Raw genomic sequence first — 121896 nt, forward strand, 5'->3', positions numbered from 1 at the left:
CAGCCCCTGCCTTCCCAGCATGACAAGTGGACATTGACCATCTCAATCTTTGTACCTGAAAATACCTCAATTCACAAGTCTCATTCTGCAAAATGCAGCTTAATTGTTGCTTGAGCTTATGAGCCAATGACTTTTTGTGTAAATTTGTTCAATGAAGCCAGTCTGACAAAGCCCCATTCATCCCGTCTGTGCTCCTAATGCAAACTTACATACACTCTGAGTATTAGAAATCTGACTGATGTAAATTAGCAAGCTCTGGGAAACACAGCATCCTAGGACACAGTTGCCAAAAACATTTGCATTATGTCTCGTTATGCCACAGTGGGATGACAACATACACTCTAAATGTTTATCATTGCTGCCATAAAGCGAGCAGATTCGCTATGAGGAGCACTGCCTGCTGGCAGCAATCTCACTTGTTTTAATCCCTCTCCAACCTGAAGATAGACAGAACCAGCTGCAACCAAGTCACCTGACCATGTATCATTTCATACCGCTTTGCTTTTGTGCAGTCCAATAGCAAATGCAAAGCATCTCCATTTTTAAACAGGTGCAGGATTATCCTCACATAGTTTGTGTGCTTCTCTAGTCCCCCATCCTCTCTACTCTTCATTTAAAAAAAATGTTTAAAAAATAAATATATTTTTCCTCCTCATTTCTTAATTTAAATTTTAAGACTTGAACAACAATAAAGATTAAATCCTACAGGCAGATGATAGCAGACAGATGAGCCAACCAAAGCACTCAAACCTGAAATGATGCCTCACATTAAATGGATCTGACTGTGAACGTGCAGCCTTAGCAAGAAGTTGCTTAAAAAATGAGTAAGCGAGTCTGTCTAATCAGCAGATTAGAAAATACACTCAGATTTACTGCTTTAGAATTAAAAACTATATATTTGTCATATTTTATAGTCTGTAATTTAAGTACAGTCAAGCCTTTAGGAGTCATTATGGCTAAATCAAATTGTAGACTTGACATGTCTGTTATTTCACAGCTTTAAAATCCAACATTACCAAACAGAGTGATGAACACGACTCACAAAAAAAAAGAAAAAAAGAAATTAAAGATTTTCTGGTTTAAACATCCGCAACCCTGAATTGGATTAAGTGGGTATAGAAAATGGATGGATGGATGGTTTAAACATCAAAGACAACACTCTTCCTTACTGGTGGAATGAGAAAAAATATGTAGCACCGTGATGTCACACTGCAGCTCAGAAATATCTATTTTTATTGCATTGTTTCAGCATCACTTCCTATTCTTTAAGCTAAATGCGATTAGACAGATCTGCAATAATGACTCAATAGCTGTTAAAGAAGAAAAATGTACGTCATAATTGAAATCTTTCTTTTATAAAGAAAATATATAGAGAAAGTAACTGCTGGAAATGATTTAAATGAGTCTGACAGCATCTTTATGGTCCATCAATCTCAAAGTCAATGGCCTGAAGGCAAAGAAAAAGTCCGTTTGCTTCCAAGACAGGCTGGACATGTCTGGATGTTACCAATTCAGCACAAAGGAGGCATCAGTTTGCATGGCGAAGCAATTATCTTTCTCCACTTTCTTTTACTCCAGTTAGACCCTGCTTTACAACATAACTGGGCGAGCTAACGCCAGCTTCAATTGTTATCAGACCATTAAATGGATATTATCAGGTATTATCACCCCCACGGTTATCACAAGTAAATGTCCTTCTCCTCCTAGTTGGTTCAGAAGGCCGTTATCACCTGTCAGTAGAGCAATGAAGTCCACATTTAGTCTATTGGACCTTCACCCTGGAGACTTGGGTATCATCTTTACACAAGAATTACAGTTTCACATGAGTAATAAGGTTCAGATTGCAAAAGTACTTGTTAGGTCTAGACCTACACCTAAAGGAATAACCTTTTATCATATTTTTCCAAGGTCATATTTTCTGTTAGAATCTAACACCCTAACACCAGACAAAATTCCACATGCTACTGTCTAATGTGGGTGTAGTTCGGGCCATCTGACGCATTAGTACAGAGGTGATGACTTGAATATAAATGGTAAAAGGACCATATGTATATAGCATGTTTTTAGTCCAAGATGTTGTTCTCGTCAGAAGAAAGCCCTGGGCAGACCAGACACACTAGCTTGAATTAAACAGCTCAAAGGCCAGAGGAAGGCCAAAGGAAATATTTCATCCTGGCAAGTAACACGAGTATTAAAGTATTACTACAGGGGATGAAAGAGAGAGAAAAGAAATACTCCTCGAGCTTTGCATGATTGGTGAAAATGCGCATCTATCCTGCAGTACATAAGTGGCCTAAGTCCTGCTGAGGGCAAAAACCACGCTCAAGAAGCGACTTATGGGGAAATACTGTAATAAACGATAAACCACATGAAACCTTTAGTCAAGATGCCAGGAGCTGGATTATATTGTTGCAGGGACAGATACTACAACACAGTGCCCTTGGTGATATGCTGCTCATCCAAGAAACAGACATCATTGAAAGTTGGAGAATCTACATTGCAGTAAATGACTAGATAGCACCTCAGCAACTGAAGAAGAATGGCAGATTTATTCAACTAACTCATTCGTAGAGTTTCGGGAGTGGATAAATATAGAGTTTTAAATAGAGACTGTTGTCAAGCAGATAGGGTAGAGACTGAAAGTATATGGGTTTAGAAATATATAAAGAAGGATGAGGATGAGAACCAAATCTCTTGAAAAGTTAATATAACTCATCCTCTTAATAGCGGTGAAAGATGTAAACAAGGAAGAATACAACAGGTGTGTGGTTTGGAGGTCGAACTATCTAACAAACTCTGATAATGTTTGAGCAGCTCATAACATGGAGTAAAACACATAAACACACTCAAGGATGATTTATGAGGGTCAAAAGAACAATTGGAAATGAGGCACTGAACCATGTACGACAGGTCTTTGGGGATAAGTCTGCGGCTGCTCCAAAAGCCACAGTGCAGCTACCACAACTGTGAGTGATGGAGACTATGGCAGTGTATGTGCGTCTGCTTTTACACATCAATGTTTTAATAAATACTGACATTTAAAAATCTCTCTACTCTCATTAAATAATAAAAGACAGCACAGTTGCAGGTGTAAGGATTTATGGGGAAGCAGCTCAAGCATAATGTAGCTGTCATGGCCCAAGTAGAAAATATCAACTAAATTCCAGCTTATCAATGCACCCACAATTATTTAGCCGAACAGGAAATATTGAAACTGCAGCTGTTGCGTTTGACTTGAGTAAAACATTTCGGTTCTTATGATGAGGTTGGACACCACAGGCAGAGAGTAGCTCAAGGCACATAGTTGGCCATTGTTACTGTTATTTAGACACAGGTAGGACACAGGTGTTTTCTGCTGTTCAAACACGCACCTCACAATGAAAGATCCAAACAACAAGACATACTACGGAGTAGAGCCTGGGACAGAATGCAAAAACAATTTTTTTATGTCTCAAGAATAGCTGATGACCCATCGATGACTGTTTTTGTGTTGATAACGACACCACATCGATTTGGTTTGATCCACAATATTAACAAATGAGAGGAAAACAAATTGCAGGTTAACAGAAAAAGAATATGACGCAGCAATGCTAATCAGCACTCATTTAATCACTGGAAGTGCAGCAAGACTACTGCTGTATTCATACAGTTTTTAATACATAACTGGTCAGGATAATCTTCGTAAAAACTCTGGGGTAAAAACCTTCTCAAATGCACCCGTCCCCCAGAAAACATTGTGTTCTAATATGCACTGCTGAATGCAATGCAAAGAAATTAACTGCCTTGCTGCTGACCTCAAGCAGTGTATCATTTGTACTGCTGCCGCACTGATAAAGTCTTAAAGCTACGTTTCTATATAGGCACAACGGCTCAGTTTTGAAGCACAGCACTGTTATTTATAGGTGTTAGCTTGCTTGCATATTCTTCATATACATTGAGTTTCACTGCATCATAAAGCAGTTGTTTCTGTTTCATACCAGAAGGAAAGTTAAGGACTGTAGAAAAGAACAAGAAATATCTAAATATCTAAAGATATGCAAGATACACAACATAGAACATCACAAAGGGTAGATACTGTTTAACATTGTATGTTGTTTCCAATGCAATCCTTTAATTTCAAAGGAACACAATTTTCCATGACAAGCACGAAAAGAATAAAACCTTAGCATGTGCTACACAGAAATTAAATTTTTGTAGCAACATGTACAGCTTTGGCTTTTTTGTTAAAGAGCCACAGACTATTATCTTGTAAAAGTGGAAACTGGGAAGTGTTTTCTCAGCCATGGCCCATCCAATTATCCACTACTCTCCATTTTAAAAGCAGGATATCGGCACAATGTTGTTATACAGGTCCTGTGTTGATCCACAACAACAGCTTTCCCCCAAAGGACACTAACATCCTTTCCCTGAAGTCGCAAATGAAAAAAATATATGCCTCCTGAGATTAAATTAGATTTGAAGTGTACGTGTTACTCTAAATGTTTCTGTAGTCCTGAGAGAGTCACTGTCCCATGTAAAAAATCTGTCAGTGATATTCTGTAAAGAGTCTAACACATGCAAAATGGTGGACCACCGGGACAGTTTAGCAGAAAGTCTCTGTGACATCTATAAAATTTGACATCCCTCCAGAGATTTTGCTCTGCACGCAGCCTTGCATACTGATGGCGTTGTGTCAAATACACTCCATGCAGAGTTATTAGGCAGATTGCATTTATTGGGGGTTGTTTTACTGGTCCTTAAATCCAATATTCTAAGTCTATCCAATATGTTACTGAACCTCAAATGAAGATGTATAGCAAAAGGAAAAGTAAACTTATTTTTTCTTCAGGTGTGTGCACTTATTAAGAATGCAGTAGTGTGTAGAAATGTTATGCAGTATAATTACAAAGTTATTGTCATGACTGTCTTGATTAGTTTAATTTTTCAGAATAAGTGTAACTTAAGAAAAACAAAAAAATAACACGTTTTGACCTTTTTGAAATCTTCAGACTAATATAGAAGCTGGGCTTTTCAAAAACTGTCCACAATTTTGTGACTCGAAGTGGTGCCCTGTTCCCATTAAGGCATTTTTACACTAGTCAAAAAACCCACTAACACCTGCTAATATGTCGCATTTAAGGGCAAAGTGTAAAATCGAAACTGTGGTCCAGCTCAGCTTGCAGTGTCCAGTGTAATGCCATCCCTCCATGCTCTCATAGTTGCAGGTTTTTACTCAGACAGGCAACCATCAAAGGACTTAGAACAACCAGCTATAACTGGCCAAACTGTGAAAGAATTTAACTGGTCTGTTTTAGCAGGTGCATGTGTGTTTTTTTTTTGTTTTGTTTTGTTTTTAAATGCCTTGCTTTTGGTGCAAAATTAGTAATCCATCGCACGCTCATTCATCTGCCCAATCAGGAGTCTTAGCTCGTTTATCCACAGAATCTTTTCGTCTTCACATATTTCTTGGCCAAGTCATGATGCTTTAAGTTGTAAATCTTATTCATTGATTATCATATTTGAGTTTTCTTCACCTGGGAAACTAATCTGAGCAATTCAAGCCTTGAACTTCAGAACACTCCAGGTGGAAGACGATGACTTCCATCATATCAGATTTTGTGTGTTAACCAATAATGTGCACTTATGTGACATTTGATTTAATTGTACAATGAAATATGAAAAATAATTGATTGAAATTACCCAACAATTGTAATCAAGCACACATCATTTACCAACAAAACTGGCGCAGCTTGTTTCTTGCAATTGTCCAGGCTGTATAAGTCTAGATTTGATGAACAGAAGTCAAAAACATGAGGTTTACCTTCTTATATTCTTGTTAATTACCATCTAAATCTTTTACGTCACTAACATGCATGTGTTTGATTATTTCACTTTCTGCTCTGGAAGAGAAATTCAGTCGTAGAAATACAGTCGTATTTTCTTTTCAAATGTACTAAAATCATATGCATTTTGATTGTTAACCTACATTCTATCTTGAAAAAACTTCCCGTCTTTATTCATCATTGTCATTCCTGTTTTCAGATTCATGAATACTTCATAGGTGAAAGTCATCCTGCTTGTGCTGTCATCGTAGACAGATTTTCTTTTTCTTTTTCTAAGGGGAGCCCCACTTCAGGGATACACAATGCACTTAGAGGCCTCAGCATAGGTTACATAGATTGTCTGTTTTTTTTTTTATTTAAGGTGATATTGAATGCTTTATTTCTATTTTAAAGGAAAAATGTAAGTTTCCAGGCTGAGTACCACTAGGATTTGGTTGATCAGTAGTTTAAGGACACCTGGTCAGCACTTTGTGCGGGCACATTTGGGACTGGAAGCCCTTTGCAGATCCAGATTCTGCACTTGTGTCTGCTGGATCAGTCAGTGCTTCAAACAACATCGAAGCACTGCTGACCCCCAATGGAAACATCAATGTCAAGTAGATGTTATCTCTCTCGTTCCTGCTCAGTGTTTTGCAAAAACCTCTTAAGAACCATGAAATGGGCCAGCTATCGTTGTTCTTTTCTTGTCCTTTTGGGGAAGTGCAGCTATATTTATAACCTAACATTTCCTTCTACCCAATGCAGAAACTACCACACATCAAGTCATGGATTATGAAATAATTCTGCAGTTGGGCTTCTTGAAGATTGGGATTGGCCTTAAAAATGTAAATTTATGCATCTGTAGTTATTATGGCAACTCAAAACGTAAATGCCTCCGGTATGTTTTTTTTCCCTGACAAATATCAATAACCACACTACAAGCTTTTACTCTATCTTAATGAGGATTAAATAAATGTTCTCATTTGCAAATGTTCCATGCAAATATAAAACACATTACAAGTTAATGACAGTAGCTGGGAGGTGGGGTTAATCATATTGGCATTTAAAATAAGTGATGACGTCCAACCCTAAAATATGTCATCTGCTGTAAGGAATTGCAAAAACAATACTTGACAAATTGGCTTCTGTAACTTTTATACGTGCATTTCCGATATCCAACAAGAAATTATTAATAGTTTCATTAAGCTTTTTCTAGTTTATGTCAATATCTTGTAAACAAAGTCATGTTGTCATCTACAAGAAACGAATGAACCAGTTAATTTCCTATTAGCAAAGCCTATCCTCACTCTTCTAGAGCCCAGGTTGAATAATTACTGTGATGACAGAAATTCAACTGGCAATTCCTCTCCTTAAAATAATTGATGTAAACTGACACACCACCAGAGGAAAGAAAAAAGATGATTAATTTCAATGTGAGACATGAAGCATTAATGTTCTTTTGTTTTCCAAAGAACACCTGGGCTACAACTCCAAGACATTAGCCGAGTTGTCTATGAAGCTTTCCTAATAAGCGAGTGACAGCATCACCGTGGAGACAATTACATGAAGGTGTCTCCACAAAGAGTCACAATATTAGAATAATCACAGCAATGATATAGTAATGTTTAACATGTTGTGATACAGAAAATTAAAATAAATCCTCTCTCCGGTCCCATGGATCTAAAGAAATGACAGTATGTGACCTGGCAGGCACCTGTTAACATTTTCATATAAGACCAAAACGTCATTTTAAATGACGTGGATCAACTATACCACAAAAATCAGCAAAAAAGTAATCCATGTTCATTTTCATTCTCTTCCTTTTCCTAAATTTCTCCTGTTAAACTGATCATCCGTTCAAGCAGAAAAATGGAGACATTTTAACAGAGCAACATTTCTCCCAAAAAAGCCAATTATCAGGGTGTAAGTCTTCAGCTCCATACCACAAATCTTCTTATTAAGGGTTTCCCTGATGCCATTCAGAGATGAACACAGGTTATTGTATAGTTTATTCTGGCCAACCATCACAAATAGAACAAGGAAAGTAACTAATTATTATTTTCATTATTCATTATGCTCCTAGTTATTCAAAACATAAAGCATGCAGCATTTCTCCTTTATGCATTACTTATGTGTTTTACTTGTTTAAAGGGCTTAACACATTAATAATTTCATCCGCCTTCTGCATAGTTTGATTAGCAGATAAGCTGACCCATTTATCTGAATCTGTGCACAGAAACTTGTGAAGCATGAAGCTCAGTGGAATGCAAGAAGAAGGGTTAGGAAAAGTTATATAATGCAATTATTAAAATTCTTGTTGAATCATTTTCAAGTGGACTCCTCATTCTAGAGTTTAATGGTTCACATTTTCACATTAGTTTGTCTCATGCGGTGTGATGTTACTTTTAAAAGGAGCTCATTTGATTACAGCTTTACAACAGCCACTTAAAACTAGTTAAATGGCAAAAATTGCTTGCTGTTAAAAAAAAACAAATCCACAGCGTAGTTTTGCAACACCCCTCTGTAATTCCATTTCCCTTTGCTCATAATGCAACAAACTATCTGCCATTGGATACACTGCCTCTATCACGTCACCTATTCTATGGTTTATGATCTTAAACTTTCCTGCGAATAACAGAAATAAAAAGATTTAATTTACAAATGAAGTTCATAACAAGCATGTGGGGCTTAATGAAAAGAGTCCAACAAGTTGTAGCGACTTTAATGATGATTTAAAGCAAGAATGAAAGTAATTAAAGATAAGTAGACTTGCAAAACTAATGCATTATGTTAATAGCTACGACAAAAGAGTAATCTGTATACTCTGATGAATGTAATGCATTACCCCAAAGACTAGTCACATGTCACTGTATAAATGAATATTTTCTCCTGCCTGCCTATTTTTGACTGAAAAAAACTCAATGTCAAACTGTTGGTGAGTGTTGTGCTTGGACTTTTGAGCTTTGAACAGCACACTAGATGGTAACTGATCAAATTCATAGTCCCAACGTGTGGGAACAGACTCTGAAAATAACTTTCATATGAACTGATATGTGTAAACTGCAGGTAGGCTAATCAAGCTTCATAGTAAGCTTATTGGCCAATCTGATTCAGAGCATATCTGCCTCTGACTGACAAGTCTGCAACCCTTGAAGCAAGAGAGGTACAATCTCAAGGGTGCTCTGCTTGCCCTCCTCTTCTGTCTATAGTAACCTCAAGCTTCAAATCTCCAGAAGCTCCCTGGGTAGCACATTAAAGTCCCCTCCAGTATGTAGTGAGTGCACCTCCCAGAGGGCATCCTCATTAGCTGTCTTCCCACCTCAACTGGCTCCTGTCAATGGACAGGAGAGACTGCTCAACGTCAAGTTCAGGATCAGTGAGCTGCTTCACAGAGAGTAAGTTTAACCACCTTCGGGACAAGCTGATGTGATCCTTACACCTACTGCTACATTTCATCAGCAGTCAATCATTCTTGTTCAATCACTGAGCGACACGCATGGCCATTTTTCAACTTCTGCCACATCATGCAGTTATCTACAACATCCCAGTACAGCCTTGTCTCATATTTCTTTGTTTAAACTCTGACGCGGGACAAAAACAGAACAAAAACAACAAAGAAGCCTGGCACAAAACTCCATCCGCCTGCACAGATTTTTTAAGAGATGACACACAAAAACAAGTGAGACGCAAAATGAACGTAGACACGTGGAGGCACAACGCTCCATCTGTAACAATGATGTTAATACTCCTGACTACTCCAGAAGCACCTGCAAGATCAGTCTGACAGGTATGTCCTCTATTAGAAATCAAGGGAATCACTGAAAGTTAATAACAACTTAGGATCTGCCTTCCCATTTAAACTGCTGTTCCTTCCTCTATTTTACACTTTCATAATGATTAGTCCTCCATCTTTGACTGCTGTCTTGGATACATTAATATCTATAAGACAAATTCTTTATCTGAACATTACTCACAGTGGCATCTAGCTTACTTCTACCTAATACATACCCTCAACTTGTTGTAAAATTAAGTGGATGTAAGTGTGGCCTTTATAATACAATGTGGTGTTTAGTATCCATTACAAACAAGTGTACCGTAATCGGAACAATGTTAAAAATGGCTTCAATTGTGAGCTGGTGCATGAGTGAAGTACCTAAGATGATAAAGAAGCCACAGCCAGACCAGCACCTGTTATGTTTCAGTAAAATGTCTTAGCAACGAAACAAAGCCCGTCAGCTGGAAAAATATTAGGTTGAAAAGGGGAAAAAAAAAGGAAAGGAAATATAAGTGTTACCGCCTAACAGGAAAGAATGAGTTTGTTTTCAATCAGAAAGAAACCATATAGAAAGCACCATATTGTCCCAGACCTCTTGTCCTTATGCCTCTCCATTCTTCTTGGTCAAACACACACAGAGGAACTACCCTGTTCCTGGAGGGCAAGAAATTCTATTACTTTTGAAACCACTTCAGTGGCACCAAATAATAGTCCAGTTGGATGCCTGATTGTTCTGACAACTGGCAGTGATACAGGAGCAGCTAGTCATTCTACTGTATGTGTTATTGATACTTTCCTTTTGGAGCTGGAGAACTGTTTTTTCTACTACTTAATGAAATCCCTGCGATGCAGAACAAGAGCGGCCTGAATCATATGTCTATAAAATTGCTACAGCTCAGTTTAAATAAAAATGTTCTGTTCTGGAAAAAATTTCTATTGTATAACTGATGGGAAAACTGAGGTTCAGAAATTCAGAACTCCACGATCCATGTTGTATATTTGAAGCTAGCGAAATCCGATCGCACCCTGAAAGCGATAGTTTGGGTTACTGAAGTGCGGTTTAGTCACATACACGAGTAGACGGTACCAAACCTGAGGTAGGCAGCGGTCAGAGCACACTCTGTTTGGAGAAGAAGGGAAGAATTCTAATGAGGGAGCCAAGCTAACAGCTACTGAGAGCAGTCTAAAACAAGAATCTGACCCAATTCAAACCTCAAAAATGAAGGCTACATCGTAGATTTCTTTTTACAGCGCTTCACTGTTGCATCCGATCATTGTTAACTTTGTCACTTTTATTTTAAACCAAGCAATGTCCGTGTTGCTCATGCACATCACTGCATGCACTGCTGCTGTCTTGCAAATTCAACTTCCCTGTATGCCAGAATTTACAGAACTTGAGCTGCTTACTTATATTACGAAGGAAAAATGAGTTTAAAAGAAACAAAACTGATTCATCTTTTGAAGAGGGAAACACCACTGATTGAGCAACTCACCAGCTCAGACAAACAGATTTATGCCCACGTTAACAATCTCGTACAGCCGTTGCCACAGGACTCGATATGGACTTACTAGGATTACACTGTGTGAATTAAATTAGTGAGGAGCCCGACCAACTCGCAGGGGTCAGAGTGTTCTTTACTCACCCTGAGAACCAGAATTAGGGGAATAACAATGGACAATGGACTCACAGGAGATTGATTTTACCTGTGTTACCTGTGTAGCCATAGTGACACCCAGATAGTATTTTCCCAGGTAATTTTAACAAGGAAAACTGGGATTTACAAATACACCAAAATAAATGCTTCATGTGAACCAGCATCTAAGAGCACAAAGTATTGCTAATTTTCTTTCTGGTGATTTTAAAACCCAATCTTACATACATGGTGTTTGTTTCATTCATTCGTGTCTGGTTGGGTGGTTGATAACACATTCCGTCGGCATATTTCTTTCTGCTTTACTCAGACTTTAAAAGATAAGATTACCTATCATCCTTTTGTGAAAATTAATTTTAAGATTAAGATTCGATTTATTGGTCATGCATACACACGAAATTTGTCCTCCGCTTTTAACCCATCCAGGTTGGCACCTGTTGACACACACATGCACATGCACAGGGTCACACACTCGGAGACAGATGCCAAACTGGAGAAGTGGGCAGCCATGAAGCGCCCAGGGAGCATGGGGGGTATCGTGCCTTGCTCAAGGGCACCTCAGCCGTGACAAGGAGGTGGACTGACACCCCTCCAGCTATCAGTTTCACCAATCTTTTTTGAGTGGCGAGAGTGGGAATCGAACCACCAACCTTCCGGTTATTGGACAACCGACTCTAACCTTTTTAAAACTCTTTTCTTTTGTGTCTTACTCCATTTCTTAGTAACTATGACTCCCTAACTTTGTATCCCACACACACACACACACACACACACACACTCACACTCACTCACTCCCTCCCTCAACAGCAATAAGCGTCAAGAATAGTAAACAGCCCTATTGAACTGCTTTTGCCTAATAGTGCTTTGACCGACACAATTTATCACTCAGTCCAATCCACACATGAGGCAGGTATATCAAACCTACAACTTCTCATGGCAGGTAGGAAGCTTTAGGCTGCTTCCCATTCAACCCAGACCATACCATAACATTGATCGAGAAACAAGATTTCCCCGAAGGAAGCCTTTCCTGCTCAATAGCATGTGTACTTCCATCTGAGTCTCCCCAACATTTTGTCAATACTTCTTCAGTTCCTGCACTTTGTGAGAAGCTCACTCTGCAGGCAATCTGAGTGAGGATCAATTAGGCGCCTGGACACAGAACAGCAACTGTCACATGCAGTGAATCCCTGACAGGTCTGTTAAACCGGCTGTGTGGCTGGTGGTCTTTGCATGATGAAGCCCTGTAACAAACTAGCTCCATTAATTTCCCCTTGGCTGGTTTTAATTATTTAGGAGCTTCATTCTGAATACTTTAAAACCATGCTACAGCAGCTGGAAAATTATTTATCAAATTAAACTGTTGTTTGCTGAGTAAACACATCCCTGTGCAACAACCTCAAAGAGCCCCTCCTCAGCATCTTTGATATGCAAACTGGCCGACGAGCTCTAATTTGCTGCCACTGTAATTGTAAACATTAGCTGAAAGGGATTTACATACAGCCCACTCTTGAACCTCCCAGCTGCCAGTCTCGTCAAGCTAATATCTCAGACATCTTTCTGCTTGATTGATACAATACAGCCTGAAAAAGTCAGTTTCATTGACTTTACATCACTGTACCTCATTTGGTCCAACTTTGCATTGTTTGATTTTAACAGTCACACTTGCAAGCATGCAAGTCCATGGCCCCACTTTTTTTAAACAGATGCTCTCGGCAGACATTTGACTAACAAGCAACCAGAGTAAAACACAGATCGAGTGATTTCCCACACAACAATGTGCTCGGATCATCAAAGAGACTATAGGTCTACAGAAATCTGCAGGTACTAGGCTCTGATCACAGTGAGGTGTTCTGCCCCTCTGCAGCTTGGTCTCATTGTTGCCAACATTCTTTGATTTCTATTAAAATAGATTCACTTCAGCGCAGCTGATATATAGCACCTAACATACATGGATCAAAGAGCAACACAGAATTCATGCAGACATTACCTTTTTCGAGTGAGTGCCTGTTTTACAAACAGTCCAGAGCTAGTTCAATCAATTCTTAAAAGGTTCAACTTCACAACCTAAGAACTGGTTTGGTTTTGCACAGCCACACAAACGCCATAGAGCCATACCATTACATCACTTTAAAAGCATCTTACAATAAATGTTCAAACTGATCACTAGTATTTGCCTAAATTCTGTGGAGCATGGCAGTGCAAGGAGACAGTTCATCTATAAAGATCTAATGGTTTGTAATGTATTTCCCGCAAAGCGATGTCTTAATATCACCGCTCTAAATGCTGTTCTAAACAACAGTGTTTGTTGGTGAACGCTCTTCGCAATGCCGATATTTTCAACGCCAACTGGATTTATACACACTGGTTTTGTTATGTCAGCTGGAGATATTAAAACACCTGACAATGCCTATAAATTAATTTGCAAATATGATTGATAAATTCTGTTGAAAACTGCTATTGCAAATGCACCTCTGCAGCACAGTGGGCAGCATTAACAAATAGGACTAGTGATTTTAAAATATCAAACAGCAGGAAAATGAGCTCATGGTACACTGCTTATATTGCTGCTTCAATCAAAATGTCTACTGAAGCTGGGTTCAGTGACATTAGCAGCTGTGTTTTCAGCTGCTTTTTTTTTTAGTTAGTCACTAGCTCCAACCCAACAATGGAAACTCTTTGGTTGAAAACGCCCCATAAAGGATCTCCACAAGCAGCATTAGCAGTTCTGTTCTAATGTTGCACAGTGCGATTGTAAAGGTCGTACATCTCATTGAAAGAGGAACACTTTATTTTGACCCCTTATTACAAGACATTCGGAAAGCTGTACGCCAGTTCTGAGCTCATCTTCTATTGCTTTTCATCATCTCTGCTGCCCTCTGACAGCATCTGTGGATGCTGGAAGAACTATAGCAGAGCTTAACTGAAAAGTAAGAAGGGTAGGAATAATTTTAAAAAATTATAAAAATTCAATTTTAATCAAGTCAAAACAATCACTGGAGAGATACATTGCAAGTTTCCATGAGTCACCAATGACAGAATGCAACAAAAAGTAGGTGAGGCTTTGGAGTTTTTCATAGCAGCACACTTTTCTAACAACAAAACCAATTTTGTGTGTTTCTTTATGCACAAGCTGAAATCCTAACGGTTCCTCTGGTGTTTCTCATAAGTCAGGAATCAAAGCACATACTGCCAATAGCTTATAGTACTACAACTGTTTTCTTTTTAATCTTTTTATTTTATTTTTTGGGTTGCCTGGAGCCAACTGCTGACTAATTCATTCCATTCTGTGTTATTCCAGAGGATAAGAAAGAAAAACCCGATAATTCTTTTCTTCCTTTTATCAAATAAAAAATAAATTCAAGTATATCAATCAGACCGGCACACATTGGGCCCACATTTTTTCTCTACCCCCAACATTTTTTTTTTTTAAAAGCACTTGTCTGTTGCACCCTGACACAGCAAAACCATGGTTGATATTTGACAGAGATAATGATTTTCACTGAAAAGAAAGTGATGAGTTTGAGCTGCATTCAGGGTACTTTGGGGATCTTTTCACAGTACAGACTGAGGTGTCAGTCATCTTAATGGGGCTCAGGTCTGTGAAAAATATGACTAATGGCACAAAGGCTGTTGAAGTATGGAGAGGCCATGGCAAACCATACATTGTATGTCATCTGATTAATATCTACTCACAGAATATGATTCTAAAAGCATTTCAATTAGGGATCTGAACCTGAATTCACATAATACATGGATAAACCGGCATAGCATAAAAATCTTTCATTAATCCGTTTATGCAGCTCCATTTGTGAATTTTGCCGAGAGCAAGCTAGAGCGGTCACATTTTCTTTTGAATTCAAACATCTGTTCGATCATGGGGAAAACTTTGAACATCAATGAATCATTTAGATTAAGAAATTATACTCTGCAAGCGCTTCAGACCATGGGCTGTAAAGAAAGATACATCGGACCATTCGAAGTAGACTTGTGATGTTGCAGAGGGTGCTTTAGTAATGACGTGGCCAATTGCATAACCTCGTAACTTTAGTAGTGATAAGTTGATGTTGGTAGCAGCGTTGCAACAAAAACATTATTTTGGAATTCATATGCCATCAATGTTAGAGTAATGAACAAAGAAAAGGCAGTTTGTTGACTTTGGACAAAGCAGCTGTCTTACCCTACAAAAACAAATATGCAGAGTGACTCACCCATCCAACCGAGGCACTGGGACACCACAAGTCAATGTCAGGTGTTTTCAACGTTGTCTCAATTGCATGTAGATGTAATTCTAGATAAGAGGAATTATGTATTTATTTTAAATTTGTTCAAACTCGTTATTTCCAACTCCTTGGCAGTTAATAATCATCTGTCGGTTTTATGCCATCTTTCTTTCCTACTCAGGGATTGGCGAAAGCTTCAGACTGTCACCGATCAACATATGGATCCAGACGGCATAGACTCAGGATTTTACTAATTACAAATAAGTATGTAATGATACAATTTTAAGACAACTAAAACATTATAGCAGAATTAGTTGCTAAAATGTATCCAGTAATCCCCACATCAAATATTTCTCGTCTCTCCGATTTCTAACACGTTACAGGAGGAACTTGCACTGAAACCTGGACCCACTAAGACAGTCTGCTTACTATGGAGGGAGCTGTCAGCATGTCTGACATTTGGAAATACTTTAGACAAAGAAAAGCACGACAGCACCTTGTCAAGTTTGTAAGACAAACATTCCGTGACGTGGAAGTTGTGTTGCGTTGTACATTATTAACAACCAAAGAGGAAACTCCTCACAGAAGCCACACACTGATGCTTCCAGTAGAGGGGTGCACTTCACTGGATAGTGGAAACTACTATCTGTTGTGGAAAGTGTCAGATTTTGCAGGCTAATGGAACACTTCGAGCACATTCAGGAAATACAAAGACACTGCCGTATCCAAATTAAACAAATGAGTATCATCACAACTGGTTAAAAGAAGAGTTAAAAGACTAAATTAAAGGCACAGTTTCTGGATACTGGATCAATAAATTACATCTGAGGATGACATGACATATTTACACAAAATACACAACCTCAATTCCAAAGCAAATTGGAACGCTGTAAAATGTCAATCAAAACAGAATACAATGATTTGAAAATCTCAAACAAATATTTTATTCAGAAAAGATAGAAAATACATCAAATGGTGAAAGTAAGAGAAGTATATTTTATTTATAACGCACTTTACATTCACAACAAAATCTCAAAGTGCTACAGTGGGATAAAAGACAACTGTTAAGATCAAAAGCAGGGACAGTAAAATGCAAAAAAAATACATAAATAAAAGTAGTGAGTCCATTAAATGAAGAATGAAGAAAAACAGGACAGAGCATTTAAAGGGAGATCATTAAAAATATTAGGTAAAAAGAAAGATTTTCAGGCCTGTTTTAAAGTGTTTTTTAAGATAACCTAATAGTTTATTAAAAGTTTTGGCTTTAGCTAAACACCACTGTTAAAGCTAACTAGTAAGGTTGCAGTTAGCACTGTCACCAACAGGAGGAGGATTTCTGGTTTGAATCCCAGCTTGGGCCGTTTTGTGTGGAGTTCTCTCTGGGTACTTGGGCTCCCAAAATGAGCCTGTTAGGTTAACTGGCGATTCTAAATTTAGGAGTGAGTATGAGTGTACAGGGTTGTTTGTCTTGTTTGTGGTGAATTGGTGATCTGTGCAGGGTGTACCCTACCCTCCAGCGCCTGTGTACCTGAATTGGATTAAGTGGGTTTAGAAAATGCATGGATGCATTAATCTGATGGCAGCAGCATGTCTAAAAAAAGTTGGTCCATGGTCATGTTTACCACTGTGTAGCACCCCCTTCTTTTGACAACAGTCTGTAAATGTCTGGAAACTGAGGGAGAGGAACGTTGTCCCGTTCTTGTTGCCAGAACTATTTTTGCCAAGTACCACTTCCTTTTTCAGCCTTTCACTGCCCCCCTCCCAACATTTCGGTGACATGTTGCTGCCATCAAATCCGAGATAAGCTACTATTTTTTGTGAAATGGGAAAATGTCTCACGTTCAATTTTCGATGAATGAATGAATTGTTGCTTTTTGAGATTTGCCAGTATTTGCATTCTGTTTTTACATACATTTTACTCAACATCACAACCTATTGGGAATTAGGATTGGAGAAAAATTCTCAAAAGTTTTCCAAATTTCAGAAATACAGTGTGTTCAGATAAACTTTCAAGCAACAACACATGATTTTCCCTCTCACTGTAACATTTCCATTATAGCAATAACAGAGGCAAGGCTTTGTTTGTGCACAGCAGCTAGATCAAGGTCTTCCACCTCACACAGTGACTTATTGTTCCCCTGGGAAATAAAGTCTGATTGATAATTACAAAAAGGAGCAGACAGACCTAGGAGTCAGCCCATACTTCCATTCACCAATGCATAAAACATGCACAGCATGTTAAATATTTGTATATACTGCAGAGCCATGTGGAGAGCATCCGTTCAAATTTTACTTCAATCAATGGCAGATGGAAAACAATATTGCCAAGATTTGCAGAACCATTATTACGAGAGCACTTGAGGAAGCTGTGAATGCTGCATGGTAATGAGGAATTATTTGTTCTAAGAGGAATGGATTTTTCACACAGCGGGTGAGTTTCCAGGTTCACTGTTTTTTGTTTCTTTGTGACTCTCTCCCATCCACTTGTTTTGAGTGATTATTTGAAAGTGACCAGCTGTTTCTTAGGTGTGGCAGGGAAGCTGCACTAATTAAACTGAACAACAGAATATTACCAGGGTTTATGTCAAACATTCGACTGCTGAACTTAAATGCTCATTTAAAAGTGGTGCTCTATAATCCTATAATAAGACAACTGCAAAATAACATCAAATGTGCTACTTGCGGATCTCTTCCTGATCATATAATGAATGCAAGAGTAGACACGACAGTTCTTTGTAGATGAAGGATAATGCTTTGTTTTAGTTGTTGTTTTAAGTAGGAATGGGCAATGATTTTCATCTTTTCAAGTAGTCATTGAACGACAAGAGATCGAGTAGTGACTACCATTCATTCTGTTTTGTTTTAACCAACAGCCGTTAGCCATTGTCTTACCAGCACCACAAGGTGGCAGTAATCCAAAGAGGTGTTTGCCTGAAAACAACAATAGAACAGTGGCTCACGACAGCAAGGCTTCAGTTAACACATCTCGCACTGTGAGTTGAAGGTGGTCCCAGACACTAAAGGTGCTCCAACAAGAGACACAGGCAAATACTTGTCAAATACTTCTGCGTTGAAATCCTTTAAAAAGGTAAACACAAACAAGAATGTAGTTCTGTACAAACTCTTCCAGGTAAAGGTAGCACACCACTAGTTTACCACTCGTACACACTGTCATTTCAGAGCTAAGCCCTTTTTTTTCTATTCTTACCGATGTATTAAACATTTTGTGATAAGTATGACAATGTTACAAAATTATACATTTTGAGCAACATCAATTATAGTGTTTGACATTCAAAAGAACACGAGATAAAAAAAAGAAAAACAAGTGTTGAGAAAGGGGTAAATAGCTGTGGGTTAGGGTGTGTCACAGGGAGTGGGCAGTGCTGTTATTAGTTCAAAATCAGTCAAATAGATCCCCGGTGATTTTGAATAGTATTTTCACTTAATATGCACATTCCTAGTTTCAAGCAGTAAAAAACAGAGAGAATTGGTCATCACTGAAATTTTGTGCAAGATAACATAAAAAAGTAGGAGAGTCGGCACTATCCACTGTGAAAATATTACTACAGATGACTCCAATTTTTTTGTCCATTTAAAGTCTCAGATTTCTGTTTGTTCGACCTGCTGCCTTCGATTTTAGCCAATTGCGATCTTTTTTTTCTTCCTCTCTAAAAATAAAAATAAAACTCCAATATTTTTGTAACTCGTCTTTGCTGGTCCCATAATGGAAGACTGCAATTTCAACATAAAAAAGGGTCACATCTGTTCAGGATAGACCAAAGTGTCAGCCTAAAGCCAAATACCTAAGCAGTGCAATTACACAAATGTTGTTTTTTTACGTTCAAGTTTGGTGCTGTGATATCACAGCTGGTAAAATGTTCTAAACATAGACTTCAAATGCTTCCAATGCCCCAAATATCATCACTCTGGGAGCTGAAACCCCAATTGATGGCAATGTCGCCACGACAACATAGTCTACACCAGTACACTACGGCATATTGGCTCATGTTTAAGACCAATCTGAAAACAAATAGGAACTTGAGCACTTTCAACGGTTTAATGCTGTCTTGTGTGTTTCACTGCAACACAAACTCAGTCTGTTGGCTAACATACAAATACTTATATTCATCCAGCCAAGTTCCAAAGCTGTTCTTATTTATATATTTCATTGCTTTTGTTGTCAAACAACAGAACATGCAAAGATTTTACATAAACCTTCACCACTGTGACTGCATTTTAGATGGAACTGTTGTCAAAGCTGCCTAAATATATCACAAACACAAGTTAAAACCCACAGCTGTGCTAAGATACTTAATGTATTCACATGTAAAACTGTACCTCAGAGGAAAAGCGTCTCATCTATATCTGTGTCTACATCTAAATTTTGAAGCCGAAACTTGGAAGGCACATTCAAGGGTCATGTGACACTTAAATTCACAACATGAAATGTGCTTTATTTGATTTGAATAATTTAATAGAGTAAAAATAAATAAATAAATTAATTAATTAAATAAATAAAAAATAAAAAGCCTCTGCTACCATCAACTTATTATTTAATTTGGAGCCACGTTATCTGATAAGAAATTAACTTTCTGTTCAATATTGCAGGTTGCTGTTTATGCTCCTGGCAAGTTTGGAGTCAGTGTATTGGGACTGCAGAATACACAATCAGGCGTTGTAAAGGGCAGGCCAAGATTTGGTCCTGCATAGGCTTTTCCTTGCCTTTTCTACAGGAAACCAGAAGCCACTGTTTTGACTGTATATTCTTTTTAAAATGTATAAGATGGTTGTTTTTTTTACTTTGCGCTCCTGCATTATTTTGCAGGAGCGCAAAATACTTGTTGTTTTCCTGATATAAAAAATGTCCCAATTACTACCACTCTACTGACAGAGGTAAGTTGAAGGAGTGTGATACTGGTATGAATATGTAGAGGTTTGTGATAAGATGCTCACATGTAAGAATCAAATGCATAACAAAAGCAAGTAGGCAAGGCAATTTTATTTATAGAGCACAATTCATACACAAGGCAATTCAAAGTGCTTCACAGCTACATAAAATCACAAGAAGGCAATAAAATCATTAAAAAGAAATTAAAAAAAATTAAAAAAATAATAATAAAAATTAAAAAAGTGAAGAGTGCAGATAAAATACTTTCAGGTGTCATATGCACAGCTAAATAGAACTGTTTTCAGCCTGGATTTAAACATTGTCAGAGTTGAGACCTGTCTCACATCTTCTGGAAGACAGTTTTATGCTCCTAAAATCTGGAACAGAAACGCAGCCTCACCTTGTTTAGTCCTGACTCTGGGCACCAGCAGGAGACCTCTCCCTGAGGTTCTCAGAGCCCGAGTTGGTTCATATGGCTTTAACATGTCAGAGATGTACTTTGGCACTTGACCATGAAGAGACTTGTACACAAGCAGAGCTGTTTTAAAGTCTATTCTCTGAGCGACAGGAAGCCAGTGCAGAGACCTGAGCACTGGACTAATATGGTCGTATTTCCTGGTTCTAGTCAGGACTCGAGCAGCAGCGTTCTGGATGTACTGCAGCTGTCTTATAGCCCGTTTAGAGAGCCCAGTGAGCAGGCCGTTACAGCAGTCTAACCTGCTGGAGACAAACACATGGATCAGTCTTTCTAAGTCTGGTTTAGACACTATACCTTTGATTCTGGCAATGTTTTTTAGATGGTAAAAAGCTGCTGATGTTACTGATTTAATGTGGCTGTTAAAGTTCAGGTCTGAGTCCAATATTACCCCGAGATTTCTAACTTTATAATTAGGTTTTAGAGAGAGAGTCTCAAGGTGACTGATAACACTTTCTCTTTGTTTCTGTGGGCCACAGACAATGATTTCAGTTTTGTCTGAGTTTAGTTGGAGAAAATTGTTTTGCATCCACACTGATCTGTTCGATGCAGCGACTCAATGTATCTACAGATCCCTGTTCTGTCATTTATGAGTCTTCCCCGAACAACTGCAGACCCAGCTGCTGGTTTGGGTATAATAGACAGGTCGAAGAAAACACAGAAATGATCAGATAAAGCAACATCGACGACATCCACGTTTGAAATAACAACACCCCTTGAAATGAGCACATCTAGAGTGTGCCCTCTGTTGTGGGTGGGCTCAGTCACATGCTGAGTTAGACCAAACATTTCAAGGACAGCAGTGAGCTCTTTAGCTTGCTTGTTATGGGCCACATCCACATGCACATTCAAGTCCCCTGTTATGACTAAACAGTCAAAAGCAGTGCACACAATTGAAAGTAGTTCAGTAAAATCATCAATAAAACAATTCTGTGGTGGTTTGTAAATGGTGATATAAAGTATGGAAGATTGTTTTATCTCCATTTTGAATGACACATACTCAAATGATGAAAAAAACCCAAATGACAACTTGTGGGTGGGTATATCGTCCCTGAACGTGGCACAAACACCCCCACCCCCCCTGGTTTTCTCGTGTTTCAGACACAAAATTGAAGTGGACTAGACTCAATCAGGACTGCATTTGCTGTGTTTTTGTCAAGCCATGTCTCAGTTAAAAACATAAAATCAAGATTGTGAGAGGAAATAAAACCATTTATCAGGAATGATTTGTTACTTAAAGATCTGACATTGAGTACTGCGTGTTTGAGATTAGTTATAGTTTAACTGGATGCTGTGTTCTTGCAAGGGATATGGAAAAGATTTCTCTGATTGGACAGTCTGATTGTCCCTCTCATCACTCCATCCTTGGACCTCTGGTTGAGATGGTGTTTACCAACACAGAGGCCCTTAGCGTCCTAGACAACAGCATTGACGCTGTTGGAAATGACAGCTGTGGGCACCGGTGGTGGGGACCAAGCTGGGGGGGCTTTGGTCGATGGAGTAGGCTGGGGAGGGAGAGGGGCTTGATGCTTCTTTGAGGATAGAATTCTTGATCTTGCCATGTTTGGCGTGAGAGGAACCATTTTAATCCCCAATTTCACCAAGCTTTCAAGGTGATCAGGAAATGTCCTGGGTGACGGTGAAGAAGAGAACGATGGTGAAACATCTCTGGAGGGTGTAGATGCAGCAGGTGGGTCCCAGGCCTGTGGTGAGGGGCCGTGGTGAAGGCGATGGTGGAGCTGCTGAATCCTGTGTTCGGGATGCTGGAGGTGCTGCTGTGGCTGCTGTGGCTGAATCCTTTGCTGGGTCCTTGGGTGGCGAGGCAGGAGCTCTTCTCTCACTCCTCTCTCTCGGCGGCAGCACAGGACCCGGTCCTGGTCCTGGTCCTGGCCCTGGTCCCTTCTGATGCCTCAGAGTGTGGAGGAGATTATCTGTCAGTCGTCTCACTCCACCTCTGTTCAGGTGTGGGCCTTTCCTTTGAAACAGATCATCTCTTTGCCAGAAAAGATTAAAGTTCTCAATGAAATGAGGTCCTCTGGACTCACAGACTTTGGACAGCCATGTGTTCAACTGAAGCAGCCGGCTGAATTTGTTGATCCTCCTGTCGATGTTTGGGAGAGGTCCACTTATGAATGTTGGTATCGTCACTTTATCAAGACTCTCAAACAGTTTCTCAAAGTCTTTTTTTAAGATTTCAGACTGATTCTCTCTGATGTCCACTGCACCCACGTGCACAATCAGCTGTTTCACCCCTTGGTCTTTTGCCAGTACTTCAGGTAGTAATCTTGTGATGTCAGAGACAGTGGCACTTGGATAGCTGCATGTTTATGTTTATATTAGAAATGGCCAGTGGTGTCAAAAGTACACACATTTGTTACTTAAGTAGAAGTATAGATACTGCAGTTTAAAAACACTCTGGTAAAAGTTGAAGTATCAACTTGACCTCTTTACTCAAGTAAAAGGGAAAAAGTATGTGCTCCAAAACCTACTTAAAGTATAAAAGTATAAAGTAACCTTTAAATTAAAAAAAAACATTAAAAAAAACAAAAAAAAAACCACACAAAAAGGTAGATGCCACTATATGAATTGCAAGCTTAATTTGAAAACTGATTAGTTCTACATGTGGGTCTTGGGTGTGCAGAGTTTGCATTGCATTTTCCACGAGTCATTTTTGCACCCGACTATTTCGAAAAATTCTTTGAGATAGGGCCAAGGATGAGGAAGGTCTTGCTGGTCTCCGTCTCCATCTCCCGATACGCTGTGTCCTGTGTGTTCCTGTGTCCGACCTTTCAGACATTTAGCCATCTTTTTCTGAATCCGACATTGTGGCGTGGCATACACTTCGCGCAGCTTCGCGTTTGCAGTTTGTAGAACACCTGCTTGCTTCTGACGAATGACGATTTCCTTGTGTGTCAGCACAAATTTGACGAATAGCCTAACCGATGAGTGTTTGCGTTATATGATTCATCCAATTACACTTGTTCTCACCAGGTGTGGATGGCGCCACTGATCTGTATTGGATGGCGCACATGACGTGAAATACATAAACATTAAACTGAAGCCAAGAGTTAAAAAAAAAAAAAAACTGAAGCCAAGAGTAACGAGGCTGTTTGTTTTGAAAATGTAAGGAATAGAAAGTACAGATACTTGTGTGAAAATGTAATGAGTAGAAGTCAGAAGTAGGCAGAAAAATAAGTAATGTAGTAAAGTACAGATACCTAAAAAATTTACTTAAGTACAGTAACGAAGTATTTGTACTTCGTTACTTGACACCTCTGGAAATGGCTCCGTCTCCAAGCACAAGAGTATCTTTGACCTTGACACTCGGCACAGTTTCTCTGTCCATCTGCTGCTTTGTACCGTCTCTCTGTTACACTCAGTCACATTTGGCTCTGACAGTGGTAAAAATCTGTTTGTTAACTTTATTCCGGGTGATGTTACATACTGTACTGTGTACAGTGTTAAGTTGTTGATGACAAAACTTGAGCAGAAAAACAATGTTATTTTGTACCTGAATAGTTCAAAATGAGGGAAATCATCTTAAGATAGCTCATCTCATTCATCAATTTCAAGTGTGGATCTAGTTGTGGCTGAACTGACAAGGACTATCCAACTTTTTCCTTTGAAGGTGATAGCTCCACGTGTTTCAAACCATAGCTCATCTTGGAGGTGTGACTGACACTAACAGGAGGATTTAACATAAGGGGGGAAATGGCATCATCACCTGGGGATTTCTTGAAGAATCATTTCCACTGAGTTAGACATGTGACATGTCACTGCAGACCTCCAAGTGCGTTGAAAAAGAGGATAAAAGCGCACTGGGTATCATGCATCCAGGTAAAGGCTGTGATGTGATGAGGCAGCTGCAACAAAGTTTGTCACCTTACACTGTATTGGCTTGAGGCTGTTTTGGGAAACACAGAGTCAGCATCAGGACTACAAAAGGCCCCATAAAGATTCAGCTGTGCCTATGATTAGTATGCAGCATTATGGTAGATAATGAATCAGTCTTTGGTGGGAAGATCAAACATGGAAACGGGGCACAGGGTAACATGCTTCGAATACATGCTGGTCATGACAAGTGAGCAAGTGTATGCAGGACTTATGTCAAAGAAATCAGACAAAAAAAAGCAAGAAAGCAAGAAACTGGCATAAAGAAAAAGGAAGGAAGAGATCACGAAATGCTATGGAAATGCATAGAACAATTAAAAAGCACTATAGGAGCCCGGCTTGACTTTTATTTAACCCTTGTATATTGATTATATATATTTTTTCAGACCGCTGGGATAGGCTCCAGCCCTCCCGCGACCCGACCGACTCAGCCAGCAGGTATAGAAAATGGATGGATGGAAGTCTTTTTTCAACCCCAAACCGATGCTGTGTAGGTGATCAGCTGATATGTACCGACTTAGTTTGTATTTCTCTTACACTTCAAGGACCCACAAGACGAGCTCAAGACAAGCGCCACTTGGGAGATCATCACATATAATTTAAACAATAATTTAAACTGGCTCCAAGCCACATGTTTTTCAGTCTTAATTTTGTTCTCTAATTAGCCAAACAACAAAGTAAATTTCACTCTGTTTTATTACCTCCGATAATGTTATTCTGCCCTATCCACTTATTATCTTTATGAAACATAGCAAGAAAAAAAAAGAAAGAAAAAATTTGTGTGATTCTCTTTATAAAGCTAGCAGTTTGGTTGATTTTTGGTATAAATGCTCTGATATTGCTAAAATCCTCAATATAATTAAGTTTTTCCACTAGTTCTGTAAGTAAGATCTGTTCCCTCGTGACAGCGCTCATTCCCTGGTGTTTAGTGTTTTCATACTGCGATGTTTCATCACTTCTGTTTTCGCAGTGTGTCAAATTCACATCACTCTGAATTCTGTTTTCCCTACACTGGTCCGATGGTCTTCTTGTCTGCTACTTTTAAAGCCAATCAGTGTGAACCCCATTCTTTAAAACACTCTTGACTTCTGTCCTTTTCCATCCAGACTGACTTTCTTCCCAATGCCAGAGGACCCTCATTAGAAGTTTCTGCCATCTCCCAAGTCCACTAATCCATCAACAGTGTCTGGACTCCTATCCCCTTCAGGCATGGCACTGCTCCTAGATGATTCATCTGTGTTTCCCAAACAAAAATACTTTAAAAATTCATCTCTTGTACAACAGGAATTTTTCATTTCACCCTTACAACTGAAAGGATATTTTATCCCTCTTGAAAAACTACAATTTTGTGTTTTGATGTCCTTGACAAAGCTACAAAAGTACAAATTTCTGATGATAGATTTCAGCCATCCTACCTGGAGTTTGAGATGAGTGGGATTTGTGTGTCTCACGGATGTCTGTGAAACTCCAGTGTTTCCCACACATAGACTAATTCGTGGCGGTGCGCCACAGATTAAACATCGGCCGCCACATATTGCGTTTCGTTATTATTATTTTTTTTTTTTAACGCTATCTAAAAAATACTCGTATTCGTTCAGCTGCATTTCCTTGCTGCTCTCCCTCCGTCTCTCTCTCCCTCGCGTCTCTCTCGCATAGCCCAGAGCTATAGAATAATACAGAGTTGCGACACGCTTTGAAGTCGCCGCTAGGGCTGTCACGTGGTTCATGTTAGCCTCCGGAGTTCCAAACATCACAGCGCTGTCAGTCAGTTTGAACGGGTTTTAGCGGGACGGAGCACAAAAACGATAACTTTAACATTTACGACGCAATTTTCGGTAAATATTGACCCATAATGTGCATTGATCACTTCACCGACGATGTATTTTATCAACGTTTTTCTTTTTTGGAGCGCAGAGACACATTTATCACCATTTTAAATCGTAGAGGGTACCCCTGCATGCTAGCAGGGGGCAGCTAATCATGCCAGTGGTCCAGCTTACCTTCAGATCTACATCCTTCAACAGAGCCTGATGTTACTGTCTGTTGCAGGATCTACTCCTGTTGTCCCAAACACTCCATCTGTAGAAGATGTCATTCAGTCTGTCTGTTCTCTCTGGTGTCGGATGGACAATGAGCCCCCCCACCCCCGCGACCCGATCGACGGATTCAGCGGCTATAATGGATGGATTAAAATATAAATTTAACTTTTTTTCTGGTTAAAACCATATTAACGACAAAATAAATGTGTCAGTTGTGAAAAAAAATAAACAAAACAGATTTAAACCAAACATTTTATTATAAAATGTCATCATGGAAAATGTAAAACAAGCCTTCATAAAGAAGTTATTTTACTGCTATTTATACTGTTGGGTAGATTAATCTGCAACAATGAACTGTATTTGATCAAATTCAAGGGTTTGGACATTGTAGAAAAGTTCTGAAGTCCTAATGAGGGTTGATCCATGACAGCAGCGAGCACCACATCTGCTGACCTCCCTGACAACAACAACAAAGAAATTGATAAATTCATTATCACAGCTGCAAAGTCATGCTGAAAAAAACTTACTTAATTAAAGACCAGTCAGCTAATGCCTCACTATGCCAAAAATGTTGTAATTTAATCAATTTACCGGAGAAAATACGTCAGAAATACCAAAAATGTATTAAATGTATTATTACTATAGGCCTATATAGTATTTTGGTAATGTTTTAAAACCTAACAATCAAAACAACTTTACACAATGTCACCTGACAATAAAAAGTTAACGGACTTTAGTGAAATGATCACGTTAATTACCTCACGTTAGCCTCCGTTACCAAGCTTTAAGCTAAATCCATTCCATTTTTAACATCAACATCGACATTTCATGCTAACCAAATGTAAAAATAACGATGTCTAAGAGTATACTTCTGATAGATAATGCTTAAAAATGTAAAAAACGTTTAAAATGCTGTTATTTTATTAACTTACCAGTAATTGTTCTTGACGAGCAATTGAGGTTAACGGAGCTGCGTCTCTTGTTTGGAACTGTGGCGTCTCCGTGACCCACGTGACTTCCGCATTCCTTTCTTTCTATAGAAGTCTATGGGAATGTCGCCACTCTCTTTTTACACCACTCTGGCATAGCCTACTCACACACACAGCCCCTCCCCTCCGTGCTTCCCTGGAAGCGTGGAAGCTTGCTAGCTTCAGCGTCGCGTTAGATTAGCTCAACCGAAAGAATTCACGAAAGGTTGGTATCACGTGCACCTTTATAAAATCACACATTAAAAAGTCCTATAAAAATATTTTATATTTTGAATACAATGTTGTCCCGTCCCGTCCCGACCCATAGCAAGCGATTAGGCCTTCTTTATAAAGTTAACTAGTTGCAAGTTTGCCGTTAAAAAAAAATTGTAGTTGGGTTGTCGAGGTCTAAACACTAGCAGCTGTGAATCAAATAAAGTAGTTTTTTTTAAACTCTTACACTGAATGTTTGCTGCTTCAATCCAGATGAGTATTGAAAAATATTTTCCGCGATTGAAAGAGAAACGTGCGTGTTGAGGATGAGGACCAGCCTGAACCGGAGGTATCAGTCTGAAACAGCTGAACAGTCCGACCAGTGTAATTAGCTATGTTATTAATTTGTTTACAATGAAGATGTGAATATCTGCAGATAAGCCGCACCTGTGTCACCCACCGTGACACAGGTGTCACACATCCTTACGTCCCCCATAATTTTCCTTGATGGAGAAATTATCCAGGTTCTTAACTCCCAATGTGACATATATGTCACATTACAGATCTCTGACAGTGGGGGGGTGGTATTCTGGAAAAAAATTCTGAAATGGGTTCCATGTGGTCTATTTAGTCTGTGTTATAACCCCCTTAATTTTCATTTAAGTAGAAATGGGTCTGGGTTCTTAAGGGTTAATACAATAAAGTTTTGTGTGACCAATTATTAACGAAGGAATTATTTTGAAGAAATTTAATTTTTTCTACACCCAACCAACCCCCCCCCCCCCCCGGGCCCACCACCACCACACATTGCCTTCACATCTGTGGGAAACACTGAACTCTCACAAGTCCTAAGCTACAAGTGGAGTGGCAGATATTTAATGGAATAATGTGAAAGTACACAACCCGCACAGATGCGGCTTCAGCACAGACACAAGATAGATTACTCTTCCATGTCAAGGCAATGAATGATAAGCTAGCAAAAAGGCAGTGATTCCCTGCAGCGGCTTATATCTCGCTTCAAGGCGCAAGCATTACAGAAACATTACAGGAAAATGTAGAACCAAGCAGCAAAGTGGTGGCAGTGAAAGAAAATAATGTGAATTTGGAATGAAAACAATGATTTTTTCAAATGCTCTCAAAAAAACATTGAGAATGAATAGGTAAGTGTGAATTGCTTTTGTGCAAGTAAGCCTTCACGCAACGGTGAAAATCCAGTGAACAATAGCAAGGGACAGCACAGGCTATTTTTTCAAAACAATCAGATGCACTTGGTAACAACAATGCAGAAGGAGGTGCACAAAAGATCCACATTTGAGTCCTCATATCAAGTTAAAGGCTCACATCCAGCAGAGTACTGCAACATGGACAAGCAAAGTAACAGAAAACATATCTAAATATGTTTGTTTACCTTAATGAAAACAATCTATTAATTCATTTCCTAAACAGACGAGATGAATCAACCTTTGATAAAAGCGAAGATCAGATCACTATTTGAAATAAACATCTTATAGTACTTAATGACTTGCAGTATGGGTAGTTTTTGCAAATGCTGGAAAATCAACTCATCTCACTGCATCTCCTGCCACTGAAGAGTTGTTCCAAAATCTAAGGTGAGGTTCTCGCTCATCCCCATTTGTAAAATGATCCGTGATTAGCCAAAGTCTCCCATTATGGGCCAAGAGGAAGTTGAAAGGTCTGGTTTCCTCTCAGACGGCTTGAATTACATATACATACATATTCAATTCAATTCAAAATTTATGTATATAGCACATTAAAACAACCTCAGCTGACCAAAGTGCTTCACAATAGCATCTGTATCACATATTAAGTCATCAATAAAATAGCAATAAGAATAACTTCATCACAGATAAAAATAAAATTTCAGATAAAATTAGCAATAAAATAACAATAAAAATAGGAAGCCAAGGTAAACTCCATTTCAGCTAGTGGAAGGCCAGGGAAAAGAGATACGTTTTCATATGTATATACATTTTTTTTCTTTTCTTTACTTAATTTATTATGACAAAGGTTTGTTGTTATGTAGTTGGTGTCATGAAGCAAAACAGTGTCGTGCCAGGCAGGAAACCAATGTTCTGAAGTATGTCAGCTCCTGGGTGCTCAAGGCAGTTTCAGAGGCAGGCATGTGGATAGCAAAGGTTGAAGTACAGCAAAAATAGTCAGACACACATAGCCTAAAGTTCACAATCTGCTCTAGTGTTGCTTCAAAATAAGTTAGTTCACTTAGAAGTGAAGTGTGGAGCGTCGACAATCGGAGCTGGAGTTCACTCCGGAATTGCGAGTACTGCACATAATTTCACTGAATCTTGCTAATTAAGCGCTTATAGAGGAAATCTGCATTAACATTTGCAGTGATATGACTTAACAATGTTCTGCCAACATAGACAGTGGTGCGAAACTTAGCAACAGTGTACATAAAATGCTGAAAGACAGATTACATTTGGTTCCTCTGCACAAGGCTATAGAGCTCCCACTGCTGTTGCAGCATCTCTCAGTAACATACAGACAAGTTTGATTGATTTGAATTCGAAGGATTCGTTAGAACTGAGCATCCTGCTCTGCAGTTCCATATCAACCAGGCTACATTTTGTTATTTCTATGTTTCATACTAGCAGCACACTTCTCACTACCTGGTACAATAGACTGCCTTTACATGGCATCTGCATACATTGCACAGCAAGAGACAAAGAGCACACTGGGCTGCTCAGTGTCGGCATCGAATTGTAGCTTTGCTTTGTTGTGGATACCAAGGCAACAAGAAGCAGATGCGGCTAGATGAGGTAGAGATGAAGTTTTCTCCTGTAGCTGTAGCAGCAGATGAGATTTTTCCTTCACTTCTGTAAAGCAGCTGCTGCTTGATCACGACCGTGACTGTGCATATAAGCTACATTTCTGAGTCTTCTACATGTAAACACAGCCCAAATCATCAAGAGATGCAGTTAAGAAATCACCATGTAAAAACTACAAATCTAGAGGACTGATTGTAAACCTTTGAAATGCAACAACTGTAAGTTTTAGTAACTTAACCTCTAGAAGAAAAAAAGGGATTATGTGGTATGTTTAAGGTGCACTTTGTAAATTCTACATTGCTTTGTGCATCAGATCCTGCAAGACCTCACAGTGCATTCAAGTACACATCGCAAATCTAGAAATGTACACTTAGATGACACATCTGTTATCTAAAACTAATTATTTTACTTACTTTTTGTTACTACAAAGACAGTCAAGTAACCAAAACTATACTGTCCGGTTGTCTTTTTGTGTCTAAATTAGTATAATATCATTTTTGGCCCCATTACCCAGCCTTACCATTTTCCATAATTTGAGAAATTCTTGTATTAAAGCAGATTAATATAAACCTCAATAATCGTTAACCAAATAAACTAAAATGCTTTCACAAAAATTATACAAAAAAAGTTGAAAACTGGTGTAAATAAAAGATAAAAAGTGGTATGCAAAGTAAGATACAGAAGTTGAGCTAACCAAGCAGAAATCATGAATAATGACACATAATCCACACCGTGAGTGAATGTCAACTCCATGGTTTCAGGGTTTAACATTTGACAAACCTAGATAGAAATCCTGACAACTTGTGGGCTGGGGCTAACTTTTCATGGCTGGCAGTTGGGCACAAGGTTTAGCATTTATCACCAGCATTTAGCAAACAGTGCTGGAAATTGACGGGGTTTTTTCCCCACCAGCTATAATGGCAGGTGGACTTTAGATTCAACAAGCCACTCGTATTTTAAAGCAAAATTTTGCAGTTTTACTATTATCTGTCACTCTTAAAGCTGCAGTCGGCAGGTTTTCAAAATTGCGAGTCTAAAGTCGGAAAATTCGAACTGATACAAATTTCAGGTCCCTCCCCCAACCTCTAACAAGCTCCGAATCGCCCCCCAAACCCCTCCCCCTCTGTGGACGAGGTTGTGCACGTGAGTTCACACCAGTGTGAGCGCACACAAGCTGGGGCAGACTCCCGCTCAGCAGCGTGTGCACAAGCTGTGATTGACAGGTAGGATTCCTCCACCCTAACTTGATTGGTTAAAAACAGCCGGGAGCGCTCGGTTTTTGCAAGCATGATTACAGGCTTCACAGGGAGCTACAGATTTCGTTATTTTTTTTAAACAGCCTATTTAATATTCTACTTCCAGAATCCCATGACAGTTCAAGCTAATATGACTAAAAATAAGTTGCCGACCGCAGCTTTAAGTGTAACTTTTGTTCTGCTTTGAAAATAGATAGATCACTTTCTGTACATTATTAGCTCTCCACTGATGTAGTCAGTGGAATTCCCATGCCATCTACGTGCACTTCAGTTCAATGTGAGACTTTGGCTTCTTAGCTCATCTCCTTCTGTTGAGTTTTTTTAAGTACTGGTGTAAATATGTGTCAGCTCAGGCTAAGATGACTCTGTAGCCCTCGTCTTATATCAGTTTTGGCTTATCTGTGAAAAAATATATACTTGTCAACCTGTTGCTCTTCTACTTTAGTGTTTCACACTTCTCAAACAGAAGATTCTCAGGGCCACATCATGGTGTGCTTACACTCAGCGTGCTTGTGTCAAACAATCACCTGAGTGACAAAATCTTTGGTTGAAGTGGCATTTTCCATGATGCTAGCTCTCTTTTACACACACAGACACTTTTGTCTCTGTTACGAGTTAAATTGCCATCCCAGAAAATGGCTGGAGTCTGCTTGGCAAGTAGAGAGCTCAGGAAAGGAGCTAGAAGAGACAAACCAATAGGACTTCACTTACACACCCTATATACAGTAATACTCACACAGTAGGGACATAGCTTGACATGACATTCAACAAAATTCCAGCACCTTAACAAGAAATTATTGCTATGCTGAAGCATGGACACTGACTAGTTAGCTTCTTAAGTCTTGTACTTTACTTTACACATGTACTTTCCAAAAAGTAAGCTTATTACCGAAAATGTGCCTTGGCTTAATTGAACTAAAAACCAATTTCCCCAGTAAAATGCTTCTTTTTGTTCTTTAATACAATGCGAGCTAAAAAAGATAATGAGTTGACATTTTAATTTCAGGCAATCATTCTCATCTTGAAGTCTTGTTTCTGTGCACTAACTCAATATTAGAAAGAACCACAAAGAGCAATAAACTACACAAAGGCAGAGTCAATATTCTGTGAAAAATTAAGATCCTTTGATCAAACTGTCAAAAAAAATCTAAAAATAACCATGAGACAAACTTTTAATCAATTTTGAAAGTAGAATAGAATCAGACTATTAGAATGTAATTTTGCTTTTTTTTGCTTTGTGTTTGCAGGGAACTTCTGGATCAGGACGACAACTGCAAGTCAAACAGGGGACAGCACTATTTTCCTGGGATAGACCTGCTGCAGACAGGAATTCTACAAGCCAAGGTTCACAATTGCACCTGTTGCTCTTCCCTCTCTGCTCAAACCAACTAAATATTTGGAAATAAAAGAATGCTAGAATGTTCTCAGAATCAGCATGATTACTGCTTATACAACAATCCCATAACATGTTACCCTGTGCATGCTACACAGGCACAACAAAGTTGTGCACATTTCTTTTTAATACTAACTACAGCAGGTAAAATATTGTCATTACCATCTGCAGAGTGTGGAAAAACCTAAAGCAGTTGACTGTTGAAATTCCAGTGCAGAACTTCATTCATACAATCAGAGAATTCATATAAAAGTTCACATAAGTTTAAAAAAGCTTTAGTTTCTTTATCTAATGACCTGAAACTGACTCGACTTTCTGTTCTGTTTTAAATCCACACCTCACACTGCGTTTCCAGACATTTGCAAACAGGTTGTATACGTTTCATATTTCCACTTCTGAGCTCCTGAGGTTTCTCATGACACCCCTTCAATTAATTTCTTTTTGTTTTTTATTATGTTGACACTAATATTGTTACTTTGATCTGTTTGCAGTTTCTTTTTAATGCGCCTTTTATCGTGCTCGAGACATTAATGCATGACTGTACCTTTCAAATGCTAAGTGACACCAGTGAAGCTTCATTTTATCATACTCCCCCTGGTGACCTGGAGCTCATTTTACCAGTTTTTCTTTTCTCATCTATTTGTCTGTCTTTAATGTCCCTGTCACATCTGTGCTCCTCTGCTGCACCTGTTTTAATATTTGCAGTGTCTCTGGATTAGGAAATATTTATGCTTTTGTATGTGTTTTGATAGCTGCACAGATTATGTGTTTGGAGCTTATTTGTCGGAGCATTTGTTTGTTCTTACAGCACAGGTGTCCTTGGGAGGTTATGAGATGTTGACATGCTTCTGGCTGTCAGATCAGTTGGTGTTCAGTTGTTCAGTGAGACAGACTACTTCTAAATGAGCATATATGTTAGTTAAAATGCAGCTGATCATGCTGTACACAGCAATTACATATCAGAATAAAAAATGAAAGCCAAGCTTTAAAAGTCCATGCTGCGTTTTTTGGGGTTTGCAGCATTCAAGATGATTGCCTCACTATCTTTTTACTGCAACAACTCTATTCTTTGAATTACAACAAACATGTTTAAATCAAATCATGACAGCATGTTTATTTTCTGACATACTGGGCACAAGTACAGTACAAAAACTGTTATTTGTTATGGTTATTACAGTTACAAGTGATTTTTCTCAACTGATTGTCTGTTTGTTTCACTCTTATTTCAGACTCAAGAAAAGATTACTTGAAACTGACATTTTTCCTCATGTTCTCCATGTTCTCGTCTTTCTTCTTAAGTGCAACGGCAAACCAGCCGACAGCTGTGGCTGCAGGATCGGCATACCATTGGTAACTTTTCGATATCGGCCCTTCTGCAAAACTGATCAGTTAGTTGTTCTCTAACTTTGATCCGGACTAGGCCATCTGAATAAATACCATAAAACTTGATACACACATGCAGGGCTCCCCCAAAAAGAATCTTACCGGCATTGGGCAGCATTTGTTTTTTCTTCGAAGCTTTTTCTTTTTGTAAAATACTTGAGCGCTAAAAAACTGGACTGATTTTTTGCAATTTGAAATATGCATGTTGCATAAACAAAGTGTTTTTTATACACCAAGCAACAATCTCTAGTCAAAGCATTTCACAGAGGGAGCAATGTATACTCTATTTCAGAACTTGAAAGATCTAATCTTATATCTGTCAATGTTGTCTCTAAGAATTTTAAATATGGATGTCATTATTGTCACAGATTATTAATCTTCTCCCAAGAGAGTATTTTGACTGCCGGCCAAAATGAAAGCCCCCCATCCTTTCAGCATTGAAGAAGATGTGTTAATCACTGCTGCCTGAGATGAAGCTGATGAGGAGCAGGTTTCCTTGCAAAGCTAATGCATCTTAATTAACATAATGGAATGACAATACTATGGCAAAATGAGAAAACCTGCAGCAGCAGCAGCATCAACAATTATCAAGGCAAACAAATAGCAGCACAGCACTTCTTAGTAGTTGGGTATTTTTATATCTGTTCCCACTTACAGATGTAAAAGCATAAAATACTCCAAAAACTTATCTTCAAAAGTTTCTTTTTGTGCTTGTCAGCATCTTTAATTCAAAAGAAAGTATCCATAATATGTGGAACAGTTCTGACAAGTAGATACCACAACTTTAGATGATTGGTTATCTTATTGGCAGTCCTGATTATAAACTGACAAGGCCTTTAACTTTGCAGGTGATTTAGGGCACAGAAATGTCCATTTATGTTCTTCATCTCTCTGGCAGCCAATAAGCAAAGAAATCACTTATATCCAAAGGCTGTTTTCCAGAACCTCTCCCCCACTAACTGGGTTTTATTAAAATGTACCTGTTTATTCAGACATTAGGGCAAGTGTAATTCCCCCCCCCCAGGGAAATAGCTGAGTAGAGGTTATTCAATAGTTGGAAGCTTTATAATCTCACAAGGATACAAGGAATCTCTGTGATTCAGAGTCTGGAGTCTCACAGCGACAGGGTGTATGAAATCACATGCCGTTGCCCGCTTAGCAGAGAGACAAATAAAAACAACTATAAATGAGATGACAGGTGAAAACTACATGAAATGTGGATGTAGCCTAACAGTTTAAGACCTGGACTGCAGAGACGTCCCTTCATGGTAATGTCACCAGGGTGGTACCATTTTCTTGCCATTCTCAGATTGAACCTTGTTTGCCAGAGCTGTCATTAAGCTGTCAACGCAAACTATGGTATCTAGAGTAATTCCTGTTGCCACTTCTTTGTCAAAAATAATGATACACTCACAAAGGTTCCCTCAAATCTCTCAGTAGAGCCATTAACCTGTCAGCAGTAGCAATGTCACCAAGTGGAAGACAATAAAAGAGGAAGAGTTTCAACTCACCAACATATCTCCTCTCCCCCACAAGTTTCTTTTCAAATCATACCTTTTGCTCTTTCACTTTGTTCCTCCTGCATCTCTGATGATCATTCTCTGATTTCTGTGGGGATGTCTGATGTTATGGTCACCAAGCAACAGCAGCGCAGTTAAATCAAAGTAGTAATAACATGGTTGGAAAAAAATGGGGCAGAAGTCTCACAACCGAAACGTCTGTAGGAGGCACAGCTCAAAAACGTCACCAGCAATAATCCGAAGAAGCTTGATGAACATAAAACTTTAAAAAAAAAAAAAAGAAGAAGAAAATTAGAGAGGCAGCTGTGAAACTGATGCTTCGAAACACAGCTGCACATGAGCTGCATCTGCAGAGGAGATCTCAACCTCTTTTGACCATGAAATTAAATCTTAAATTACTGACACGTGTATTCTGTGTTCACTTCCCGCTGTGGCTGAGTTGCGGTCAGCAACAATGACGGCAAGAGGTTCAAATTAGAAAAAGATTGCTGGTGTGGTAAATCTCCTTCCACTAGCTGCTCCTGCTGAGTGAACCGACTCAAGTTTTACCTACTTAGAAATTTGGTGGCAGTTATGTTTTTGACAGAAAATGAAATAATAAAGCCAGATATGATAAATAGCCCCAAAGGACATCTTTCAAAACATCTTGTGCATCTTTCAAAACAATACATTAACACTAATAAACACAACACATAGTGGCAGCACTGGGTCATTCTGTACAAACAGACTTGCACAATAACCAAGTTAGGTTCATAGTTCATGAACTGGAGCACATTGATGCCACTGAAACCTGAACAACTTCTTTTTTTATCTTTGCATTCATTAAGTAATTTATAATTCATATAAATGTCAGTATGGAGAGTTGCATATAATTCTAATAAGATCTTTAAAGTCTTTAGTGAACAAGTGTGCCACACTCCTTTGACAGCTACAATTCTGTTGGCAAAAATCAAACAAAATATTGAGACATCATCTCATTGATGGGGACCAACATTTTATACAAAACAAAACTCAGCTCTTAGTAAGATGAAATATCTTAAATAAAGGCATTGTATACAGGTTTTTGTCTGACAGGATATCTCTTCTCATGACATTTTTATGTAAGAGCATTTCATTTGCATCACTTTGGTACTCAATTATCTTATCAAATTCTTACTTGTTACAAAGATTTTTTTTAATCAGTTCTATGTTAATTAAAGCTTAAAACAAAATGCTAAAATTCCTAAGCTCTTTGATGAACACTGACAAGTACAAAACTGAGAGTAATTCTTAAAAACATTGCTTGTAACAAGACAAATGTGCTTGTTTTTAGTCTGAGCACTGTAGTTTCAAGATATCTGTGGGTTTGTGAGGCAAGAAAAATCATACTTGTTGGAGAAAAAGTCAAAATGGATTATTGTTGCGTTGGTAAAAAATGTTGCTTTTGAAAGCCAAGTCTTTGCATTTTATCATTGTTCAGTCAAGTATGGTTACAATTTGCAACAATCAGCATCAGTAAGACGAAAAACTTCTTAACTGGCTTTAACAAATATCCCAAAGTGTATCCAATAAATCTCCCTTTTTAGTGCCACAGGGAGATATAAAAGCCTCACACAGTGCGGGGGCTTTATATGTTTTCTGCTTACAGGTGTCCTGTAAATGAAAACGATCGAAATAACGAAAACTAAAATTAAAAGACAAAAACGATAACTAACTGAAACTATATCGCGTGTTTCGAAAACTAACTAAAACGAACTTGAATTATAGATATAATTTCCTTCGTTTTCATCTCTGTCAATTAAATATAAGCTTCTTGGTATGATCAATTTTTTTCTGGCAGTTTAACTCCAGCTGGCAGCAGCAGCAGCACCTTAATGTGGCTCACGGTCCATGACGTCACCCTATTACACAGCACAACTCATCATGGCTGCAACAAAAGTTGGGAGAAAACGTCAAAGTCCCATATGGGATTTTTTTTAATATGACGAGGAGAGAGATAAAAGCAAGTGCCTTATACTGGAAACAGACAAAATATGTGGCTTACTTCTCAAGGGGAAAAATCCCACAAATCTAAAAGTCCATTTAAAGGTGCCGTCGGCAACTTTTTTTTAGTCATATTAGCTTGATAGATTCTGGAAGTAGAATATTAAATAGGCTGTTTAGGAAAAATCCCGAATTCTGTAGCTCCCTCTAAAGCCTGTAATCGTGCTTGCAAAAATCGAGCGCTCCCGGCTGTTTTTAACCAATCACGTTAGGGGGAGGAATCGCTACCTGTCAATCACAGCTTGTGCACACGCTGCTATCGAGCTTGTGTGCGCGCACACTGGTGTGAACTCACATGCACAACCTCGTCCACAGAGGGGGAGGGGTTTGGGGGGCGATTCGGAGCTTGTTAGAGGTTGGGGGAGGGACCTGAAAGTTGTATCAGTTCGAATTTTCCGACTTTAGACTCGCAATTTTGAAAACCTGCCGACTGCAACTTTAAGAAGCTCGCATAATGCGGCTAATCTGGAGTACCTTGACAAGCTAGCATCTGTGAGTAGCCCACCGCCACCCCCCGAAAGAGAAGCAACATTCCGGCCAGGTAGCACAGGGAAGGAGACCACTTTAATGCACTGTTTTCACCGACGACCAAATAGCTGCTGGTTAGTAATTACACAAGAACACCACAAGCGAGAAGATGCATTGGTTAACATGTTTATTGAGACTGGGATATCGACACGACTGTGTGACTCCAGTGCTTTCAAAGGGTTCTGCACGTTACTCGAACCAAAATTCAAATCCTCCGGTGCTGCAAGAGTGAATAACCTTTTTGGAGCTAAGATGGAAAAGGAAAAGCACAAATTAAAAGAGATCTTAACGGACGTGAGGAAGCTGACCCTCTGTTGGATGGTTGAAGTAAGAGGGGATTAACAGCATCTTTCATAGGTGTCTCAGCATGTTTTTATCATCCACCTGGAGGCCAAGTATACCATGCTCTGTTAAACCTACACCAAATAGAGCACCCACACACTGGAGAGGCAATTGCTCGCTGCATTGATGACGAGGTATGTGGACAATGTTAAACAGGGTGTGTGCAATTCTGGAGATCAAGAGAGACTGTTTATCCAAAACTTGCCCCCGCTGCACTGGATCTTGTTAGTGCACCTGCCTCACAAGCCTTTGTGGAGCGCATCTTCTCTCTGTGTGGACTCTTGTCATCTGGACTGAGAAACAGAGCAACCACATCTCTGTGGCAACGTGTTTTCCTCAAAATCAACAAAAAATTGTCTCTTGACTGAAGTACACCCATCTCTCTCACTCACTCACTCACTCACACACACACACACACACACTCACACACACACACACACACACACACACACACACACACACACTCTCTGTCTCATTTGTTGAGAGGTTTTGACATTTTTTCATTCATGCTTTTGAATCAGATCGTTCACACCTTGTTTGGCTGTTCAGACTGAGCATCTTTGTTGGTTTGACTGTGTGCTTACAATATGTGTCTCACAGCGACACACAATGTCCATCTGTAATGCGCTTTATATGTATTCATTAAGGGAGTAGTTCACCTTAAAATAAAAAGTCAGTCATTGTTAACTTACAGTACCCTCATTTTTTAAACTTCTTAAATCTTTTGTTGAATTTTATTATACAATACTCTCACTCTAACCTTTTTAAATCCTGCACCTGACAAATAACCCAAAGTATGAAAAAACTTAAACTAAAACTGAAACTAAACTCAATCTATACACCTAGAAACTACCAACCAGGCCAGAAATCTGGGTGTAGTGATGGACTCAGACCTAAATTTGGAAAAACACATTAGGGCAGTAACAAAGTCAGCTTACTATCACCTTAAGAATATATCGAGGTTAAAGGATCTGATGCGTCAGCAGGACCTGGAAAAACTAGTCCATGTATTCATCTTTAGTAGGCTTGATTACTGTAACAGCATCTTTGCAGGTCTACCTAAAAAGTCAGTTAGACAACTGCAGCTTATTCAGAACTCTACTGCTCGAGTCCTCACTAAGACAAAAAAGTGGAGCAAAAAAGTTTTATCAGTTCCCAGAGTCAGAACCAGACATGGAGAAGCTGCATTCAGCTTCTATGCTCCACATGTCTGGAACAAACTCCCAGAAAGCCTCAGATCAGCTGAAACACTCAGTGTATTTAAGTCCAGGTTGAAGACACACCTATTTTCAGCTGCGTTTGAATAAAGCTCAAAACTTAATCACATTTTAACTACTGATTTTATATTGTTCTTATTTCTTTCTTTTTTGTTTAAAATTTAAATCATGCTTTTTATTTCTACTGTTTTAATGTCTCTGTAAAGCACTTTGAATCGCCTTGAATTGTGCTATACAAATAAACTTGCTTTGCCTAAAACTAATAAAAACTAAACTAAAACTAAGCATTTTTGAAAATATAAAAACTAGCAAAACCACACTAAAAACTAATTAAAACTAACTGAATTGGAGGGGAAAAAGTCAAAACGAATTAAAACTAAACTAAAATGAAAAATCCAAAACTATTATAACCTTGGTCTGTACACAGTTCATCAAAACAGCATATCTGTTTTTATTCGGCCTTAGTTTTCCAAAAGGTGAATTAAAGTACAAATGACTGAATCCCTGTTTCATAAGCTTAGAATTCTTAAACTTGAGTCAGTGGTTCTTCACTTTCAGAAGCAAAAGAATGTCATTTTAATTCCTCGTTAATGTCCATGAGCCGCTACGTGTCCTCGCTGCCTCTCAGCTCTTTTTGAGTGTATTGCTAACATACAATCCTATTTAACAAGTTCCAGGGTATGTATGATCGCCCTCGAGTGAATGGACATATTACAAATATCAGTTTTTTGTTACATTTGACAAAACATTGCAACTTTTCAGAAAATGGGGTTTGTACTTGAGAAAGTGAGTTGCCATTATATTGGGAGTGCATTCACATTCTGTCAAAAAGAAATACTGCTGCTACATATCCAGCCCGGTTTTGTCCAAATGCATGACAAAATCCCTGCACCTGTTAAGCTTTGGGGAGATGCTGTCATTCTGATTGCGATACTGCATTTCTTCTACAGGACTTATAAACAATTTGCAAATAATTTGTTGAGATGAGGGCTGAAATCCTCGATTCAGACTGAACTTCATTTGATAGGTGAAAAAGCTGAATGTGTGCTAATCACACCATCTTCATTTGAAGAGCATCTTGACTTATGCAAAGCCTTAATCCATGTTCTGAACATTATCTAATAATTGGCACACTTCCCTGGTGAGAATGGGCTTGCAATCTCTTTCCCCACCATGGAAGCATAATGCACTGCCACGCACATTCCAAATGGCTTTGAAGTTATCTTTATCCCACCCAACTACATTCTAAGTTGCTTGCTACATTTCTCTGTATGGAAATAGGGTACATCACATTACTTCAGCCCCATTGCTTATTTCATCGAGTTAAGTACAGTAATGGAAAGAGTGTATTTCATGGTCTGCTTTTTAAATGTTTACCCTGAAATAACACAGTAAGCAGGATTTCACTATCATGTAAATTGTAGCTTTGCTCTCACCAAGTATGAACTTATTTTTCATTCAAGAGCTCATTGTGTATCACTCATGTACACACTTGCTCTCTTAGACCTTGTGGATATTTATCCAATACTTTAGCACCGATCTAGCACATTCAGGGTACATGCACAGCCCGAGCTTGTTGGCAGGGTGAGGAAACATGTGCTCCCCTGATCTCCAAATTTCACAGACTGAACAGCCTTCTACACCAGCTCTCAAGCACGTGAGGACTCTGCACATTGGATTTTTCAGATTGGTGGGGGAAAAATAGACACTGCAGGTTACAACGAGCTGTGTTTTGGGGGCAGCAGGAGGTAAACATCAGCCTTTTCCCCTGCTTACTAAACTCATAGCTCCAAGGATCAACAATGCCTCAATGCCTATGTTTGAGACCTGCTGATTGTAGCACCACTGCAGGCTCTGCTCAATTGAGATTTTTTTTCTTCCCGATTACTTTTGATTTGAGCTTTCAGAAGTTTTTCAGTATCGTACTTTAAAATGAGATAACTGAAAACCTAGAGTAGGAAATAGAATTGATGCGTTACTGTTACTAAATATGAACACAATTAACATTTACACTTGATCATAAGGAAAGAGTCGGCATTTAGCCAAAACATGTCATGAAACTTTGCCATCTGCTGGCGATCTGACCTTTGATCAATCCAGCTGCTACCTCGCCACCTTTTCCAAACCCATGCATTTCTATATGTGCAATAGTATTTGGTCTTACAATCACACGACCAGAGGTCTTAGGATTGGATTAAGAGAGAGCATTATCTCCTTGAGTAATAAACTATGAAAGCACAGGAGTGACTAATAAAATTGTCTGAATGTCATACGGTCTCCTAAAGCTCACTGGTGAATAAAATTAAGACATTGTTGAGCATGTTAGTAACAGCTCCTTTTCAAACAAGTCAGACTGTTCTGAAGAGTCGCTGGTTCCACTAAATAATGTCAGATACACTTAGCACATCATCTGGTCACTTAAAATCTACTTTCACAGCTAACCTAATTTAGTCCCCAACCAGACAAATCTGGTCTAAACCTGAAAAATAATCCGAGTGCATAATCAATCTTTCACCTGCAAAAAGCTGTTTTACTGATCCTGGACTGGCTGTCTAATTTATCTGGCGTGTACCACTTATGATAAAAAAAGATGACCGAATCAATCTAAAGGAGTCAAGGAGCTCAAAAGACATCCAAAGATAAAGCCTCCCCTCCTTGTGCCCACTCATAACGTCCCGTCCTGCCCTTGCCCATATGCTCGCCTTGCCTCTAAATCAAACACTGAGCCCTTTTATTAATGGCCCGTCGGTAGAGTTAACATTTATTTCATGTGTATTCATCTGAACAGATTTTACAAATGGCCTGCTGCTTGTGAACCTGCTTTTGAAAAATTAGCCTTATTTTATTCCTCCTCTCCTCATGAATCTCAATGACTAGCTGAATGTATGGCGGTGCTGCAGATGCTGTCATTCATCTTTGGGCAAAAATGAAAAACTGCTTTATCTATCGTGCTCAAAAACATTACAGCATGTGGTAGTTTGTGAGAATCTGAGGGAATATCATGGGACATAGGGATGGCAGTGCTCTGCTGAGAGACAAATACTTACTGAGCCCTTGGTAAAACTAACTAATTAAATGATTTCCTGCTAATAATGATGTAATATATGGAAAAAATGCTTTAAGTCGCATGAATGAAACCATTTGTTTACCGTTTATAGACCACAATAGAAGAGAAAACTGTGGTACAATAGGAGAAAAGTCACACAGGAGCACCGGTGCCAGTGTAGAAGATGCTATCAATAGTTATCCACTTGTGATCTCCCTGAACATAAGCGAAACAGACAGCACCTCTCTACTGAATTTATGGTGGCCTATTATTTCATTTTGTGAATACAAAGTGTTCTCCCAGCATTGGAACTTTCAGGGAGAAACCTGGTGTGCTGACACAAATTGATTATAGAGCAAGGAAACAATCTATTTCTTCCTCTGAACTGATAACAGCAGAGGGCAGAATGAGAGAGGTGGGCCGTACACAGACAAAGAGCAAGAAAAAGTGGGGACACAGACAGAAATAATGGAGTGGGAAATTATAAGTGAGAAAAAAGGATAATCGGCAAAGTCGTGCAGCAAGTTCCCATCTTCAAAGACAAACATGAAAGTGTTTTGCATTGTAGATCTATTCTGTGATAGTGATGTACACAGTTTCAATCATAAAAAGACATTTTCTGCTAATAAAACTGCTACCACCACGGTCAATACAGTGAATACGCTTTAGGAAAAATCCTCTTCCGTCTTCTTATTTCTACTATTACTTATTCATTTTTATTGAACAAAACTAAGTTCATTCTGCATCTATTTACAAAGGACCACAATTAACTTCCCTGTTAGCACAGTAAGACACTGTTTTTACTTTTGTACATGCTTTGTGGGAATTATTCCTGGTTTGGAACTGATATCCTTTTTGCATAATCAATACTGTACTTGAAAGATGCAAATGTGGGTGTACATGAAATGTGCATTAGCTCTAATGGTCAGTAGGGGGTTGCTCTCGTTGATGCAAAATTAGTTCAATTTGTCAGTATTTGAAAAAAAATGACTCTTTCTCATTTGATTTGTTACATCGTATAACAGTTTCTTTTTGAGTTTATAACCACATTCACTGTAAAATAGAAGAAAAAAGCAGGGCACAATTACGTCATTACTGACAAGCCTCTTTGAACAGGCACAGTTTGTGCTGTCCTTCGTCAGGTCCATTGCTTACAGACGACTGTAACCGCCATGATTAGAAATTAATACAAACTATACAAGGAATAAATCTATCCATCCATCCATCCATCATCTTCCGCTTGTCCGGGGATCGGGTCGCGGGGGCAGCAGCTTTAGCAGAGAAGCCCAGACGTCCCTGTCCCCGGCCACTTCCTCCAGCTCTTCTGGGGGGACCCCGAGGCGTTCCCAGGCCAGCCGAGAGAAAGTCTCTCCAACGTGTCCTGGGTCTTCCCCGGGGCCTCCTCCCAGTGGGACGGGCCCGGAACACCTCACCGGGGAGGCGTCCAGGAGGCATTCTCACCAGATGCCCGAGCCACCTCATCTGACTCCTCTCGATGCGGAGGAGCAGCGGTTCTCTGGGAGAGCCCAGACACCCTGCGGAGGAAACTCATTTCGGCCGCTTGTATTCGCGATCTTGTTCTTTCGGTCACTACCCACAGCTCGTGACCATAGGTGAGGGTAGGAACATAGACTGACTGGTAAATCGAGAGCTTCGCCTTCTGGCTCAGCTCCTTCTTCACCACGACGGGCCGGTGCAGAGCCCGCATCACTGCAGACGCCGCACCGATCCGCCTGTCAATCTCCTGCTCCATTCGTCCCTCACTCGTGAACAAGACACCGAGATACTTGAACTCCTCCACTTGGGGAAGGATCTCATTCCCGACCCGGAGAGGGCATTCCACCCTTTTCCGGCCGAGAACCATGGTCTCAGATTATAAATCTATAATTCAATAAATGCAACCAAAGAAAAAAAAAAAAAACATGCCAGGGTTGTGGGTTTTTTCTGAGTTTTTACACAAGTAGTGACTTTATACTACAAATTATACATCCTCAAGGAAAGAAAAAAAAAAGTTATAATAAAAAATGTTCCCTTGCGAATAACATACAAAAATAACAGAAAAAAATATTGAAATTGGAAACTAAATGCCAAAGTAAATACATAGAGGTAATAACACCAAGTTAAATAGATACAGTCGAAGATTAAAGCAGAAATATGAATTAATTTCACCTTCTATAAAATAAATTAGTTATTGCGATGGCATGAATCATTTGCATTTTATTTTTTTTTATTGTTCCATTTACATTTTCTATATTGTTTTCTGATTATGCTTGTTTCAGTCCTATATAGTCCTTGATAAATCAAATCAAGAGTTTGAAAATCAACTGCTGACATCACAGTGGTTGCATCCATCTTTTACACTTGAAAAAACGGCTGGTCAAAACATGACCATTGCCTGAATGTGTCCACACAGCAGGAGAATGAGGGTAGAAAAAAAAGGCTGGACTTACAAAAAACTGGGGCTGTGGTGCCCAATGTGAAACTCTTTGGAAAAGGTCCCAACTTAAATCAAATCTGGGTACCTGATACAACAGTCTGGTCTTGAGATAAAACATATCTGTGGTTTCTACAATGACAACATGTAGCAACGCTTGAAAGTCAATATGTCTCAAAAAAAAAAAAGAAAAAGAAAAAAAAAGAAACAATTCTTATATGCGTTTATGAAACCTAAAAAGTCAAATCATTTCATTTTAGCATCCCCGCTCTCTGCCTCCCTCACTTTTATGTTTCTCTTTCCTTGTCGACTTCTGCCTCTCTGTCTCCCCTTTTCACTCAGGCGTCATTTGTGCTCGACCATCAACCAACCTGCAAAGTCTTGACCCCGACTGCTGGAGCTTCATTCTAGATTTAGATCTCTGTCATCCTCAAGGAAAATCTGCCTCTTGTCTCATTTCTCTCTCCCTCTCCTTTGTGTGCATGTTTTCCTTGTTCCTTTTCCCCATCTGTACATTCGTTTTCCTTCTACAAACCATACAAAAGTGTCTATGTGATTTTTGGATTTTACAGTTTTGTCTTGTGTTTGTATAGTCTCGCCTTCTTCCCCTAGCTTTTTATAAAGAGGTCTAGTCCTGTCTTTTATTGCAGGACTTGAAAGTGTCTCTATAAAAATCTTAAAACTACCTGAATGCTCAAACTGTCATTTTGCTTTACTTTTAGTTTCACTAAAGTAAACCTCTAAAGCTCAAGCAGAACCATCTGCACCGGAAAAAATGCCCCTCCAAAAATAAGTAAAAAACAACAAATACAAGACGTTTTTGCTTGAAATAAGCAAAAAAAAAAATCTGCCAATGTAACGAGTGAAAATCGGTTTGTCAAGATTTCTTGAAATAAGATGTAATATTTAGGACTTTTGAGATAAAAGTGATCTTGAAATTAGCTTAAAAACCTCTTCAAATGTCAAAAAAAGTTTGTTTCATATGATGTGACTCAAATGAAAAAGTCTTAAACAAATTGTTTTAACAAGATATTCAAGATGTATTGTCTTCAAATAAGTCCCTATATCTTGCTGAAATAGTACTTGTTTGGCAGTTGTGTCTGATATTAAGTGTAATGAGATGTTTTGACTAGAAATGAGACAAATATACTTGGTAAGTCTGTAAAGACTGAGTTTATTGATATAAACACTTTCTAATTCATGCTGCTCTATATTTAACCAGATGAAAAGCTAGTATGTGGCCAAAGCAAGATCATCGCATGCGTTTTCATATGTATACTTTTCTCTGCCTGGCCTGATATTTCAGAGGTCCAAAATCTTTTTATGGTCATAAAGATTTAATTTTTGTTTAGATATCACAGCAGTATCAGTCAATTCATCATCCAGTTAGATGCCTTTGACACTGCCGCTGATAATGGGATTGAAATTTATAAGATAACTAGCCCTTTAATGTCCTGCTTGAGCATTTGGAATTTCAATTTTGTACTTATACCATGCAGCAACATCTCAAACATTTGTTAGAAGCATTTCTTATCATCGCCCCACGGAAATGAAAAAAAAAGCAAGGAAACATTGCCCATTGCTTCCTTTTTCTCAGTGAGGACATGGAGTTTCTTTTACAGTTATATAGATAGCACCAATCTCCACCCTTCATACTTTCGAGTAAAGCTGCAGAAGCCATACATTTGTCCTTCAGAACATGACACTTTAGCCTTACTAATGAGCCATTTAACATCACTGTGACGGGAACAGCAGTTAAACGAGAGGCCCCTTGTGGATTTGCTAAGAGCATGTCAAGACAGGAAGAGACAGTAATACCTCACAGTGACAGGTGGGAGAATGAATAACGAGAGAATTTGAAGATCTTTTGGTACAAGGCTAATCTCTCAGCATTCTCCCTTGCGAAAGTACAGCAGTACCTGTACACCATGCCGCAGACTCAATTCAAAGTTCTTTCCATCAATCTTTCCATCCATTAAAAAGTGTGTGATGATTCCGAGTTATGCAGTTGAAGAAATCCGGTCGCCTTGTATCAAAGCCGTCAGGACTGATAACGTTCTTTCACGTCGTCTTTAGTATTGTATGGCAACAATAGTCATCTAATTTGCATTTAAAAAAAATGAAAAATAAAAAAATAATAAAATCAACACACTCCAGTTTATGCTTCATTTATACACTCGCTCAAAATACGCTTCCACCCTTAAACCATTTCTTAACATTCTTTCCACATGCGCCGAGAGGTTTATGAGCTGGTGAATCAGTACTTGTAAGTCTCTGCATTAAAGCTCACAAGCTCAGGGCAGAAGTAGGTTGAAGACTCAAACAAGGCTCCAGTCTATGATCAACAGGACCGGGTAACAGGTCAGTATGAGGTAGCCATTGAAGGAAAATGCTTGAACTCAAGAGCCAAACTATACAGAATGAAAAACCTTTATTTTGTGGAAAATATTTTCCTTTACTTAAAAAAAAAAAAAAAACAACTGAACGTGTGACAGAGTGCTCTACAGCTCAAACTGAAAGCATAAAAAGTTGAAAGAAAAAAAACAAAAAACACTACTTTACAACTACTTCTACAATTAGGTTTGTCTTGAGCTTGAGTTCCCAGAAATCCACTCAGTTACCGCTCAACTAAAATCAATAAAGAGCAAATTGAAGAGACATAAGAAATTGAGAAATAAAATATAATAGTTGACAAGAAACTTTGTGAGAACTGATTCTTTACTCATCATCTTATAATGTACATCACAGAACTATGGCTTTTGATAATATCATATAGTAATTTATACTGATACAATTATACAATTTAAAGCTATTTTATTCATACGTTAATCTTTCACTAAAGCAGGATGATAAAACCCCTATATATATTTTTTTGTATTAGCCTCGATTCAAGATTTCAATCGATTGTTCCTGTACATAAATACATACACTTTTGACAGGACAAGCATGACATGTTTTGTTCTTGGGGCCTCCAACAGACATTTATATGAGGCTCTGAGGTCAGCTTGATTAAAAAAAGCCCAGGGACACTGCAAAAGATACCAATATGAGAGCATCTCATTTTAAACACACTCGTTATGCAGTGCTTTCAGCTCTAGCCAAGAGTTGTTTTGGGCTAAATTCAACCAGGAAGTGAAATGATTTATTGTGTCATGACGTGTTAGATTTAAAAGTGACAAAGCGGGCCAGGAAAATCGCATCTATGACAGGGACAGTCTTGATTTTACACTTAACACCTATCTTTTTCTCTGTAACCAAGCTACAGAAGAAGCTAGCCTTAGTTACCATAAGCAGTTAAAGAAAACACAAACCTTGACCTTTATTTGAGGAAATACAGAATATTTGTCACATGTTTGCTTTTCCTCACAAATGACAATACATTGATAGATTACACAGAGAAATCATTAAATGACTTCTGTTAGTTCACCAATAGGATCCAGCCCCCCCACGACCCGACCGACGGAAAATGGATGGATGGATAGTTCACAAATCGCATTTCCAGGGGTTAGGCTCTGAATATGTTACAAAATACGAAATATTGCAATAATACATTCAGTTGGAAAGAACCTCTGGGTTAACTGCCAGGAAAACCTTGTTTCATGGCCTATTCATTAGCCACAACCCCTTGTTTTATTTACATGGACTACTTGTCCTCTTTACCCACTACAGTCGCTAAAGTTGAAAAAATTAAGGACTAGCATCAGTCCACTGTGAATAATACATTAGACATTGTTGCAGTTCCCTTACTACTAGTAATTTATGTGACACTCCCTTTTGGGAAATGGGAAATGAAAAAAAGAAATGAGGAAGGAGGCCTGGCAGTGGAGAAACTCACAGTACAGCATGTAAATGTACCCATTTATCATGCTGAGGAACACTGCATGTGCCTTATCTCATCTAGAAGGAGCAGTTCCTCTCAGCTGGATGGCAACATTAGGTTTAAAAAGAGGGGCTCTGAATTGGACAGCAGTTGTAAAACTTCACAAATGTTCTGCACTCAAATAACCTCTCTGTACTGAGAGCATGTCAGTGGTGACCTAGCTGAATGCATTGCAAGCTTTATTTAAGATAACCTTTTAAGTCAAACGACAACATTGTAAACAAAATGTATGTACCATGTATGTGTGGGCGGGTGAGTGGAACTTGTGGGCATGTGTAAAAGCAAGCGTGCAACAAAAACAATAACCACTGCTCTTTTCTTCCCAAGTGCTTTTGGAAGCTCAGTGGAAAGCAGGCTTTCGCTCGAGTATTTTGACAAAAAGGGAAAAACAAATTACTCATCTGTTTATTTCAGACCAGAGACTCTGAATCTTTGGTAGACTTCAGCAAACGTACTTAAAGGGATAGTTCGCCTCTTTTGACATGAAGCTGTATGACATCCCATATTAGCAATATCATTCATGAACATTTTCTTACCCCCTGCTGCGTCCTGTGAGCAGAGTTCCAGCCTCGTTTTGGCGTTGACGAAGGTAGTCCGGCTAGTTGGCTGGGGCTTAAAAAATAAAGCTTCTTGCTTCTCAAAACAATATGCGTTCAAAAGAGTAATACATTTGCATCACAAAATCGTCCATCCAGAAAAAGTCAGACCTCACATCGCTTGGCGCTATTTCTCTCTACCTTTGTATCACTACGGGCTGTGTAGACCGTGCAGACCGAGCAGTCCCCTGCTTCCGAGCAGTAAACACAGTAAAGCCCCGTACACACACGTCGCTGCTATTTACTTGCTACTCGCTCACTCGCCTACTCGCCACTCGCTTGGGTGCTTTTGCTGACTTGGTTGTCATGGTTCCCGCTGTTTGCATGTAACGCCAATAGAGTCCGTACGGAAACAAAAATGTGGCCACTGTTTGGAGAACACTGGGGGAACGTCACCTGTCAATAATCTGTATTCTGCATTTTAATTGGCTACTCGCTTTTACTCGCTTTACTCGCGTCGCTCGAAGTTGAAATATGTTCATCTCGGAATCCGCCCACATCGCATCGCTTGTACTCTCCTCGCCTACTCGCCTCCTCGCCTCGCGTGAACACATAGACATTCTATTGACTTCACTCGCTGAGCGAGTAAATAGCAGCGACGTGTGTGTACGGGGCTTAACATGTGCGGCTATCGCTAGGTGGCTGAACGCATTGATATCAAGGGAGGCAAAAATAGCGCCAAGCGATGTGAGGTCTGACTTTTTCTGGAGGGACGATTTTGTGATGCAAATGTATTACTCTTTTGAACGCATATTGTTTTGAGAAGCAAGAAGCTTTATTTTTTAAGCCCCAGCCAACTAGCTCACTCAACATCTAGTTCCTTGGTGTTTTTTTGAAGCCAATGATTTTATCATGGTCATATCTATAAATATTCATATATGTGTTCAAACATAAAACATTTTCACCATCTGGGCACACAAGTAGCTTGTATGACAACTTATGGGTCCATTACCGACGTTCTGAAACAACAATCCCATGTGATGAAATGTGAAACGCATCCAGAGGGCCTCCAGATTGTTTTCATTTGCATTGTAATTTGTTTAATTAGTGCGTGTTTGCTTTTCAATATATTTAAAAAAAAATAAATAAAAAAAAATTATGATGAAATATCGTCGTCAACCAACCTATATCACGTGACGAAAACGAGACGAGACGAAATATAAATGGTGGTCTTGTGACGATAACTATAATTAAATATATAATGTTGACGAATAAAAACGAGACTAAATGTGGTTCACTGAAAAAAAAAAAAAAAACTGCTAAAATGTCTCTTCATTTTCGTTGACTAAAACGAGGCGAGATGAAATAACAATAATGTTTAGTGGCGTTATTATTGTTTTCTGTTTCCTCGGCTGTGCGTTGCACTGCTCAGAACCAGGCTGACTAAAATAAGACTAAAATGCTCAGAGTTTTAGTCGACTAAAACTTGACTAAACAAAAAAAAAAAAAAAAAAGAGTTTGAACGTGACTAAAACTAATAAAAACTAAAATGACAGTTTGACACAAATACTAAAACTAAAATTAAAACAGGTGGCCAAAAACAAAACACTGCTGATAACTATGATATGACAATAATATACATATATATAGTCGGTGTTATAAAGAGACACAAGCTGATACTGCACCCAACTAATTCACAAAGAACATTTTTATAGCACTTCTAAGTCTTACCGTGTTACTTCTGTCAGGATCCCAGACCATGCCTCGAATTTGTCTGCACATATAAAGACAAGAAGCCAAATCCAGCTCTTGGATTTGCCTCTGTGCTGTTGTGTTTACTGGAGCTTCACCAAGAGATTCTGCAAACAGCTGCAGTCACTGCAGCATGGCAGCCACAAGCACCCTCCCTGCCTGACATCCTGAGAAAAAAAAAAAGGAAAAGAAAAAACCTTAAACAGGCAAGTGTAGAGAGGGTGAAGGTAGGGGACAAGGTTGGGCAGAAAGAAGCAGCGAGGGAGCTGGTGTTAATAGTTCGAGATACAGGAAGCAGTCACCAGATCTGGTCAAGCATGCAGTAAAATTTCTGGGAAGGTCCCAGAAGGCACCGCGGGGACCAGACAGCACTAACAACGTAGCACTAGTACAGCATAAAAACATTTCCCAATAAATGTCACTCTGGTTGTTGTTTTAAAACTTTTTGAACGACAAACTATGTTATCCAGGAGGAGTTTTTTTAAAATCCTCGATAGTACTGAATTTTGTTGAAAAAGATTTTATTTTTCAGTGTGGGAGTTTAGTTTTCTAAGTGGACCTTCCCCTTCTTCTTCAGCTTGGCACCATGAGCCAACATCTACGAACAGATGACGCTCTCGCACTGAGGGCTGTTGATTAAGCTTCTCCAGCTGAAACTATTACACAGGTAAAAGCCTCAGCTAAAGGCATTGTCCTCTCATCTTTAAGTGGCAAGTCATCTGCATTGGTGATTAGTCGGGTTTCGCTCCACGTGAGAACACAAATTCTTTTACCGTGACACGCTTTCTTTTCCTCCTGGCTGTCGATGATCTATGCAAACAAACTGAGGTTCCATTTGAAGTTGGCTTTTTAAGAGGATTTCACAGGACAGTCTTTGCATTTGTTTGGGTAATTGGGAGTGTGCAAAGTACAAAGGTAACAAATCAAAACTTGTAACTCTTTGTGGAGTTTGACAACCTCTGGTTCAGGTCATACCTTCAAACTAAACTGAACAGTAGATGAAACCTCTGAGCAGATTACTAATTGCATAAGAACAGTTTCAGTTTTGTTTGTACCGTCTCCTCTATAAACTATGCAGCTGGTCCAGTCCAGAGTCCAGACTAAACATGGAGAAGCAGCATTTAGCTGTTATGCTGCCAACAAGTGGAACAAACTGCCAGTGGAGATTAAACTTTCACCAAATGTAGACATTTTTAAATCCAGGTTAAAAACATTTCTTTTCTCATGTGTCTATGCATGAAATATCTTTTAACTTATCTAGACTGTTGCTTGTTTTTAAATTGTTTTATTTGTTTCTCTTTATATTCTTTTATGTATTTTTAATGCTTCTTGCACTCCCTGCTGCAATGCTTTTATTTTATGTAAAGCACTTTGAACTGTTTGTACATGAAATGTGCTGTATAAATAAATTTGATTTGATTTGATTTGATACTTTATGCATGACAGAATGATGCATTGCAACTCTTCATGTGCCACACTGATTTCTATAGTCTTTCAGATTCAAAAGTCCAAATCAAAGTCCAGATTGGGAGATATTAGTTACAGACTGAACTCATTTACAGAGGTTTCACACCACAGCAGGCATGAAATGTGATGCATGTTTCATTTAAGGGTCAGTATCATAATGGAATATTATGAGTAGACTAACCTAAAGATACTTAATGTCTGGTTATGTACCAGACATTATATGTGCTGGATCTCAGAACTGTCATTAAAAGACAAAGTCAAAAGATGGACTGTACAACTTTAAATTCCTTGAATTTTTGCAGTAAATGGAAAGAATTCCCAGTTTTGAATGACTATCCTCAGATTTGACTTTTTGTTAAACTGACCAAAACATTTTTTCATTTCTTCTTTGTATAATCCATGTTAAGTGTAGACAAGGTTAAATAATAACAATCAGTGATGATAAATCTTTTACAATCTGTACTTACAATGCCTATTCCAAAGGAGTTGGGGCACTGTGCAAAATTCACATAGAAAAAGAATATAATTAAAAATTGTACAAAAAGAAACAGCTAGAGGAACATGTTGCAACAAAATAGTGTAATTGCCAACAATCAGTTGGCAAATGATTAGGTAGAAAAGTAGAAAGAGTCTCCTGGAAGTAAACATGGGCAGAGGTTCAGCAGTCTGCAGGAAAATGCAGTAACAAACTGTGATTCAATTTCAGAGTTGTGTTTCTAAATGTAAGATTGGGAGGGTTTTGAATATTCCATCATCTACAGTACATAATATCATCAACAGATTTAGAAAATCTGGAGACATCTCTGAATGCAAGGGACATGGGTGCAAATCAATACTGGATGCCGATGATCTTCAGGCCCTCAGGCAGCACTGCATTACAAACAGAGATGATTCTGCCATGGAAATCACTGCATGGGCTCAGGAACACTTCCAGAAAACATTGTCTGTGAACACAGCAAAGAAGAAGCCATATGTGAACCTGATCCAGTAACGCTGCTGTCTTCTCTCGGCCAAAGCTCATTTAAGCTGGACTGAGGAGTGGAAAACTGTTCTGTGGTGAAACAAATCAAAATGTTTTTTTTTTGCTTTTGGAAATCCAAATCCTCAAGACGAAAAAGGAGAGGGACCGTGTGGTTTGTTATCAGCGCTCAGTTCAAAGGCCAGCATCTTAGATGGTATGAGTCTATTAGTGTCTGTAGAAACCTGCACATCTAGAAAGGCACCATCGATGCTTAAGAGTAAGGTTTTAGAGCAACATTCAGACGATGTCTTTTTATGGGAAGACCTTACAGACCTTCTTCAATCCAACCTCAAACTGCAGAACATTTCAACATCAACTGATAAAAGTTGTACGAGTGGAGAAAAAAAATAAAAAATAAAAATGGAAGACTGAATTTTGAATTACTTTTTCTTTGACTTTCCTTTACGTTTCTACCCTACGAGAACCCACGGCCATACAGTGTTGTGCCTATACTAAACTGGTCATTTTCTCATACAAGTGCAGAAAGAAGAGAAACTTTTTTTGTCCAACATTTCACACATCTCATAGAAAACTAAAAAGTAAGGTTAGGCTTCTTAAAGGCGGCTTTCAACATTCAATCAAACAAAAAATGCTTTTACCTGGCTCCTAAAATACAATTAAGAAATCAAATGCCAATACAGTATGCTGAGATACTGCTGCCTGTCATTCTGCCACTAAAATCCTGTACAGTTCAAGTCAATTGATATGGCACCATCTCTGCACATAAACAGCAACAAGAGGACAGAGATAAGCGGATTGTGATCCGGCCAGATGGATCATATAATCACACCCCTCCCCCACCCTTAACTTTGATTTTAACCTGCTTAATGATGCCTGTATTTTATTTGAACCACGTTTTAATACAAGCAATCATTAGATTGACCAAAAACTGAATAATTATGTGCCAACGGCATTGACTGCTAAATCATTCGAATGTCTGGAAAGTGCCTCGTAATCCACTCTGCATTGGTGGTGATATCGTTGTGCTGCAGGCTCATGTCAACAGACAAAAGTGAACACCTAAGCATAATTTACCGAAAGGAAAGATTTGGAATGAGGCAGAGTGTCTATCCTACTTCTCTCTGCTGGAAGAAATCTGCATCATTATCATCAACTACTGGACTGCATGTTAATCCAGGGACACCCATTTGCACTCTTTAAAGCTATGCTGTCCATTCTTTTTATTCATTGCCTCTTCTCCGATCATTTCAAATGGCAGGGAGGAAGCCTGAATGAAATGCTCAGGTAAATGGACCTGCATGCAAGCACACATTATCAGCATAATGCAGAATTATACTCACACATAACTTTTATGACCTAAAATCCATAGATTATCATATCCTTTTACCACTTTGTTGTGCAAAGTGTCCAAAAAGCTTCCACCTGAATAATGTTATTAGTTGGTCTCGACCCTGCCTCTTCTCTCTTTAGATCACAGGAAGATTTTTTTAGCATCTTTCAGATCCATTAAGAAGAGAGACACGGTCACATTTCAGGAACAAGCATGGTTGTTTTGAATGCCTTGGGATCCTGGTCTTGCTTTAAAGTACCAAAGTCTAGTGATTACCAAGCTTAAATTATGCACTGCGGGAATAGTTTGCAGGGCTGCTCATGGAAATCATAACAGGGATAACCAGAGCACTTCAAGTAACCACACTGCTACTGGAAATAAAACCCTTGTTTCAGAGGTTGCACATATTTAAAAAAAGAAAATTGCATTTTTACATGCCAATTTCAGAACAAAAAGGGTCAAATGACAGTATTCAGCACAATAAAATCTTGGTGGTTTGTGCTGTTGGTTGCGTAAAACAACAAATTTTATGATTATATTAATGGTTCTGGGAAATTGTGCTGAACATTTTTCTTGTTTTGACATTTTTATACAATGGACCATTGATTTAAACACATAACTTCACAGTGGATGGTCAGCTTTGTCCTTCCATAGACTCAACTATATTGACGCATAGTTTATCTTATTGTGGTTTCATCTTGCCTATAGACGTTCTCTCAAACAGATGGGAGACATTGTCTTCGCTCGTGAGACTTCATTCAGACTGCTCCTAGGTTCAATTTAGAATCACCAATTAACCCAGTGGTTCCCAAACTTTCTGTGCAGGTGTAGCCAAAGGCAAGATATGTGTCATCGTATCTTCTTTACTTCGCCATGGAAGGAAATTGCTTTGGAAGCACATTTGGCAATACCCCATCCTCTGCTTTGCGTTTACATGGGAGCCCCATCAAAAACTTGTCCATGTTATGCTAGCAGTGTGATTTATTGATTGATTAATTCATGTAATTCAACATGCATGTTTTTTGGGGGCAGTGGGAGGAAGCTGAAACACCCAGAAAGCGAGCATGTACAGGGACCAACCAGGACGGAGCTAACCACCACACCATCATGTGGACCCAGTTTAAATGTTATCATCTTGATTTTACACAGGTGTGGCCTACAGTCTGCAACTCTGTTTGGCTTTTTCAAACCAGGCCTGTACTCCTCTTCAGTGCAGCAACTGGATGCCATGTGCGTCATGGGATGTGGGTCAGCTATTTCCCCTTATCTCTACTGAGAAAGTTTGAACTTTTAAAGAAGCAGTTCCTTATAGCTTTAACAGAATTTGCAAGCAATTAATTTTCTAACCATTTTCAAGGACAGAAAATTAATACTTCACCTCCCTTACTGTTTCTCTACACTTCACAGTCGAATGCGAGACAAAAAAGAAGCACTTTGTCCTTCTTAGCCAGAACAATCCTTCCAGATTATAAGTGTCAATGGGCAGAGAGTGATCGCGTATTGGAGAGTTTATTAAAGAGTATCAGATATCTAAAATATTACAATCTGTTAGTAAAATTAAATTAAATTAACTCAGTTACCAGTCCAAGTCAAAGAGGCAAAGTGTGGTAAAGAGCCTGTATGTTATACCTCATAAAGAAGTCATGGGTGTAAGTGAAAAAGTAAATTTCCTGACTTAAGTGACTACTGAGGGTATTCTGACAATTCAGCTGTGAACATGATCAATATCCGAGCACAAAAAGAAAGATTACTTTTCTGCCTCAAAAGGAAAAATAATCACAAAACTATTCAATAAGGTACAAAGTTATCTAGATTATTGGGGATGGAAAGCTAATAAAAACCAGGTTATCATCACATACGACTTGTAAAGATAAAAAAAAAACGCACTTTGATGGACGAAAGCATGCAGACACCATACAGTGAAGACTTTAACGTTGTGACAATGAAGACTGAAAGAGAAGGAGACTGTCAACATATCACTGAGCATCAAAGCCTGGTCGCTGCCTCATTGGGCTTTTACTGCTTATCCAAGTCCCATTTGGTTGCAAATGCAGCCTCGTCTCAAAGTGAATTGCTGATTCTCTGTAAACTTTTGACAAGGCCTATTACACAGATGAATAGCTGTTCTCACAAGGGAAACAGGGGCCAGATGCAATGAGCCGTGGTTCCTGTCAAGTGTCCCTCACCAGCAAAACCCTGTTAAAAACACTTCAGGCAATTCATATCTGATGAGATGCCCAGTTTCCAACACAATCTGCCAAGTCCCAAAGTGCTGTTACCTAATCATAGCTCTGATGATCTATAATGTAACATGAATAAGTGGTAGGATACTGCAGTGCAATAAAGCTTGGAAGTCATCATAGACAGCATCGTACAACAGATATTCAAGTAGCTAGAATAAACACGATCACAGTTTTTTTTTCCATTTACTGATGTGTTCGGTAATCTGCATAAACTCTTGATAGAAAAAAAATGCTAATGCATAACAGATGTAGGACTACACAATGCTGATACATCTTAGTAAGTTGCTAAGAGGAACATTAGGGAAGTGCTCTCAAACTTTCTTGTGCCCGCAGGCACTCCGTGTGGCAAGCCAAATACTCAGGGCACTTTGTAAAGGGTGATAATGCTAAAACATGTGGGCTGCCATGTTAGCCGCAGACATTAACTTAAAAAAAAAGAAAAAAGAAAAATTACACATAAAATATATCTTTGCAATTGAAAAAAAATAAAAAAGTTTCTTGAATGAGTTTCCATCAACATTTCTAACATTTGCCAGCATTTCAACAGTCCCGCTCATGCAAATTTGTTTATCTGAAGAAAACAATTTGACACCAATATCCTATATGTGAACCCTTGGTCCTGTGCTCTATCCAGTCTTTTTTTTTTTTTTTTTTTACACATAGAAATTCTCTGACCCAGGTACATAAAAGGTCAGTCAAGAACATCTTAGAAATCTATCCCCAACACAAAATAGTAACAGCTTGTGTTACTTTAGAGCCGTGTGCAGAAATCACTTCAGCGCACACACACTCACACACAATAAATCTAACTATGAACATGGGAGCTAATGACATTGTGGAACTTTTAGCAAGATTATTTTTTTCTTTCACAAAAGCAAAAAATATGAAAGATATATATAAAGATGAGAATACGAACAGATTCAAAATTTAGGGGCAACTACTCTGACCGAGTACATGAGGCTGCTGACTTGACTGCAGTTTTTTTTTTTTTTTCAAACACAGCAGATGAACACGGCATGAATTTATCGAGAGAGGAAAAGAGTAAGGCCTTTTATCACTCCTGCCTTTCAATCAGTCTTTAGCACATCATTTCCCATCAATCAAACAATGTGCATACAGACTGAAGTGAACAATTGGCTTTTGTTTTAGCAAAAGAGTATTCAAGGTATCAATATAGTTAATAAAGAATGCCAAGTACTTTTCTTCTTTTCAATCATTGTCAGATTATTCAGGGTTTCTAATGATCATGTTGTTCGGGCAAAGCTTTGCAATGACTTAATACATTTACTGAGTAAGATTTGTTCGGACCATAATGTGACACAAGCCCCGCTGACACTATGTCAGACTGGCAAGCTCCAAGATGCTGTGTAAGACGACCAGCTCCGTAGATGAAGAGCTGACACACCACAAAACAAAAAGTGACAACAGAGGCAGAAACATATCCAGTGTACATCCAAGGGGAGCCTCAAGGAGCCAATCTATCTTTGAGTCGCTGGATTCAACAACGACCCGTTCTCCGAAGGCAGAAAATGCCATGCAATCATAAAATTGCTGCAAAATCAAAGACTGGTGTCTTAGTGTGCACAGCTCAGGTTCCCTTCTCAGAGTGGTGGCAGGCTGCGTGGGGGGATAAGCAAATCCCTTTCATAAATCACTGAACTCTAGGGCAACATTTAGTCTTATGGTGGATGGAGGACTAGAGTTAGCCACCTAAGCATATTGGTGCATTATTGGAAGGGATGAATTTCATTTCATCTTCAGGCCAACTCCTTAAACTATTAAAAATTAATAGAATATCATTATTCAGTGCAAAGTTAGTATCTGTAGCAATGGAATTGTGCAGTTATATCCTTGATAATATGATAATCATCAGCCAAGTTAATGGAGCTGTGCCAATGTGCAATAAATGCAGTGAAAACTGAGATGGAAAATGACGCAAATCACAAACTGAATTATGATTCCTTGTTCAATCCTGCTTTCTAAATACAATTACCACTCTTTCCAACACTGTAATAGTTTAAGTGCTCCAAATCTCTGCTGATGACACCGCAGCCGCAGACAAAAACAAAATCCTCGTGTCTTTGCTAAATCTGATTAGAGCAAGCTTTGGTGCGGGTGAAAAAAAGAGAGAGGGAGAAGGTTTGAAAATCACTCACTTTTCTCTCATCTGGCCTGTTGCCAGAAGGTAGGATTTGAAGTATAATGTCAAAGACAGGGCACAGGCAGGCGGGTGAGGCCAAGCTGTAGCTGATTGATCGACTTGACAGAGAAAGGAGAGGGGTTACTTTGATCGGGAGAACATTTCTACAAATCTTGCTGGGTTTTTAATGTACAGCACTTTAAAGCCTTTAAAACATGCAAATAAGGATGCATGGCCAAGTATTGACAGTTTAAGCAGATGTACCCAAAATTATCTTTGACATATTCATACGTTTTGCATGGAATCATAAATACAGCCATGAACCATCTATCTTTATCTGTTCTTTATCTATTAAAACACTAGATTTTTTTAATAGCACCTACCCAGCTCTATGATTTCTATCATAGTTAAGTAATGAGTTTGACAGGGAAACAAGACTGATTCTATATTCACAAAGGTGAACATGGACTCATACTGATTGTTTTAGATACACTCCAGCATTGGCCTGCCTTTAATGTAATAAGAGATCTTAAATAGGGACAAAAGGGGAGTAAGGAGATAAAGAAAGGCAGGCAGACAGATGACATGTGGATGAGATGAGAGGTTGTATTTAGAGTTGGGACAATGAGTGATCAACCAGCTGCCAGAACTGGAAGATGAGGGAGTGTGGTAAACAAAGCTGTATTCAGCTCAATACAAGACTGCCAGGAAATACTGGGATGTGTTTGATTGGAAGTATGTCCAGCATTAAGGATCTTTAGAGAAACAGGGAAATTGGAGAGGCATCAACACACAAGAGTGCAAAAATTAGGAGAATTAAATGAGAATTAAATGAGACATAAACTCAACGTAGTCCAAATAAATAATAACAATAAAAGAAAGGCCACATAGACAACAAGCCTACAAAATAGTTCTACTGTCTGAGGTCAATTTGAGACCGTGATTTTCTTTCAAAATGAAAATGAACAGCTGGTTAAAATCAGATTTGTTAACATTAGCAGGTTAATATGAATACATCTGCATCATCATTTACATTCACTTGTCCTGATTGATAAGAATCAGTCCATAGCTGATACTTTGGCATGATGGCATTCTTTTTCAATTGTAGCAAAAGTACCAAACGGACTGTGGGTGAAGAACTTACTGGTAGTACTGGACAACAGCATAACTGGAACAGTGGTGCAAGATGCAGGCGTGTGGGTTGTGCAGGCGCCCATGTATAGAGGCTACGGTCCTCGCTGCAGTTGGCCCCGGTTCTAATCCCATATCGGACGGTCCTTTACTCATTCCCTCTCTTTCTGCCCCCTGCTTCCTGTGTCTCTTCAGCTGTCCTGTCCATTAAAGACATAAAAAGCCCCCCCCTAAAAAATGATGCAGGTAAGATGTCAGTTAGGCAGCAGGGAAAAGAAACACCAAGAGAACATTTGAGTCAGATGATCAGAGATAAGTTAGACACTTAAACTTAAACTGTTGCAGAGCGTCTCCTTTGTTTATAACGTTCAGATACCCAGCACATTTACATGAACAGTTAACTGGAGTTACTGTTATAGCTGGACATGGTCCTTTCATTGGGCTACTGTCCTTGTCCACATATACAAGCACAGGAGGGGAATCGATTTATTGACAAAAGTATGTCCGACTCCACTAGAATACATTGTGAAATGCCCCCTTTCAGCCTGCTTGCACTAGACTTTTTCAGGTTGATAAATGATGTCAATTTACCAAGCAACAAATTGGTACCTTGTACAGCACTAAATTTAAAACGTCATATATGCTTTATGTTCTCCTAATTAAATTCAAGCTGTCCCTGTTGTTATTTTCTGTTGTGATCAAATCAAAGATGAAAATGGGAACTGTGGAGCATGTGAAGAGTGCCTCTGTATGCATGTACAGTAGCTATGTATGAGTTCCATTAAAAGTAACATGCAGGATAACTCAACTCCCACTTGCACTATTTGGATATCTTAGTCTGACTTTAAAAAAAGGATGATTTTGTAGGGTTAACATGTTTACGTGCACATTATTGCAATATTCAAATTTTAGATGGACTAACAAAATATCTAGATGTTTTTCTAAGATCACGGATACATACACAACATTAGAATATCTGTAGCACATACAGTACAGTACACCTCACAGCTGAGCACATTGATGCAGAACAATGCTGGGTCTTCACTACACAGTACGTCCCCAACTAGTTTGTGAAATACATGCATTTGTGAAATCCGCTGGAATGTTAAACTTGACCTCCAGATCAACATCTGAGTTTTACTCTGTAAGAAGCAAAACTGGACTACAAAAATCAAGCATTGGTCAGACCCTATATAAACTTTACTCAGCCACATCATTAACACCATCAGACTTAAATATTATTGAATCCCATCATTCACCATGCAAAGCAGCTGGATTCTCATGAGATTTTCAAGATCACCATCACGACAGAAAACATCTTACCATGCTTCGAGCTATCCATTTTTGGCCAATCAGCGTTCTATACTGGAAGCTACTCATGGCTTTTAGGTGTAAAAACAACCAAAATCAGCATCTCCTATTCAAAGACTGGTTCTGTGGGGTTCATCTGGTAAGTTCGCCCTTGACTTTGGGAAACAGATGCTTCGCCCAATCATCCGTTTAATTAATATATCTATCTATTTATCGACTGAATTATTCACTCACAGCTGGTACTGTGAGCTCGTATAACAGCTTATTTATGTATAACATAAATACTTCATCCTAATTAACTTGTACTGTTCAGTTTCAAGTTTATCGCAGCTGTGTTTTGTCATACCTTATATTGTTATACATTATAACATATCCGTGTTTAATCAACTGCTGAATGTCATTAGTGGAGTTGTTTGCACTTTGGTTGTAAACATAACCAACAGAAACTGTGGTTTAATCTTGTTTATACTCTTTTGCAGACATGCACACCAACTGTTCTGTGTTCAAGGAAGACCGTATTCCAGTGGATGAGCATCTACAGACAGTCATGCCAACTGTGTGTACACAACAGATGAAATGAAAAGGAAATTTCAATTTAAAGATACCCGATCCCAAAAGGAAATTATAAAGTAGCAGTATTTTCTTTTCCAGCAATCATCAGAAGCTGTCCTTCTGACCTCCTGTACTGTTCTGTGTTGCAGCAGAGCTGAAGAAACTTCAGTCCCAAACACAGAGCCAGACTTATTTTTATCAGTTTCTTCGAGTTATTGGTTATGATGCCGCTGCCCCGACACATGGCTGCCGGGCAGACTGCACTCTCCACCACAGACTTATAGAAAATACACAACATTTTGTTGCAGGCATTACAGGACGTAAGCTTCCTGAAAGGGTAGTTTGTTGTCCATTTTTGAAGACAGTCTCAGCGTCGCATTTTCATTCCAGTCTGCTGTCCAGGTAAACTTGCGGATATCTGTTGTTCTCCACCACCGTCACTTCGTCTTCCAGGATGGAGATGGCTGAAGAAGCTGCATCTTTACTGCTACCAGAATAACACACATGGACTCTCTTGGTAGATAATATGGATGTAAACTCACAGCTAACAAGTACACATCCTCTCCTTCATAGTGACATGTCCAGGATTACACCATCCGTTGCTAACAATCATTGCAATGCCTCCATCTTTGCTTTTGCCTCTGCTCCTGATGTCTCCGTTGGCCTGTATTTGATAGAGGTGCTGGAGTCCGGTATATGCTTCTGCATCCATGTGTCTGTGAAATACATAATACTGCCTACTAGGTATTCTTGCCGTGTCCTCATGAACACTCCAAGTTCGCCCGTTTTGTTTGCAAGTGATCTCACATTCCCCATCAGTATTAATGGAAGACCAGGCCTCAACTTCCTCCACCTTTTCCACCGTCTTGACCCTGCCTGATATCCACAAAGTATCCTCTTCAAAATGTCATGGATTTAAATGGCATTCAAATAGCTCAATAGGCTGCTCCCATTTGTAAACATTTTCGTTGGCACAGTAACTCATCACAGATGCTGAAAAGTGGCAAATGTACATGGAGAATCGACTAAAGCTGCACAGCTTCCAACTCTGGACAACTCTGTACAGTCACAACAAATTGCCGGATAAAGAGCTGGCCTCAGAGAGTCCTGCTCACACCTTTCGATCATGAGATTTACATAACCATGACTGCCTCTGCCACATTGATCAGTTGCACAGACAGCCCAGCAGTAGTTACTGGCTCACACAATTCTCTAAACAAATGCTCATCTTCAACACCGGTAGTGCGTTCCCCATTAAATGACATGCATCGGAATTATTTACTAAAATCTATAGTGCGGACATACCATTCATACTAATTTCTCATAAAAAAAACGCTCTTTTTGCAGCATTTTCAAAATCAACTTCTGGATTACTGAGATTGGCCAGGAACTCTTAAATTTATTCCATCATAGTTTCCATCCACATTTAGCACTAAGCACACTGCAACTGTCCCTGAACATGTGTATGACTATTACTAGCCCCATAAGACCACACCTCGGGCCACCTAACCAAGTGCTCCCATCACTCTCGGCAGAAGTCCAAGAGGACGGAGCTTTCTCCACCCAATAAAGATAACAGGCTCCCTGCTGCCGTGGAAACTTGCCTCATAATTATTCTGTTGGCCCTGTTAAGGACCAGGAGACTCTTTCCCTGCCCCATTACTCACACAGCACCAAAGATGTTGCAGAAAGGCTCCCCAGGCTGCTCTATCGCATAGCTGCGACATTGCAGGTTGAGGCCAACATGCAAACAATGAGGCAGGCTCAACTTGTATTTCAAAATATTTGCTCCCTGTGGCATACGTATAGGGATTGAGATGCTTTTCCTCAAAACAAACAGCTTGAAGCTATTCAGTGAATAAAAGGCTAAAACACTTTGTGTTTGCAGATGACAAGCATCTGCATTTGCATAACAGTATTTAAATACAAAAGCTTAGAAGACGGGGCTTTGAGAGAACACCGTTTCCTGGAAAGTCAGTCATTACATCACATAAGGCGAGTGCCCTTAATATAGGTTTGGATGTGTACATAGAAAATCTATTTTTCCCTCTTAAAATCTTGTTCCCTTGGAAGAAAATAAACAAGATCGTGATGAATGATAGCGGATGTACCTGTCAACATGGTATAGTTCTATATGTAGTGGTGTGCAGTCTTGACAAAATGTTAACTGATGGGGGATGGGAGTGTAGGTTCCTGTGGTCAAGTATACGGTTAAAAATAGCCATAGCAGGTGCCTGCATGAAGCCATTATCAGTCATCTAGTTCTTATACATCACGCATACGAAGGGAACCCTCATATGAACACTGAAAAAATAAATTGCAATTCAACCTCAAAAGGAAAAAAAAGCTTTCAAAAGCTTTCAAGCTGTCTGATAGTATGACAGGAAATGCCATAATAACAATTACAATAAAAGCTAGTATGATAATGATGTGTATTAACTGTGGTATTTGTGCAATCATCAAGTAGGTTCATACAAGTAGTGCATGATGGAGGGTATCTTGTTTTTTATATATATATATATATATAGTACTACAGAGGTACAGGATCAGGCTTGTCTGTTTTAAATAAACTGGGTGCCTGTACTGATCCAAAAATCCAGGATAATTACCCAGCTGAGGGAGTAATAAGTCAGAGCTGTTATACGTCTTATCAAGAGGGAGAAAACTTATGAAAGCTTGAATTAAATTGCTAACACTACAAACTATATTAAAAAAAACAAAACAAACATGCACTCTCACACATGCATGCAGAGGTTATGATGCAAAAGGTTTCTAGTCACCTTGTTGTTGTTTTTTCCAACTTATGTCAAACCTGCAAAGTGAAGGCCTCTGTTCCTTTAGACAGACAGCTCTGTTAAAAAAAAACAACTCTGGTACTTTGTTAGTATCTGAAAAATGTGAAACAAGTAGTAAAAAAAGATCAGAGTAAAGATTAGGTGAGATGATTCTTTCTTCGATATGTCTCAATGGAAATCTCTTGAAAAAGCCCTGTAAAGTTTCCTTTTAAAGTCGAACATCTCCTTTAGGCACAACTACTTGTGTACTACTGTTAAGAAAGCACCAGTGAATCTGAGCACTGTGGATAGGGTGTTTCTAAACAGTTATCAAAAGCCACCAAAAAGCATGTAAAATATGAGCCCGTGCACTTCAGACCAAAGAGCTGTCCTGTGAAATTCATGGTGAAGAAGTCATAAATGAAATTTTGGCTGCCAAAGCACTGCAGCCTCGAACAGGAGGATGTCAGAGGAGAGAGATTGCAAGTGGAGAGGGGGGGGGGGGGGGAGCAGTATGGTCTTACATACAACAGCTCCCTCCAGTGGCCTGTATGAGAAAAATGTATAAAAAAAGACTGTGGGAGATTTTTGTTTAGAGATATAATTTCCTATTTAGTGAGATGGATTAAAGCTTAGGAACAGTAAAACCAAGGGGTGATAATACTCTGAATGCTGTTGATCTTTAAAGCAGATTTAATAAAACAGCTGAAAACTATTAAGATAAAGTATATCTATCCAGCTAAAAACAACCCTGTCCATATTTTGTGGAAAAATGAGAATTAAACTATGTGAAATTAAACAAATGTTCTGTGTTTTTCGCTTTCATGGTTTTGTGTTCCTTTTTTTCCCCAAGTGATCACTACAACAGTGTGAAGAGACCAGCTCATTTACTTCAGTTAAAGTGCCAATATAGTATACAAAAAATATTGTTAAGAGTCCTGTATGTAAAATGCCACTTAAGTTAAATGTTGTTACTATTGAGGTAAATGTATTAATTTGATCCCTCAGACTAATAGATTATTGAACCATGGCAGATTACGTGCAGGGAGGCATCAGTGTGCAAGCAAGTAAAATAAGTCTTCTTAATTTGAAGTACTTTACGGCTCTGTAATCCGCGGTCGAAAAAAAAAAAATCATATTTTTTTTTTTTTAGCAAATTATTAAACATTTCTATCCACTTTCTATGTCCAGCTCAGGGTCGTGTGCTGTTAGACATTGTTTAACAAAACAAAATTATATATCATGAGAATACTGCAATGAATACAAATGCCTGCATTTCACAAATTAAAGAAATATCATGAGAATAACTAGATTCAGGTAACCTAAATGCATAAATAAATTACATACACGCTTCAGTTTGCCGAGACATACGCCAATTGTGTATGTTTTTTAAGAGTGACGACAAACATGGTGACCAGCTAAAAAAAATCCTGATACAATCATCTTATATGGCAAAATATGAATACAAATGTTTTAACAGAACTTACTTGGGAGCGTTTCCCGACTTCACTATGCAGGCTGAACACGTATATTCGCGTTAATTAATCTCCAATCTGTCTTTTTATTTTTAACGGCTGAAAGGTCATTAATTAAAGATGGCTGCCGGAAGTGACAAAACAGGAATGTCGAGACTAACCCAAAGTAGCCAAGTAAATTCATTGTATTCATAGCTTTAAGTCCAAGTTTTACACGTAAAATCATTATCTCTTGTGAAAGAGTGAAAAGCCAGTATCCAAAGTACACATTTCTCTTTGTTTTACTACATCATTTAATATTTTTAATTAGGTAATGGCTCAAAAGCTCTGGGTACAAAGAGCCGATTGTCATATCCCAAACAATCTTCTGGCATATGTTCCAGGTAATAATGGTTAAGATGTTGACATGCAAGCAGAGATTTTCCATTAAAAACATTTTACATCCCTTCCCTTGAAAGATTTTTTCTCCAGTGTTTCTTACTCTCCAGTACGCCAGTCATCTCTGGAGCTCTTGGATGTTTCCAGTTAATTACTTCTCTCAACCTGTTAGCTGGGTGGTTCACATATCATTCATTGCCTCACTAAGATAACACTTTGTTCCAAAACTCATGGCAGGTGTCAAAACGTTCTGGCTGTTGAAAAAAAAGTATTCCCTATTTTATGGAGGCATCTAAAGATGCCTCTAAATAAAACAAACAAAAAATAAAGTGTATTCGATCTTTATACAATTTTCAGAAATGAGAAATGGACATTGCCATGGTCGATCGTTCCTCATTACAATGATTACATCATACCGTAAGAATGTATTTGTCAGGGAGTATCTTGAACCCTGTGGACATAATATAAACCAATATATAAAATATATTGACCATTGAATCTGACGGAAGGCAAGGGGAGAAAAAAAAAAAAAAAAAAAGGTTAATGGGCTCTCACGCAATAAGATTAATGTAAACAATATTCCAACCTGGTGCAAAGGGAGGGAACAAAGAAACAAGTAAAGACTTCCACTCTTCACACACAGCACCTGTAGATGGGATACTTACTTTCCTTAAAACACCCTCTCACATCTCGATTTCCCGGTGATAACCAAAAGTCTTGTTGAATGAAGACAATACACGAATAAGAGATTGGATTTTATTTAGTCCACTTTTCAAATTTACATTTTCTGTTGAGATTTGTTAAAAAAGATAAAGCATTATCCGCTTTGCAGTCCGTCTCACAAAGAAACTGCAACAAGGAAAAAGTGAAGTCAAGCGAAGATGACTTAGTAGGCACATCTTTTAGAAGATACATGTCAATACAGTCGATAGCAAAATATGTACAGCAATGATTTTATTTTGTGGTAGCACATGCTTGGGATTTCTGTGGGAGAGATGACGGGTTAGTAAAGCACAGATCTATGAAGGCGGGCTTATAAACGGTCTACAAACAAGCCGACTACGAGTCAGTTAATTTCCCAAATTTGTATGCCAGTTCAATTTAAAATAAATTAAACCTAAGAGGAGAGAGAGAGAGAGAGAGAGAGAGAGAGAGAGAGAGAGACAGGAGAAATAAAGTAAAAATTAACTTATGAAGCTAATTTACCAGCACATATTAAACTAAGCATTTCAACAGGCTCGAGCAAATGTTCCCCATTTGGATTCAGAACACCGAGCTAAAACAGGTCACGTCATTGACCTGATCAATTTACTTGAGAAATAAATTAGAAATGGAAAGCTGTATTTAGTATGCATTTAAAAAGAGTACCTGATTTTGTTCTCTCTGTAACCTAAGTTTGATACCTTTGCATAACTTACAGAAAACCTGTCGCGCTCTTAAAAACTCACAGTAATTCATTCATTAATCACAAGTTCTGAAACCATCTAAGACAGGTACAGAATTCTACCCTGCAGAATCCGTAAACCTTTGAGTCAAAAAATGGTGCATATTTCATACAAATAAAGGACACTTCTCCTGTTTATATACATAACACTTTTGTACAGTCTTTGCACTTCCACAATAACAGATTGAAGCGTTTCCACTTAGAAAAAAAAATGGAAATCATGTCATATTCTGCGGATTAAACCTCGAGTCAATCTGAAGCTTAAATTCAGCACTTGTCAATGTTTAAAATGAATAAGTTCAACTGCCTTTGCTCTGAAAGAGGAAAAATTAATGCAATTAAAAATTCGGTCGTACTTGGCTCGTGATTTGTAATGTTGCCTTGACACCGATCAGGATCAGTTGAAGCCATCTGCCATAACTTTCAGAAGAAATTGTAAAACTGACCCCGTGAACGGTGTCCACTGGACCTCAGACAGATAAAACTGCAGAAATTGAACAATCAACACTGTTAACTTGCTATGCTCTCTAGTAGTGTTGCATTGACAAAGCACTGTAATTGTTATCAAGTGATTTTGTTTGCACTCCAAAATAACACCAAACAGCATTACAATCTTAGGATATGTTAACTCTGGATCAGCCCTCAGGCAACAGAAAAGATGAAAAACAAAATAAAAAAAATAAAAAAAAACTTGAATCCATATAAGAGACGGCGAATGTTCAAAGTTCATGAGGCTGCTAAAGTCAACCCCCCCCCCCCCCAAAGTCCAGTAATTCCACCTAATTTCATACAGAATAAAGCTTATTCCTGGCCCACACCCCTTTTCTACAAATGTACACACAGTGCTTTCCTTGGCCTGACAGCAGTGTAAACTAGAGTCAGATAAGTGGCTATGATGATCCGCTGGCTCTCATACGCTAAAGGACCTTGTTGAGGTGGAACAGTACCACCCGAAAGCACAAAACAGAGCCTGCACTAGAGTCAAAGGCCCAGCAGTTTGGAGGTTTGGAAGTTATGTTGGTTGTTAATGGGCAACAGGTTCATTTAGGTACTTTGGAGGGGGTATCCGTCTCTGTGGATTGCCGATCTTCACTCCACGCCTCCCTGGTGTTCTTGAGGGCCTGTGTGCGCTGCTGGTCTACAAGCACATAGTCAACCCGCTCACCCGATGCTGGAATGCCAGTTCCATTGTTTTTCATCTGATGAAAGACAAAGTTGGTCTTTAAACCCGTTCAACCTCCATTCATCGAGAAGATGCGATTTACGAATAATGGGGCGGATAAACTCATACCTTCCTAGGTGGGGTAGACTTGCCAGAATCAAGATCCAAATCCAAGTACTCCACCTGTTTATCTCCCTTCGGCTTCACCATCGGGCTGCTGCCACCATCCACAGGTATGGGTGCGATGAGCTTCATGGTCTGTTTGAGAATGGGGAAAACATGCTTTCACCGATAGTCACAGTAAAGCTATGCTCATATCTGAACACTAATGTGATGTCACAATAGCCAAAATTCTTTGAAAAGACTGCAAGAGTTTGGATATTTATTTTCAAAAATTGCTTAACTGCATTCAACACAATCTTCAGTGGGTGCTCATACAGGCAGAGGTAGTTTTTTGGACTGGAACATTGAAAAGATGTCCGTTTCCATGTAAACTCCAACATAATGACGGTGAGCGTTTCATGGTGATGCTAAGCCGTCTTTGCTTACAGCTACTGGTATTATTCACAGTCACCAAAAGCCAAGTCTTTGACTTCTTGATGCTTTGGTTCAGATTGTGCATCTTAAAATGGATGTTATTTATAGAGTAAACAATGTTTTTAAAATTACAAAAACATTGATTTTATAGAAAATGAAGTAATGCTTCAGCAATGTTGTAAGGATAGTGCTCAACCTTTAAATGCAGCTGGCTGAAAATCACTTGCATCACCCCACCCTAATCCTGCCAACATGTGAGTTACAGCCAACCACACCCGAAGAGCTCCATCGTGTGTTCTTTCGTAACCTTTGCTTGTGTTAGGTCACGATGATAAATGATCATTTACGATGGCAAAAAAAAAAGAAGGATAATTTGGTATTGTGACATCACAGACAGAAGTTGAGCTAAGTTGTGTTAACTTGATCTACGAGTAAGGTGGAGTGATTAGAACTACGACATATGACAGCTAACTAACTGTAAGGACAGTGGTGGTGTTACAATCACTGCAATCCTTGTATCCAAGCCACATCTTTGATGTGCTATTCACTTTTTGATACAATAACAGCAACAACACCTGAAACCTGCAACCTTTGGTGTTCTGACAGGGCAGGCCATGCATTTCTAACCTGGCAACCCTGCTCACCTCCTCTATGGTGTCAAGTTCCTCCACCTCCCTCTTTACAGGGGTGATGGGAACTGTGCAGTAGAAGGACTCCTCTCTACACAGAGTAAGAGGGAAGCAGTTGCAAAGAAAACAAAAGAAGAGCAGATGGTTAAGACCAAAATGCAGGAAAAGGGAAACTGATGAAGCCAGAGCCTGAGGAAGCCAGAGAAATGGGATACTAGGGAGAAAGAAATGAACATAAGTGACGAAAGACCAGGAAGTTGGCATATTGTATTAAGCAAGAGGAAAAAGTCAATCAAATACTAACAGTGAGAAAAATCAGAGACCACCAAGTTCAAGTACCAGAACAGCAATTGATACGTTATCCATCAGAGCTTGACTGATCGCCGGTTAACCGATTCATCCGTTACCCTTTAAAAAGTACAATGCTGTCTTTGCCAATTGAGCCAGTTTCATTGGTCGTCTCTGAGTAACTAAAATGAATGCCAACTTTGTTTAATTTCAATTTTTGTTATGACAAAAAAAAAAAAAAAGTATAAAATACCAGGAAAGCATATAAACAGAGGATAAAGAAAGTGGAACAGCAGGACACAGGGAAACTGCAAAGAAAAAAAGTTTAAGTGGGGAGGAGTCCATCTGCAGCCACCAGTATTTTGTCCACATCAATGCATGACTAAGTGGTTGAAGAGAGGATGAGAAATTGGGATTTCTTAGTATTTTCTTCAGAGAATTACAGCATAATCATCAATCCTGAAAACTCTGCCTCACACTAAATCTTCTGTCTGAGTGAGAAGTGTAGGTTTCATTTAAATGAGATGAAACAGATTCAAGAAAATATATATATAAAAAAACACAAGTAAACTATAATTATCCTTCTTTTCAGCCGCTTTAATTGTCTGTGCTTTGAAAAGTAGAGAAAAAAGTAGTCATGTGACTTCTTTTATCAGAGGACAGTTGTGTGTTACATACTGTTTCATCTGTGGGTTTATTAGAGTCCATGGGCATATAATTCTCATCATACTCCTCGGAGTCAGTGCTGGAGGCCGTGCTATGCACTGACGGGGGTCTCGTTGGCATTGGAAACCTAGAGAAACTGAGCAGCATTCACAATGTTTACACACCGACTTCCAAGCAAATACACTCTCTGGTGAGCACAAAACATAATACAGGCATAAGAGCTATAGCTATAAACCACCGCAGCCCGGGGAGTCCCTGCAGTATTAAGGACAGTAATAGACCTCATCTCAGACAAGCCAACAAACTGCCTTCCGTGTAATGTAGCTCGGAGGGAGATCCCAGACCCGTTTGTATGAGCAGTGCTACTTTGGTCAAACAGTGACTACAGTAATGCATGAAGCGTTAGTGTCTACCTCTTCAGGTTAATGGTATCCTCTACAAAAAGGGCATGTTCTCATCAGACTGTTTAATCCACAAAAGACGAGCACAGCTGCATGTTGTGCTGGCGATAGAGTGAGCAGGTAAGAAAATGCACATCATTGCTGGTCATGGCCTATGTTTCTGAAAGAAGTAACATTTCTCCTCCACTCTCAGAAACAATCCTTTCCGTGAGGGCGCTGCGAGACAGGAACCCCATTTCAAATCAAGACCAAGACTTTAGAGAAAGCAGAGTTGTAAGAGCATGCCCTTAGTTGTTAGCAAAATATGAAACTATGAATATTTCGTTGCGGAGCCTTTTGGATACATACTCTCGAGCAAATGTCCGCGTGACAGGTGAGCGGACGGGTGTGCAGGGCTCCTCCCATTCTGGTAGTGGTTTGATCTCCAGTGGAGCAGGTTTTCCTAAAGGAAGACACACATTGCAGTCAGTTGCTTCTTAAGGTTAATTCAGTGCATTACACCATTGTGCCAATGGATAAAATGGATTTGGGTGAACACTGTTGTCTTCTGATCAACTAATTGTCCCTAAACTAATCCATACGTTACTTAATAAGAGCTTAATTTTCTCCCCATGATTCAGTTCAGCTTCTGCTCACAGAAGTATTTTCTGATGTGATTCATACGTAGAGAATGTAAAGGCACTTTACACTCTGTTCAGGACTGGAGCACTGTTTTTCATTAAAGTGGATACACTTTGAGAGAGTGTGATATAGCTGTGTGTACGATCTGCTAATTAACAAGCTGATCTGTTGAAATGTGATGCAGCATGCAGTCCCACCCTACTTTTTTGGCTAATTTACTAAAGAACTAAAAAACTTCCAAATACATTCAGTTTTGACTTAATTCTATTAACTCATAAGCTGGGGGGTTAATCAATAACTACAATAACAGTAGAGACTTGCTATGATCTAAGAATGCTTTTGTTGAAACAATTTTTCATTTTACATGCAATGGACACATGTTTGTGTTCTGCTATATAGAGAAGTGATGGATGAAGACATTATTTTAGAGCCTAGTCACAGAGTGTGTGCCTTAAAAACATGATCCTGAAGGTTAGTATGCCAAAGTACCTGCATAGAAAGGAAAGCCCCGGTGCGAGCGGGATCCTTACAGTGTGTTGTCTAAACAAGCCCAAATACCCAAAATACAACACAGTGCGACATAAATGTCACAATCTCTGCTCGAGGATGAAATAACTGCTGATGGATATGTGGGCAAGTACAGCATGTGCACCAATCTGCTTTTTATTTGAAAAGTATGATGCATGTTTCTGTTAAAAATGTTCGAAACTGAGAGGGTTTTGAGCCAACATGGCAATCAGACCTGAGAGGCTTCTCACTACAAACATTCCCCATGGATAGAAAATTATGAACAGCTTCTGGTAAAGAAAACTAAAGCTCCTCCATTAGACGGCATCTTTGTTTAAATGCCACCCTCAGATCTGTCCATCATGTTCAGAAGCCACGTGAGCATTTCAGTGACAATAACCACAGTGTTTGTTTTGGAAGCACAATGAGTTGTACTGCAAACAAAAACACAAAATTAAATGTTCAGGAAGAGAAATGTTAGTATATCGTTTTGGTTGACTCCATTTAAGAAATCATGTCAGTGTCATGGGATATTTTGAGCTTTAGAGTCATTAACACGTGAAATCGACTGTTCGTCAAGAGCAAACTCAAACATCTTCCGCTGGAATACGAAATGAGACGATTAATTAACACACATTTCATTCTTTTAGGTACCCAAAACAGGGGAGATCCCACAGTACACTGCTCACAGCATGCAAAGAGTCCAGATAAAGTAGTGTGTGGAAAAGTCACAGAATGGAAAGTAGTCAGACACACAGTAGCAGTTCAGTGCGGTGTACCTACCCTTGCGTCGTCCCCTCGGGAATTCACCTACGGTTTGAGAGTCCGTTCGCTCTAAACAGACACCTTTTTCTCTTATTATTTTAGGACTCTGACCTGATTGGTGAAAGAAGACTTTGCTTATTACAAAATTTTTGGTAATCACAACAGTTAAGCCCAACAGTACGAACGGGCTCTGCCATGCAAAGCAACAGACAAGGCTGCGGCAAAACTACACCCTCACCTATGACCCAGAACCTCGGCGAGGAGGATGATTGTCACGACAACAGCAGACCCATACTGCCCAACATGCACCTCACTCCATGCACCACAGTTCCCCACACAGAGACTGACATCACGGCTGTGCATGCACGATTAGCTGTGTATAAGCACTGACGGTACACTGAGAAATCAGGTCATACGGACAAGAGCTCGTGCAGATCTGCACAACACACTGCTCACAACATATTTTTCTGCCCTGCTGTCAAGAGCAAAAAAACCTAAACTGGTCCACCTTTTCAAACTTTGACGCTTGAATGAAATGGAATCATATAATATTGATGCTAGCCTTGAACACACAAGTAAAATGCTGAACAGCATACAGCTGAAAATAGCCAAAACAGAGGGAGAAGCGCACAGAATTAATACTGAGTACAGGAATCCAGATTAGTCTCGAGAACAGAGGAATTTTGTAAATATTACTTATTGTAAATAAAGGAATGGAAAACACCCAGGGAACATTTAAGGGGGCATTCAGTGCTCATTTTATATCAACTATATTCACATGTTTACTTTTCTTTAGCTCCACTTTGAATATTGTGCAGCAAGGACATCTACCTTGATGATTTCTGTGCATATCCTGGATTCACCATGCTTTTAAGTGGCCTGACGGGGTGGGGGGAGACGCTGATGGCATGGGGCGGTTTCCCGTTTACAGGCACTCAGTGGTTTTAAAAAGCCACTGTATCAAATAGCACAACCAAAACAAATTCCAATATACCCTCCAGCTCTTTGATCTGTACATTATGACTTCAAGCTGTGAACACACACACAAACACCAGAGACATTCAGGAGACTGCGCAGACTCTTCTGAACAAACGCATCACAGTGGGAGACTTTCTGCAAGAGATGAACTATCCTGGCTGGAAACGAGTACGAGGGAGTGCGGGGGAACGGGTATCTGGAGCGCGCAGGAGGCAGCATGTGAAACGGACACTAAGCTGTGGAAATCACTGTTTATTCTTTACAACACGTTGGAAAGAGCAAATGAGACTCATTGTTGTTTTAAATATGAGCACTATATGTATATGTATGAATCCACAACAGCAGGGGAAGAGCAGAAAGCGGCATACAGGTCAGCACAAAGGGCAAAACTCTCACCAGCAAACTCATTCTCAGTGGCACAGCGACAGCAAATGCTCCGGGATATTCGCTGACACGTTCTCATATCATCCCAGAGATTTTACCAGGCTGCTGGGTGGGGAAATCTGTCCGGAGCCAGTGTTGCCAGACGTTTACATTTTCACATACCACCGCCCTCTAGGACATTTTAACACTCAATAGTGTATGTTACTATCCCTGGTTTGGAGCTGCATTAAATGACACTCCCTCTCTTCCTCCGGTTGGCGCAAGCTGTCAGAGAGATGTGCACGATGACTGAAGGAGGCTAACCTTCCTTACTTTTTCCACAGTTTAAGAAAAAAGGACAAAGTCGGTTGCTTGGAAATCTTTTGGGTACCAACAAAAACAAAAAACAAAACCCGGCTGACTTTGGAGGAGGAAGGGGAACACCAGTATGCAAGTGATAGTGAAGAGTGGCTACCAGAAGAGGCAAAACTTATGATTTGCAACCAGCTGGAAGAGCATTTCTGCCACTGGTGTAACGCGTCAACTCTATACTTTAAAAGTCCTACACAACTGCGAAAGGTTCAAAATCAACAACATTTTTTTTTTGTTTTGTTTTTTTTAAACAGCCTGCGGGCTTTCTGGTAAATTTGCTGACTGTATAATATACGGAGAGACATCATGAGTGTTTATGTGAGTGTATGTGTTTACGAAGTACACAAGAGTCTAAACACAAGCTCATACTTTCCTCATTTGTATACCAGCGCCAACATTGAATAAACAAACATTCTGGCATTATTTGATTTCTCATTCTTCTAAATATTCTATATGCGGCTTGAAAATAAATTCGTCTCATCTAGGCATTTCAAAACAACACATTTTAGACTCGTTAATGCGATATCGCAATACCCAGAAACCGATATTGCTTGAGGTTCTCATAGCATCAGAAGCTCACACCGGCCCATGACTCAGCAAACTATTCAACTTTTTTCCTGCACCAAAAATTCTCAAAAAACCGTCAATCCAAGTTTCATGCAGGGTTTTTTTTTTTGTGTGTGTGTACAGTAATGTCTGCAAAGCGGTTAACATTTAGTTCAGCTCCTAAACGACTGGAAGTAGTAAAGATCTTTTTATAACTTTATTGTGCCAAATGAGGAGCTGACTGGCTCAAAGGTCAAATGAACAAGAAGATTTCTAATTGAGATATTTAAAACACCATCAAATTGCCTTGTTCTCTTCGGTGACAATAACAGCCGTGGCTTTTGATTTGAATATGTAATAGCACCTGCCCCTCTTCAGTTCGTTCTTTCTTTCTCTTTCTGCCTACTTAGTCTTTCAATCTGCATATATTCTACATCCGCTTGCCATCAGGTCTTTAATCAAAGGGCTCCATTCAAATGGTGGGAACAAAGGGGATGGAGGTGACCACTCCAGGCTTTGGTCACTCCATGGCACACGGACCAGCCCCCACTAAAACGTCTGACGGGGGGCTTTTAGGGGTTTCAGTCAGATGTGCTTTTGCCAAAAGAGTTAAGTTTGTTGCATGTAAGATGATGTATCAGGCTGTACCTTATTCTTCAAAGGGTAAAATAAATTATGGCATTTAATACAGCAGACACAGGGAGACATTTTACAATCTAATTTAGTAGTTTTGGTTTTATGACTAGCAGTGGGGGGGTTTGACAAAAGATGGTAAGATGTAGCATTAGTTAACACTTAGCAAACTGAACAGAGACTTAAGAGCAACATTTAACTCCAGCACACACCAACCATAAAGCATACAAAATACTTTAATTAAAGCATAACAAGTAAACAAACACGTCCCAACCATGCATGCATACACACATGTTGCACTCACCTTTACGATCAGGTTTAAGATTTCGGTCCACGGGCGGGGGCTGGCAATCACCGAGGACTGGCCTGCGTGGAGGGGTCTTTGGACTTGAGCGGAATCCCATGTGAGCAGGCGGAGGAACCTGCTTTCCCAGGGAGGAGAACTCCATAGTGCTTGGGGTCATGGGCACATAGTTTGTTTCGTGTATCGGCTCCGACAAACTGCCTGAGTGATGATGCGATGGCGAGTTAGCGCTCATAGGGACATAGTTCTGGTCAACCTCCTCTGTAGAATGGCCTACTGGCATCATTCCTTTGTTTTTCTGGGGGTCATAAGACATGCAGATATGCTCTTAAATAAAAAAATAAAAAACACTCGGTGTACGAGCACTTCTACGCTTGAGTCAGATGAACAGATTTAACATCTGAGATTATTTTTTCACAGCTTCACGTTTTTGTTGGACGTTGGGTTTAGACCAAACACTGTAAAATGGTAAAGTGGCAACAAAAAAATGTATTCCATTCATACAATTATATATGTTTGGTAACAATTAGAAATCACCAAGAAGTTGTAACTTGAACAACAAACATGCTGGCATGTTGGCATGATACAAATGTCCTTTGTCATTGCAAACCGACAGCTTCTCATTGGGCTGAGAGGTCATTACACATTATATTTAACTTTCATATGAGCAACGGCTGATGTGTCAACGACATGGCAGCTCCTTGTGATCTCGGTTAAGGAGCTTTGCAAACTGAAAAGAGCACTGCTCTCTGCCTCATACAACAGCTGGGCATGTTCCTCTGTGATGATGTTGCTCAGAGACCTGTGTATTTTAACTGATAATTAGTCTGTCAGACGACACTTTATCTAAACAGTTGTGATCCCGTGGTGGAGGTCACTGCTTGGGCTCAGGAACACCTGATAACAGCTGTCAGCAAACAGAGTTTGTTGCTGTATCCACAAAATACAAGTAAACCTCTACCATGCTTAAAAAAAAATAAATAAAAAAATACGTAAACAAGACCAAGAAAGGCTATTGTAAGCTTTGGGCCCAAGCTCACTTGGAGTGAGAAGAAAAGGAAAAAATACACTGCCTGGAACCCCGCCACTCGAAATGTAGTGCGGTGCCTCAGCTGTCAACAAGTTATTTCCCTCTAACTTGTGCATTGAGAAAGTGTCTCGTTTCTGAAACCACCATGTCTGGAGACACCATCCTGTGGCGGTAGAAAATATCTTACTAAGTCTCAAAAGAGAGCAACTATTGGTTTGCATCAAACAAAGAAAACGACTAAGGAAATTGCTTAAACTACTAAACTTGGGTTAAGAACTGTCCGACGCATTATTCAAATAGTGGCGGAGGAAAAAAACATGGTCAGAAGAAAATCCTTGAGGATCGTGACTAGAGTTCAATAATATAACTCACAATACTGTTTAACAGTGAAAGTGAGAGCATATAAATGGTGAAGAGCGATGGGTGCATCAGGGTAAGAAGAGAGGAGGATGTGTTGCAGTTAAGGTTCAGGTTCAGGTTCAGATGTTGTGTGCCCAAAATGAGGTCAGCTGACGGAATAAACTGGGTGACCAGCTTTTTCCATCATTAGATATTCTTTCTTTATAATAGTTACATTTACAATGATCAATTGCTCTTTTGTCTGACTTTCCAGTCCCTAAGACTGAATTAGAGAAAGGGTGGTAAGAGAACGCTGCAACTTTACACCTGATAACAACTGACCAATTTCAAAGCATTTTAGGTACTTCGTCTCCAATATTTGCACGCTGTTAACATCACCGGTATGATCAGGATTGTGCTGTAGGCAACTATTTGTGCGCTATAGACGTGCAATACACTAGTGACTCTTGAAGCAACACTTACAAAGTAGCTGTTGAAGCTTTCATTGAAGTCAAATGAGCAGCTTTTTTCTGACGGGAATGATCTAGGAATGTCATAGCAGTCCTGGGATCCAAAATCTGCAAAAAAAACAAAAACATCAATGCAATACTTGTGTATTGTATCTGTATGGAATCACACGATTACCACTCAGTTTTTGTCAGGTAATAAATGATAACGGTGCACTACACACAGCGGTAGTCTTGTTTTGTATCTTTGTATTGTCGTTACGGACCGATGTGGTGTTAGAATCACAAGAGGAGCCATGTAAGGAAAAGCTTAGGAGACAAATGAGTGTGTCAACTGGGAAAAAAGACAAAGTGGGACAAATAAAATGAGACATGGAACGTCTATAAAATAGAATAAATACGTGAAGAAGAAAATGCAAACACTTGCTCAGCCTGACAGCTGACTTTTAATGTAAAACTCACCTAAAATGAGTTTCACACTAAAACTGATGCAGTGACATTTGTCACCACAAGAGGGAAGAGGCAGTGGATGAATAAACTGTTCTCATTCTTACTCTGATTTCTTGCTTTTTTTCCCTCTAGCTTTTTCTGTCCATATTTAGCCTTTATGAGCATCTGATGTACTACATCTATTTTTACAAAGACATTTCTTGTCGGGTCAGACTATCAGAATATGAAGAAAAATGTTCTTCCTTCGATATCAGCAGTACAGTATTTTAAGCACAACATTTATGTGCAAGGTTTTTCTTTTAGAGGTTGAGAGGATGGCACCAAAGCACAGCAAAATTTAGAGTAAAGGTGCAAGCTAGAGGAACCGAGCTTCAAAAGAGAGTGAAAAGGGTACCAAAGAATTAAAACTCTTCGACACAAACCTTTGCGGACTCGTGAACAGTCCACGGTGCCAATAGTGTTGCTGCGTAAAGTCTTACTCCCGGCACTAGTTGGCACGCAGTAGTTTCCATCTGTCTCCGAGGCTGAGCGAGGCACACAATAGGTGTCCGTAGGTGAGCGCTCAGCCGGGGGTGGTGGGAGCCCTGAGGTGAGTGAGGGCTTGGGTGGCCTGGGAGGGGGCACTACATCTCCCCCGCTCTCCGAGCCTCCAACCCCTGTCGATGATGACAACGTGCGAGGAACCTGGTAAGTAGAGTTTGCACCAGGTGTGGGTGGGATGTCGTAACTGATGGAAAGATTGCGCATTTGTGTCTCCATTGAGTGCTTCCTTGACGGTGTGTTGAAGACATAAAGGTCAGAAGCATCCCCGCTGTCTGGGTGAGCTGGAGGGGAGGAGGCCGACTTGGGCAGCAGCACAGTGTCCTGGGAGTAGCTGCGAGGGAGTTGATAGAAGCCGCCATCAGTCGAGAGTAAGGCACCGCGTGAGGGAGGCGAGTCATAAAAGGAGGGGGCAGAAGCGGGAGTCGGGTGCTGTGGGAAGAAGCCATTGTGCGAGGTGTGTTTAGCTGAGGAAGTGGAGGGTGTAGGGGTGCGGTGAGATGGGAGGTTGTCGTTCAGGTCTGTCTCTGAAGAGGTAGACTTGGAGCATTCGGCGCGGGATCTGAGAACACAATACACGCACATAAACACAAGAGAATTATTACCAAGAACAAAGCCATTTCTAAAGTCAGAGGCATCTCCTTTAATCTTTGGAAACTCATTGGAAGACATTTTAGTGCTCGTTTGCAGATGAAGTTTAGATCCACGGGGTAATTTCTACACATGCAGCCAAAAACAAAAGTAATACAGTATTACGTTAAAGAAATTAAATATTTTCGATCTGGAGGGAGGATTCAAACACTTCAAATCTAGCTCTGATAATCCCGGTTTACTTTTACAGTTCATCTGCATTAAAGTTTGTATTAAGAGTTTGTGAGTCTCTGTCCTCTATTCATGTCAAGCACTCCACACAAGCAAGCAGTTCCAGCCAGATGGCTGGCCACTCACAGACTAGTCTGTTGAGTAAGAGTCTTGCTCTCACACTCCTCCAGGAGTAAATACTCCTGGTCCCTGTCCAGTGGAGACTGACACTCCCCTGAGCTACACACACAACCACACGGCAGAAACAAGGACAAGAGCAGCAGCACCGTTGAAATAAACAAGAAGAAGAAATGGTCAGGAAACAGTGCAGACAGGAACAAACCTCACAGCCAGTACCAATGCTTATAACGGTCCTTTTAAGCATACATTAAGACGATTTAGCTTACCTGTTGGGTTCAGGCTTTTTGCTTTCACAGTGAGCAAGCCATAGGTAATCCTGGGGCTCCTCTGAACTGGACTGAGAGTCCAGTTGTCTCACTCTAACTGGCTGGTATGGTGGTGGCACGCCAGACATCATTGATGCCGTTGGACCAACAAAGTTGCTCAGAGCTGGGTGTGGGGGGGTATCCACCACAAGGCCCCCGGTGGCTGACTGGTGAGCAGCTTTTGCTGCATCTGGGGGAGGAAATTGAGAGGGCTGGGGTTATCTCTGTCAAAGCTCTATGAGCGTCATCTGGTTGTGTACACGTAATGTACATGTAATGTAATGTAATGTAATCTGGTTGTGTACACAGTATCTACCTGTGAGACTCAAAGTGCCAAAGAGAGAAGTACAATTGTGGATCTTCCAGCAGGTGGGACACCTACTGAATGATTATCCAGATAGTATTGAGATTGAGCATAGAGATTGACTTTTTTTTACCAGATTGTGTACAAATTACTCATGACCAGTGGTCAAATTTACTCATGGAGCACATAGTGGGTCCTCTCATGAGCAGATAAATACAGACAATGGAGCCACACACACACTCATACATGCCAACGTGTTTTCAACATGCAAGTTCGTATCCACAAGTGACAGAAGAACAAGGTCTACCATTTCTAATACCCGCAGGGCCACCTGCTGAGAAAATTGGCCAGTCTGATGTTAACCTGTGGCTCCAGCTGAGCCCCAAGACTGTCAAGTAGGGCTCGGGGGTCTCCTATTGTGGGCCTGAAAAGCCCACTAAGACTGTATAGGTCATGTAGCTGCCTTACATTAGGCACAAAGTAAATAGTAAGCAGTGTTTACTAATATCAACTCCGGCAGAGTAAACCTTAGACTCGAGGTGTTTCCTAGCAACCAAATTACAATATAACAGCACGGTCTTAAAGGATATTTTAACCACCACTGCATCATCTTTACATCTCTATAATGTCTGGACTTGACAGGCTAATGCACTGTATGTGGGCTCACTACGATAGAACAGCACCTCAACGATAAACTCTCACATCTATTTGTAATGTACATTGACCTCAACCCCTCATCAAAGCTGTTTAATCAGCAGCTGGACGCATTCTATGGGATCTTATCGCCTCACTGCTCTCTTCTGGATAAAAAAAATAATAATTCCACGCAGAAAGATATTCTACTTAAATGCGACACTTTGCCCGGCGCGACGCGAGGAACACTGGTGAAAACAGCTGGCATCAAACCGAAGCAGATGTTACCGTGAATCTACATTTAGAAAAGCACCACCAACCAGTATTCTCAGCCAATGTTTCAAACGCAGCACACATACACACACAGGCAAAGCTTTTATTTGCAGACATTAAAACTGAACGCTGCTTTTTTCTTTTCTTTTTTTTTTTTAACCTTCCCACACTTTTTTTCCCTGACATAATTTCATCAAGGTCTCTGCTTTGTCGCAAGGTGAGTTATCACATTTCTGAGTCCTTTTCAAACCTTTCTGCTCGAGATGAATTTTGTGCTGCGCCGAGAGCCACCTATATATTTTCAGTCTACCTTTCTCCACCCCATACTGTAACTAATGCGGTCTGATCTCAAGCACAGCCCCAGAGTTCCCTTCTTAAAAAATGTTTCTCTTTAGAGTGCGTCAGCCATCTCATTTTCTGGGATTTGTTTGTTAAAGCTTTTGGTGTTGGGAGAGGAGGAAAAGGGTAAATCCCCTATAAACGTGGTAATCTCTACTTCCTACACCGTCTCCAGGAGCCTTCCAGCCTTCCTAATGCTTCTTTCTCTAATATCTGCTCAGTTACGAGGCGCTCTACATGTAGTGTGGCCACACATGACAGAGGAGTGGGAGTTGGGTCTCACATGCTGAGCAGTGCAAGCAGAAAGAGAGCCAAGGACATTCTTTTATAATAAAAGCTGAGGAGGCCCATCTGCAAGAATTTCTGTCTTTATACCCAGCTTTTACTTTAAGAGTCTTATTGTTTTGCATGCTTTTAAAAGCCAGCACCAATAAGTCTGCTGTTGATATCAGGTTTACTCTGGAGCACTCGCTATATGAAAGAACGAGAGGCATATTTGCAAGGACGACCTTGTGGAAGCATAATCAGTGACTCACTTGCCAAGTTTGAAAAGGACTTTCTCAGAAAAGGAAATTTAGTGGTTTGTTATGGCAAACATTTAACCAGTGCATAACCTCAACGGTGAGGAGAAACTGGAGACACCTGAGAGGAGAGTTCAAATACCATAAGTTGTCATTAGGCTCAAAGACAAAGAGACACGGAGGGAAACAAAAAGTATGCGGAGCAAAGCGAATGAAAACCAGATAAGAGACCAAAACCAAAAGAAGGACAGCAAGACCTACAGAAGCACAATGCTTTGATTATCCAGCTCCGGGAGCAAGGGTAACATGAGCCTCAATGCAACACATGGGTCAACACATGGATCATTAGACCTTGGCTGAGAACTATGCTGAATAGAGACCTGGCACATTCAGCTGATTCATCCAACTCCTTCAGAGTTAGGATCTAATAGGCTTATGTGTGTTGTTCAGTTATGACAATAGATGTGCTTCAGTCTCACAATCCTGGCTATGCACTGACGATTGTAGAGGGAAAAAAAGTAAATTTGTCCCAACATCTGCTCATTAAGTAGCAGTAGTAGCAGCTAAATGTAGAATAATTAAACTGGCGCATCAGCGGGCCATATTAGCTGACAAGTTTCACACAACTGTCATCACCTGCTGGAAGAGGGCAAGAATACAAGTTTTATATAAACGTGCCATCAAGGCATTAATGTGTTGCTAGCCATTCAACTGTGAGAATTACCATCATCAGCGGGGTTGAAGCCACAGATGTCACAGATGTGGCGAACCCACTTATTCATCTCTTCTTCGGTGTCAGCCACCAGGTAGAACACGCGGTCGATGGTCTTGATGTCAAATATGAAGCTGTTCTCCAAGTCTTTCTTGCTGAACGTCAGCCCAGCGTCCACCTCAGGGGAGAAATCAACAGTGTTTATCTTAACGCTGCATCGGTCAAGGAAAATAGACGATATGGCATTGGTTAAAAGGTGGTTACAGCAATGAAAGGGTGGTAGAGCTGTTGTGATTAGCTGAAATTTAGTTGATGAAATAATAATTGTGATTGGAAAAATTCTAGACCATTACGCTTACTGCTGGTAAAGATAATAATTAGGCCAATACAGATTTTCCTTTAATGGCGGGGAACCAATGAAATTAATTACAACGTCTAAAACTAACTGAAGTGTTTTAATGCGTCTCAGCTCTTTAACCATCTTTGTATGAGCACAAATTCTGTCAAATGGATGCCTTTCACAATAAAAGATCATTTGCTTCATGAAATTTTTTTTTGTTTGTTTTTTTTTTGGCTCTGCTGTACTATTGCCATGTCAATAATCATATGGTACAAAAAAAAAAAAAAGTTTTTCTTTTGGCCGGCATAACTGAATGTAAAAAGAAATATCAGCCCAATAAGGCAACAAGCTTGTTGGGATCAATAAGCTGAATATCGTCCGATATTGATAATAGGCCGATGTGCATGTGCTTCCCTAATGATACACATTTTGGAAATTGTTTTGTTATTTAAGATCACGACTGGGAGAATTTTACCTGAAATCTTCAGTGATATACAATTTATTATCACTGGAGGAGCCCCGTTATTTCGCTGCTCGTGTCATTTGATATTTTCCCTTCTTTATTCTGAATGTTTACTTTTTTTGCATTTTTGTCCACCTTTATACTTGAATGTTGTAAGGACGCGAGTGGCCCCATTTCATTCTGACTTACAAGTAAACAAACTTCCAAACTAACGACTGTTAAACATCTATCATTCAAATTTCAAGTTTGTCGAGATTTGATCATTTACTCAGCACACTTGTTCTTCAGTTTGCAGGCTGAAAGTAACAAGGAGCCTTACCTGCTCACACAAGTTGAGATCAATCACACGAATGGGCTTTTTGGTATGGTCATTCTTGTAGTACTCCAACACGTCTGGGTCGCCTGTCAGACGGCCACTGCGAAGAACAAACCACCGCTTCTTCCATGCCTGCAGGGTGAGCACAGAAATGAGGCCAAAGGTTATATGCACGTTCACACAATGACTGCTCCATTCCAAGATGACCACAAGGCTGACCAAAATGCTTTATTTTTGTCAGTTTGGCCGATGCGTCCTAGCTTAGCTTGTGCCTCTGTGTGCATTTTTCACCAGCTGCACTGCCCTCACTGAAGAATGGTGAAAGCCAGAGGGAAGAGGCCCGCAACCAGAAGTATGTGTCCGGGATATCCAGAACAAAAGCCACATAGTTTGGTCTCACACCCCGACTAAAGTGAATAACAAAGTCTATAAAGAGAAACAGGCAGTTCGTCTTTTCTTTCAAATGCAATTTGTTTGCCGTCAGGAAAAAAATGGCCCCGACTACGTACCTCCCAAAAGTTGAAAGTTCAGACACACCAGACAGTAGGAAAAAAAGATGTAATTAGAATAGATTCATATCTTTACATACAAGATCTACACGAAAATGATTGACCAGACGAATAGATGCACAATGAGCAATCAAAGGCTCCCTGTGCCACTTTACTGCCAATCATAGATCATTTCCACTCATTAGCATTTAACCACGCTTGTATTGTTATCATGCAATTTTGTCATAAAATGAGCTTTCTCTCAAAAGAGAAACCTTTTTAAGAGTCAAGTCTCCTGGTTGAAGATCGCAGACCTTCATGTTGTCGAGTCACGGTAGTGTGACTGAATGTTTTGATTTCATGCTTGAAATCATTTCAAGCAAGCAAGACTTGTTTGGGAAGTAAGAGAGAAGTCCGTCATAAGATAGGGGGATTTATCCAAAAATCTTTCACTTCCTTTTAACATTCACAATTAGGTATCGGCGAGTTATCATCGGAAATTCTGTTCGAGATTCATCAACTGAATTGTGACACACAGGCACCGAAATGAGAAGTTAAACTAAATGCACAAAAAAAATTTGAGTGCTGTCGCAATCATAGGCAAGACCCAGAGGCCTAAGGACCAACGCTGAGATCAGACAGACCAGGAAACGTACCAAAGAGTGCGAGGAATGCAACCGAACCTCTGTTGTTGTCTTGGCGATAGATTTTGACCCTATCAACAATACTGTGGCATTGTTTTTGTCATGTTTCTGTTGTTTTTCCTTACACAGGGTGTCCTTTGTTAGCCAGCCAAGCCCAACACTGAGACACCACGATGAGCATCAGACCTTTCCTCTCTACAAACAGGAGGAAGACACAAGTAGAGCAACACAGCCCTGGGATTTTTAAAATCTGAGCACACCAACACATTCACACCGCACGCTGACACGCAGCACATTTTGCACTCTAGCTTTAAAGGCCCTTTATTGTGTAATTACCAACACCCCCACACAGACCAAATTCAATTCTAAACTTATCACACCTGCATCCTTTGAGGCAGGCCCACTTTGATATTAACTTTAACTGTAAAAGCTAAAGTCATGTGCAAAAACAACACTGATGGTCAGTGTTGTGTTGGTTGTACAAAGACAGTGGGTGTGGAGAGGAAACCTCTCTCTCTCTCTCTCTCTCTCTCTCTCTCTCTCTCTCTCTCTCTCTCTCTCCTGCATATGACAAAGCAATCTTGGGTCATGTTACCCTGTGGGGAACAGAAGGACCGAGAGCTTGGGTTACAGCGAAGCCAGGCTCGGTGAGTGTTGACAACTGGGAAAGTCAGACATGCTCAAGACAGGGCCAAGTAAGACCTGCTCTACAAAACTGCTTTGCATTCATTGAGCACAGTTCATTTTGAAAGTGGAAGATGTCTCAAACTCAAAAACCTTCTCCAAGGCTCAAATGAAATAAAATCAAGTTAAATTTCAACCACAGGTGTCTTACTTTTGATTGACTAATCAATCACAAATACCATCATCTACAGGATTATTGAAAACAGAATTTGATATTAATGATGTCAAAATCACAAAAAAAAAAGAGAAAAAAAAGAAGGGCTTCATAGTATGGAGAAAATTCTTTATGAAAAAACACCCTTGCTTCATCAGAAAAGCATTCACCATGTAATCTTGTTATTAATCTAAAACCACAGCAAGGATCATGTTCAACACAACCAGCAAAAAGCAAACGACTCATAGAATTAACCATCTGACAAATGCATTCAAAACATAGTGGGGGCAAAGACTGTATACCAAAGAAATAAGAAAGATAATAACATTAGAAACCTTCATGGACAGATGTTCGGCCACGGTGTCATCACCTTTGGATGATGCAGCTTAGAGTCACTGCTTTAAATTCCACATTCTAAGTCTATGTGTAAATACTTTGTCAGGGGTCGGTCACAGCTAAAAACAAGTGGATTTCAATTCCAAGAGCTGGAACCTGAAGAGAATCTGCACCCACTGTTTTTTTCACTGCCACATAAGCATGGTTACAGGCTGTCGTGGCTCTAGGATGACAAGCTGTGTGGTAGCTGAAGCATCTCTCCTCCATCTGTGGGACTTCACACAGTTTTCCTCGTGCACAATTATAAACACTTGGACAGGGTTTTTTTTTTTTTTACAACTGATTGTGCCATCAATTCAACACCAAATTAGAATGGAAATAAAGACTTATATAATGACAAAAGAAAACAGCAACCTGGGGTAGTACAAAGAATAACACAGCAGCCTCTCGCACTGCTAATGGTACAGGGGTGTGTCACTGATGTGGATACAAGCATCAACTGTGTTTATATGCAGAAATGTCACCATTAAAGAAACTGAAATTACACAAAGTCAAGAAGCAGGAGGAAATATTTGCATGCAGTGCAGCCAATAACCTTTTTAAACTCCGTCAGTGGTCAGTCATCAGATTTCTCCCCCCACCCCCAACCAAACTGTATTAGAAACACAAACAACACTCCTGCACAAGAGCACTCAGACTAAACAAGTGGGAGAACAGGCACCATACAGGTTTTTCACAATGTGTCCAAGTGTCTGCATTTAAAAATCTACCTTTTCACTATAAACCAGGAAAACAATCTACCAAAGGAGTGTTTTTCTTTGCACAAAATCTGTACTCGTGTTCATGACATGTGCAAAGCTCCTATCTAATGATAAAATAAAAACAGGTTAGTTGTTCACGTGGCCAAACAAGACCCTGCACAACTGAGAATGAATGGCCTGCAAGACTGAACTGCACCACCTTTCACCAGAGCTGTTTTTGTTGGTACAAAAGAAAAGAAAAAAAAAAAAAAAAAAAAAAAAAAAAAAACTTCTCCAAAGTAAGAATGACATTTTATTTAAAACACAAATATTCTACACTTATGTGCTTCAACTGCAAAAAAGAAAGCTGGAAAACCCACTGACTGCACCAGCATTGTTCAGTATCCTGCACTCAAAGACTGAATAACACAGACACACATACTGAGCAGTTGCACGTGGTTACATACCTCCTGGTAATGCTCAGTGAGAATGTGACGAGGTCTCTCGTCCTGCTTTTTGTTTAGTAAATTCCATTGTAGCCAGTGTTGAGTAGAATCAGTTACTAAATCCAGATTGGTCTAAGCCAGATCACTGTGCTTAAAGACTGCGGGACAAATCCATGTCCAATCCAGCCTTCTTTAATACATTATCAAATGCTGAACTGTTCAATTCATGGAAGCTGCTTCAGCTTGTAGGGAGTCTGGTGTTCACCACCCCAGGACGGGGAATGGGACAGCATGGGACGATACTGGTCCAGGATGGGGAGGGCTCCCCTGGTATAGCAGCTGTGCCTGCCAACCCCTCTTTATCCCCCACCCCCCTTTTCAGTAAGCGTGTCTTCTGATAGGATGAGACACAGGAAGTCACCCTCTTCTATTTGCCCACCCAGGTCCTAAAGCTAAAAGGGGGCAGACAGAGAGGGCATTGAGCGGCTCACTAAGATGATGACAGAGGAAGAAGGAGGGGGTGTACTTGAGAGGAGATGCCAACTGAGTGTAGTCATGCTGCTGTCAGAGGCCTCCTGACCCAAGATCACTGGAGCATGACAAAGTCAAAGGTGGAGCAGAGATGCAAGTATAATTCAAAGATGTATAAGAAAGAAAGTATAAGACATGTTGTTGTACTGGACTGCATTCAATTCCAATAATATGCTATTGTTTTCTGTTTAAGTTTCATGTGTTATCACCCTAATGTTTTAGGTACTCTGGCCCCAAACTTCTCCTGCTCTTGCTCACTTAAGCAAGTTGTAAGTTCTAAGTGAGCCGCTGCACATTTAATTTAAAGTCATCTCACATTAACTTCTCAGCTTAAGTTCTGTTTTAACACTGGCTGAAATCAATTTGAGCAATTAAATCTTCATGTTCGTAAAATACAAACAAAAGTATCAAATATCTTTGTAAAAAAATTAAAAAAATACAGAAGGCTAACATTTCCCAACAATTTCTTGGGAAGAAGAAGCTGGACTTGACACATTTAAGATGCAAACGTAGCAAAATGACTTGTGCACATACAGCCTATGTGACAATGAAGATTTAGATGTATGAACAACTGAGACAGTGCATGTCATTTCATCACATCACATATAGACAGAGGAAACTACAGAGTTGGTTTCATAAAGGCTGATTTATGCTTCAGACGCAAAGCCTCTGACGCTCGGACGCAGAGCCTCTGCGAGCGTCAAAATCTTGACCACTCCCCCACGCAGAGGCTCTGCGCGCGTTGTCGTGCACCTCAGAAAAATCCTGACTACGCGACAGACGCACGCAGACCACCAACGGAAGTGCGCAGACAAAAGCGGCTGTGATTGGTCCTCGGTGTGCCTTTCCGGTTGTCTGTGTGGCTTCCTCCTTTGCATTTTCGCCAACTCCAATAAAAGAAGCTGTTCTTCTTCAATGTCGAGCAACTCCAGATCCATATCTTGCATGCACTTTTTTGTTTTTTGAAAGATAAACACTTCCGCAGGCGCCGCCGAAGTTCTCGTCACCGCCCACCGACCGAAATTCTCGCGAGGGGAAACTCCTGTGCGTCCCGAGAAATTCCAGACCGAGGTTGCAGAACCAACAGGTGTAGCACCTAGGCATGCAGACTGCTTCTACAAACGTTTGTAGAATCGTGAAATTTCCTTGCCGCTAAATATTCCACAGTCAACTGTCAGTGGTATTATAACAAAGTGGAAGCAATTGGGAATGACAACAACTCAGCCATGAAGTAGTAGGCCACATAAGTCTGGGTTTGGCGGTTGCCAGGAAAACTTGTCTGACTGCATTGTGCCAAGTGTAAAGTTTGGTGGAGGGGGGATTATGGTGTGGGGTTGTTTTTAGGGAGCTGGGCATGGCCCCTTAGTTCCAGTGAAAGGAATTCTGAATGATTCAGCACACCAATAGATTTTGGACAATTTCATGCCCCCAACTTTGTGGAAGCAGTTTGGGGACGGCCCCCTCCTGTTCCAACATGACAGCGCACCAGTGCACAAAGCAAGGTCCATAAAGACATGGAGGAGCCAGTTTGGTGTGGAAAAACTTGACTGGCCTGCACAGAGTCCTGACCTCAACCCGATAGAACACCTTTGGGATGAATTAGAGCGGAGACTGCGAGCCAGGCCTTTTCGTCCAACATCAGTGTTAGACCTCACAAATGCGCTTCTGGAAGAAGGGTCAAGCATATCCCACAAGCACATTCCTAAAACTTGTGGAAAGCTTGCCCAGAAGAGTTGAAGATGTTATAGCTGCAAAGGGTGGGCCGACGTCATACTAAACCCTATGGATTAAGAATGGGATGTCATTTATCACAGCACTGAAACAGCTCTGGTCAAAGTGTTAAACGACATCAGGTTGAATACTGATTCTGGTAATGTTTCAGTCCTGGTTCTGTTGGACCTCAGCGCTGCGTTTGATACTGTAGATCACAGGATCCTGTTGCACAGGCTGGAAAACTGGGTTGGACTTTCTGGAGCGGTCCTTAACTGGTTCAGGTCCTACTTCGAAGGCCGGAGTTATTTTGTTACAATTGGCAGCTATGAATCTGAGCGAGTGGCCATGACTTGTGGAGTCCCCCAGGGGTCAATTCTTGGACCTCTTCTGTTTAACTTGTATATGCTCCCTTTGTGTCAGATATTGCAGAATTTTAACATCAATTATCACAGTTATGCAGACGATACACAACTTTATGTGTCTCTGTCACCGGACGACTGCAGCCCAGCAGACGTACTGTGTCAGTGTCTGGAGGAAGTAAACTCCTGGATGAGAGAGAAATTTCTACAATTAAATGAAGACAAAACTGAGATCATTCTGTTTGGTAGCAAAGAGAAGAGGGTCAGCGTTGGTAAATATCTTGAGACCTTACAATCACTGACCAAGTTCGTAACCTCGGAGTGTTGATAGACTCAGATCTGACTTTCAGCAGCCACATCAAAGCTGTCACCAAGGCAGCTTTTTACCATCTCAGAAACATCAACAGAATTAAAGGTTTCCTCTCCCAAAAAGACCAGGAGAAACTCATCCATGCATTCATCTCCAGTAGACTCGATTACTGTAATGCTCTTTTAACTGGACTTCCCAGAAAGAGCATTAAACATCTGCAGCTCATCCAGAACGCTGCTGCTAGAGTTTTAACCCGGACTAAGAGATCTGAACACATCACACCAGTTTTAAAATCTTTACACTGGCTTCCAGTCAGTCACAGAATAGATTTTAAAAGCCTGCTGATGGTTTACAAATCCCAGAACGGTTTAGGCCCAAAATACATCTGTGATCTGTTCAGAGAATATAAACCCAGCAGAGCTCTTAGATCCAAGGACTCAGGTCAGCTGGTCCAGTCCAGAGTCCAGACTAAACATGGAGAAGCAGCATTTAGCTGTTATGCTGCCAACAAGTGGAACAAACTGCCAGTGGAGATTAAACTTTCACCAAATGTAGACATTTTTAAATCCAGGTTAAAGACATTTCTTTTCTCATGTGTCTATGCATGAAATATCTTTTAACTTATCTAGACTGTTGCCTGTTTTTAAATTCATTTAAATGATTTTATTTGTTTCTCTTTATATTCTTTTATGTATTTTTAATGCTTCTTGCACTCCCTGCTGCAATGCTTTTATTTTATGTAAAGCACTTTGAACTGTTTGTACATGAAATGTGCTATATAAATAAATTTGATTTGATTTGATTTAAGTTCATATGTGTGTAAAGGCAGATCAGCGAATACTTTTGGCAATACAGTGCATCTCTGATGTCTTTGCCGAAGTAATAAAGCACAGGGAAATATGTCAAACTGACAACAGTGATCAATTCCATGTCTGATTAGCTTAAAAAGACTGTCTGGAAAATGTTAAGTGTATGAGTAAGAGAGGAATCAACACGCTACAGTGACTCAGGTGGCTACCGGCTCTACTCACTGAGAAAGTGACAGGTCTACATATGTCATGTCAAACAGCAATTTAACTAAGTAGAAAGGCAGTCTGCCTGCGATTAATAATTTGAAAAGGTCATCACAGCACCTAACCCCCCCCCCCAAAAAAAATAAGATGAAAGCCTCATCTCTTGGTGAATTATTGTGTTAACATTCTTCTCTTCCGATTCTCTGCCAAGACAAAAAAAAAGTAAATTGTACATGACGAATTACTTTGTTTAGACACTAACTGGCCTAAAAAGCTACATTAATCACCTGCTGCAGCTCCTTAGCCTCTGCTTGTGCATCTGGTGTCGAATTATTTGCCAGTTAGAGAGTAGAAAATAAGCCACAGCATTCCCAAGCAGAGTGAGATACCGTTAGTTAGTAAGATGTGCCAAAGTCCAAAAGAGGAAGAATAAGTAAATAGCCAACTGAGACTAAGTGTACTTGACACAAAGATTTGAATAAATGCAGTGGAAGTGGGTCATGTTTCAGTTTGCCAGTGTGTAGAAAATTTAAACAAATATATATATTTTTTTTAAATTTAAAAAGAGAAACTATGATGCCAAATCGGTCTTTGGCTACTAAAATTTGAACTAGCAAACCATCCAACTCCACTCAAGCTCTACCATCTCCAAATGGCTAATGGTGTTTTAGTGGTTTAGACAGCTTAATGCAGCATAAAAGGCCTGTAAGTGCACTAATGCCAATGTAGAGTCGCAGGCTATTAAGCCACATACTTAAACTTATCCTCAATGTCTCGATGCTAAATGATAGTGAGATGGGCCTTTGTGTTGCCATATTTCTGTTGGAGTTGGAGATCAGATATGACTGTCTCATTAGGACCCAAAAAGGAGCGCTCTCTCTCTCTCTCTCCCCATCTCCTCGGTTAGACATTAAACTAAACATGGTTTCAGTCATTTTTGTTTCTACAGCTTGACGTGTGCCAGGCACAACATTTGGACACTCTTTGGTGTGGGTTGTCCTCTCAGATCACTCATCGAAAGACAGAAAGGCTTTATCGTTACACATTTGCTGCATAAAAGGAAATGCATTGAACCCTATGTAAAATACGACTTAACAGATCGGTTTCATGTGGACACACGACTTGCACGAAAATAATGTTACCCCAAATGCAGATTCCTAAATGGCTCTAATGGCTGTTGCACGTGGTTATTGTTTAATTGGAACACCTGTGTCTTACACTGCTTGCCAAGACATACTTTCAATTCTACAAAAAAGGTTGTGGGCAAAACAAAGGCCAAGCAGCTCATCACATTTAGTTAAACAGATCAGGTGTTACAAAGTTGAAACTTGTAATACCACCAGGAGGAAAAGGTGTGTGTGTAAATGAAACAGCCTAAATATCTAAAAGTAATATAGTCTAAAGCGCCTTTACGACTTGAATGATTTTCAATTAATCCAACTGCAACTGAACATGTAACCGTCATGTCTCATTTAGCATCCTGGTGCATAGCAATGAGTTACATATCACCTCCTATATGGCTTCAATCTGAACTGCTGCGGTTACATTAACACCAGATATGCACATTAATGGTGGCTCTTACTCTGTCAAACTACCCCCATCGGGGAAGTCAGACAAATTTTGTTAGTATAAAAAAAATAAATGGAAAAAAAATATATATCAATAAAAGAAGTTCAAACGTTCCAGCACGGGGCTTCACTACAGTGTTTGAGCTGCAACGGCGTCTCCTGCTCGCTCTGACAGACAAAAGAGGACATGTATAGTGAACCAAGAGTCAACCTTCCCGTTATCAAAAGTATTCATTTTGTTTCTAAATCGGAAGAATACTTTGAGAAATGCTCAAGTATTCATTTGTGTTCTCTTGCACAAACAACAACATGTTAAATCACGGGGGCAAACAAAGATATGCAGTCTGATGCAAAGTATTATCACTCATTCCAAGCAGCCAGCCTCACGAGCCATTAGAGAGCTGTACACAGGTTGGACAGCTTTGCTCTGTTGGGTGTGAACAGATGAGACCATTTTCTGCGCTAGTTCTAATTATACAGAGATACTTTTAACGAACCGAGTGACAACATTTACAACACCTTTAGATTTTACAAGGAGGCCAGACATTATAATACCTTTTTGAATGTACACCTCAATTGACATGTTGATCTTTACACCGTTTTGGACCATATTGACCTTTCAGTAGGTTGGTGGCAAACTGATAACCCCAGCCTCTTCAACGACTGAACGTTTGCATTAGCTTCGATCCGGACACATAGTTAACATGTATCAGCATGCGACTGGCTGAGCCATCTGTCCCATCTGAGTGGGCTGTGGGTAAATGACCTGCACCCCAGCTGCACTGACTCATCCCGACTACGACAGCTTCTCTGTTTGTTCCTTCAGAAAAACACCCTGCAAGGGCTCGAGCGAACGAGAGACAGAACACAATATGCATGGGCTGAAAGTTGAGGTAGAAAGGGTCAAGATTTTGGTGATGACAGAACGGATAAGACGAGCTTATATTTTATCTACCGGAAATCATCAGACAATTTTATGGTCGCACCAAAAAAATATATAAATAAATATAAAAAAAATTTTTTTTAAGAATCCATCCTTTGCGGTCTGTTTATGTAACATGAAAAGAAAAACCTTCCTTGATCAGTCCTACACAGACACACCGTGCAGCTCTACCCAGCAGGAAATTAAAAATACAACAGGGTTTCAGTATTGATCCTTGTGCTCTCGGGAGCAAACTCACGACAAGGACATGGAGATACAGGTGAGATGAATGTAAATGTGTGACGAGATAATCTTGCAATCTTACGGTGTTCATGTAGAAAAATATGAAATATAGAAGAGAAAAATATGCACGCAAAACATTAGTTGGTGCTATAACGGACATTTGACATTTTTATCTTTAATTATCTATTTAATTTGCTTCAGTATAACCACGCCACAATATCAAACCAAGTCTGGCGTGCACCTGAAAATGTCCCCCATCTGAACAAGCAGTTCTCTCAGTGTCAATATGTACAAAAGCATGAAGAAATGCCTCGTGATCAAGAAGGACTAAAAGAAAGGTTACTCCACAGCAGCACCACAACCGTAACACTCTTCTTCCCATTTGTGCTGTCATTGCTAGAAATTTAAATTCATGTCACGAGTTGCGTTTCTGACGTACAAGGATGCTGAAAGCACGGAAATCCTGAAAGAAATTCCATTTTTAGCTATTTGGGTAAGTATCCCAATATTAAATGATTCCATCTGCTGACGTAGAGGTCCAAAAAAACTCGACCAAATATTTCTGTGACATTGCAATTTGACTAAAATGTGGTACACACATACGCAGTCTGTGGGGGTACTTTGGCTCCCTTGGCCTGACCATCAGATCCCTAAAGACTGTGCTGAACAAAGGCTGTTCTAAGAGGAGTGTCAAGAGCGTCAGAGATTTTAGCACTCATGGCCGTGGTGACGAGGTCTGCACAACGAGAAGGAGGGGAGGAACAAAAGCTCCTCTATGCTTAGTGCCGCAACTTGTATAAATCAGTCTTTGTTAGAAGGACATGACTGGGATTCTTGCTAAAAAGCTATTTTTACATCCCCGAGCGCCACAGAGGGCATTTAACGTACAAGTAAGAGTCCATGGCCTTTGGCTAAGGGAGGCCGTTCCACCAACGTCATCAGCCCGCCGCCTGCTGGTGGGAGAGGGGACTTTTCGTGAAATGTGCGTGCCTGAGGTCTACTATCGGTGGGCAGTGGTTACAAGTCAGCCAATGCAACCACAAGTCTCTGTGACCTCAAGGTAAACTCTCTAGATTGTTCTGTTGAGATCACACAGTCTTGGGAGATGCCGTTTTCTTAAGATAAACCCAAGTCACAACTGGTTGTAAACAGCTGCCACAACAGATACAAAGCACAATGTCTATTCACAATCAGTATAATGATATAATAAGACCACCTTCGTACAGGGTTTTAACAAGTTTACCTACAACAGAACAGCTATTCAAGCACATAGATGGGCTGTAAACACCCATCACCACTCAGAGGAAGGAGAAAACCTTATCTAGGTTATCAAAGGCTATTCCTACACTGATGCAGTAAACAAGCTCAATGAATGAATGGATTTTTTCATCAGCAACCCCAATATTACAAAGAAGGACAGAATAAAGAGGTATGATGAAAAAAGAATCCTGACATGCAAAGTGGTCTTTTTCAGACATGGAAAGAACGGCTTTTCCAATTGCTAAGACTGCTTTGTGTAACTCAAACTTAGTCACAAGTTAACGTTCCTGAATGCTAAATTCAGAGATTTCACCTGGTGTGCAAAAAGGAGTGGGTAGCAGAGAGATGCAGGGAGTTTTAAAAAAGTTTTGATGAGGAGTACAAAGAATATTCTGTTTTCTTTCATGGCTGAAGCGCTAATGGATCTAAAAACATATTTTGCCATTAATGTTGATCATGAGCACAGGCTCTTTGACCCCTCTAACAAAGCACCAAACGAGACATTTTCACATTGCTTTCATCCTCTAATAATCTTTGATAACAAAATCTGAAGCGTGTTTTCGAAAAATGTGACAGTGCAAAAGAACCAAATGAAAGAGCATTTAATTAGGACTCCTTCGGTTGGTAGCAGAACATTGTAGATATCCATCCACAGAGTTAGCGTGAGATAACACAGGAGATATAAGAGAGACGTACATGGTTTTCCAGAAAAGTTAGTTTTTAAACCCGTCCTGCGCCTGTCGCACTGGAAATGGAAATCCTTCTAAAGGCTGGTCTGACAAAAGTCTCCTTAATGCTTTGAAATGTCTCTGACTGCATGTCATTATTCTAATTAAAAAAGACTTTGTGTATAACGATTGAATTCACTTGTGTCCAAGTTGTCTCAGAAAGATGTTTTATAAGTCGACTGCAGAGTTGATACCATACTGTTATATACACTGATGTTACAGGTTACAAATCAGCTGCGATGAGCTAACTTTGCTGCAGCACTGATATGTGAAGGGAAAAAAATACACATCATTTTTGGGTTTTCCTACGTTTTCCACAAACCTGGCAGAGCAAACATTTAAGCCCAACTCTCACCAAGACTGAGAATGCATCATCTCATCAAGTTTTAACATAAAAGAAAAAAAAAAAAGAAGGCAAGACAATCAATATTCCTACGAATGTCAATATATTATCCATGAAATAAACAGAGCAGAACTGAATATCAATAAGCCTACCATGCACATCCGTAGGAGCTGCTGTCATACTGTATCTTGTAGTGTGTCTGTAACTGACAGTCAGAGGAAAAGTTTGATGTTTTTGTTGTTGTTTGCATCTTCTGACTTTATCAAGTGCTGCAATGTGTTGTGGGGTCTGCAGTTTGTGACCTCTCCCTCCTCTGACTTCCTGTTCAATGTAATCAGGTTGCCCCAGACCCTCTGAGAGCTGCCACTGGTAAATCAGTCGGGGTGGGACTAGAAAGGCTACAAAGTGTAAAAAAAAAAAAAAATGCAGTTAAGTGTTTCTCAGTTTATTCCACCGATAGCAGAGGCATCATTTAATGAACAGAACGTCTTTGCTACTGCGCAAGTTTAATTGGAGGAATTTACCACAACTATTTATCTAATCCATCCAATTAGATTTTGTAGATTCACTCTCAATATACAGATGTGGTGACGCAGCCTGAGAGAGCTTTTACAGATGCGTCTTAAAAGTTTACCCACGCTGTCCATCAGCGTTTCTCCTCATAAAATAAATTGATTCAGAAGCATCTCTCTCTGTATTATGTCCTAACCAATATCCTGTATGGGCTGGATATACATCACATGAAAGAAGGAAGCATTTTATGAGGGCTTTAAAAAAAAGCCTCGTCTGACCACTCATGTTGCTTTTCCTGATGGAATAGGTTGCGTATACATAATCCTGTCCCCAGGTTTCAGCAGTAAAACATCCATTTCTTCATTGCCATAACTAATCGAATGTCTGCGCTTGCTCAAATCAAGAGCAAATCACTCCCTTGTATTTCTCTTCCGTCAAATCTGAAGGCTTGGTCCTCTTCCCTGGATCTAAGACTTCCTCTGCTCCCTGTGGAGACTTTAAGATTGTGCTTCCCATCCGCACTGTCAATAAAAAGAGGTCAGAAATGCCACGGCATGGACAGCTTCCTGTGCTCAGCCCCTTCAAAAGAGCTCTTCCTTCACAGAGCACTGACGCAAAACACTTCCTTCAGTGCTGCAAACATACCAAGTCAGCGATTAGAGGTCAGAGAGACAACAAGGGGTGCCGGTGTCTTCGTAATTAATAAAGACAAAAATTCCCTTCTCTACCTTTACTGGAGGTGCATTAGCTTGAGGTCACAAAGTGTTCCAGCAGTCTGAGAGGGCAGGACAGACCTCTCATTCTGAGGGAATATCAACGGTTTTCTTTCTTGTGTTAAAATGACAAAAGGGAAATATTTTTAGCGGCAGGGAAAAAAAAAAAAAAAAAATAAATAGGTGATGCTCTTTGGCTGCAACGAGTGAGAAAAGTGAAATGCTTCATACCCCTGAATCCCTGAGTCCTTGATTTTCGAACAAGGTTGGATGTGATGAAATAACCTTTTCATAAACTCCACATGATCCACGTGTTTAAGATGGTTTTACTTATGTAATGGTGCAATAGCAAACCTCACAAAGTCACACTGCCGGGGAGCCATAAGGAGGCAAAGTCATGCATGACGCCTCCGTATAGTCCAAACTTGTGAATACACTCTCAATCCTAACCACTATAATCACCATGTCTTACAAAGATCAAATTAAGGGCTAAGCAAATTACCCATAATTTGATTATCTTTTACAAAAATCTTTTTTTTTATCATTTTTTAGTGTGCTCTATAACAGTTATTCACTGTGCGTAGAGATGGCTGAAACATAAGACGTAAAAGGAGATTATAAAAGGGCCTTTTGTGACGTTGATTGTAGATTGCAGTAATTAGTCGATTTCTAGTAATGCATTCATAAGCAGCCCCTTTTCTTACCAAAGGTCAGGGTTGCTAAAACAAATAATGTTTGTACAAAATCCCCAAATACCCCAAGTCTTTACCCCAGACAAGTTTTCTAGGCCAAGAAAAAAAGAAACAAAAAGGTCCATATGATTTTCAGGTCTCTTTCACATCCCTTCGAGAAACATATAATCATTTGTGTTCCAGTGTGTTTGTGCACAACTGCTCTGAAATGTGAAAACTCACTGAAACCCTTGACCTGATCTGAGAACGACCATAACTTGGTAAAAAGCAAGCCAAGTGAATAACAATTTGACCACAAATGTAAACTGCAAACCACCTGCTGCCTCTTCTGATCAGAGCAATCTTAGACCGATGTGCCATCCTGCAACCAACTATGAAAGAGGAAATGCCGTTTAATTTATGTGCACATAAGACAAACAACGAAGCACCAAAACTGAGAACGTAAAGTATGTGGCATGCTGGTTTTAAAAAAAAAAAAAATAAATTAAAAAAAATAAACGGCTATAAAACGAGCTATAGATAATTGCAATCAGTTCAACCAGCCATTTCATTTCTTTGAACATTAGGAGGTCTTTAGGCATTATTTTTATGAATTCCGTGTAACTATTCAAAGATAAATAATTGACACAATTGCATCAGAAACATAAACATATATCCATCTCTGAACAGCAGCGACCCTTCTGAGGCCAAAGACAGCAAAGTAGACGAGTGAGAGCAGAGGACAGGACCACCCAGGCAAACGAATTGAAGAGACCACAACACTGGTTCGTGTGTGTCTGCGTGTCTTGCTTGAACCCCGAGAAAAACCCACAACAGAAATTCTAACTCTCAAGTGGTTCTGAACTTGTCAGTTTCCAACCCGTCCACAGCACAGCTCTGTTCCCATCTCTGCATCAACCTCTTCATTTCTCTCCTCTCCAAGAGAACACAAGAAGAAATCTTTGTTAAACTGAAACATCACATTGTTCTTTTGTGTGCAAGCACCCATCTTCCCACACAGGTCAGGAACACAACTGTGAAAAATCTGAAGTCTCACTTCTTCCAGAGAAACCAATGCTCAAGATATAGAATTTCTCAAAACATACACATCCACTTTCATGCATTGCAAAAGAATAACACCGAGGTTTTTCTATTCTCTGTGTGATCATCTGTGATCATTTACATTTGCTCACTTAGACACACTTACCCAAAGCAATATGTAAAGTGAAGTAAAGTATGGAACAACATTCGAGATTCAGCAAAGTAAGAAACCTTGGCATAAGGATCAAGTGTTAAATTTAAATCAGAAGGCCAGAGTATAAGTAGGACAAGAATTGCAAAATAAAGTGTTAGGCACATTTAAAGTGTTAGGAGAGGAGGTATGCTTGGAAGAAATGACTAATCAAGTCGTCGTCTAATGTGGAGAAGGATGCCTCTGCTCTGATAGCAAGTAGCAACTGGTTCCACCAACACGGACCTTAGCAGTGATGGCAACAACAGTTGGGTGTCATCTTCCTAGCAGTGATCACAGAAGCCAAGCATGTGCACAACTGCACCCCTAAGTGATGTATGCTGCAAAGAGGAAATGTTCCAGTATAGAGATATGGGGCAACCGTGGGGGGTGGGCAATGGTATGTGGACACCTTTGCCATGAAGAAGTGAAAGAATGCTCAGGGATACAGAATTCAGCTCTGGCTACCTCTGTTACAGAGAGAGCCGTTTAAGCAAAGTGGACACTCTCAAAATCATAGTGACTGGGCTTTCTTAAAAAAAAGAAAGAGTGAATATCTGAATAGATCGGAGAATTGGCTCCTGAGCTCCAAAAATGACCAACTGAGAGGAGGAGATGAAGCAAGATTATTCGTTTTAAAGGTGTTTTGTGGTGCGTCTTAAGCCTCTTTGACAGAACAATGGGGAGTCGAAGTTGATATGCATTTGAGCTGGCATCGGATATGTAGAGGCATGACCATTAGACCATTAAAGGTGTGGTTTCAAATAATAATCAGGTCATGTTTTTGCCAAGTTTGTGAGCTGCAAACCTTGTTTTAGGTCAAATGAGTCTATCAGCAAAAGACGTTCAGCAGAGCTCAGAGTGTCTACGTGATGCAAGTAAGATGTTCATGTCAGCTGGGAAGTTTGGATGGCAGCCATCTTCTGCGGAAGACAACAGAAAGTCTAGCTATTCCATAAAGGAAGCGCACCAAGGACACAACAAACTAAACGTCACCTAGGCTGGGTGACGTTGAAACTTAAAGGGGAACTGCGGTATTTTCAACATTAAGCCTCTTTTATGAGTCGTCTGCAATGTTTTAGAACCCCCCTCACCGCTTTTTTGATGTTTACTGCTGTCTCCGGTATTTGCCTAATTTTGATTCTTCTCAACCTGCTTCAGAATGGCAAGTCATGTGCATGTCCAAAAAGGTCCGTAAAAGCACCATAAACGTCCGTTTTCAAAATAATCAACTCACCGGAGTGGTTACTGGTGTGCACTGGTAATCCATATCAAATTTTGTTGCAAAAAGTTGCTTCTGTCGTGTTTTATTTGACATTTTGTAAATCCCATTGAGTTCTATGGAAGACTGGATGTTTGTTGATATTACTCCGCCATCAAGTGGTGTGGAGTGTAGCAAGTCAGATTCAACTGCTGAGCGGAAGTTTATCCACGGCTGTGAGGTGGCTAAGAAAATAGTGCGAGCATGAACGTGCTGCCAAAGAAAACACGACAGAAGCAACTTTTCGCAATGAAATTTGATATGGATTACCAGTGCACACCAGTAACCACTCCGGTGAGTTGATTATTTTGAAAACGGACGTTTATGGTGCTTTTACGGACCTTTTTGGACATGCACATGACTTCTGAAGCAGGTTGAGAAGAATCAAAATTAGGCAAATACCGGAGACAGCAGTAAAATTCAAAAAAGCGGTGAGGGGGGTTCGAAAACATTGCAGACGACTCATAAAAGAGGCTTAATGTTGAAAATATTGCAGTTCCCCTTTAACCAAAATGCAGTGTGGAAATTTCACACTGGCTGTCCTTTGCGCACCTCTGGGTGACACAGGGGAGTCACAGTCAGAGGCTCTCAGTGATCCATTTCAACTTTTGAAAATGATCCGATGCCGAGGTGAGGAGAAAAAACAACAGACTTACAGGAGGGATGGGTGAATGTGTGGTCAATGGAGAGCACAACCAGGGTAATAATTGGGGGTCCTAGCAGCGAAGCTGCAGGAACCCATTGAGTTAGTAGCTTTTCCTATTATTATTATTATTGATCCGATTCCGCTGCAATTGAAGTCTATGGCAGCCCCATTAACGCTATGGTAAAAAGTTGTGAAATTTGGCACACGTAATTAGCCAAGTGCCAATCACAAACTCAAGAATTTTCATGGCCCAAGAGTCTACTCTCTAGCGCCACCAACACGCCAAAGTTCAAAGTGCATTCAGCCTAATAACTTTGGACTACTTGGTCCAAATTTCACAAATGAGGCATCGTTGGAATCCTTGGATCATAACGAGTCCAACGCACCCTATGACGTCAATTTGCGTATACCTAGATTTTCCGCCATTTTGAATTTTATCAAAAAGCTTAAAAAAGCATTTCAGGTCACAGAAATTGTCAAATTTTCACGAAACTTGGCACATAGACTTTTAAGACCAAGCCGCACAAAAGTTATCCAAGGGAATTTTTAATTAGGCTTCTATTTTTCCATAAAAGCCAATCAAACTCGAGGTTGACGCCCCCAAACCGGAAGTGAGGTCATATCTTGGCAACCATTTGATATCATGACGTCAAACTTATAACACAGACTCATGACTGCTAAGGTAAGAGGCCCAACAAGTTTGGTGACGTTCGGCCTATAGGTGGCGCTATATGTAGCAAAAATGCATTATTGCTCATATCTTTGGACCCCTTGGTCCACATTTCACAAATGAGGTACCAGTAGAATCCCTGGATAAGGACGAGGTCAACGCATCTCATGACGTCATCAGCGCCATCTTGGATTGTCCGCCATTTTGAATTTAATCAAAAACCTTCAAAACGCATTTCAGGCCACTAAGATTGTCCAATCTCCACGAGACTTGGCACATAGAATCTTCAGATCAAGCCGCACATAAGTTAACATGTGGATTTTTTTATTTCAAATCCGTTTAACCGCGGCAGCCAATCAAACTCTACGCCGACACGCAAACGGGACATTTGGCCGTATCTCTATGATGCATTGATGTATTGATGCCAAACTTGGTGCATGGACTCACGACCCCTTCCTGAGCAGCCCAAACCTTGCCTATTGGGCCATTCTGCTAGGACCCCCACATTGCTGCTTGCAGCTATATTTGCTTAGTGGTTTGATAGTTTGTTGCACAGAAAGGTAATTTCGTAATCCAACAGAGGCACTTCTTTGTTTGCAATTTGGCATTACACTGGGTGTGCATACTGGAGGTGACAGAAGAGGAGAGGATGCAAGTAGCTTAAAAAGACGTGGGGACAAGCAGAGCAGCTGAGGGCATTAGGGCAGTTTGTCTTGTCAGTAGCTTTGCTCGATGGACTTGCACAGGCGGACACACAGGTGTACAAGTAGGTCTTAGCATGTGGGCTTCAGCAGTGGTGGTGTAATACTGGTGTAAAGTTTGTAACAAACCTCTGGTGCCCCAATACTCACCAAAACTTGTGCCCATAAGGCATAATAAACATGCATGCAAGTACTAGATGGCACACAGTTATATCTGTAGATATTACAGAGGAAGTACCATCTACGTTATAAATTCAGTCTAAAGAGATTTGTCAACTTCAGCCTCAATTTGAGCTCGTAATCGTGTCTTGCTTTAAAGTATAAAGTATTACATGACTAAAAACGACAAAATTCTGAGATGGTACAAAAAACCTCACAGAGGAGAGCTTATGAGCTTTGAAAAATTTGATACTTGCTTATTCTGTGGCAGCACATTGTAAAACAGAGCACATGGCAGATTCTATCCTAAAGAAATGTTTGGTTTGGTTTCTGATTCGTGTTCCTAAATGAAAGACCAGGAAGAGAATTTTATTTATTTTTTATTAAAAATCAGTCCAAAATAACTAAATTAATCTAAAAACATCAAGACATACATATCTTTGTGTCTCATGAGAGCACAATTATCTAAAAATAATGACATATTTCTTAAAGCAGACAAATAAGGACTCGTGGTAAACAGCCTGTGGAAACATTCACCTTTCTATCATTCATCATGTCGCAGACTTACACCACATAATTACAAATGTTAATAACCCTTTATACAATCAGATCGCAAGTTAACGTTGTGCTGTGTAGAAACTGGTGCAGCAATCCAAGCCAGCACATGCTACAAGGCCCTACAAGTTGGCCCCTTGCCAAAAAAAACAGGACAGTTGTTTTATGCAGCTGCACATGTGCTATAAAAGGTAACATTTGTGCATTCCTACATTGCCAGAAATAAACTGGTTAACCAACATTTGTTGTGCATTGTGGAGACAGTGTACAAGTGCGTGCCCACTTTTGTTAACACAAGTTACCAAATGCTTTGAAGGTGGGTGGGTGGGTGGGTCTAAACACAACTTTCAGCAGCTGTATTTACATTGAAAGCTCCTTCTGTGCGTGTGCCACACAACTGAGACAGCATCCTAATATGCGTGCTCGTCCACTTCGTATCGATCCGTAAAGTGCTCCTAAGATATGATCAAAACAAGCCGCTTTGTTTTCTCATATTCAGTCCGTCATTCCCTCCCTCGGGCTACCATCCCACAGTCCCTTCGCTTTCATGTGCAGCTGTAAAATTCTCACCCGGCCAGGCGCTATTTGACCCCGGCCCAAAAAATCTACGGTAACTGTCCAAAGAACACAGACCCTGGGAGCCATACTGCTATCTTTGCAAACAGTGCGCACAAAAGCCAACATTCTCATGAAAGACTGAAGGAAAACAGGTGGTCTTCATTTCTGGGCTTCGATGGGTGACCCAATAACAAGATAATGTCAAGATTATTCTAAAAAATAAAAAAAGATCTAATTGGAGAATAGCTGTGGTTTCTTCTTTAACACTGAGGGCCACATATTGAGACACCTGAACAAGACTTAACATAATAAAAGGTTTTGTGTGCCTCAGCTTTTTCCACATGCTTGTCAAAAAAATATCTACAAAGGAAATACTGATGCTTACCAAACATCTCAAAAGCAGGTATTATATTCTCTGAAGCGTTGCCGGTTCGGTGCTGTCGTCCTTGTCCCGAGTAAGTATAGTCCACGGTGCTGCTCTTACTCCACTGGCTTTGAAAAGCGACGGTTTATTGCCGTAGCTGCTACAACAACTCTTCCTCGCAGAGTGGGAACAGGAACTCTCAGTCAAGTAATCATTCAATGTTACGAACAAGCGTGCACAAACAGACTGAGGGAAAGACCGAAGGGAGGAGAGAGAGAAAGCAGGGAAGATGTAACAGAGGAGTGCGCAAGGAAGTGAGGAACTGGTCAGTAGTTCTGCACAGGCTCCGGGTTTAGTGGGTCACCCAAGCTTCAATATACAGCTTTTACACGGGCCCACACTTAAACCGTACTCACAGGGTAAAGCATTAACCCCGGTGGAGCAGGTTTAAATATTAACACAGCATCACATCAAGCATGACTGAGGGAGCACAGAGGCGTCAGTGGTTACTTATAATGTAGGAAACGGTTCAGCGCTTGCACCATTAGCTTTGTCATCGTAACCTAACCAGCAACCTTATACTACGTTTTTCAGGAAACTCGGTGCTTTATGAAACAGAGGAGAGAAAAACACACACATAGCAAAATAACATCCCTAAGTGGAAGTTTCCACTTTGTTGGCGCTTTTTATCTTCCTGGTCATCTGTTCCCGACACACATTCTGTGCAAAAAGGTTTCCTGTTTTGCCTCCTTTTGTCACTGTGGTTGTGTTTGGGAGTTTGTCGGGTTCTAACTTTAGAACCTCTGCTATATTAACATTTATGTTATGCTGCAGCAGACAAGGTCACATGCAGCACGTTAAACAGAACAGGAGACCCACAAACCACGAAAATAAACAGCGATGTCTGTCTCTTCAGTAAAGAGAATCCTGCACATCCACAACGTGAAGCATAATAAATATGAACAGATGATTTGCTCGTGTTGTACAGAGAGTTCTTCTTTTGCAAAATATGCGTCTTGTGTTAGAGGAACACTTTTTAGTAACCTTTGTGTATGAAAAATTGCTCCACATATTAGAATTGACAAAAAGGAAACCTATTGCGCACAGCAGCGCAATAATCACACTGTCCTTCTTTTTGCAGCAATAACCCAATTCAAATCATATCATTTCACTGAATGCATTTCAAAATATTGAAATAATTTCAACATATCAAAGTCAAACACAGTAAATTGTGGAGCAATACGGTCACAGTCCCCACAAACGTTGCTTGCCGTGACCTTAACATTTCTAATTGAAAGGCAATAATCGCTCGGAACGGCTAAGTCTTGCCGAAAAAGACAACTGCAGTTGAGAGCCATTTCCTCTGCACATGCAAGGCGCTCGCTCGTTTTCAAACGATTACTCAGAATTTCAAAGCCAAAAATAACTGTCAAGTCGAGAATTCGAATCCCTATCACAACCAATCCTGAATGATGAGCTTGTTTGGTACGATTTTTATCTCTTTACCTGGTTCAGAAGAGTCCAAGCTCAGCTCGGATTAAAAACAGAGCTTTAGGTTAGCAAGGTAAGCAAGCTGCTGACCAGCCACTGTTGTTGCGTTAGTCTGACCACTTTCCTGCCTACCCTGCTGACTTCCCTCCCCTCCTCTCACTCCATAAAGTCTGCAACACCCAGCTCCAATAACCCATGACCCACAGGAAGTAGACACAATGGACTGAAAATAACACATCACCTCCCCTGGCAACAAATGCCCACCGCAATCCCCCCCATGCACACAGCCTCTACAATACAGAACACCTACAACAGGCTGGCTCAAGATAGGTGGGTAGAACCAAAAATATCAGCCACTACTCAACAAGCTGTGCCCACAAGCCAGAGTGTGCACCATCCCACTCTGAATTCCCGGCTTGGCTTTTTATTCACTCCTGCGCATGGTTATGTCAGTACAAAGTGATCTCTTCAAAAGATTAGAGATTTACAGTGTGTACATGATATATATATATATATATATATATATATATATATATATATATATATATATATATATATATATGCGCGTTTCAAAAGCCATGAAACCCACAGTGAATCACAGTTTCAATCTACACCACACTGTGGGTTGAGCTGCGAGGTAAGGCAAGGCAAATTTATTTATATGGCACAATTTCAGCAACTAGGCAATTCAAAGTGCAGACCTCTTGTGGTCTCTTTGCTTTCTACAGGAGGGGATCACTGAATAGTGAGAGGGACCACTTCTCCACAGTCAGGCCTAAAAACCATCTGTTATTGTTAGTGTTTTAGTTAGATTTTACACGGCGTGTTAATATTAGCTTTCCTTCACATAGCAAAAAAAAAAAACAAAAAAAAAACAGTCAATCCACAAATTAGTATATCTTAAGGCTTTTTGTTCCATTACAGTTCAATATTTAAAAAAAAAAAAAAGGGAAAAAGAAAAAAAGCTGGATAACAAGTAGCCTACCTTGTTAATTCTGTGTTACTCCACTGTGTGCATCTAACCCCATCCTGATCCATGAAGTGAGCAGCAGCAGTCTAATCCAATCACTCCAATGAAAATTATTGTAAATCACATTAAGTGACCCATGAGATGTTGCCTTAGACATGATCTAATTAGCAGCTCTCTTGCAAGAGTCTGTCCATGAGGAAATGGCTTGAGATGTCGAACAGAAGATAAGGAAATCGACTTTGATAACACTTCTGTGTGGCTTAGGGGGTTGGATGCACGGTTGCTCAGCAGGAGGAGAAATTAAAGTGGGATCCAGTTTTCTAGTAATGTGATGCACATATCAAATTTACCAACTGATGCAAAACCCTTGAAACAGACAATTTGTGAACGGTGTTACATACTCATATTTTGCTGCAAGTGATACCTCAACACGCCACCTGTCAGTCGTCAGAAATAAAACATGCTTATTTGTAGTTCTTGCATTATCCACGTTTAGTGTCTTGCTGCAAGAGCCGAGCTGCTGGCGTGCCGAGGCTTGCTTCTCAGCCAAGTTGAAAGACACACCTCCCTTTTTAGCCAGTCCCCTGAAACTGGAACACACCTCCACTCAGTGTTGTCACATTCAGATGATACTACTTCACTTTCAGATGAAAGCGAATGGGTATGGTGTGAACGCATACCTCAGAGGTTTTGTGCAGCACGTGGGCTCTCGTGTTTCCCGTACACGGATTCAGATTCAGAGAAGAACTTGTGGAATTTCTCCAACACGTTATGAGCAGCAGAGGCTGCGATGCTAGATTTTTTTTCTTCCTACCAAACCATTACGTAAACAGGTTCCCAACAATGTCGGCGATTGTTTTTTTTTTTTTTTAAATCATATCTTCAGCTGCGGAGTGGCTTTGGGTGTGTGCTTGCAAGTCTGCGGAGTCATCCCGATTGCTTGTACTCATTTATGATGAATTAAACTGCACTCTCCATCACTAGCTTTATTCACGTTGCTTCTATCAAAAGGTTTCATTTCCTACCCTGCTAAGTCTACAAAAGGACATGCATACACACGTACTATTGTCTTCAGAGAGGCCAGACATTTATCGCGTTTGAAATATACCACCCTGCCTCAGTCAATCTTCACAAATAGACCCGACCGAGGAGTTCCTCTATTCTTATGTTGAAAAATGTTTTTTTTGGGGGGGGTTTTACCTAAATCTTATTTACCAAACAATTTGTTGCTGGTAAGTGAGCGTACACATAGCTGGGAAAGCGAGGAAGAGGAGAAAAATGACTAAAAAGGAAAAAGAAAGCAAAGGTGAGCGAGTTTAGGCCATGAATATACAAACAGATATATTTTTTTCTTTTACAAATGTTGTTTTCATGTTCTATTTTATTCTATTACGTACAGACACACAATCTGTCATAGCCACTTTCATGCGCCAAATGCAATAAGGCTTGTTCATAAAATTATAAACTGAATCACAGCTGCCTGATCCAAGATCTTATCAAAGGCCAAAATCAAGCCAACATTAGCTCTTTACCTAAGCGTCCCTCTCAGTTCCCTGTAATTCACAGTATCGCTCCTTTAGCATGTTAAAAGGCACAACGGCACTGAGGTGGCTGGAGCAAAATCCAGGAAACATTAAACTGAGGACATTGAGAAATAGAGGCCGTGCATCCATTACGTGCATTGTGCTTGAACCTTCGGGTCCCGCATTTGTCAATTTTGCAACCATGAGTGATTGTAACAGAGAGCATCTTGCCTCGTACCCTCTAATACTTTGAGCCATAAAATAAAGATGGAACGAGGCCATGTTTCCCACCGTGTAGCATCCCCATCTCCCTTTAACAAGTCCGTCAATGTCTGGGAGCTGAAGAGACCTTTGAGAGAGGAAAATTGTCCCATTCTTCTCAGATATAAAATTCTAGCAACAAAGGATTTTTCTGAAAGACTCTGCGTTCCTGCAGTGATTTCCACATCACCATTGTTTACTGGACTCTTAAAAAAATGAACTAATAATAATGATATGACTCTAGGTCTTTACCTCTTTGGATAATGTATGGACTTATATCCTCGTAAGAGGTTGGATGTTGCATTTGCAGTGTGTTCAGGTGCAATACATTTTTGCCAGGACGCTGGTGATGATGTGAGGAGTCAGGGCAGGAGGCTCTACTACAAGTTCTTTGCGTCGGTTTGCATACGAGAGCCCGAGAGGAAATGTCTGTCACACAGATGTCTGAGACTGACAACATGGCTTCAATGATAAATGCTTCATCAAATGACACCAGCTGCTTCTGGCAATAAGTAGCCGACTGTCTTTATATTCAGTTGTACTTTTGACAAAGACAGAGTCGATCTCTAATACGTCAGCAACACTATTATGATTCCTCCTTTGTATAAGCAATGGGAACTAGGGCTGAAAATGATTCCCAGACTCAATGTTCTTCATTACCCTTTTTCATACAGGGCTCTATTCAATCTGCATACTCTGAGGATGGTTTGTAAGTGCAGATGGCAGCCTACTCACAGCCATGGGAACTAAAGCTGCTCCAGAGATAAAGACTAGCTCATCTGACTTCAGGATGTGTAAATCCCCAAAACACAAGTTTATCACATTCCCACAGTATGTCCTTGTTGTGTGATATTTTTTTCTTCCAGATACGCTCAAGGCTTAAAAGATACATTTCTTCCTTATCCACAACCTTGACACTTTTACAGATAGCATTCCTTCTTGCGATTACCGATGCGCTGTCTGCTCCTATTTTCATCCTATCTGCCTTTGCTTTTCCAAACGTAGCCAATCTGGGCCCTTGTGCAGAGTCACATGCACTTGTCAAAGCTGCATCCTTAGAATTCAACACATTCCTTTGGCATGGCGGACTTGGTTCACACAATCACGCTGTTCCTTGTCCGCTGACAAGAAGGGCTTAAACAATTCTACCTTCTGTCTGTGCTGACCAGAACACAAACAACTGCAGTCTGGCCAAATGTGTATGCAACAGGTAAGAAGAAAGCAAGCCTCACAGCACAGCATTAACCAGCATGACTTATATAAAAACATAACATGCATTGTGTTTAAAATGTAGAACAAATCTTTGTCATTAGGACATCAACCCAGGAAGGTCCCGATTTAGAATGCATTTGAAAAAAATTTTGATACATCAGAAGATTTTCCAATTTCAACAGCCGCTCAGCATGTGATACCTTCTGAAGTCTCATGTGCAACACAGATGCTGAGAAAGTTTTAATGATCAAGGAAGACTGTTTCACTCTGTAAGTTGACCTGCAAATCAGAAAAGATTAGAAACTTCCTTGGCGACTTCACATAGCTGAAGTGCGACAGGGCATCAAGTTTTCTGCTACCTCTCTCCTCTCCTGTTACAGATTTTAACATGATTGATTGCCGTCACTAATATTTCACACTAACAAACGTCACTAGATGTCTGTATCCTTAACCAAAACAAACAACAACAAAAAACACGAGGAAGTTCACGTTATCGTTATTCGCATGGTTATTTCAGGTCACATAAAGAAAATAAAGTCAATTTACCAACTGTGAATTTCTCACCCAAGTGGTTTATCAGAATGCCATGTGTTCAGAGCCGTGACAAAAAGGGCGAAATTAGTCCAGTTTTCACGGAAATATTCATAAAAAGAGTTCAAATAGATGCAGAGTGCCAAGGAAAGTTCAGCAAAAAGCCAAGAAAGTAGGTGAGCGAGAGGTCCTCCCGACTCTCAGCTTCCAATCAGTCTCAAAATGAATCCTCTTGGCGAGCAGGGGTCTCTGCTGCATCTCTGTCTCTCTCAATGCGTGTGTGTGTGTGTGTTTGTGTGTGTGTATGTCTGTACATGTCCTCTGGCTTGAGGCCAGGACAAAGATATCAGGCAGAACCATAGTAGCTCTAATGGAACAGTGGCCAAAACAGCACCAATCACAAATAACTAAGAGCCATCTTTATCGGTTCAATTATTTTATTTCTTTAGAATCAAACCCAAAAGGAAACAAAAATGAATGCGATGTTTTACAACCAAATGAAGACCAAATTAATGGCCATCAGGTAAAGATAACACTCATTTTATTGGGGGCCTGTCTGAGTCACAGTAACCTGGGAAATTACACAGGTCAGTAACAATATTTCGCGTCTCGTCGCAAGACTGACACCCCAACAACCCCCTGACTTATAAACATGCACACGTATTGACGCTCACAGCACAGAGCAGGTGAAGAGGGGCAAAAAGTACCATGACAGCAGTGGGCTATATTAAGGGGCTGTGGACACAGCGGCTAGGGTCAGATCACACAGCACCACATAACTAGAGTGCCTGCTGTGTATGTGTGTGTGGGAAATGACAGGTGAACCATTAAATCTGAACAGATACGGTCACATACATTTCTACCTTCAAAAGCCCACCCTAAGTCCTCGTCACTCAAATCATCCAACCTTTGCGGTCTTTTAACTTATCAAAGCGCTCGAGTTAAGCAAGGCAATACAACATAAGCTCCCTGGGAAAAGTATTTTCAAGACCAGCTTGAAGATGCAGACGGACAAAACCTGTCCGGTTATCTATGGAAGTCAGTGACTTACACAATTCCTTTCACAACAGGGTGCATGACTTCACATTATCATCACATTATGAGAAATTTATCATTTAAGATCCCATTTCACATATGGACTTCTTTTTTTTTTTCCCCACAAAGAGGAAGCGAGTAAGTTACAAGACGACGACGGACAGCAACAGTTCCCCATTTGTCGGACAAACTTGATCATAAACGGATACTGAAATGTATCAAACTAGCTTACTAACACTGCTTCGGGTCATTTTCTGGTAAGTTTAAGTGAATTTTTTTTGCAGCAGTTTTAAAAGGATACCATTTCCAAGATCAACCTCAGTTAAATGTTATGAAAGCTTGTACAATCAAGCTGGTGTTATTGACATTTGTGCTGGAAAAATAAGTAAATCTTATCCATCCTCTGTGGGAACACACTCCTGTTAGCAACGTAAAGGCTTTCACAGTGAAAAACTGGTTCGCCTGCTTAGTTCCTTCTGAAACCGAAGCATCTCCTGTTCAACAGATACGCAGCGAGTTAGTCTAAAGTGACAATATATCTTATTTTAGAATATTGTATACATGAAAGAAGGCCTTTAAAGTATACAATTTTTCAACAGGGGTATTAAAACCAAGTGAATCATCAGGGTATGTTATCAGTCAGAGATGCACAGCATGAAACATGACAGCAACTTCAGGTTTACAATAATTCTTTTTTGCCCTTTATTTTGAGACCGAACCACCTATAGGAGGAAAAGATGAAGAAAATATGATAAAGATGATGAGGTAATAAAAAAAAAGAAACTTTTTTGTGCAAGAGAGAAATAGAGGAGAAAAGCAGAAGACAATACAAAGGCAGAAAGGATAAAGCAAGTAAAACAAGAGCTTAGAGGACCCCTCCTCCTCTTTCTTCACCCGCCATCTGGTAGCCATCAGCGGCTCACACAGGAAGGGGCGGCCATGCCTTACTGGGGCGCCAGGGAGCGGCTCCCTTTCCCTCTTGGTGCAGGAGAAACAACAATTGCCAGTGCATTGCACTGCAGAGCAGTGAAGAGCGATGAAGTCCTGCCCAGCCCAGCCCAGCCCAGCCTAAGCTAAACAGCCAGCAGCAGTGAGAGACCAGGCACTCGCGCCCCAGCAGCCAAGCAAAGAGGAGCAGAGCAGCCTCACATTCCTGCTGTCCGAGCCTGCCAAGAAGCACTGGGAACTGAAAGAAAGAGGGAGAGAACAGAGCTGCTTTCGCTGGAGAATGTCTAATCGTGCCCTGAGAATCACTCGCCTTGCTTTTTTTTTTTTTTTTAAATCATGATTGCTTTCTATTCACTCTCTTTACGATTACAAAGTTGTTTGATTGCATGGTGGTATATTCCCACCAGTACTTCTCCCCACACCTGTTTGCTGTCCTTTTATATTAGTCAAGAAATGCACATCATGACAGCTCTACAACTACAGTTTTATTCTATTTTTCCGAACAACATGCAGGCCGATCTGATGGGAACTCACATCCTTTTTGTCTGCCTAATGTAAACCATCTCTGGCCATCTGTGTGCTCCTTCTGGCCCTGTCCTATGTTCTCACCCAACTACAACTACACTGAAAATAGAAAGCAGTCCTATGACACATACTATTTTTGCTGCCCGGTGTCATTAGCTGGCAAGTTGAAACGTGAAATAATCAAACCGAGAAATGACCTTTCAATTAGGACCAAAAAAAAAAAAAAAAAAGCTTTTATCTTGATTCGACTGATACACCTCGTGATAATTGCCTTGATCAGCAAAGCAAAATTGAAAAAAGGAGAAACAAGGATGCATGTGATTAGCTTTGCAGCACGAATCTGTGCTGTCCATCATCTGCCTTTAATCATAGCTGCACTTGAAACTGTTCAACTTGGCATAGTGACAAATGGCACAAAAGAATCCTTTTACATCTGAACTGAATTAGATTCCAAGAGAAACATAACTTAGATTCAGCTCCCAAGAATCAACAGGAAAACCATTCTGCATGAGAAGCACTTCTTGACAGTCACTGCATGAACTGCTTTGTGGATTTGGCAAATAGGACAGTAAACAGCTGCACCGGGGAAGAAAAGAAAAGAAAAGAAAAAAAAATAATCTGTTTACAAAAAAAGCTCCACGCTAGCCTTAACCTTCCACGTTCATATCAACAATGTAAGCACTGCACCAAGGTAACAAATTGTGTCAGGAGAAGTGCACAATAGCACAGTAATCATGCATTATCTGCACAGAGCACCACATTTGAGCAATAGCCTGCTCCAACAGATGTAGGAACAATGACAGAAATACATTTTCATTCTCCTGTGTTGTAACAAAACATCTCATCCTAAGCATCTGGGGCCTCCCGCACCAACAAACACAAACTATTTTTTCATCACTGTATCCACAGCTTGCAATGTGGATTATGCCTTAATGGTTTCTACCCAATTATGTCCCGCACCAACTTTAAGCTGAAGAAAGAACAACAACATACACTCAAACCTTCATTGTGACCTTTAGAATATTTCTTCTGAAGACACGTTAAAGCTTACGCTACTGCACAGTTCCTGACAGCAGAGCAGCAGCAAATCAATCATTTTCAAATTCAAGTTCATTTGGAAAACGAAACCACTTCAGAAAGAAGTTGCATGCACATAAGGATCAGTGGTGCGAAAAAATGCTTCGTCTCCTGAGAGACAATAGACAATAGGAAATCCACCCTCTATGCTTATCATTGTGATGGAGAGTTAAATGCTTTGAATCAATATGTGATTCACGAGAGATTCATAATCACGTATTATGACATCGCAACACTCGATGGACACTTTGATATATAATCATCAACGTCTATCGCAGCTCAAAACCGGTGAGACAAAAAAAATAAAAATGACCTGCTCTCTAATTTGTCATATGGGCTTTCTCTAATTCAATGTTTAGTTTTTGTGGTTGTGTTTTTCTTTCGTGAGGCAACAACATGATTTCAGGCTCACAACACAATAAAGATCCAGACGTAAATGGAGAGAAACCACAACCATGCTGGTTTCTTTTGTGTTTCAAAACAAAGGCCAAAACAACACCCCAGCACATTGAAGACGCCAATTTTGAGTGCAAAAATGTGCTTTAAATCTCACACAAATTATCACTTTGTAGATGCAAATACCGAGGAATCAGCCAATTTCCTCACTTTGTATGCTTACAGCTCAACTTTTGAACCCCCCCCCCGTTTACCACTTTGGCTACGGTGAACCTGATACACCAACGTATAACACAATAACAATGGTCTGTGTCAGGGACAGCGGTGGTCTAGTATGGATAACTTCTGTCGTAGTACAGATATTAATATTTAATAGTCTTTTGTTTGTAATGGACATTAAATAATTAATGGCCTTAGGCGGCAGCCTCCAAACAGGGTACCATGTTGCTGTATTGGTGAAGACACGGTCCAGCAATTTTACTTTGTTAGCATGAGAGGCTAATGCTGCACAAGTAGCCCTCTGTTGAAACCCATTTGGGTGCCTTGTTTGTTTGTTTCTTAAAGCACCTAGGGAGGGGGTGAGGGGTTTCAACAGAAAGAGTTTGTTCTCCGTTCCCCTTGCTAAGCAGATTTAATGAATCCTCTACTTAATCGAAGAGCTATGCCTTTGTTTTCGTTTGACCACGCTGTCACATTTTGCCGGGCCGAGACTTCTCTTCAATTCGCTCCAAATGAAAACTTGTTTTATCAGCCTTGGACAGAAGAAACGGTCACCAGACACAGAGGCATGTACTGCACATGTATTTAATCCCCGCTGAGAGGCCTCGTGGAGTATGGAGTCTCCCTTTAACTGCCATCAGAAGAGGACCTTTGGGGTTCAATATTTTCCTTCATCCGCTCGTCCCTGCAGCGCTGAGGCCCTTTTAAGGGCTGGACAAACTGTATAACAAAATTCTTCATCTGTTTCCAGTGGGTACATGCCAATGAACTACAGGGGTTGCAATGGCCTAAGTAGATATGTGCAGTGGAAGTGAACGTGTGAGAAAACTAAGGCTGCGCGACATCATCAAGCTTTAATGCAAACTGAACGTACGTACCAACCCTGTCGCACGCTTTAATGTTACAGAGATAAAAATGCAAGAAGAATTAGAAGAATGTCTCAGCATGTCCGCGGGTTCCTATGATAACACACAACAGATGTCCTGAGGACACTGGCAATTTGCTTGTTTGAAGAGGTTTTTGTCAGAGGACCGTCACAGAGGTTTACAGATTGGAAGATGGGGAAAAAAAAAAAAAAAGAGAACCAGACAGAAAGTGCAGAGCCAATTAAACAGAGAACATCACCAAAAGCAATTGTGGTGAGACAACTTTATCCCGTCCCTGATAGAAACGTTAATGGCCAGGAAGTGTCGACTCTTATTAGTTCTACACGAAAACAACATTTTAAAATCATTGTCAATGTAAAATGACACAAAAAGAATTGGATTTTTTCCCCCCAGCTGCTGACATCTATTGGAGCAAATATCAATGTTGCCATGCATCATTACTCCTGCTTTGAGTTTGACACTTTACCATGGTTACATTGTGCGATAAGCACAGCGAGTACTTTTATACTCCAACAACTCAAATCTCAGGAGAACATACATACAACCCCAGCCCATTCAGACATATGTGTCCTTTCTGTTTAATCTGGCTGCAGCTGAACACGTCGGTCTCCTGTGTGCATTACCCCCCTGGTGCATTGCAGAGACACACGCAGCAATGATGGGTTCATTTGACATATTGCCAACTGTTCTGGGGAATCTGACTGATTACATCATCAAATAGATAAATAACAGTGCTGTGCAAACTCTCCTCCTGTATTGTTTTACCAAGATACCCAATTGTAGCACAAGGTCCATTTTTCTCAGTGCCACAGCCAAATGAACGAGAGCAAAGGATGTTCAGAAAAGTTTAATTCGTAGCTAAAACCTCTAACGCTCTCTGTCTGACAGGATTTCCAGATTTTCTCAGCTCTCAGTTAGCTTAATGTGACTCCAGACACAAATAACATGTAACTCCTTAAAAAGACTCCACAAAAACTATTACACTTCATCTTACTTTATATCCCGTCTGATCTTGCACAAATGGCAAATTTAGTTGCTCATTTGGTCACTTTCACAAGAATGTCAAAATGAGGCGTCAGAAACATTCACAGAGGAGATCCTAACGCCTGAATAAATGCCTGCCGTTGCTTTATCCCACTAAACCGCGGAGCAACATATGCAAAGGTTTTACCTTTCAAGCTTGAAGCAACGCAAATGTTCCTTTAACAATGTTCAAGACACCTTATTTTTTATTTCTTTGAAGAATATTAATCAAACCTGGGGGCAAAGTCAGCAATTAAGTGGACAATTCCGAGTTTTCCAGGGAAACACCAAAGTTTTCGAGGGTCAGTTTAGATGAAACCTTGGATCTGAATGAGCTCACAGACTGATAAAGCCATTAACGCCAGGCATGGCACGTGTGAAAAGGGCCCAAGCAACCGCAACGTGGAGCCGTGATAAAGGGAACAACAATGCTGAGTTAAGTTTTATTCTGGTGACAGTTGCCAGCTCCGTGTTGTGAACATCCATTACTGTTCATGTGCTTAGCTGCTGGTGAGGGAAGGGGCTCCCTATCTGCAGGGATGCACAGGCACCACCATTTGCATCAATACTGCTGCAAGTGTTTATGTAATCCGTCGTCAATTTTTAGCATCAATTAATGCAAGAAAGAAATGGCAGAAAAAAATCTAATTGTGTCCAATGATATAATATACACGATCAATATTCTCATCAGAGAACATGCAGGGTGAATTAAATCAAATTAACTCCAACACTTCATGCTACAACTGTTTTAAAAACAGTTCAAATGTCCTAAAACTAATCTACAAGAGAACACCACCTTTAAATTGGACACACTGCATTATACTTTGAATGACTAAACCGTTATACTTTATCAAACAGACGCAGATTCTTTGACAGCCCAACCCAAGGCAACACCACCAGTACCACCCCAAAGTTGTATATACCCAAAGCAAAGCCAGATTTTAACACCAGCAAATCAACTCTCGTGGCATGTTACATCAATAACTTTAGCCAAAATGAACTGAAGCACCGATGCCAGTTATCAGCCAGTACATTAAACTACCTTATTTCTCCTTCCAAGAATCACAATGAGTTGTTACAGCTTTCTCCTGCTTTTGTTTTTTATTGCCTTTTGACAAACTGGACAGCATGCAAGTGCAAGCTGCTGTTGACTTAGCAGAAAGAGTTCAAAATTAAAAGTATTTTTCACCTCTCTGCAGCTCCACTTCCTCGGGAAATCACCCCCAATCGATCCAGAATCATTACTTCCTTGAAATTTGATATATTCAACTCATTCCTAAGCTTCCCCTGTCATTTCTGTGCTCTTTTATAGCACAATATAAAATTCACGGGAAAGAAGAGGTGGTTGCACTATAAACACCAGCAACATGCTTCATCCAAGTGTCCCAGAGCAAACAAGAGTCTCCTGCACTGACACTAGTGCACACGTTGCTCTTGTCAAAAGCAAACTGAACTCAAGAGAGGTCACACACAGTTTCAGTTTAGAGAAAAAGAAAAAAAAAAAAAAAAAAGCCAACCGCTGAAACGCTCACTAGACGCGGCCTACGAACATGTCTGTCATTTTCCCGAAAACTCTCCAGGGAAAAGCTGGCGCATTTGGTCCAACAGGTTCATTTGTCACAACGTCACAAACAGGACATGAAGTGCACTTACGTAACGTCTCAACTTTTTTTCAGGAGGAGACTTTCTCAGCCACCCTTCGCACACCACCTCTCCCCCACTCATCTCTGCGCCTCGCTTGCCGTCCCCCGGAGTCCGAGCGGCGTTTTTCGCCGATTGGCTTCGGCTTCGACTGGTCTGGGTTGAGTGTCTTTCTGTACCTAAAGATAAGAAAGAGACAACAGTTGGCGCGAGGCTGTGGCAGCGAATAGGAAAAGTTCAAATGCTGTGTGTTGGCTTTTTTTTTTTTTTTTTTTTTTTGAGAGCAACAGACTCGGTCACTCCACCGAAAGCCGACTCACCGACAGGGCAGCACTCAGAAATGAGCAGAACAGATTTCGACCAGTTGTAGTCAAATCAGCCAATAAATCTCGCGCGTGGAGTGAACATAAACCTCCAGAGAGCAACTGGAACTTACGCGTTTTGTTCAAACTGGAACGTTAAGAATGTGCAACTGAAAATTGCTAAGTTTTTTTTTTTTTTTTTTGCAGTTGTTAAATGTAACGTCCCAGGCTAATTCCCACCAAAGTGGAGCAATTCCCCAATTTGCGAGGTCGGGTGCAAATGTCCCACAGTGTCCCGGTGCATAATGGTCGTCTATACGCAAATTAGAACAATCTTTGGCGTAAACACAGTGGTTTCGCCGAGCTTCCCGATCAGTGTACTCCCATGGTTCCTTAATTGTGATTGACAGGGTTGCTAAGCCTTTCCCTAAACTCACCCTTCTTTAGAACACGGTTGTGTTAAGCTAACGGCTACAACGTTAGCGTTTAACGTTTGCTTTCAAAATAAAAGGGATAAAGAGTCACGAGCCGCGGCCTAACTTGCCTGCTTAGTAGTTTCTAACTGTTTTCGTATGCTCATTTATTCAATAGTTTATCATCAGAATGAATTGCGCGTACAACGAAGCTGCCTTTGTCAATTACGGGTGACAAAATCTTTCTCAAAAAGTCGTCTTTATTTCTTTTCACGAAGCACATTAGATCCGTCACATCAACTTGGAGATTTGTTTTGAAAGTCCCAACCGGAAATGGTGTTGCTCTTAATGCCAGTGCTTACAGAATAGTTAAGAGGACGAACGAGGGAGGCGCGGAGTGCTGGGAAAATTGTAGCGTTTCAACCATGGGACATGTAGTTCAAACAGTCTCTGTTTCCTGCCCCCTCCCCGCCCCTCGGAAAACAACAATAGAGAATGGGGCGATTTGATAAGTGAACCATGAAGCAAGAGAGGTAGGGGCGCCTCAGAGTGAATAGAAAAAGCGGTTTCAGACAGTTGAAGACGAGACAAAGAAAGGACCCACCTCAGCGTTATAACCTCAAAGGTCCCAACAAATCCTCTCAGGTCTGAACTGTACTGTCCACAATGCGCGCCGAAATACATATCACAGCATATTGTATTCAGTGACCTGTTTAGGGGCATATTATTTGCCATGTTTGTTCTTCTGCTTTGTCTTTAAAAGAATGTGTTTGATCAAAAGTGTTTGTTGAGGACTATCAGGTAACTTACACTTAATTACACTAATAAATAGCAAATCCCTAGTGACACGCATTTTTAGTCATCATTACCAATCAACATACTTTTGAGATAGATTTTTGATACCGTA

General features: G+C 40.1%; 1 protein-coding gene across 7 annotated transcripts; it reads right to left on the reverse strand.

Moving 5' to 3' along the window:
* Positions 1-68563: 68563 nt before the first annotated feature.
* gab1 (GRB2-associated binding protein 1) lies at positions 68564-121025 on the reverse strand. 7 transcript variants are annotated; one of them, XM_075463129.1, is made up of 14 exons: positions 120595-121022; positions 120287-120453; positions 86015-86143; positions 84905-85070; positions 82072-82300; positions 81812-81904; positions 80746-81425; positions 79890-79984; positions 78038-78335; positions 74860-74952; positions 73297-73390; positions 71609-71684; positions 70557-70685; positions 68564-70464 (listed from the first exon to the last, which is right to left on the reverse strand). In XM_075463129.1, the coding sequence occupies exons 2-14, from the start codon at positions 120356-120358 to the stop codon at positions 70306-70308; spliced, it is 2313 nt and encodes a 770-aa protein (XP_075319244.1). In that variant the 5' UTR covers positions 120359-120453; positions 120595-121022; the 3' UTR covers positions 68564-70305. The 7 variants fall into 7 exon arrangements, with proteins under 7 accessions (XP_075319244.1, XP_075319243.1, XP_075319247.1 ...); XM_075463128.1 differs by lacking the exon at positions 71609-71684 and adding an exon at positions 72560-72683 and having other exon boundaries at positions 120595-121020; XM_075463132.1 differs by lacking the exons at positions 71609-71684; positions 74860-74952 and adding an exon at positions 72560-72683 and having other exon boundaries at positions 120595-121021.
* Positions 121026-121896: the final 871 nt, after the last annotated feature.

This window comes from Odontesthes bonariensis, chromosome 4 (assembly GCF_027942865.1).
Source record: "Odontesthes bonariensis isolate fOdoBon6 chromosome 4, fOdoBon6.hap1, whole genome shotgun sequence".
In the NCBI taxonomy this organism is placed as follows: Eukaryota; Metazoa; Chordata; class Actinopteri; order Atheriniformes; family Atherinopsidae; genus Odontesthes; species Odontesthes bonariensis.

What these genes read in the sequence shown, in the direction of transcription:
- gab1 (XM_075463128.1), bottom strand. Translation starts at nt 120,358, where the DNA reads ATGAGTGGGGGAGAGGTGGTGTGCGAAGGGTGGCTGAGAAAGTCTCCT. An exon ending in AAAAAGCCTGAACCCAACAG is followed by an intron (nt 81,905 to 82,071) that starts GTAAGCTAAATC and finishes TTGTGTGTGTAG; the next exon opens with CTCAGGGGAGTGTCAGTCTC. An exon ending in AAAGCTTCAACAGCTACTTT is followed by an intron (nt 78,336 to 79,889) that starts GTAAGTGTTGCT and finishes TATGACCCCCAG; the next exon opens with AAAAACAAAGGAATGATGCC.